The sequence below is a fragment of the Herpailurus yagouaroundi genome, unplaced genomic scaffold (genome assembly GCF_014898765.1).
Source record: "Herpailurus yagouaroundi ecotype Mexico unplaced genomic scaffold, PumYag 198, whole genome shotgun sequence".
NCBI lineage: Eukaryota > Metazoa > Chordata > Mammalia > Carnivora > Felidae > Herpailurus > Herpailurus yagouaroundi.
The window spans coordinates 21,046,574-21,190,752 of record NW_024412429.1 but is presented as its reverse complement, the minus strand read 5'-3'; the positions used below and the strand labels follow the sequence as shown (position 1 = coordinate 21,190,752).

The following is a 144,179-nucleotide window of genomic DNA, read 5'->3' as shown; positions in this document are numbered from 1 at the left end:
TTATACACTAACAATGAAGCAACAGAAAGACAAATAAAGAAACTGATCCCATTCACAATTGCACCAAGAAGCATAAAATACCTAGGAATAAATCTAACCAAAGATGTAAAGGATCTGTATGCTGAAAACTATAGAAAGCTTATGAAGGTAATTGAAGAAGATTTAAAGAAATGGAAAGACATTCCCTGCTCATGGATTGGAAGAATAAATATTGTCAAAATGTCAATACTACCCAAAGCTATCTACACATTCAATGCAATCCCAATCAAAATTGCACCAGCATTCTTCTCGAAACTAGAACAAGCAATCCTAAAATTCATATGGAACCACAAAAGGCCCCGAATAGCCAAAGTAATTTTGAAGAAGAAGACCAAAGCAGGAGGCATCACAATCCCAGACTTTAGCCTCTACTACAAAGCTGTCATCATCAAGACAGCATGGTATTGGCACAAAAACAGACACATAGACCAATGGAATAGAATAGAAACTCCAGAACTAGACCCACAAACGTACGGCCAACTCATCTTTGACAAAGCAGGAAAGAACATCCAATGGAAAAAAGACAGTCTCTTTAACAAATGGTGCTGGGAGAACTGGACAGCAACATGCAGAAGGTTGAAACTAGACCACTTTCTCACACCATTCACAAAAATAAACTCAAAATGGATCAAGGACCTGAATGTGAGACAGGAAACCATCAAAACCCTAGAGGAGAAAGCAGGAAAAGACCTCTCTGACCTCAGCCGTAGCAATCTCTTACTCGACACATCCCCAAAGGCAAGGGAATTAAAAGCAAAAGTGAATTACTGGGACCTTATGAAGATAAAAAGCTTCTGCACAGCAAAGGAAACAACCAACAAAACGAAAAGGCAACCAACGGAATGGGAAAAGATATTTGCAAATGACATATCGGACAAAGGGCTAGTATCCAAAATCTATAAAGAGCTCACCAAACTCCACACCCGAAAAGCAAATAACCCAGTGAAGAAATGGGCAGAAAACATGAATAGACACTTCTCTAAAGAAGACATCCGGATGGCCAACAGGCACATGAAAAGATGTTCAGCGTTGCTCCTTATCAGGGAAATACAAATCAAAACCACACTCAGATATCACCTCACGCCAGTCAGAGTGGCCAAAATGAACAAAGCAGGAGACTATAGATGCTGGAGAGGATGTGGAGAAACGGGAACCCTCTTGCACTGTTGGTGGGAATGCAAATTGGTGCAGCCGCTCTGGAAAGCAGTGTGGAGGTTCCTCAGAAAATTAAAAATAGACCTACCCTATGACCCAGCAATAGCACTGCTAGGAATTTATCCAAGGGACACAGGAGTACTGATGCATAGGGGCACTTGTACCCCAATGTTCATAGCAGCACTCTCAACAATAGCCAAATTATGGAAAGAGCCTAAATGTCCATCAACTGATGAATGGAGAAAGAAATTGTGGTTTATATACACTATGGAATACTACGTGGCAATGAGAAAAAATGAAATATGGCCTTTTGTAGCAACGTGGATGGAACTGGAGAGTGTGATGCTAAGTGAAATAAGCCATACAGAGAAAGACAGATACCATATGGTTTCACTCTTATGTGGATCCTGAGAAACTTAACAGGAACCCATGGGTGAGGGGAAGGAAAAAAAAAAAAAAAAGAGGTTAGAGTGGGAGAGAGCCAAAGCATAAGAGACTGTTGAGAACTGAGAGCAAACTGAGGGTTGATGGGGGGTGGGAGGGAGGGGAGGGTGGGTGATGGGTATTGAGGAGGGCACCTTTTGGGATGAGCACTGGGTGTTGTATGGAAACCAATTTGACAATAAATTTCATATATAAATAAAAAAAAGAAAAGAAAAAGAAAAGGCAAAATGGCACGTTAGCATTGATTCTGTTCTGACTCCTGCAAAGTTGGTATAGTCAACAACCACTTTTGTAATAATAGCTTAGACAGGTATTTAAAAAACCGGTTAATCAGCATGAATTTTACAAATATGTTTTACTCTATAGTGGTACTAGAATCATTCCATTATACTATCTGGGCAATCCATGATGAGGTGAAGAGACAGAACACGTGTGACAGAACATTCAAGGGACCTCATAACCCTCCCCCACCCCGCCCTGCTCGCATACTACCCTGTGGCAGAATCAAGCATCAGTTTATGGAAAGCTCCTGATGAAAACTCATGCACCCTTAATGGCAATGGCAAATGCATTATGGGAAACAAATGGATTGATTTTCATCTATGGTATGTGTATAGTACTCTTACAATCTCACAGAGCTTCTTGATCATTTTAGAAGGCAAAGTAGTCTCATTTGTCCCAACTCAAAGCATATATTCAAATGCATTGTCTAAAAAAACCCTTTGACTTAGGTAGTTCCTGTATTGTTTATGCAGAGTAATAATTACTTACATTTGATAGTTTTTACACGTACACAGCCAGATTTTAATCATGTCTTATTGAAGACTCCTACAGTGCTTATAAAGTAGACTGGACAGATATTGTTATCCCCATATTTTAAAATGAGTAAATGTGAGGTTCAGAGAAGTTAGGTGCTTTGCCTGAAATCACACAGCTAACAGGAAATAAAACTAATATTCTTAGTCAAGGCTTACCTCCTGCTTCCTCTCCGAAGGCTACGAGGCCAGTACAAACTCATCATCTTAATGTTTACGTCAGACTCATTTTTAAACATACTTCCAGAAGCACATGTTGTGTCTACAGTTCCTGATACATCCCTGAGGGCATCTGAAAACAGGATGATTGAAGATACAGGCTCTGATCCTGGAATCCACTTGCATTTGGGGGTCTGCTTCAGTGGGTCCCCTTGTACTTCTACAAAGTCATATGTGTGGATTCATTTTCCTAGGGAAAGAAAAAGGGTCTATAGCTCTCAAAACTCCTCAAAAAAGTTAAGGGCCACCAAATAAAAAGTAATAGGAATCTCCTAAAATAGTGTTTCTCAGTCTTTATAAACCTTCCTCTCTTTCATGAATATAAAAATTCATGCCCTTCTTTAAACTTATTTAAAAATCAAAATAAATTAAAAATCAGCACACACACACACAAAGAAACCATAAATAGGACATAGATGTGCTTTGTTTTTAAACTATATACATCATCCCATCCTCCAAAGATTTTTAATATACTCCGGCTTTCCATTCCCTCCCACCCCATAATTCCTTCCCTGGAAGATTGTCTCTCCAGGCTGATTAAAAATACTGTTTCAGGAGCACATGGATGGCTCAGTCAGTTGAGCAGGTGACTCTTGATTTCAGCCCAGGTGATGATCCCAGAGTCCTAGAATCAAGCCCTGCATCAACTTCTGTGTCAGGCTCCATGCCTACTGGGGGTTCTCTTTCTCTCTCTCTTTCTCTCTCTCTCTCTCTCCCTCCCTCCCTCCCTCTCTCTCTCTCTCTCTCTCTACCTCTGCCCCTCTCCCCTGCTCACACTCTCTCTCAAAAAATAAAAATTAATTAACTAATCAATTTTTAAAAATACCGTTCCAGACATCAGAAGCAATGCTACAAGGAGAATGGAAAGAATTCGTCCCTGGTGCTATGGATTTCTGGGGAAGGCTGCCCTCTTCTGTTCTATACTTCCTTCACCTTTTGTAGTCCAATTAATGAGAGATTTGTAGGAAAGAGTTTAGGGGTCAGATTTCAGGGGCAAGAAATATTGTCATTAAGACAACACAGCATCAGCTTACCCTAATTTATGTAGTATCCAAAAGTACAAATTTGGCAGTTTAAAAGCACCTCTTTCTTAAAAACAATTTTATTGCAGTATAATTGCCATAAACTGCACATATTTAAAGTGTACACTTTGATTAAGTTTTGATACATGTAAATCCCATGAAATATCATCACAATCAAGATAGGGAACGTATACATCATCCCCCCAAATTTCCTCATTCTCCCTCATAATCTCTCCTACTCTGATCCCCATCTTCAGGCAATCACTCGTTTATTTTTTATTTGCATTTTCTAGAGTTTTATATAAATGAAATCAAACATGTATTATGTACTTTTTTGTCTGGTTTCATCTGCTGAGCATAATAATTATTTTGAGTCATTGCCTATATGAATATTTCATTCTTTCATTTACCTGTTGATGGACATTTGAGTTACTTCCAATTTGGAGCTTTTACAAAGTAAACTGCTATGAATGTTCATGTATAAGTCTTTGTATGGCTACATGCTTTCATTTCTCTTGGGTAAACATGTGGGAGTGGAATGACTGGATCATATGGTGGGTGTTAGGTTTCAAATTTTAAAGCAGCGCCATATTGTTTTCTTAAGTGTGTGCACCATTTATATTCCCAGCAAGCATTGTATGAAAGTTCTAGTTCTTCCACATACTCTCCATTATTTGATTTGGTCAATAGTTTTAATTCTAGCCATTCTAATAGGTGTATAGCAGTATTTTATCATAGTCTTAATTTGTGTTTCCTTCACGGTAACTGATGTTGAGCATCTTTTCATGTGTGATTTGCTCTCCTCTTTGGAAGATCTTTGATAAAATGACTTGCACATTTTTCTTATTGAATTGCTTATTATTAAAGTTGAGTTCTTTAAATACCCTAGATGGAAGTCCTTTATCATATGTATCATTTGAAAGGATTTTCTCCCTTTCTAAGACATGTCTTCATCCTCCTAAAAGTGTCTTTCAAAAGCAGAAGTTTTAAATCTTGATAAAGTCCAATTTATGGATCATGCATTTCATGTCATGTCTAAGGAATCTTTGTCTAGCCAAACATCACAATAATTGTTTCCCAATATTTTCTTCTAGTGAGTTTTACTTGTTTAGAATTTCTTTGGTATATTATTTATTTTGGGGTTAATTTCTTATAGGGGGTGAGATATGAATCAAAGATTTTTTATTATTATTTTGAGGCTTTTTTGCCCATGGACACTCAACTGTTCCAGCACCATATGTGGCAAAGACCATACTTTCTCTCCTGAATCACCCGTGTACATTGTTGAAGATCAGTGGTCATAGATATGTTAGTCTCTTCCTTGTCTACTATTCTGGTCATTAGATGTGTAGTGTTTATAAATATTTGGGAATCTCTCAAAGATTACTTACTGATTTCTAATTTAATTTCCATTGTCATCAGAAAACATACTTTTCATGACCTAAATCTTTTAAAACATATCAAGACTCTTTTTATGGCCCAGAACATGGTCTACCTTGGCAAATGATTTATGTGCATTTGAAAAGAATGTGAATTCTATTGTTGGGTGGAATGATCTATAAATGTTAATTAGCTCAAGTTGGTAGTATGTTTTCTACATCCTTGTTGGTTTTTTGACTATGTATATGAATTATCAAGAGAGAGACTAAAATTTCCAACTATAATTATGGACTTGTCTGCTTCTTCTTGCAGTCCTATCCCCTTTCTCTTAATGTATTTTGAACCTCTATTTTCTTAGATCCATAAACATTAAGGATTGTAAATGACTTCTTGACCAGTTTATACTTTTATAATTATAAAATGACCTTGTTTATGTCTCATAATACTCCTGGCTCTGTATCAATTTTAATAAAATACAGCCACTACAGCTTTCTTTCAGCTTTCTTTGATAGTTAGCATGGTATGTAGTTATCTTTTAACTTTTTACCTAATAGTGTCTTTCCACTTAAAGTGCTTTTATTCCAGCCTGCTTATAATTGGGTCTCACAAAGTTTGCCTTTTAAAGGGATATTTAGAGGGGCGCCTGGGTGGCACAGTCGGTTAAGCGTCCGACTTCAGCCAGGTCACGATCTCGCGGTCCGTGAGTTCGAGCCCCGCGTCGGGCTCTGGGCTGATGGCTCAGAGCCTGGAGCCTGTTTCCAATTCTGTGTCTCCCTCTCTCTCTGCCCCTCCCCCGTTCATGCTCTGTCTCTCTCTGTTCCAAAAATAAATAAAAAATGTTGAAAAATAAATAAATAAATAAATAAATAAATAAAGGGATATTTAGACCCTTTACATTTATTGTGCTTACTGATATGGCTAAGTTTACTATCGCTATTTGTTTCTTTATTTGCCACATTTGTTTCCCTTGTCTTTTTCTTCAGTCCTTTGGGTTAACTTAATTTTATTTTCAATTTATTTCATCTTGTTGGCTTTTTAGCTGTAATTCTCTGTATTGTTATTTTAGTGGTTACTTTAGGTTTACAGTAGAAATCTCTAAGTTATAACACCCCACATTTAAGTGATATCATACCTCTTTACATATAACAACCTTATAACAATGGTATACTTCCATTTTTCTTATCCTGGTCTTTGAAATTTGTATTTTGATTTAGATTATAAGCTCTAGACCACATTGTTATTATTTTTGTTTAAAGAGTCATTTTTTTCAAAAATATTTTGAATGGACATAAAAATGTCTTCTGAATTTTCCCATGTAGTTACCATTTTCATTTCTCTTTATGCCTAGTTAGATCCACATTTTCATTTGGTATCATTGTCTGTCTAAAGGACTTCTTCAATATTTCACATAGTGTAAGTCTGCTATATGACTATAATATACATAGTCTTTTTTAATGTTTATATATTTATTTTGAGGGAGGGCTAGCAGGGGAAGGGGAGAAAGAGAGAGAGAGAGAGAGAGAGAGAGAGAGAGAGAGAGTATCCCAAGCAGGCTCCACTCTGTCAGCACAGAGCCTGACATAGGGCTTGATCCTATGAACTGGAAGATCATGACCTGAGCCAAAATGAAGAGTTGAATGCTTAACTGACTGAGCCACCCAGGTGCCCCTATATGATCATTTTTTACTTTTGTTTTGGCATACATTTAAGTTCCATGGAAACAGTTTGGTTTGTTTTGTTTTGTTTTGTTTTTGTTTTTGTTTTTTTGTTTTTTTGTTTTTTTTGAGTCTTGTATTTAAAATATTTAAGCAGGACCAGAGTGCACTTTAACCTAAGGCTAAATGTGCCTCACTACTGATGTAAAGCCCTTCTATGTACTTACAAAATATTCCATTAATTAGTTTTTCCAGACTGGTTGGTAGGAACAGGTACAATTCCCAGGCCTGTGTGAATGCTGGGAACTTTCAAATCTCTCCTTTTTTCTCTGTCTAGTTTTCACCTCTCCAGGACTCTGTCCTGCAAACTCTAGCTACTCTGGTCAACCCATACCCTCAGTTCCTTCTCCTCAACTCAGGAAATCTGCTCAGGGGATAAGCTAGATCCCCCTCCCTGGGCACAGCCCGGAAGCTCTTGCTAGGCAGTAAGCTGGGGCAGTCACTGGGCTCAAGTCACTTGTCTCTCCTCACTTAGCATCTTTTATTGCTTGATGCAGTGTCTTAAAAATCATTGCTTTATATATTTTGTCTAGCATTTTGCTGGCTTAATGTGGGATACTAAATCTGTTTTCCTGTTATATCATCTTCACAGTCCTTTCTTTTTAAAAAAATTTAAGTCTTTTAAAAATTAATATAGAGATCTTATTCCTTCTACTATTTTTCTGAGCCAAACTGTGGCACTCAGGGAAGAAGCAAGCAGCACGCTGGTGTAATGGCGGGGTGCTCTCAAATACCAAAATATCCCTTCAGAATTGTTTATGCTTTCAAATTATCACTGCTCTGTGTCATTGAGTTGACGGCCCAGGCATCTGTTTTTTTTGAGCAGCGTTAATATGAATGAAGAGAACAGTGATTATCACTGCATTTGAAAATAAAGAGGTATGGTAAGTTATACACGAGATGTACCAAAGAGGCAGTCCTTTATTTAGATCTTTGTATAACGGGGAGAGAATCATGTGCCCCCCATTAAGATCTTTCCTATTCATTTATTTATTTTAAATTTGAAGACGTAATTGGCTTTATTCAAAGATCCATGAATTGGGCAGCATCCCATCCAGCAAGTAGAAAGGAGCTCCCCATTCCGGTTTGTTTAATGGTAATTTCTAAGTATCCTTCACAACCAAACCCAGCTTTCAAAGAAAAAAAACTTTAGACATTAACAGAATAGAAATAATTCCAGATACATCCCCAACCCAAAGAAATGCATACTTCCCACTATATCTAAAACAAAACTCGAAATGAACTCTGATGGTCTATAATGCCAATCTTCTTAAAAGAGTAATCATGGGGCACCTGGGTGGCTCAGCTGGTTGAGCATCTGACTTCAGCTCTTGTCACAATCTTGCAGTTTGTAAGTTTGAGCCCCGTGTCAGGCTCTGTGCTGACAGCTCAGAGCCTGGAACCTGCTTCGGATTCTGTGTCTCCCTCTCTGTCTGCCCCTCCCCCATTCATGCTCTGTCTCTCTCTCTCAAAAATAAAATAAACATTAAAAAAAATTATTTAGAAAGAAAGAGTAATCAACAATTAACCTTTATCTATTGTAGTATGGTTCTCAAGCTGACTGCAACATTACCAAGAGCCCCCTAATTGCCAAATCAATGAATGTTACTGGGTTGGATTTTTTTTTTTTAATTTCCTTTTATACATGACCTCTTTCAAGTATTTGAAACCCTTGACAATTCTTATCTTCTTCGAATGTTCTTATTCCAATCATTTCTCTGCTTCACTCTCATAATGCCTCACCTAGACTCATGATAGCCATGTAATTATGGAAAGCATGCAGTAATTGATAATAGCATAATATAACAGAATATAGAAGCAGCCAAATAAGGGATGTCCCATTTGAAAGAAATATTCTCATCTTACTATGCTGTTCTTATGATTAATGAGAAAAGTACACACGATCCATGTTTCTATTTTGTACTCATTTTATTCAATAAAGAACTGCATTGCACATGGCTCAGAATATATGAATTACTAATATGCCTCAAAGTGTTATTCCTCATGCAGGGAGAAGAAGAGTGATTGCTTGATGTTTACTCTCACATACACACTTTATAATCCACAACACAGGACAAAATATTGAGAAACAAGTTGCGCAAGAGTGAAAAATATCCTCTGCCCAGACTGCTGTGTTTATTCTCCTGCTGTGATCCATTAGTAAACAGCTGTTCCTTGACTTCTGTAGATAAGAATTCTCTCAGCACGGCAAGTTGGGAAAGAAGGGACTCATTTTTTTTTTCAAACAGGTGAAGCTAGGGACAAAAAATGATTTGCGATGCTGTGTAATGTGTCACAAAAATTGAGTACCTAATTCATACATTCTAATTGTCATTACTGAGCATAACTCTCACTTTACCCAAGTCTTATATCATCCCCAGGAGGAGAAAAAAAACAACAACAACACAAGAATTTGGGTTAAAGGAATGAGGTATAAAACATAACAAAATATCCAGAACTTTGAAGAGTATGCCATTTTCTTAAACAAATCCATCCTATTCCTTGCAATTTAGTTTATCAAAAGTTTGGAAATGAAAATTTTATATTGGTGAAATCTCATAAATAAAACCTCTGAATTAAATATACGTTATGTATGCACAAATCAGAGAGTAGTCTGTTTGGAAAACCACTTCCATATTTAGCTGTCATTCACTCAGCTGCAAAATGTAAGAAAAGCATGCTTATCCATTGCTGACAATGAACACCAAAGACCTCAGAATAAGTTTTCTGATGAACCATAATGAATTACATAGATGACTACAATGACTTAATAATGTGTCTTCATTGCTAAATACAGGATTTGTAGACCTCATTGTGTATAGTATTGACATGTTTATCTTCAAGGAAAAAATATATAATCTCACAGTTTAACATTCTTTAATATTGGAAAGAAGCTAATAAAAACTATGAGGGCTGCAGGGAAATAAATTAATTTTACATTAGAGGCCTATTGATTATTCTTGTAATAAGAATGGACAAATCATGCAATTCATGAATTAAACCCTTAGAGAACAGAATTAAAATTCTTCATGTGGAACATGCTTAACTTGGATAATTGAGTTATTTTTGAGAAAGCCCTTCAGGAAACTTTATTCTAGTTTCATTAGTAATCCCCAAGTTAATTCAAAAGTGATTCAAATTTGGGCAAAGTATTAAGGAAAATTTTAATGTATGAAAGTTTAGTGAAAATCATATTAATTAGCATTCATTGTTCTAAGTTGTTTTTCCTTTGGTATCATAAATGTATACAAAGATTCCCACTTTGTTGATAAAAAAAAAATCACCACCAATAAGTCATTCATTCACTTACCAAACTATTTTTGAGCACTTCCCACATGTCAGGAATAGTGCAAGATGTTAAAGATTAAAAGATGACTAAAATATAGTCTATGACTTATGTTTTGTACTCCATAAACTTAAACTTCGTATCAGAGGGAAACAGATAAAGACTCAAGAACAATGTATGTGACAAATGGATGGGTCAGGTTCATCAGGATACAGGATACTGTGCTGTTCTGTAGAAATAACCCAAGTTTCTAGAGTTTGGAGGCAGTCTGGAGGGGGGTTATAAAAGCAGGCTACCACAGTAAAAGAGTGTAGTTGAATTAGAGCTACCTGGAAATGGCCGTTGATGAGGAAAGTATAATCTAAGGTGCAGCTAGACAGAGCATTTCATTATCTCACTTCCCATTAACAATGTGCTTAGCTCCATAAAATAATAGGTACTCTATTTATGAATCCAACTTTTTTTTTTTAGAAATGGAAGCTGAGTACAATTGCTGGGGATGATGCAGGTTTCAGAGGAATATCTAAAGTGAAGTAGAATATCTAAAGCAGCAACAGGACAGAGGGACTTTGTAAGAGATGTGTTCAATGGGGCTTTGTCTGGGGTATGATGTGCAGCGTGTGACTGTCATCCTTTCCAGTGCCTCCATAAATCTCAGATAGGGACTATAAAATTCAGAAAAAGAGAAGAATGATGATGAATGGTAAGTACAATTGGGGTTCACGTGAAAACCAGCAAAGGGTCTCAGTTTCAGGTACTGATTGATGTCAGGCCAAAAGAGGATCAGTTTGAATGGATGAGAAGACCACTAAGATCTCAGTTACTCATGCAATGCATGGTCACTGTACAATTCAAATTTCAAAAAGAAAGAAACGAGACAGAAGCAAAATAAAACTTATGAAAAATAAGCCCAATATCCAGTTTCAGTTCTGACATGTAAAGAGCTTGGAAATTGTACTGCCGTTCTTAACATAAGAAAAAACACTAAACAAATTAAAGATCAATGGCCTCCATCAGAGAATTGAGGTCATAGGGCAAACCAGAATGCTGAGTCTGGAAAGACCAGAGAATACAGAAAACCACAGCCAACATCTGTTTACCCACAGCAGACACAGCAGGAGCCATGCACTATAGGTACACAAAAATGACAATTCTGACAAATTGTTTGAGTCTGCACGTGGATTAGAATGAGGATGAGAAACTCCTGGGGGCCACAGTCTCAGGGAAAGTCTGATTTCTGTGGGTTTTACTGCCAGGAATCTCACAAGGTTCGCACTTGGAACCAAGAACCGAGAGAGATTCCCTCGTGTCCAGGGTAGAAGAAAGGGAGAGTGGTCATATTGAAATGTGCCCACAATGTTCTCCATAACAAGGGGAAAAGACTTTATCAGAGCCTTATTCCTTTGGGGAAAGGGCACTTATCTTATTCCAGCCCCCTCTCGCTCTTCTGTTTCATCTAGGTGGAGGGAAAAAAACCCTGAACGCTCGTAAAATTCACAGCCCAAGGTCACAGGCCCACTAAAAGACTGAGATTTAATTTTAAGATTATAAAACACTTCCTCTCACTCACACCAAAACACTATGTCAAAACAGGACTCCAATATAAGAACAGTGGATGATAGCCAGCAGAGCTGCAAGGAACAGACTCTACTTTAGAAGGAGTTCTCAGAGAATCCTGAAAACAAAGGGGTGACCACAAGAAGGACACTGAAGAAACTTTAAGCCACTGGCACCTACATCAAACATTAAAAACATCTGGTCTCCTAACAGATAACAACAGAGAAACTCACACCAGTGGCCATCTACCACAATTCTTATTATCCAACACATTATGTCAATCTCAAAAAAATAATAATAATAATAATAATAATACAAGGCATACTAAAAGTCAATAAAGAAAACAGTCTAAAGATTCAAAACAAGCATCAAAAGCAGACTCGGATATCACACAGGTGTTGGAATATCAGAATATTTAAAATAACTATGATTAATATGTTAAAGAACTTACTAGAAAATAGACAACATGCCAAAACAAATAGGCAATGTAGCACAGAGATGGAAACTCTAAACATCGAAAAGAAATGCAGGAAATTAAAAATACTGTAACAGAAATAAAGAATGTTTTTGATGGGCTCATTAGTAGACTGGACACAGCTAAGGAAAGAATCAGAGAGCCAGAAGAGGTATGAATAGAAACTTCCAAACTGAAATGCAAAGAAGAAAAAAATTAACAAGAAAATAGGATATATAAGAACTATGGTAAATTCAAAGGCATAAAATGCACACATTTGGAATATAACAATTAAAAATAGAATGGAAATATTCTGGAATAAATATTGAAAGTAGCAATGTCTGAGAATTTTCCAAAATTAATGGCAGATACCAAATCACAAATTAAAGAAAGTCAGAGACACCCAACAGGATAAATGTCAAAATACAGAGGCATTTCATTTTCAAACTGCAGAAAATCAAAGACAAACTACTAAAAGAAGCTGGGGGATGGGAACACCTTACTTATAGAAGAAGAAGAATTACAGCAGACTTCTCTAGAATTCTCTAGAATTCTGCATGCAGCAAAATTATCCCTAAAAAGTGAAAGAGATACAGTTTCTCAGATAAACAGGAACAGAGAATTCATCAGATGTGCCCTGCAAGAAATATTAAAAGAAGTTCTTTAGAGAGAAGGAAAATAAGATAGGTCAGAAATTCAGATCTATTAGGAATACATTAAGGTAAAATAAAATATTTTATTTTTATTTTTAATTGATTTAAAAGACAATTTGTTGTTTAAAGTAAGAATAGTAACAATATATCAGATGATTATGACATATGGACAAGTAAAATGAACTTCATAAGAGATTGGAGGGAGGAACTGAGAATATTCTGTTACGAGGTACATGCACTTCACCTGAAGTGGTACAGTATGATTTGCAGAAGAATTTAGCTTAGATTAAAATGCATATTTTGAGCTCTATGGCAAGCACAAAATGTTTCTAAAAAGAAGCCTAAATTATATGCTAAGAAAGGAGATAAAATGGACCTTGAAAAAGGTCCCATCTAAACAGAGAAAGCACAAAAAGATGGTGAATGAAGCAACAAAGAAAAAGTACAACAAATAGGAAACAGTAATAAATATAGCAGATATTAATCCAGCCATATCAATAATCACTTTAAATGTGAATGGTCTGAATACACAAATTAAAAGAAAGGAATTGTCAAAGTGAATGAAAACAAATGAGCTATATGTTGTCTACAAGAAACTCATTTTAGATACAAAAACTCAGATTAAAGCAAAGGGACAGAGAAAGATATGCCATGCTAACAATAATCTAACCTAAAGTGGCTATATTAATTTAAGACACAGTGGACTTCAGAACAAAGAAAATTATCAGGAATAAAAAGGGACATTACATAGCAATAAAGGACTATAATTCTTCAAGAAGGCATAGCCATCATTAATTTGTATGTACCTAATAACAGAGCATCAACACAGGTAAGCCTAAACCTGATGGAGCTGCAAGAGAAAACACATAAACCCACTTCAACATACATTTTCTCAGTAATTGATACATCAAGCAGGCAGAAAATCAGGAAAGATTTTGTTGATCTGAAAAGCACTGCCAATCAACTTGTTCTAGTTGACATTTACAAAATCCTCCACCCAAAAACATTGGATGTACCCATTCTTGAGTACACAGTCTTCTCAAGTGTGCATGGAACATTCACCAAGACAGACCACAGACTGGGCCATAAAGCATGTATTATCAGATTTAAAAAAAGAAGAAAGAAAGAAAGAAAGAAAGAAAGAAAGAAAGAAAGAAAGAAGAAGGAAGAGAGAGAAAGAAAGAAAGAAAGAAAGAAAGAAAGAAAGAGAAAGAAAGAAGAAGGAAGGAAGGAAAAGAAAGAAAGAAAGAAAGAAAGAAAGAAAGAAAGAAAGAAAGAAAGAAAGAAAAAGGAAGGAAGGAAGGAAGGAAAAGAAAGAAAGAAAGAAAGAAAGAAAGAAAGAAAGAAAGAAAGACAGACATTATACAAAGTATGTTCTCAGACTACAATGGAAGTAAGCTAGAAATTAACAACTTAAAGCTGAAATCTCTAAACATTCTAAGTAACACATGGGTAAAGTAATCTCTAACACATGGGTAAAAGTGATCGTCTCAAGACAAATAAAAAATTATTTTAATCTAAAACTTATCAGAATTTGTGGAAATAGCACAAGCAGTGCTTAGAGGGAAATTTGTAGCATCATTAAATGCCTATTTAAGAAAGGAAAAATATCTAAAATCAATAATCTAAATTTCTTCCTTAGTAAAGTAGAGACAGAAGAACAATTTAAGCCTAAAGGAATCAAAAGAAAATAATAAAAATTGGAGCAGAAATCAATGAAATGAAAACAGAAAAATAATACAGATAATCAATAAAAACAAAAGCTGTTTCTTTGAAAGATCACTAAAATGATGGGGGGGAGGAGGGAAGGAGGACATAAATTACCAATATATGAAAGATAGATTCTTATTGCTGATCTCATGGATATTAAAAGGATAAGAAAGGGGAGCCTGGGTGGCTCAACTGGTTGAGCGACCGACTTTGGCCCAGGTCATGATCTCACGGTTTGTGAGTTCGAGCCCTGTGTCAGGCTATGTGCTGTCAGCTCAGAGCCTGGAGCCTGCTTCAGATTCTGTGTCTCCCTCTCTCCCTGCCCTTCCCCCACTCACCCTCTGTCTCTCTTTCTCAAAAAATGAATAAACATTAAAAAAATTTTTTAAAGGATAAGAAAGAAATGCTGAAAAATAACTCTATGCCCACAAATTTGATAAGTTACATGAAATAGACCAAATTCTTAAAAGGTATAAATGACCAAAACTCACACAAGGAAAAATAGATATTCTGAATATATTTATTAATATGTAGCTATTAATGTATCTGTTACAGGAATTAAGTCAATAATTAATAACCTTCAAAAAAGGAAATCACAATACCCAGATAGTTTCACTGGTGGATTCTATCAAATATTTAGGTAAGAACGGATACCAATTCTCCACAATTTCTTCCAATAAATACAAGCAGAGAAAACACTTACTAACTCAACCTATGATGCCAGTATCACCCCAATACCAAAACCAGATGGATATCACAAGAAAGGAAAACTAGGGGCCACCATTGCTCATGAACATACATGAAAAATCTTTAATAAAATATTAGCAAACTGAATCCTAAAATATACAAAAAGAATTATCAGGACCAAGTTGGGTCAACATCTTCATACATACATTTTGCGTATTCAATTATTTCATTAGGATAAATTCCTAGAAATAGAATTGCTAGATTGGAGAGTATGTACAACCTGAAGAATTTTCATGCATAGTTTAAAACTGCCTACAATAGAGCTAATTTAATTTTTATTTCCACCACAAGAATCTAAGCTATATGAGCCATTTATGTATCATCTGTAGTGATTTTGTTTTGTTTCCATTTGTTTTTTTCCCCAACTTCTTTTTTGTAGCGATTTATATATTAAAGATTTAATAATCTTTCACATTTTGTAACTGATTTTTATTGGTTTGTCACATGCTTTTAGCTCAATTTTTGGTGTTTTAGCCATAGGAAGTTATTTTTTTAAGACATACGTAATTAAAAATCTAAATCACGGTATGCTGTGGAATAATAATCCCTTTCCCCCACTGACTTTAGTTTTTAAATTTGTTACTCAATTATAAACTTGGGGTTTTTTTTAATGTCTATTTATTTATTTTGAGCGAGAGAGAGTGCATGTGTGCACACTATCAGAGGAGAAGCAGAGGGAGAGGGAGAGAAAATCCCAAGTAGGCTCTGCACTGTCAGCCCAGAGCCCAGCACAGGCTCGATCCCAGGAACCATGAGATCATAACCTGAGCCAAAATCAAGAGTTGGAAACTTAACTGACTGAGCCTCCCAGATGCCCCTTGTGGGTCTTTTTTACATTTTTTTTCATTCTTTTGATATGTGTATCTTCTCTGATATCAGAACCATCAGGTTTTAGTTATGGAAACTGCATATTATCTTTTAACTTTAAAATTTTATTCTTTTAGATTAAATGTAAAATTAATAAATTCTCAGAAAAAAGTTTCATAATGATTTCTTTTTTAAATATCATTAGAAATATGCTGGGGTTTTTTTCTTTTTTCAAGTTTATTTGTTTTAGTAATCTCTACCCCAATGTGGGGCTCGAACTTACAACCCCAAAATCAAGAGTCACACACTCTTCCGACTTAGCCATGCAAGTGCCCCTATACTGATTTGGTTTAAGCTGAATTGCAATTTAGAGAGAACCAAGAGCTTTAAGTACACACTCTTTCCACAGATTGTCACATTTGTTCCAATATATAGAGATGTAACAAGGGCATGATAGGTTTTTTATTTCACGTTTTTGTTACTTTTTAAAGTAACAAAAATATTTAAATTTTTGTTTATTAGCTACTTATTATTCTAGGCAGAGGGCAAAGCTATTGTTTTTTGCATATGGATTTTGAAACCAGCCACATTTCAACTCATTCACTTCCAGATAATTTTTTTTTAAGTAGGCAGTTATGTTATTGCAAATAACAATGATTTTTATGCTTACTTACAAAAGTCTTTACACCTCACTTTTCTTCTTTTTTTAAATTTTTAGCTCCTTGAGTACCAGGTCCAGAACAGTGTGCAATAATAACAATTACCTGCATCCCTACCTGCATTTCGATTTTAATGCAAAAGCCCACTGATGAATAATGATGCTGCTTAGTGGGATCTGGCCTCTCAGAACACAGTGCAGCAAAACTGGGCATTAATAACAAAATGTTAGCCCAAAACAACAACACTGGAAATGTAACTATTCCAAATAATAATATTCATTTGGGGTGCCAGGGTGTCTCAGTTAAGCTCAGGTCTTGATCTCAGGACCTTGAGTTCAAGCCCCACATTGGGCTCCATGTTGGGCGTGGAGCCTACTTAAAAAAAGAAAAGTCAAGAAAGTGTCCTTCTACTCCTAGTGTTCTAAAACAACACATCAATAATGTACATTGTGATTCATAAAATGCATTTACTACTATTTATTGGGATTAACAAATAATTATTATCCTTTGGATTTCTTGATGAAACATTCCTATATGGGTTGGTCATTATAAAATGTGTAATTTATCAGGGCTTTTTTATACTGTTGAATAAAATTTGCTAATATTTTACTTAGAATTTGACTCTGTATTTGCAAATAAAATTAAATTGGCCCGCAGGATCTGCATGTGTATGCTCATACCCTCCATTTTCATATTATTGTTATATGGAAAATTTTCAATTCTTTTTATAAAATAGTTCCAGTGATGTAGAAATATTCATTCTTTGAAGGTTCCTAGAATTTCTAGAACTTTTATGTAATACAAGCTTTGAGTATATTTTTCTAAATGTGTGTGTTTGGTTTTTTGAAGGTAAATTTTGAGTACCTTATTTCTATGTTATTGTGCTAGGAAAATCATGTTTCATTAAAATTTTCAAATATGTTTGTATGATATGGTACTATATTCCCATTTTTTAAAAATATCCTCTTAATCTGCAGTTATACCACTTATTTTCCATACAATATATTTGTAATTTCCTGAGGTTTTTTTTTCTTGATTAACATTGCCAGAGGTTTCTTAAGTCTTTTGATCTTTCCAAAGACCCAGATCTTATATGTATCAAGTCTGTTTTTTTTCTATTAGTTCATGCATTTGTTTAAATCTTACCTATTTTTCCTAATTTTCTTTTTTTTTTTCTGTTTCAAGGTTCTTGAAGTGAATGTTTAATTTGTTTCCACTTATATATTTCTTTATAATGAAATTATTTTAGCACTATGGATTTTCTTCTGAGTATACCTTTCTCTGCATCCTACATGTTCTATTTATTTCTACAATTAGTTTTTCTCTTTATCAAAGAAATACAATAGTTCTCAGCTGCCAAGTGCCATTTTCCTTCAGAGGGCTTTAGGAAGAGTGTAGGAGTATTTAGATTTGTCACAAATACCAGGAGGGGCTACTGGCATTATATACTCAAAGCTTGGGTTTGCCAAATGTCCCACAATGCATAGGATGCCCCACAGAAAAAAACACTAGCACCCAAAATACCAATAATGATCCTATTTGGAAACACTACAATATGTGCAGTATACAGCATAGACAATAAATTCTCCCACATCCCCATCCCCACTCCCACTACCCTAAAATAATCATTTTTTATTCCTTTTGCTATTTATTTTGGGATTTTCTCCACGTCGCGAAATAATAGACATCTAATGCATATTGTCAACTATGTTAGACTTCCTACTAATTATTCTGTTAGATGAAAATCTCTTAGGTTTCCTCTTCCCCTCTTCCCATTTTCCTAGTATTGTTACAAGTTTTATGGTATAATATTCTGAATATAACTATGTAGATATTTTTTACTCTTGAGTATATTATGACTTAATTCCTTTTCTAGTGCCTCTGCTGGTTCTTCCTGGAATTACATAATACCTCTCTTTTATTTCATTTGCTTTGATGTCTTTAAATCTATGGATGCCTTCTACATCCGCCACAATCTTATAAAAACACTGCTCAATATAATTTTCTACACTGCCATACTGATGTTTTTGGTTCCATTTTTGAACTAGAAATACCTCCATTCCCCTTGGAACTCTCTTACCTTCTGGCTCTCATTTGGACTGGATTCTAAGCCTTCAACAAAGTTGTCATCCTGGGATTCCTCTTTACCTTCCTCTATGCTGTATCCTGTTTGTTGGATCTTAGGTCTTCCTCATTCTTGGTTTATGTATTTGTGTTTTTTTGTTTGTTTGTTTGTTTGTTTGTTTGTTTTTAATTTTTTTTTCAACGTTTATTTATTTTTGGGACAGAGAGAGACAGAGCATGAACGGGGGAGGGGCAGAGAGAGAGGGAGACACAGAATTGGAAACAGGCTCCAGGCTCTGAGCCATCAGCCCAGAGCCTGATGCGGGGCTCGAACTCACGGACCGTGAGATCGTGACCTGGCTGAAGTCGGACGCTTAACCGACTGCGCCACCCAGGCGCCCCAGTTTATGTATTTGTTTTGATAGCAATGCATTCTTCAATAGGTTCTGAAGAAGTGCTGCATGGGAGATAAATTTTTAAAGACTTAATGTGTCTGATAATATCTTATTCTGCACTTATATTGACTGATAGTATGGCTAGGTGTAGAATTCACTATTTATTTTGAGTCACTCAGATCCTTTATACCTGACCTGTTTGCTTTTTTTTTAATGTGAAATTTATTGTCAAATTGGTTTTCATACAAACCCCAGTGCTCATCCCAACAGGTGCCCTCCTCAATGCCCATCACGGGGGCCCCCCCCCCATCAACCCTCAGTTTATTCTCTGTTTTTAAAAGTCTCTTATAGTTTGGCTCACTCCCTAACTTTTTTTTTTTCCTTCCCCTCCCCCATGGTCTTCTGTTAAGTTTCTTAGGACCCACATAAGAGTGAAAACATATGGTATCTCTCTTTCTCTTTATGATTTATTTCACTTAGCATAACATTCTCCAGTTCCATCCACGTTGCTACAAAAGGTCATATTTCATTCTTTTTCATTGTGGTAGCTTTTAGGACATTCTGGTATTCTAAAATATCATGATTAAAGGTCTTGATATGATATTTCTAATTATGTGTGCTGAATATTCAGCAAACTTTTTCACATCCCTCTCTTTTGGATAATTGCTTTTATTTGCCTTTGATAATTTCCTCCCCAATGTGTTATCTATGTTCTCTCAATGAAATCTCTACTCTTAGATGCTATACATTTGGAGTTAATTCTCTAATTTTCTTATCTTTCCTGTCTTATTGTCACTTTTTATGATTTTCTACTTAGTGGAAGATTTCTTTATCTTTTACTTTCAAACTCATTATTGAATTCTTAATTTCATTTATCATATCTTTATTTTTCAGTAACTATTTTTCTGATTAATTTTTTTGTAGCATTCTCTTCTTTTTTCCATGGGCTCCATAATTTCTCTTATCTTTTAAAAACATAAGTTGTAATTTCTTTGACATTTTCATTTGTTTTCTATATTATCAGTATCTGTTTCTGTATGGTTTTTTTTTTTAATTTTTACCTTCCAAGATTTATTTATAATCAAGTTAGTTAACATATAGTGTAGTATTGGTTTCAGGAGTAGAATTTAGTGATTCATCCTTTACATACAACACGCAGTGCTCATCATAACAAGTGCCCTCCTTAATGTCCATCATCCATTTAGCCCATCTCCCTACCTACTTCCACTCCATCAACCCTCAGTTTGCTCTTTGTATTTAAGAGTCTCTTCTGGTTTGCCTCCCTCTCTGTTTTCATCTTATTTTGTTTTCCTTCCCTTCCCAAATGTTCATCTGTTTTGTTTCTTAAATCCCATGTATGAGTGAAATCATATGATATTTATCTTCCTCTGATTGACTTATTTTGTTTAGCATAATACCTTCTACTTCCACCCACGTTGATGCCAATGGCAAGATTTCATTCTTTTTTATGGCTGAGCAATATTCCATTGTATGTATATACCACATCTTCTTTATCCATTCATCAGTCAATCACATTTGGGCTCTTTCTATAATCTGGCCATTGTTGATAGCGCGGCTATAAATATTGGGGTGAGCGTGCCCCTTTGTATCAGTATTTCTGTACCCGTTGGATAAATACCTAGAAGTGCAATTGCTGAGTTGTAGTTCTATTTTTGCTTTTTGAGGAACCTCCATACTGCTTTCCAGAGTGGCTGCACCAGTTTGCATTCCCACCAGCAGTGTCAGAGAGTTCTCCTTTCTCCACGTTCTCGCCAACATATGTTGTTTCCTGAGTTGTTAATTTTAGCCATTCTGATAGGTATAGTTTTGATTTGTATTTCCTTGATGATGAGTGATGTTGAACATTTTTTCATGTATCTGTTAGCCATGTGTATGTCTTCTTTGGAGACATGTCTATTCATGTCTTCTGCCCATTTCTTAACTGGATTATTTATTTGGGGGATGTTGAATTTGGTAAGTTCTTTATAGATTGTATCTAATATGCCCTTTATCCAGTATGCCATTTGCAAATATCCTCTCCCATTCCATAGGCTGCCTTTACTTTGTTAATTATTTTCTTCACTGTGAAGAAGGTTTTTGTCCTGATGAAGTCCCAATAGTTCATGTTTGCTTTTGTTTACTTGCCCCTGGAGACATGTCTCATAAGAAGTTGCTACAACCAAGGTTAAACAGGTTGCTGACTGTGTTCTCCTCTAGAATTTTGATGGCTTCCTGTCTCACATTTAGGTCTTTCATCCATTTTGAATTTATTTTAATGTATGGTGTAACAAAGTGGTCCAGTTTCATTCTTCTGTATGTCAGTGTTTAATTTTCCCAACACCATGTATTGAAGAGACTGTCTTTTTTCCATTGGATATTCTTTCCTACTTTGTCAAAGATTAATTGACAATATACTTGTGGGTCCATATCTGGGTTCTCTATTCTGTTCCATTGATCTATGTGTCTGTTTCTGTGCCAGTACCATACTGCGTTGATGATTATAGCTTTATAATACAGCTTAAAGTCCAGAGTTGTGACACCTTCAGCTTTGGTTTTCTTTTTCGACATTAATTTGGCTACTCAGGGTCTTTTCTGGTTCCATACAAGTTTTAGAATTGTTTGTTCTAGTTCTGCGAAAAATGCTGGTGTTATTTTGATAGGGATTGCATTGAATGTATCGATTGCTTTTGGTAGTATTGACATTTTAACAATATTTGTTCTTCCAATCCATAAGCATGGACTGTTTTTCCATTTTTTGTGTGTGTCTTCTTCAATTTCTTTCGTAAGTGTTCTATAGTTTTCGAAGTACATATCTTTTACCTCTTTAATTAGGTTTATTCTTTGGTATCTTCTGCTTTTTGGTGCAATTGCAAATAGGATTGATTCCTTGATTTCTCTTTCTGTTTCTTCATTATTGGTGTGTGGAAATGAAAAAGATTTCTGTATGTCGATTTTATATTTTGCAACTTTGCCAAATTCATGTATCAGTTCTAACAATTTTTTGGTGGAGTCTTTTGTAGTCTTTTCTACATAGAGTATTATTTCATCTGTGAAGAGTAAAAGTTTGACTTCTTCCTTGCCGATTTGGATGCCTTTTGTTTCTTTTTGTTGTCTGATTGCTGAAGCTAGGACTTCCAGTACTATGTGGAACAACATAGTTGAACAACAGTGTGAGGGTGGACATCCCTATCTTCTTCCTGACCTTAGGGGGAAAGCTCTCAGTTTTTCCCCATTGAGGATGGCATTAGCTGTGAGTCTTTTGTATATGGCCTTTAAGATGTTGAGATATGTTCCTTCTATCCCTACTTTCTTGAGGGTTTTTATCAAGAAAGGATGCTGATTTTATCAAATGTTTTTTCTGTATCTATTGAGAGGATCATATGGCTCTTATCCTTTCTTTTATTAGTGTGGTGTATCACATTGATTGATTTGCAGATATTGAACCACCCCTGCAGCACAGGAATAAATCCCATTTGATCATGGTGAATAATTCTTTCAATGTACTTTTGGATTCAATTTGCTAGTATCTTGTTGACAGTTTTTGCATCCATGCTCATTGGGGATATTGGCCTGTAATTCTCTTTTTTAGTGGGGTCTTTGGTTTTTGAACCAAGGTAATACTGGCCTTATAGAATGAGTTTGGAAGTTTTCCTTCAATTTCTATTTTTTGGAACAGTTTCAAAAGAATAGTTATTATTTCTTCTTTAAATGTTTGGTAGAATTCCCCCTGGGAAGCCATCCAGCCCTGGACCCTTCCTTGTTAGGAGATTACTGATTCAATTTCTTTGCTGATTATGAGTCTGTTTGAATTTTCTATTTCTTCCTGTTTCAGTTTTGATAATTTATATGTTTCTAGGAATTTATCCATTTCTTCCAGATAACCTACTTTATTAGCATATAATTTTTCATAGTATTCTCTTACAATTGTTTGTATTTCTATGATGTTGGTTGTGATCTCTCCTCTTTCATTCATGATTTTATTTATTTGGGTCCTTTCTCTTTTCTTTTTGATAAGTCTGGCTAGGGGTGGTTATCAATTTTGTTCATTCTTTCAAAGAACCAGCTCCTCGTTTCATTGACCTACTGATTTTTTTTCTATACCATTTATTTCTGCTCTGTCCTTTATTACTTCCCTTCTTCTGCTGGTTTTAGGCTTTATTTGCTGTTCTTTTTTCCCAACTCCTTTAGGTAGAAGGTTAGGTTGTGTATTTGAGACTTTTCTTCTTTTTTGATTAAGGCCTATATTGCTATATACTTCCCTCGTAGGACCGCCTTGGCTGCATTCCATTGTTTCACACTGCCATGTTTTCATTTTCATTTGTTTTCATGTATTTTTTTAAATTTCTTTTTTAATTTCCTGACTAACCCATGTTCTTTAACCTCCATGTATTTGAGGTCTTTCCAGTTTTTTTTTTTTTTCTTGTGGGTGCCTTCAAGTTTCATAGTGTTGTGGTCTGAAAATACACAAATATGAAAATAGTATGACCTCAAACTTTTTGTACTGGTTGAGGCCTGATTTGTGACCCAGTCTGTGATCTCTTTTGGTGAATGTTCCATATTTCAATACACTTGAAAAGAATGTGTATTCCACTGCTGTAGGATGAAAGGTTCTTATTATGTCTGCTAAGTTCATCTGGTCCAGTGTGTCATTCAAAGCCATTGTTTCCTTGTTGATCTTCCGCTTCAATGATCTGTCTGTTGCTATAAGTGGGGTGTTAAAGTCCCCTACTATTCCTATATTATTATCAATGACTTTCATTAAGTTTCTTATTAATTGATTTATATATTTGGCTTTCTCCAAGTTGGGGGCATAAATATTTACAAGTGTTAAATCTTCTTATTGGATAGATACCTTTATTATGATAGAGTGCTCTTATTGGTCTCTTATTACAGTCTTTGGTTTAAAATATAGTTTGTCCGGGGCGCCTGGGTGGCGCAGTCGGTTAAGCGTCCAACTTCAGCCAGGTCACCATCTCGCGGTCCGTGAGTTCAAGCCCCGCGTCGGGCTCTGGGCTGATGGCTCAGAGCCTGGAGCCTGTTTCCGATTCTGTGCCTCCCTCTCTCTCTGCCCCTCCCCCGTTCATGCTCTGTCTCTCTCTGTCCCAAAAATAAATAAACGTTGAAAAAAAAATTTTTTAATAAAAAATATAAAAATAAAATAAAATACAGTTTGTCTGACATAAGTATGGCTATTTTCTTTTGATGTCCCTTAGTATGATAAATGGTTCTCCACCCACTCACTTCCAATTTGGAGGTGTCTTTGGGCCTAAAATGAGTATCTTGCAAGCAGCACATAAATGGGCCTTGTTTTGTTTTGTTTTATCCATTCTGATACCCTATGTCTTTTGATTGGAACATTTAGTCCATTTACATTCAGAGTAATTATTGATAGATATAAATTTAGTGTCATTGAATTACCTGTAAAATTGCTGTTCCTGTGTGCTGTCTCTGTTCCTTCCCAGTCTTTGTTGCTTTTGGTCTCTCTTTCCTGCTCAGAGTATCCTCTTTAATATTTCTTGCAGAGCCGATTCAGTGTTCACAAACTCCTTTAGTTTTTGCTTACCTTGGAAACTCTTTATCTCTCCTTCTGTTATGAATTACAGCCTTACTAGACAGAGTATTCTTGGCTGCATTTTTTTCCCCATTTAGCATGTTGAATATATCATGCCACTCCCTTCTGGCCTGCCAGATTTCTGTGCATAGGTCTGTTACTAACCTTCTTCATCTACCCTCATAGGTTAAGGACCCTTTGTACATAGGTGGTCTCAGCATTCTCCCTTTATCTTTGTATTTTGCAAGTATCACTATGATATGTCTTGGTGTTGACTTGCTTGTTGACTTTAAGAGATCTCTGTGACTCCTGGACTTGAATGCCTGTTTCCTTCCCCATATTAGGGCAGTTCTCAGCTATAATTTGTTCAAATAAACCTTCTTCCCCTTTTCCCTGTTTTTCTTCTTCTGGGACTCCTGTGATATGGATATTATTCTGCTTTATGGAATCTCTGAATTCCCTAAGTCTATATTTATGATCTAATAGTTTTCTTTACCTATTCTTTTCAGTTTCATTATTTTCCATAATTTCACCTTCTATATCACCTGTTCATTTCTCTGTTTCTTCCTTCTTCATTGTGATTACAACCAGTTGGTTTTGCATCTCAGTTATAGCATTTTTTATTAGGTCTCATCTCTGCAGCAAGGGTTTCTCTGGTGTCTTCTATGCTTTTTTCAAGTCCAGCTAGTATTCTTATGACTGTTTTCTAAATTCTTGTTCAGATAAATGTGGATGGAACTGGAGGGTATTATGCTCAGTGAAATAAGTCAGTCAGAGAAACTTAACAGAAAACCATGGGGGAAGGGAAGGGGAAAAAAATAGTTTCAAACAGAGAGGGAGAAACCATAAGCAACTCTTAAATTCAGAGAACAAACTTAGGGTTGATGGAACGGCAAGGCAGAGGGGAGAATGGGTGATGGGCATTGAGGAGGGCACCTGTCGGGATGAGCAGTGGGGTTGTATGTAAGCAATGAATCATGGGAATTTACTCCCAAAGACAAGAGCATACTGTATACACTCTATGTTAGCTAACTGGACAATAAGTTATACTTAAAAATAATAAAATAAAAAATAAATTCTTGTTCAGATATGTTGCTTATACCTGTTTTGAACAAATCCTGGCTGTGATTTCTTCTTGATCTTTCTTTTGGGGAGAATTCCCCTGTCTTGTCATTTTGTCTAGGTTTCTCTCTTTTGCATGTTATGAAAGCTTCTTATGCTTCTTGCTCCTGAGAGTAATGCTATATTAGAATGGGTCATATACTGTCCAAGACCTGGTGCTTCAGGAAGTGTTTCTGGTATGTGCTGTGTGCACTGGCTGTTGTGTCTGGGCTGCTCTTCCCTACTGGTCAGTCCTCTGCAGAGTTCCTCCTTACTTGGAGTAGGGAGTGTTTAGACCTTTAACTAGGTATGCTTTGATTTGTTTGTTAAAATAAGTTTTATTTTTTAAAAACCGGGGGGGGGGGGGGAGGCTGATCCAAAAGAGAAAAAGGAAAAGGAACAAAGAAACAGACAAACAAAAAGCTATAAGCCTGATTCCAAAGAAAAAGAAAGGGAAAAAAAAAAACAGAAAAGGAAGCCTGATCCAAAAACCAAGAAAAGGAAACCAACAAAGAAAGAAAAGAACTATAAGCCCGATTCCAAAGAAAAAGAAAGGGGGGGAGGGGAGAGAAAGAAAGAAAAGGAAGCCTGATCCAAAAAAACCAAGAAAAGGAAACAAACAAAGAACTGTAAGCCCGATTCCAAAGGCAAAAAAAAAAGAAAGTCTGGTCCTATTTCTACTGGAACTGAAGCCCTCTGAAGCAGTGCATGATCAGTAGCGTTGGGTGCATGTTGGGGGGCCTGTGCTGGTCCCTGGGAGAGAGGCCTCCTCTGCTGGCTCACAGTCAGACCTGCCCTAGTAAAGGTGCCCCTGCAGAGCACAGGGGGGCAGGGTTTGGTAAGCGGCTCCTGCCTCCCTGGGGGGGAATTGTGTTGCTCTGTGAAGTCAGACCATGCTGGTAGGTGCGATGGTGGGGTAGGGATGGGGGAAGATGGCAACACCCCCGGGGAGGGTAGTTTGCACCAGTAGCTGTTCAGCAAGTCCTCACAGAAAAGCAAACAAGCTCCCCTCCTGTGTCCCAGGCGGATTCAAAACTCCAGATCTTCCAGGACCAGGCAAAGCACCGACCTGCTCCCCACCTCTGGAGGACAGACTCACAGCACTTTGCCTGGTGCCATTCTGTCCAGAAAAGCAGTTGCAGGGCCACACAGGTGCCTAGGGTTTGTGGTGAAGCTCAGTGAAAGGCTGCCACAAGGTTATCTGCCCTCTGCGCATGCCTCTGTCCCCTGCTGTTGACGGCCACTCAGTGGCTCCTGCCAGGTCTTTTGTCCTTGAAGAGGCAATATACCCTCTTCCAAACCTACTCCAGAGAGAGGAAAGTTCTCTCCCAGTGCGACCCAGGGGATCCCCACACCACACTGTCAGCAAATGGCGCAGGCCTCTAAAACCTCAGAATTTGAGCTCCACTGTATGCAAAAACTTGCAATAATCCATTCCTCTCCATTCCCCAGTCAATGGTTTTGGGGGAGTGTTCTTCTTGTGTGAAACTGACACTCTGCTCTCTCTCCCCCTCTCTCTTTCTCTGTCTTCTCTCCACAAAAAGGGCTCCCTCCCCTCCACAGCACCATGGCTTTTCTCTCCCACAATTCATGTCTCCACCCCTCCTACCTGCCACATTCTCTCCCTCTGATTAGGCAGATTGTTCTCTTAATCCTCAAATTGATTTCCTAGGTGTTCTAAATGATTTGATGTTGATCTAGCTGTGTTCGAGGGACCAGGGTTCACTGACTACTTTGCTATCTTAACTCCTCCCTGTTGTTTCTGTATGTTTTGATATCTTTCTTATATATTGGAAACTTTCCTATATACATGGTAATCCTTAGCTTTTCTTACACATTTAAGAGTGAAACACTAAAAGTCTCATTAGACTCTGCCTTATATGTATGATCATAGTTTTTTTGTGTCTAGACGCCATTCTAGACCATTCTAGGCTAACTTTCTTTTTTAACGAATAACAAGTATTTACAGCAAACTTTGTCATCGGTATACATGGTATATCCCTCTATTTGTACAAATTTCCTTTTACTTTCTTCAACAAAGTACAGTATTATAATTCTCTTCAGAAATTACATATATATCCTTTTTGGTAGATAATCTAAGTAAATAATAGTTTTTTATGTTACAAAAGTTATATTTTTTCCTTTTAAATTACATTTTCTAATTTACTATCTCTGAAATGTAGAAATATGATCAAATTTTATCTTTTGATCTTATGATTGGCATCCTTGCTAACCTCTTAATTGTTCTAAGTTTCTGTATATTCTATTCTATATTTTAGCCATCAGATCATCTGAGAAAACAACGTTATCTCCTTATTTTCATTCTTAAACTTGTTTGCATTTTTATCTTATCATATTGGTTGTAACACTACTGTCTCTTCATATTCATTGTTTCATGAAACATATTTGAGGCCACGTCGATTTTTATCCCTTTATACATAATTTTCTCTTGTTTTGTAACACATTATAAAATGCATGTTGTTTTACTCTCCTTACTTATCTATGAGCAAGACAAGCTCTGTTCTACTTGGAGTTGTTCACCTAACAGTAATCAATGAATTCAGTTCAGTTCTATGAAACTAAATAAAGGAAACCTCATTTAAAATGGAGTTGGGAAGGGGCTCCTGAGTGGTGCAGTCTAAGCATCTGACTTCAGTTCAGGTCATGATCTCACAGCTCATGAGTTCGAGCCCCACATCAGGCTCTGAGCCTGCTTCAGATTCTGGGTCTCCCTCTCTCTCTCTGCCCTCCCCTGATTGCACTCTGTCTGTCTCTCTCTCTCTCTCTCTCTCTCTCTCTCTCTCTCTCTCAAAAATAAATAAGCATTTAAAAATTTTTTGAAAATAAAAATAAAAATAAAATGGAATTGGGAAGCCAGAAGGGGGAACTCTTACATGATACCACTCACAGCCCTTTGCAGCCTCAACAAGAAAAGGCATACCCTTCATTCCCACCAGGAAGAAGCCTACTTGATTACCCAGCAGGAGGAAGGCAGCTTTTCTCCTTGCCTTGCAAGGAGCCAAGCCACTGACAGACTGTCGGAACTCAGCCAACGAAAAACCACTACACTTCAAACTTCCAGTTTACTCCAGTGGACTTTTGTTTATAACACCCCTTCCCAACTCCCCCCTTCCTCTATATAAGAGCAATCCTCTCCTTTGTTCTCTGGATCTGCCTACAGCTTTTGCTATAGCTTACTTGTCACAAATTGCAATTCCTCTTCTATTCCCAAATAAAGCCATTTCGCCGGTAAAATGATTGGCTGTTTTCTTCTTCAGGTCAACAGCTCTGCTCTCTGTGTACTGATACCTACAGTGAACAGATTGATAGCAACAAGGCAGGTTGTGTGGCCAGATCTCAATCCACTGAAGTTTCTAGTAAAACTCTTCTCTCATCTCTGCCTAGTTTTGTCAATTCTCACAACAGAAAGCTGGTGTTCCTTACATGCAACAATAACAGGGTTCTTCACTGGCCACCTGCTACTCCATTTCCCAATCTCCCAATCCCACCCTGACCCTTAGGGCACTTTCCTCCCAACATACGCTTATTATATTGTGACTTATAGTAAGAAACAGATATTAGGTCTTTGTTCATGGTTCCTGGCTCATAACTCCTAGAACCCTTGCCGTTACCTATATAAGGGCCAAAGGAACTTTTGTTATAATATTTAATTTTCTTCCCTAATTCTGAAATAGCTCCTGAGTGAAATAGCTCCTGAGTAAAATGAATTTGTTTTATTATTCATAATAAGCCCCTTTCAAGCATAGCTGAGTTTATGTTAATGAAACAAGTTTTGGGAAGCCCACAGGACGAAGACCTGGGTTGTGAAGAGGACCAATCCTGTGATTAAACGGTTGGAACTTTCCACACCCCACCTCCTCCAGGGAGGGGAGAGGGACTGGAGGTTGAATCAGTCACCAAAGGCCAATAATTTAATCAATTATGTCTATGTAATGAAGCTGCCAAAAAAATCCCAAAGGACAGGGCCTGGGGGGCTCAGTCGGTTGAGCGACTGACTTCAGCTCAGGTCATGATCTCACGGTTTGTGAGTTCGAGCCCCACGTCAGGCTCTGTGCTGACAGCTCAGAGCCTGGAGCCTGCTTTGGATTCTGTGTCTCCCTCTCTCTCTGCCCCTCCCCCACTCATGCTCTGTCTCTCTGTCTCAGAAATAAATAAACATTAAAAAAATTGTTTTTAAATCCCAAAGGACAGCTTTTGGAGAGCTTTGAGGCTGGTGTACACGTGGAGGTGCTGGGGGAGGAGCACACCTGTGGAGGACACGGAAGTTCTGTGCCTTCCCCACATATCTTGCCCTCTGCATCTCTTCCATCTAGTTGTTCCTGGGTTAAATCTTTTCATAACAAACTAGGAATCCAGTAAGTAAACTGCTGCTCTGAGTTCTGTGAACTGTCCTAGCAAATTAATCAAACCCAAGAAGAAGTTGTGGGGATTTCCAATTCATAGCCAGGTGGTCAGAAGCGCAGGTGACAATCAGGACATGGGGTTGGCATTTGAAGTTGGAGGGAGGCAGTCTTGTGGGACTGAGCCCTTAACTTGTGGGATCTCATGGTATCTCCAAGCCAACAGTGTCAAAATTGAGTTAAGTTGTAGGACACCTAACAAGTGTCACAGAATTGCTGGGTATGGGGGGATAAAAGCATACATTTGATGACCAAAAGTGTGAGAAGCAATGCAGTGTTATAGTAGAGTATGGAGAGTAGAAGAGACATACAAGAGGAGCGATTTTCCTTATTTTTCAGTTTCCCCTTATTTTTTCAGTTTCCCCCTTATTTTTCAGTTTGCAGTATCTACCTGATTTGTTGCCTACTGGCAATGATCATTGTTTAGGGGTGTGTTCTGTCATCAGCTTATTGCTTCTCAGTTCCAAACCCACCCTTCATCGCCTGTTTGTGATACTAGAAGAGTTTTCCCTTGCCAGTTGGCTTGATGTTAAGCTTGGTCAATGGAGGGACAATGAAAGACAATGGAAGGACAATGGAAGGACAATGAAGGAATAAAGGGCTTTTCTTCTGGTACCTGGTTATGTTCTTCTCTTTTGGCTCCTACAGCAAGATGCGGCACAGGACACCCTATGGGCAGCTTATGCTGGCACCCTAGAGGGCAATATCCCGGCAGATGGCTTCTCAACGAATTCTTCAGCATGGCGTCTTCTCAGGGATGGCTTCCCTACACCAGAGGACAGAGTCTTCACAGCACTACTGCAAGGTCTCCACCATCCAGTGGGTCATGGCTGCGGAGTCTCCAGTGAAGTCTGAATCTCATGGGCAGGGGAGAGGAGGGTAGGGTCTTCCAAATGTGTTTCTTCCTTGGACGCTCCACCTCAGCCCTAGATGGGGGGCTGCTCCCCACGTCTGCTATTACTCTTCCTTTCCCTATGTTTTCTTTACTCCTTAGTAGGTTATAGTTAATACTGTTATAGTTAATACTTCTTTATATTAAACTTCCTTTGTTTCCATTTCTGTGTGACACTCGTATCTCCAATTGAACGCTAACATAGAATGTGATAAAGCCTTCTTGATATCACTTTACCTATGCTGTCTACAGCTCTCAGAATTCACCTTCCCTGTTTTCCTCATTTAGTTTAATTTGGTGCATCGATAAGTACATTTGCAACATTATCAGGTTATACCCAGCAAGGGATGGCTTTCCTTTTGGTATGACATCAATGATAACCCGGTTGTCTGTTTGCAGTATTATAGATCTGATCATTGGAAGGATTTTCCACAGACTAGCTTCAAGACTCTGTACCTTTCACATCTTGTTTCTCCTCCAATACCCACAAATATGTGGTGGTGGCCACCAAAAGCCACATTCATATAATGATATGACTTCTGGCCCTATACCTTCGTGTTATAATGCCAGGTGAATCAGCACAGTGAGCAAGAGAAGTATTTGGGGAAGCCATTCCTATATCAGATGGTTGATAGTTTAACTTTACCCAACAGTGGCTGAAAACTATACAAACATGTGCCATTCAATGCAAGTTAAATACCCTGATTCCATTTTCTCTTAGATGAGTCTCATAAATTCTTGGAATCACTTCAAAACTACCTGATACAGAGGAGGGAAAGCTAGGGTAGAGGAATACGGTCTTTACTTGTTGAGATTGAAATTGTCTACTTTTCCAAATTTTAACACACACACACACACACAAAATTGTTAACCAAATGAATGAAACATCCTGGGTCCACACACAAAAAAATGTTAACCAAACGAATGAAACATCCTGGGTCCAGAGACAGAGCAAAAGAAGTCTTCATGCTGGCATCCATGCCCTGTGTTGCCAAGATTCTCTGTGGCATCTGTACTTGGCCATGGAGAAAACAGCCACTGAAGTCACCCAGTGGTACAACCAGGGGCTTCATTTCTGTCTATGACTCCCCCAAGCCTGTGAAGTTGTAAATGCCCTTAGTGTATGCCTTTTCTGCACAAACTACACTGGCTAGAAAAGGATTTGTTATTTCTAATTTTTTTTTCATAATTTTTTTCTTTAAAACCTTACTGCTAAAATCAGTGAGTCTGTTCCCTTCGACTTGTGGGTTGTCCCAGTGACCAGATGGAAGGGAAACCTTTCCCAAACCCCAAGTCCAGTCAGGTTCTTTTGTTATGTGCCCTCCTAGAACTTCAGTCAAGGCACTATTTTAGTTTTTACTGTACCTTTTATGTGATTAATTCACTGACTTCTCTGCCCACCCCACCCACCCACTCCCACCAAAGACTAAGAATACTGACATCAGGGACTGTGTCTATTTTAGTTCACTAGTACTTATCACTTGACATTGAGTAAGTTCCCGATAAATGTTCACTGAAGAAAAATAAAAGCGCTTGTCCAGTGAGTCAATTCTTTCTCTTTTATATGTTTCTCCTGTACTTGTCGTTATTACCGTATTTAATAATTACCAAATTCTATTGATATTAGCTATGAACATGTCTGCACACCCTACTTGATTATAAGCTCCCAGAAGTTTGACATTATTTCTCAATTGTTTGAAAGTACCCAGTAAGTAATAAATGTTTATTGAACCAATCTGTGCCCTGAACTGGGAATTAGTATATCTGCCATATATCTCAGATGCATTATGTAGCTTCTTTGAGATTCAATTTTTTTTTTCTCTGTAGACTGAAGAAGTTATTCTAGAAATGATCTCCTAGGATCCCTTCCAGTTAAAAAAAGCTAAAAGTTATGTGATTCTAAATACCAAATACATTCTCCTATCTCAAACCACTAACAAGATCTTAAGTAATTTAAATGAGGGGGAAAAGGCCTTCAGGTGTATTTAAAGATGTGGGGAGAATTTTCATTAAAATATATGGGATGGAAATTTGTTGATTCATTTTTACCCGGCGGAATTATAAACAATAAAATGTTTACTTACAAAAGCCAAACTGGATAACCATAAAGAGCTTATGCTCTTTGGGGGCATGCAGAAAAATCTCTAAAATGTGTGTATATTTTTAAAAACTTGGGGCGCCTGGGTGGCGCAGTCGGTTAAGCGTCCGACTTCAGCCAGGTCACGATCTCGCGGTCTGTGAGTTCGAGCCCCGCGTCAGGCTCTGGGCTGATGGCTCAGAGCCTGGAGCCTGTTTCCGATTCTGTGTCTCCCTCTCTCTCTGCCCCTCCCCCGTTCATGCTCTGTCTCTCTCTGTCCCAAAAATAAATAAACGTTGAAAAAAAAAATTTTTTTTTAAATAAAAATAAAAATAAAACTTACCATTTTAGGAAAAACGGTAGTTTATACTTCTTGGGAATTTGAGAAATGTTGTATGCTTGCTGGATAATATTACCGTATACAAACATTTGAAAGTTTCCTTTAGGAATCCACTGTCATACTCAAGAAAAATATAGTAGATGTTTGGGCCATCGGACCATTTAGGATGATTCTCTTTTAACAAATTTGATTTCTAGTAAAGAATAAAACTTACGTATATTTGAATTCAGTTTTAGCTTCACCCTGCTCTTACAAATGTAAATTTTATATCGACTCTACAAAAAAGCTGCTATCAGAAAATCCATTCAATACTCTATTCAACATGAAATAATGTTTCTCCCATGAAGACAATTTTCCCCATTTAGCTTTATTAAAATCTTCAAAATATATAATTAAAGAACACTAATTTACTTTAAAAATGCATAGTATTTAGTGTCATTTGCTTTGGAATATGAGAATAATTTTCATAAATCAAATAGTTTATTAAGATCTTTCGAAGAAACAGAAGAGAAAAGGAAGATAATTTGGAGAAAATAGGTAAATGAGAATAGATGCTTTATTTCTCATATTCTCATGCAAAATACATCCCTTAGTCAATAATATTATTACCTCCTTTTAGAAAAATAGAATAAAGCATATTACCTCCAACTCCTCCCAATCTTTCCTTTCAGATAATCATGAGAGTCTTAAATATATGTATGTAGATGGTTTGCTAAAAGGTCTACATTTGAAAAACACTAATAAGGACCACTGGCCTCTAAAGATCACAGAGACTGTCACAGTGCAGCTATTTCACTACTTAGGATCCCATCAGGGATTTTCACAGTGTAAGCAGGTCTCTTTTTGGTGTCTAATTTTGGGGGGAGCATTAAATATATCAAACTTCTACTATTTAATCATGTTGCATCTGGAATTTAGAATGTAGTCTTAGCTCAATCTTGACAGTAAGTCACAAGCCAGAAGGAACGTCAGATAATGCGGGAAGAGAGGGGACCTGACCTGAGGACGGCGGGTTGGGGAACCAGATTGAAGCACTCCTGGCACTCACACAGTGGCTTATTGCCACCACTGGGGGTAGGGAGAGGGAAGGAAGGAATGGAGAAGAGTACCATGCCAAAAGAGACAGCAAGATGACAGCAAAAATTAAATGTACAGTTTTGCCAGGACAGTTTATATTTCTTATGGTTTACTTACCACAGAAAAATTGGTCCTGAGAATCAAAAAGTGGCTTTAACTGACAACCTGTACCTTCTTTTTTTTTTTTTTTTTTTTTTGAGAGAGGGAGAAACCTGTACCTTTTTTTTCAGAGAGAGAGAGAGAGACAGAGAGGCTGCTCAGAATTTCCGACAATAATAATTATTCAACAATTACAATTAAAACCACATGCTATATACTTGGTAAGTAAAATACCCGTTGGTATTTTATCTAGAATACCAAATTTCATCATCTATAGAAACATAAAAAAACATACTCTGAACGGCTCAAACACTTGCCCTAACTTTTGATATCACTAATGCCTGGGACCTGGCCCTATACTATGATGTGTGTGTCTCATAAACTCAGGTTGCTCCATTAGCCTTTCTCTTGTCTGAAACAGGATGGCATACAGGAATTCATTTTGAAGTTCAACCACAGAGAAAGGCAGGGGTGTGACTATGCTGACTGCAAACCCCAAAAAAGGAATATATGTGCCTCGGAGGAAGACCAACGTTGCTGTAATTCAAGAAAACTTACACTCAGAATGTTTTCAGGCAGGGAAAGACACATTGCTTATCATGCTGCTCTCCAGAGACAAGGGAGCGGTGGGGGCGGGGGGGGGGGGAGGGTAGTTCTTGGCATCAAATTTTTATATTACGTTTTAACATTTAGGTCCATTACAATTAAAAAGATTAAAAATTAAAAGAAAAAACTCCATGGTCAAGAAAAAACATGGTCAAATGAGTAAGTTGTACACCTGAAACTAATGTAGCATTGTGTGGCAATTATACTGAAATTAAAAAAACAAAAAGAAGAAGAAGAAGAAACAAAAAAAATCTTTCAAAGTCAGAAGAAATGACTCAAAAAGCGATACACCAAAGAACAGCACATTTAACATGCATGGTTAGGGAGAAATTCTGGAAAAAACAAAACAAAAACGCAGGAAACTCACTGCACTTCGGATGTATTGATAAAGAAGCCCTGTATAATCCTACCTGTTCATCCTACAGCTTTTTATCCTATTCCAGGATACTTCTCGAACCACATGACTAGCTGTGGAAATTTACTTCTGCCAGCTGATCATCCCTTTACCAACAGGCTAGATTCTTATTTAATTTCACTTCCAACAAAAAGAAAAAGAAGAAAATGAAAACCAAATCCAGAAGTAATTCCAGAAAATTTTGACTCCGGCTGAAAAGAAACCAACTGTTTACGGTTCTTGCCTCCCTATTCAGTTATTTCAGTGCCCTGCATGAACAGCTGTATGCAGCACACACGTATCATTTAATCTGACATATCTTAACTGCATAATTTATTTAATTTCTTAGACATCGTCATTTTTTTTCCCCGCTTGTATTTTGTACATGTAGACAAAATAACCTCAACACCCTGGTGTAGATAAAAAATGTATGCTCTTAAAAGCATGTATTTACATTTTATATTAATTTTTAATACTTAAATATTTATATATTGCATTAAAATTTCATGTGGAAAACATTTCTAAATTACTAACCAGAAACTATTTGAGCTCTGCCAAGACATAAGTATTTGCTTTGTAATTTTTTGCTCAATATTTTAAATAATATTTTTCTGTTTTAAAAACCATGAATATAGTTTGGATTGCCTTTAATATAGATTGAAAAGTAAATCAGCTGTAAGGCAACATGGCATAGCGGTGAAGAGCAGGGTTTATGGTATCAGACAGCCTGATTTCATCTGCCTCTAACACTTACAAGCTGTGTGACCTTACAAAAGGTAGTAACCTCTCTGTACTTCAGTTTCCTCATCAGTAAATAAGAGTAATCATAGCACCTACATCACAGAATTGCCAGAAAACCCAATTCATTTTAAACCATCACTGCTACTATCATGTCTAATACCAAAAGGATATTTTGATATTGCTTTTATCCTCATCCCAAAGAATCAATTATATACATGTAACACATGATATTTTGCTAGACCCTTATTTACATGAATCCATTGATTGACTCCCCTTAAAATTTGCAAACTCACATGTGCACAAACAGCCTGTAACAAAGTGGCCGATATATAGCTCTATGATATCCAATTAAGAACATCACCTATGGACGTGCTGTGCTGATTATAAAAAAAAATGTGGTGATTGCTGAGAAATTCATTGATGTCACTGGGGATCCCGTGTTCTACAACACAAAGTGCAGGTCCCCTCTGGTTAATCTAGAAAGATTTCATGGAAGAGCAATGATAGTGACAGCTTCATGACAACAGAGACACAACTGGGTGGGTTTAAAAGAAGCCACTGCTCTAGGCTCATGAGGCTGTTTTCTTCAAGGTTTGGCATTTGGACTGGAATGACTGTATCATCGGAATTTGGTACAGGTTTGTCTAACATGCGTCAAGACCCACGAACCAAAGAATAGAAACTAAGGAAATGAAGTTCAAGGCTTGTGCCTGGCATGCTGTGATGTACAGTCTGCAGATCTTAGAATTCTGGACAACATAATTAATGACAACACACTACAAGTCTTTGAGGGAAGACTGGAAAGGGTGTTTCTGGAAGAACATTAGGAGGCTAAGAGATGGGAGAAGACAACAATGCTAACTGCAGGAGGACAATGATACATGCACAACAGGTGCAGGCAGGGAGTCCAGAAGAGAGAGATTGAAACTGATCAAGATACAACATTTAAAAGTACCTGGGCCAGGTAAAAAATAATAATAATAATAATAACAATAAAAAAATAAAAGGATGGGGTGCCTGGGTGGCTCAGTCGGTTAAGCGTCCGACTTCAGCTCAGGTCACGATCTCGCGGTCCGTGAGTTCGAGCCCCACATCGGGCTCTGGGCTGATGGCTCAGAGCCTGGAGCCTGCTTCCGATTCTGTGTCTCCCTCTCTCTCTGCCCCTGCCCTGTTCATGCTCTGTCTCTCTCTGTCTCAAAAATAAATAAAACGTTAAAAAAAAATTTTTTAAATAAATAAAAGGAAAAAGTACCTGGGACAGGTGTTAGCCATCGGGAGTGAAAAACAGGTGAAACAGATATAAGGGGGGAAAGCATGAGATGAAATGAAATTTGATTTAGCAATAACGTGCGTGAACAGAATGAGGAAGGCAGAGGAAGTGAACGTGACACCAGTTTGTGCTTGGAAAGGGCTGACACAGCTGCTCTGATTGACAGTGAGGCAGAACAGAGGAGGGAGAGACACAACACTGTCCTTTAATCTTCAACGGACATGTGATCTCCATCCCAACTTGTCCAGTGGTCAGGGTAATATAAATCAAGGGAAAGAGCAGGTTAAAGGAAAACTACATACGCACTTCAAAGCTCTTGCTTTCTTGTGAGGTCAGCACTTACCATCATAACTCTCTGCTGCTTCTCTCCTATCCTTGACGTCTGTCACTCCCAGGGGCTGGACACTGGCTTATTGGACACTTGGCAGACCGTACCCAGGATTCAGAAAGAGTTTTACGTGCACACATAGTAAGGCATGCACACACACACACACACACACGCACACACACACACACACACACACACACACACACCTTCCAAAGCTAGAACAAGTATTAGGATTAACCTGCTTCATTAATGCGCTTTTCATGTAGTTTTCTTTTGTAAAGTGACTTTACTTTCTGCACTTACTCCTGTGAAAACTCTCTTTGCTAACCCCTTGCATTTGTTTTATGCGTATCCCCTCATAAGCAGTTCAAGATCTTGCTAAATTAGAGAGGAAATGTTCATTTTACCTCCTTAGCTGGTCATCTCTTTTTCTCCAGAGGTACAAGAGAATATAAGAGCATAATCAACACATTTTTAAACAACAGACAGTACAAAAGAAGTACTTCTTTGAGGACTCATTTAAGGTTTGATGTATTTTCAGAGAGTCATACACAGCTGAAGAAATAGATACGAGTGTGCCACAGAGCAAACAGCAAAATAAAGAGTTACTCTTAGAATAAGCATCTAAGAGCCAGCTCACCTCATAAGTTAAGCACATCCACTTCGGGATAGACAACAAGCATCTAATTAACACAAATATCTAATTGCTTTAACCAAACAGGCAGCAAATTATGTCAAAGGGAAGGAATTAAACAGCAGGGAAGACAGGGAGAAAACAACTCAGGGGATTATTTATTTGAGAATATGATCACATTCACAAGTATCCTTCTCTTTAATGTACTTGGCTGAGACATCATCACAGCAAACAGCTCTTGTTTCACAAAACAGTAAAAGCAGTCAAGTTCTTCCACTGGGAGGGCAGGGATGGTATTTGCCCAGAAGACTTGGTAACCAGTAAAATCCTGCCATGTCTAAATATACTTGCCTCAAGTAGTGCTCTGACTCAATTAAATCTTTTTTAATTTTTTTAACATTTTATTTATTTTTTGATAGAGAGACAGAGCACAAGCAGGGGAGGGGCAGAGAGAGAGGGAGACACAGAATCCGAAGCAGGCTCCAGGCTCTGAGCTGTCAGCACAGAGCCCGATGCGGGGCTCAAACCCATGAACCATGGGATCATGACCTGAGCCAAAGTCGGCCGCTTAACCGACTGAGCCACCCAGGCGCCCCATCTGAGTCAATTAATTTGATCTGACTCCATACTTGGCTCAAAGTTAAAATAATACATGGATAGGCAGGCAGGATTTGACCAACCCATATATCGAACCCAACACAGCCCAAGAACTGTCAGCCAGTAAGCTAGAACTGGGTCCAAGAATGATCAAATATAAAACTGTTTTACTGACACTGGACCGAATTTTTGTCAGACATGTTTTAAAGTGAAATCTTCATGAAGAATTCTGAATAAAAATCTTACACAGAGGTACATGGAAATGACGACTGACACCCAATCAAGCCAGCTACGTGAACTCTACATGATTTCAGGGGCTGACTCCTGTAGCAAAGATTCTCTCTTGCAGACTCTGACCCTTTGTCCTTTAAAGTTCTTCTTTAGAAGAAGATACCCTCAGCTCACTCCATTTGGCCCCACACAAGTTATTCCAGTATTCCCTACACACATAATGTGAAACCCTCTGCAGAGCTACAGAATGTTCTCACTTATTTAGGCTGTACATTTTCTTTACCCTGTTTATTCCAACATCACTTGGAAGTGGCAAGAGCCAATGAGTACTGTTTGCTCTTTGAGCATCGTAGAACATTTGTACTTTGCTCCCATGTCCTTTGGTTGCCTTGGTAAATGTTAATTTGTAATGTCTAATGTTCAGGGGAAAAGAGGAAATTGAAAGTTGACATAAATCAATAATTTGAAGCATAGATTGTTAACTATGAAAAGGACCTCAGAAGTCATATGATCAAATCTTCCATCCAGTAATCAATCCTCTTTAAAATATTTTTGGAGGGAAAGGTTTCAACTTCTGGTTTAAACTAACATAGTGATGGGAAGCTCTTTACCTCACAAAGCAATCTATTTCTCATCTTCCAATTCTGCTTAGAAAGTCCTTTGCTAAAGGAAGCGAAAAGCTACCTCCCTATAATTCCTGACCGTGGAGCTTACTTCTGCTCTCTGGGGCAGCAAGCACAAGTAATTGCCTTATTTATATACCAATCCTTCAAAAATTTAAAGAATGTTATTTCTTTCCATGGTCTTTTCTCCAAGTGAGTCTTCCTAAGCTCCTTTCCTTCTATTTCGATACTTACGTCCACTGGACAAAGTCACTGTGACAGCTAAGTGAGTGAAGTCCCACACAACACTTAGAAGATAGGAAACATTTGCATGATTGTTCAAAAGGTGAAAGTACTAATGCAAAAAGATCTCGGGGGCTTCTTTTCTTCATCTGTACTTCTGAAGACATCAGAAGTCCCTTTTGGAAAACTCTACTCTGTAAATGTCAATATCCTACTTCAAATATGCTGACAGTACTGAACATAATCCTTTAATTGATTAGTGATCAGAGCAAAATTTTTGTGTTTTGTGTGGTCAGGACCTTGATTGTACATTTTTGTGTATAATAAATCAGCCCATCATTTTGTTAGCCTTTTTAGCAGCAAAAACAAATGGCTGGCTCGTTTAAATAACCTCGATTGTGTTTACTTGAACTACTACTAACCCAGGCTTCTCCCTTTTGTCTTTTTGCAAAGTATCTTATTGATAATATTTTCTACCATGAGTTGTGGGAAGATGGACTCCTGGCTAAAATGTGGATTTCACTTATGTATCCTTTATTTCTGTCATTAAAAATGACAATCAAAAACGAAATAGGTCACAAAGTCCTTCTTTTTGATCTGAAAGAAAAGAGACCACTAAGAGGTAAGATACACTCTGTACTAACTACAAATATCTTTGTGAAAGTAATGCTTGGAGAAAGAAAATTGGCAAATTCCTCAAACTAAACTAGGACATTTGCTTAGGACATTTTAAAATCACCTTGCAAAACAAACATGTTTCATATCAGTTGTTATTCCTTATGCACATCCAGAACAATTTTCTAAATAATAAAATAAATTTTCTTTGCACGCAATTCCAATCTTTGCTTGCCAGTGACTATATACAGGGTTTCTTTCTCAGTTTGGTTTGTATATGTAATGATTCAGTATCATCCAAAGAGTGTCACCTCCATTTTCTAATCATCAGCTTAATATTTTAAAAATATACAAAACTTTTCTGTGTACATAAATCTTTTTTAAGTAACGAGTTAACAAATTTTGGTTACCCTTGGAGCAAATAATATACTATGAATAGGAAAAAAAATTGCAACTTGGTGCTAACTTTAAAAGTGACTACTGACAATGCAATAACACTGACTATAAAGTCTGCAGTTTTCTCTGGAAGAGAGAATTCCACTACTCAGACATCTGAAATGTAGCGGGTCACCAGGTCTGCCTAATCTTTTAGTCATGAGTTTTATTTATGACTTTCTGAGGCCTGCAGCTGTTTCTATGCTCAACAGAATATATGGAGGAAGAACAGGTGGTCACAACAGATTATTTACTCCACTGATTATAAGAGTAATTATAGATACTAGGCAAATTGTTGGGTTAGAAAACGAAAAGGAAAATGGAAACTTATAACAATGACATAAATTCTAGTTCATTCTAGCTTAATCATGACAATGCATCTATCAATCAAATTAACACATAAGCATGGAGACCTTCTGTAGGTTTTAGACAATCCTCTGATGTTTGTGTCCATAAGGTGAAGGGTAAAGGACTATACTATTTTGAGAGTACCTTCATTTCCAAAAGTTAGAATTTTACCCTGAAACATGTATGACATTTCACCTTTTTTTGACATATATACCAATAGTATTCATGATGTCAGTCTGTATGTGGTGCAACCGCTTCAACATGGCACTATTTTTCTATAAAATATGATTTTATATGTATATTGCAAAATACATATCCACACCCACAGATGGAAACAAAGGGTTAGACAGAATATGAACAGAATGTTAATAGTGTTTCTCTCTTTGTTATTTCCTTTTTTCTTTTATTTTTTTAATTTTTTTAATGTTTATTTATTTTTGACAGAGAGAGAGACAGAGCATAAGCAGGGGAGGGGCAGAGAGAGAGAGGGAGACACAGAATCTGAGACAGGCTCCAGGCTCTGAGCTGTCAGCACAGAGCCCGATGTGGGGTTCGAACTCACAGACCGAGAGATCATGACCTGAGCCGAAGTCGGACGCTCAACCGACTGAGCCACCCCTCTGTTTCTTTGATTTTTTAAATATTTACAATTGAAATATAGTTGACATACCATGTTATATTAGTTTCAGGTACACAACCTAGTGATTTGACAATTCCAAACATCACAGAGTACTCACCACAGAAGTGTAATTACGGTCACCATACAACATTATCACATGATTGACTATCTTAACTATGCTGTACTTTCCATTTTCATGACTTATTTTATGACTGTAAATTTGTAATCTTAATCTCCTTTACCTATTCTGCCCTTCCCTTGTCCTCCTCCCTTCTTTTTTTTAATGATTTGTATTTAAGTTCCAGTTAATTAACATACAGTGTAATATTAGTTTCAGAGATTCCCCCTCCTTATTGGCAACCATCAGTTTGTTCTTTGTATTTATGAGTCTGTTTCTGTTTCTTTGTTCGTTTTGTTTTTTAGATTCCACTTATAAGTGAAATCATATGGTATTTGTCTTTCTCTGACTTATTTCACTGAACATAATACCCCCTAGACCCATCCATGCTGTCATAAATAGCAAGATCTCATTCTTTTTTGTTGTTCAATAATATTCCATTCTGTACATATATTACATCTTCTTTATCCATACATGTATCAATGGACACTTAGGTCACTTTTATATCTTGGCTATTGTAAATAATGCTACAATAAACACAGGGATGCATACATTTTTTTGAATTAGTGTTTTGGGGTTTTTTGGGTAAATACACAGTAGTAACATTACACGATCATATGGTACTTCTATTTTTAGTTTTTGAGGAACCACCATACTGTTTTCCACAGTGGCTGCACCAATTTGCATTCCCACCAACAGGGCACAAGGATTTCCTTTTCTCTACATCCCTGCTAATGCTTGTTGTTTCTTGTCACTTTGATTCTAGCCATTCTGATCAATGTGAGGTAATATCTCATTGTGGTTTTGATTTGCATTTCCCTGATGATTAGTGATGTTGAGCATCTTCTCACGTGACTATTGGCCACCTGTATTTCTTCTTTGGAAGAATGTCTCCTTAGGTCATCTGCCCATTTTTAAAATTGGATTATTTTGGAAGAATCAATATTGTTAAAATGTCAATACTACCCAAAGCTATCTACACATTCAATGCAATCCCAATCAAAATTACACCAGCATTCTTCTCGAAGCTAGAACAAGCAATCCTAAAATTTGTGTGGAACCACAAAAGACCCCGAATAGCCAAAGTAATATTGAAGAAGAAAACCAAAGTGGGAGGCATCACAATCCCAGACTTTAGCCTCGACTACAAAGCTGTAATCATCAAGACAGCATGGTAATGGCACAAAAAACAGACACATAGACCAATGGAATAGAATAGAGACTCCAGAATTGGACCCACAAAAGTATGGCCAACTAATCTTTGACAAAGCAGGAAAGAATATCCAATGGAAAGAAGACAGTCTCTTTAACAAATGGTGCTGGGAGAACTGGACAGCAACATGCAGAAGAATGAAACTAGACCACTTTCTTACACCAGTCACAAAAATAAACTCAAAATGGATGAAGGACCTGAATGTGAGACAGGAAACCATCAAAACCCTAGAAGAGAAAGCAGGAAGAAACCTCTCTGACTTCAGCTGCAGCAATTTCCTACTTGACACATCTCCAAATGTAAGGGACTTAAAAGCAAAAATGAACTATTGGGACCTCATGAAGATAAAAAGCTTCTGCACTGCAAAAGAAACAATCAACAAAACTAAAAGGCAACCAACGGAATTGGAAAAGATATTGCAAATGACATATCAGACAAAATAAAGAGCTCACCAAACTCCACACCTGAAGAACAAATAATCCGGTGAAGAAATGGGCAGAAGACATGAATAGACACTTCTCTAAAGAAGACATCCAGATGGCCAACAGGCACATGAAAAGATGCTCAATGTCACTCCTCATCAGGGAAACACAAATCAAAACCACACTCAGATACCACCTCACACCAGTCAGAGTGGCCAAAATGAACAAATCAGGAGACTATAGATGCTGGCGAGGATGTGGAGAAACGGGAACCCTCTTGCACTGTTGGTGGGAATGCAAACTGGTGCAGCTGCTCTGGAAACAGCATGGAGGTTCCTCAAAAAATTAAAAATAGATCTACCCTATGACCCAGCAATAGCACTGTTAGGAACTTACCCAAGGGATACAGGAGTGCTGATGCATAGGGGCACTTGTACCCCAATGTTTATAGCAGCACCTTCAACAATAGCCAAATTATGGAAAGAGCTTAAATGTCCATCAACTGGTGAATGGATAAAGAAGTTGTGGTTTACATACACAATGGAATACTATGTAGCAATGAGAAAAAATGAAATATAGCCTTTTGTAGCAACGTAGATGGAACTGGAGAGTGTTATGCTAAGTGAAATAAGTCATACAGAGAAAGACAGATACCATATGTTTTCACTATTATGTGGGTCCTGAGAAACTTAACAGAAGACCATGGGGGAGGGGAAGGAAAAAAAAAGCTAGAGAGGAAGGGAGCCAAAGCATAAGAGACTCTTAAAAACTGAGAACAATCTGAGGGTTGATGGGGGGTGGGAGGAAGGGGAGGGTTGGTGATGGGTATTGAGGAGGGCACCTGTTGGGATGAGCACTGGGTGTTGTATGGAAACCAATGTGACAATAAATTTCATATTAAAAAAAATAAATAAAATAAATAAAATTGGATTATTTGGGGTTTTGGTGTTGAGTTGGGTAAGTTGTATAGGTTGTATTTGGGGTATTAACCCCTTCTCAGACACATCATTTGCAAATGTCTTCTCCCATTCAATAGGTTGTCTTTTCATTTTGTTGGCGGTTTCCTTTGCTGTGCAAAAGCTTTTCATTTTGTTGTAGTTCCAACAGTTTATTTTTGCTTTTGTTTCTCTTGCCTGAGGAGACATCTAGAAAGATGTTGCCACAGCCAATGTCAAAGAAATTACTGCCTGTGCTTTCTTTTAGGAGTTTTATGGTTCAGGTCTCACATTTAGGTCTTCAACCCATTTTAAGTTTATTATAGTGTTAGAAAGTGGTTTGGTTTCTTCCTTTAACATAGCTACCCAGTTTTCCCAGCACTATTTATTTGGAAAGACTGTTTTCCACCCTTGTATATTCTTGCCTCCTTTGTCATAGATTAGTTGACCATAAAAACATGGATTCATTTCTGGGGTCTCTATACTGTTCCATTAATCTATATGCCTATTTTTGTGCCAGTACCATACTGTTTTGATTACTACAGCTTTGCATATATCTTAATATCTGGGATTGTGACGCTTCCAGTTTTGTTGTTCCTTCTCAAGATTACTTTGGCTATTTAGAGTCTTTTGTGGTTCCATGCAAACTTTAGGATTATTTGTTCTAGCTCTGTGAAAAATACTGTTGGTATTTTTTAAGTGGGATCTAAGTCCACTTAGATGTTCTACTTAGAGCATCACGGGGCTCTAACTCACAACACTGAGATCAAGACCTGAGCTGAGATCAAGAGTCAGACACTTAACCAACTGAGGCACCCAGGTGCCCCACTATTGGTATTTTGATAGAGATTACATTGAATGTATCAATTGCAGGGCAACTATTTTACGTGTGTATTTATAGGTACCTCTCTTCCTTCAAAAGGGATTATTTAAATATGACATTTATAATGGATAAGGTAATGTGGTAAAAATGGGTGGAAATACAAAGCAGGCCAAGGAGTAAAGTTAATTCAAAAAAATATCCTACATAATCCTAACTGTTACTGAGAAGAGGAAAACATAATTATAAGTAAGCTTCACAGTTGCATAAAGTATTATTTTTTTATTGCTCAGGGAAATAACAACTGTGCTTAACTCCCTGGCCAGAAGAAAATTTCTTCCATGAGATCACTTACTGGGAGAATACTGTGCCATGTAATACAATCAAAAATATTCTTAGTGCACATAGCAGTGTACTTCATAAGGCTATTCTTTTGGGAAGGTCATCAGTGTTCGCCCATGATGACAAACCATAAAGGAATTGAATACATGCAATTGTCAGCAAGAGACTGGGTTGAAAATGCAAAATAATATTTTATAGGATCATGGCTTTCTGATGTTGGTATATGATACTTGTTATGATCTAATATTGTTAAATACTAGTAGCATATATAGAAGTAGTTGTTAAAATGCTTAAAACAAAAAAAGAGCAAAAGCAAACCTTTGATAGTATTTTCATTAAGTAAGTTACCCCAATCATTAACTTACATTTTCAAAAAACTTTCATGAAATATATTCCTCACATGTCTCTTAGATACAATATAAATTAGATCTGGGCACAGGATTCAAAGAAGTATTTGGCTTACATAACATGGGAGTGCGCAAGAGCCTGTGTTGTTAAGTGCTATTTTTAAGTCCTAAAGATGTTATAGTGCAGGGTGCTAAGTGCTTCAAGAGCAACAAACATGGGGTCTCATGAAAATGTCTGACAGGAGTAACCTTGAAGACTCATGAGAGTCTTGAAGATATCGCAAAGAGGGTCACTTTGGAGACCTAAAGGATGAGTTGATGTTGGCCACACATAGATGGGAGGAAAGAGGACGCCAGGCGAGGAAAGAGCATGTGCAAAAACCAGAAGGCACAAAGGTCTTAGAACATTTAAGTAACTCACTGTCACTGAAGAGTACTCTTGGGGGACTTAGGAATAACAAGAGAAACTAGAGGCAAAGGCGTGGTCTAGATCATAAAGTGCCTTATATGTCACAATTGGAACTCTTTACTTTTTCCCAAGAACAATGGAGAGGCATTGGGAAATGTTGAACGAGAAAGAGACAGTATCAGAGTTGAGTTTGACAATGGTTTCTCTGGTAGCAATGTAAAGAAGGGACCAGAAAGGAGTAAGAATGGCAGAAGAAAGGTAAGTCAGGATCCTTTATTAAATTATGTCAGAGTTGATAGTTGGGAGTGGACATTGCTAAGAGATATGTGGGAGGTATAATTGAAAGAACTTGTTGAGTGGTTATAAGAGGGCTAAATGGAAAGGAGATGACAAAAATGACATTCAGTTTTCTGACTTGAGCAACTGGAGAGAAGGTGTTGCCACAGTCTGCCCAACAACAACAACAAACAACAAAATGGGAGACTTGGCAAAAGAAAGAAAACTTTGCCTTGTGGCATATTTACTGGGAGATGTCCAAGTAAAAATGTTTAGGAAAAATTTTTGATATAGAGCCCTAGACCCCAAGAAAGGGCTTTAGAGCCGAGATTGAGATTTGGGTGTCACTGGTACCGATCGATAATGATCGAGAAAACTCTGATTTAAAGTGGCAAACATACTCTACCTCCTGACATCTGAATGGAAATTACAATGTAAAATTTGAAAGCAGAATTCCACCTGCCACAATGAAGAGAAAGGTAGGAAGGATCACCCAGCAGATAAGCTACTTCAGCATGAAATGCTTTTGGAAACGTGCCAGTGGATGAAGGAAAGGAAAGAAAGCTGTGGCGATGAGGAGGTGGAGAACCTCAGGGGAGGTGGATAATAATATGTTCATCTTCCAGTAACTTGAGAGTCACTGGGCTTCATGTTCTCGATTTTAATGGAAGTTGAGAGAACATAAGAAAGTAAAAATGGGATGGTGTGGTAAGTTTAAGTCTAGCATGTGCCCTCACAAATATTTTCTTTGCCATATCTAACAGATTTTTTAAGCTAAGATAGAAAAGAGAAAGTATATCAAAAACATCTTATAATTATAATAATTTCAACATGAAGGAAGGCAAAGACCAGTGGATATAAGTCAATGTCAAAGTTCTTTCCTTGTAAGGGAGAAGAAATCATTAAAGTCAAAAATAAAAACAAGACAGGAGAAAATAAAACAAAAAAAAAAAGCAAAAATAATTTTTAAATAAAAGCTAAGCAGGGGCGCCTGGGTGGCGCAGTCGGTTGAGCGTCCGACTTCAGCCAGGTCACGATCTCGCGGTCTGTGAGTTCGAGCCCCGCGTCGGGCTCTGGGCTGATGGCTCAGAGCCTGGAGCTTGTTTCCGATTCTGTGTCTCCCTCTCTCTCTGCCCCTCCCCCGTTCATGCTCTGTCTCTCTCTGTCCCAAAAATAAATAAACGTTGAAAAAAAAATTAAAAAAATAAAAAATAAAATAAATAAATAAAAGCTAAGCAAATAGAAATAAGCTCAAATACATCAGTAATCACTATATACAGAAATGGCTTACGTCCCTGAACTTGTGAGGTACTGGGCAGATATAAGCTTTGTTTGAACACCATTCTGTAAGAAATAGAGGATGGTTACCTTGTTTGTTCACAATACAAAATCTTCACTGAAATTGTCTGGAACATAAATCCACTTTGGGACTTGTCATTTAACTTTAGAGGGCAAGAAGAGGATCTCTACTGAATGAAAATATATTTCATTTTACTAAACAACCATATAAAGCTAACTAAATTGCCTTCCGTGAATTCTGAGTTTTCTCTAAGAATTAATGGAAGCTTTGATAGGTGTGACAATGACAGTTACGTATTCTGTGCTGTTCTAGGTCCAGCTCTCTATTCTATCACTGTCCAGTTTCTTCCGAATTTCTCCTTTATAATCCATACCATTCTGATGCTATGCCAGATCATTTAATACTAATTGGTTACAGTTCAGGTTTAAAATGACAGCCATCCTATTCACTGAATGCTAAGTATTATTTCCTTTAGTAATACTGGTATAGTGCCTGATACAATTATGGGACAGGAATTCATCCTTTTATTTGAATGACTCCACATTTTCTGACTCTTGGCTGTCTGGAATTTATTCGTGAGTTTCTGTCCTTTGGTCTAATGATAACTTTCAGACTGCATTAAGCTTAAAGGTTTTTCCCCATGGACAGATTCTTGGAAATCCTATCATACCCTCTAGTTACAGGAGCCCAACGCTTAACTTTTTAACTATTCCACTCCTACTAGACTGTATGTTAACCACATATTTTATGTCCACACTAAATTACTGCTAAGAAACCAAAGATAAACAAACAAATAAAAATGATTATGAGAACATCTTTAAAAAGTGATCAAAGAGCTTCTTGGTACAAGACCAATGATATGAAACATACAAATACATTTTTACCATACTCTCGATGACCTCACCTGAGGGAAAAAACAGCTCATTATTCAACCAAAGAATGTTTTGAATGTGAGTTGTACTAGATTTTTGAATATGTTTTATTAGATAAGAACTTGTTCTAAGTTTATAATGTAAGTGTATAACTGGAAACACTAAACATTGTCATGTGAATTGTCTAAAGTTTCTCTCATTTCAATTTCTACTTGAGAGTTCTACTTTTAAATGAGAAAACCCAATTCATATGTTCAGGGGCTAATGATTCCATTTGTAAAAAATATCTTGTTTTTATTGCTTCTTCCTCTGCTTGCTTCTCCTCCTTCTCTTCCTCCTCCCCCTCGCTTTCTTCTTCTTCTTTCTGAACCTTTATACTCAGTATAATTTATGTCTAAAGGTAGGAAGAAGAAGTCATAAACCTCAAGCCAGCTCCATCCATTTCACTTTTTTCTAGCTACTTGGGTAGATATTACGATTACCTGTTTCATATAAGGCTTGGAGACTATCTGAAGGTGTAATTCTATGGAGCATATTTGTCTACTGTCCAAAAAATGGAGAACTTTCAATATCTTCCATTTGGAGTTGGCTTTCAGCTAGCTACATAAGAACCATTGCTTAAAGGACAAGAACTACAAATCCCAAATATATACATGTCCTGAAGTCTAATAAATCCACCTCAAATGGCTTTTCTCCATCACAAGATTTCAAACTGCAGGTCATAATTCAAGAGTTTCCATCTTCCTTTTAAGAACTATCCTCTGAAACCCACTTTTGGGCACTGCCCCCAGGAGAAGCAAAATGTAAAACATAAGCTGTTCAAATTGTATCAGGATCAAAATGTGTTTTCATGCTACAAGTTATGACAAAAATAACTACTACTTTAAAACTAGAATTGGGGTGCCTGGGTGGCACAGTCGGTTAAGCGTCCGACTTCAGCCAGGTCACGATCTCGCGGTCCGTGAGTTCGAGCCCCGCGTCAGGCTCTGGGCTGATGGCTCGGAGCCTGGAGCCTGTTTCCGATTCTGTGTCTCCCTCTCTCTCTGCCCCTCCCCCGTTCATGCTCTGTCTCTCTCTGTCCCAAAAATAAATAAAAAACGTTGAAAAAATAAATAAATAAAACTAGAATGCATGTATTGGTAGCGTACCAATTACAATGCCTTCTGCTATAAACAACAGAAAACACAACTCTAACTAACTCAAACACAAAGAAGAACACCATCATACACAACAGGAAGCCAAGGAGGTGGGTAGATTTCAAGGGTAACTTAGCAGGTACCTCCAGCTTTGTCAGTCTCTCTCCTCTGTCCTTTTATGACGGCTCATTCCAGGGCTGGTAGGAGCATGATTCTATTAGCTGGGATCACACATCCACACACCAAAGGAAGAAAGAGCGTCTCTGCCTGTAGTTCTTTCTTTCTCCAGGATGAGAGAACTTTATCCAGAAGCCCTCAGAAATTCTTCCAGTATCGCAGGGGCCCGTGGTAAAGCACGTTTTTTTCCGGTACTAATCTGTGTCACCTGGGAAAGGCTTATATTATTATTATTTTTTTTTTTGCTCAAGTCTGGATCCCTGAACCAAAAATGAGAAGGTTTTCTGTCAGTGTTTACCTGTCTTAGCAATACTATAAATGTGGCCTGACATCAGATTAATACCTATAAAAAGGAAAACTTGGCCGTTCGGGTCCCTCCTTCCAAATTGCCACTCTCCTCCAACCTACTTGGGGTTTTTTCACTTTCCATAGACTTCAGGTAGCTGTTTACTGTAGTTGTATGGTTTGACTTATGTCCCTCCCCCCAAAAATTCATATGTTGAAGTCCTAACCTCTAATAGCTCAGAATGTGACACCATTTGGATATAACTAGTTAAGACAAGGTCATACTGGAGTTGGGGATGGGGGGGGGGGGGGGGGAACCACTATTCCAAAGTGACTTGTACCCTTATAAAAAGGGGAAATTTGAACACAGACATATGCCCAGGGACAAGACCATGTGAAGATGAAGGCAGAGGCCAGGATGATGCTTTTACCAACCAAGGAACTGACAGCAAACTCAGAGACAGTCTGGGAACAGATCCTCCCTTACATCCCGCAGAAGGAACCAGCCCTGCTGATACCTTGTTCTCAGACCTGTAGCCTCCAAGATGGTAAAACAGTAAATGTCTGCTGTTTAAGCCACCCAATTTGTGGTACTTCTTAAAGGCCGCCCCAGCAAAGCAACACACATACTATGCCCAGTGTTTATACAGGGAGGTCATCAGATTACTCCCCCAGACCAGGGATGAAACTGTCTTACTTAGAACAAGTTAATGTTTTCTCTACGCTTCTGGTTTTCTTATCTGCAAAATAGGGGCTATGACAGTATGTACCTCATAGCAGTGGTGGGAAACTGAAATAAGCTGATATGCATAAAGCATAGAGAACAGTACATGAAACACGGATGCTCTCAACAGTTACTAGCTATTCTTGGCCTGCACCCTGGACTATAATCCAGGCTCCGACAGAGGCACTCTAGGTGAGTCACCAAACAAAACAATCTAAACTGTAGCCCTTCTGAGGCTGACATTGTAGCGAAAGGATGCAGACAATAAAACAAATAAGCAAATTATGTAATGTATGGGCCAGTACTAAGTTCCACATGCAGAAAGGAAGCAGAGAATGAGGAGAGGGAGGGCTGGGGTTGGACATGGCAGCTGTTGATAGGCTGGCCCAGAGAGGCATCCCTGGAGGAGGTAAGAGCCTGAGCCAGCACACCAGGCAGACAGAGAAGCAAGTGCAATTGCCCTGTGGTAGGAGCCAGCCTGGAGTACTCAAAGAGCAAGAAGGCCTGTGCGGCTACAGCAGGATGAGCTGGGAGGCCGTGGGAGAGGAGGTCACAGATATAACAGAGGACCGGTGTACGTGTCCCAGGAGGGCTTTTGCTTGCACCCTGAATAACATGGCAAGTCATTGGAGGTTTTGAGCACAGGAATGACATGATCTGACATACATTTTATAGGATCACCCTGGCCACTAGGTGAGAGTAGATTTGAGGAAGAAGAGATCAGAGAGACTAGTAAGGATGCTGTTTCCAGAGTCCAGTCTAGAGATCACACTGGCTCTGACCAGAGTTGGTCAGTGGAGGAGGTAAAACGTAGATAGTCTCTAGATGCTTTGACAAGAGAAGTGCCAAGTTATCCTGATGGATTGAATGTGATATTTGAATGAAAGAGAGGAGTGAAGAATGGCTCTGAGGTTCAGTCCTGAGCAACAGTAACCGAATAAGGAACAGACTTTGGAGCAATGGGTTGGGGAAGGAGAGAGTGAAGTTGTTATTACCATTGTCTTATCTCTTACCTTTAGCAATTTTTCCATGATTATTGTTAGAATGACCAAAGTAGTTGCTACTATTGTCCTTCCTCTTCCTGTTACTATTATTGCTGTTGTTACTGTTAGAATTTGTTACTTTTTTGCTGTTATCCTTCCTCTTCCTGTTACTCTTCTTGCCATTTTTTTTTCAACGTTTTTTTAATTTTTTTTATTTTTGGGACAGAGAGAGACAGAGCATGAACAGGGAAGGGGCAGAGAGAGAGGGAGACACAGAATCGGAAACAGGCTCCAGGCTCTGAGCCATCAGCCCAGAGCCCGACGCGGGGCTCGAACTCACGGACCGCGAAATCGTGACCTGGCTGAAGTCGGACGCTTAACCGACTGCGCCACCCAGGCGCCCCTCTTATTGCCATTTTTATTGTTAGAATGAATGAAGTTGTTACTGTGGTCCTTCCTCGTCCCCTTACTACTACTTCAGTTATTGTTATTAAAGTGAGAGGTGGCTTAACCCACACTGTCCTGTTTAGTCTCAGTCCCGTCTCCAATGGCACCTTCTTTTTTCCTTATAGGTAACAAGCCACTTTGGGGTCAGCACATCACATCCAGCTGCCCCTTTTTCCTGCTGAAATCTGGTCCCAAAGAGAAGTCAGTGGACACAGAGTGTGCCCCCCTCTCCTGGGAACATGACCTCATCTCACCCGTTCCTCCCATCACACCTTCCCTCTCAATCTCCCAGGACAGTCTTTGTGAAAGGAAATCCCTGCCTTTTCTTCCTTTGGAAATTCCATTGCCCTTTGCTTTTTCTCATTTTAGCTATTTTTCTTCCGCTTGCTCCATTTTCCATTAATCCTTCCCCACACACGGTCCTGGCTGTTCTCGCTCATGAATTCTGCTGTAACCCTTCAGTAAATCTGAATAAATTCTGCGATTCGTCTTCCCAGCTTTTCCCTTCCCTCTGGCTGTCAATTCAAGCTCTTGCCCCAGGAATTGTGGCTTGGTGTCTCTGAGTGATAGTTTGCTCCTGTGTCAAATAAAGGAATTAACTAGGTCATCTGTAAAGAGCCTCTCAGTTGTAACTTCTGAACACCGCGACTCGGTGTTTTTCCTGTGTGGCAAGTTCTCCTTTCTAACTCGTCTTCACAGCCTGCCTTTCATACTGTTTCCAAGGTCCTAACCACATTTTTTTTTCATCGTTATTTCACCCACACCTTAAGTTGGTCAAAAAAGGTTTATTTTTCTAGATATTTCCTAATATTACACACAAAATATTTGAGGGACAATGATTCAAGCTTAAAGACGCAAACTTATTTGGACATTTCTTAACCATGAGTGAGATTTTGCTTTTCTTTAAGAAATCTGTGACTGGAAAGTTTGGTTAATGCCAGTGACAAGCAGTTAATGGCACGGTTTCTGCTTTGATTTTCTGTGACACACTTTTGAGGTTTTCATCCTCACTTCTTTGTGGTGCCCTCACCTTTGTCTTCCTTTTGTCCTGTAACTGCCGATTTTCATCAACGACCGAAAAAATAAGAGTTACAAGGAAAAAACAATTTAGTTCAGCTGCCTGTTTCTTCTACAAATAGGGAAACACAGTGTGTTCTCCTGGATTTCAGATTAAATTAATAAAAAAAATTAATCCTATAAACAGAGGTCAAAGCTTATTATTTTGAGAGAGAGAGACAGAAAGACAGAGAGAGAGAGAGAATCCCAAGCAGGCTCTGCACTCAGCACGGAACCTGATGTGAGGGTCAAACTCATGAACCATGAGATCATGACCTGATCTGAACTCACGAACTGTGATATCATGACCTGAGCTGAAATCAAGAATCTGACGCTTAACCGACTGAGCCACCCACGTGCCCCAATCAGAGGTCATTTTTAATGCTTTTATTTAGCAAAATTCCAGGTGATTTTGAAATACATCAGACATCCATTTATTGAGGACAAGAGAGGTTATTCTAAAACATTCTTTAATAGCACTAAACTGATTTTGCCTATCAGGAGAAAAAGGAAGAACATCCATCCATAGGGGTCTTTCTATAGTGGTGGTTACATAACTGAACTTCTTAGGCATTAAAGAAATTCTCACACACATGTACACACACACATAATTAGAAATATTCCATTTTTAAGACTGAGTTTTACACAACACATTATGATCATAAATGGGTTACTTGGATACAATAGTTATCTCTAGTTATTTTTAGCAAGGGAGCTAGATTTCATAATACTCAATCCTGCCTTATAAATTTAACTTTGTAAACTTGCAGGAGAAATGTGAGCTGTCTGGCCTTCTCTGACAAATCAAAAGTCATCCCGCGAGTCCCACAGTGAGGACACCCCTCCCTCCTCTGAACTCCAGGGAACTTACCCATGTGTCCCCCATACGTCCTAATTCACAGTCTCTCATATCTATCAATAAATAATTATGGAAGAAAAAAAGGAGCAGAAAAATAAACAGGCATTGTAACTTAATAGAAAAAGCACAGGCATTGAATCAGACAAACCAAGCTTTGTATTTCATTTCCTCTATTTATTCACCGTGTGATGCTGGGCAGTTGATTTAACTATCTGAGCCTTCGTGTCCTCATCTATGTATCAGAAGTAACGAACCGCCCTCATAGGGTACTGTGAAGGTTAAATTAAAATTGTAAAGCACCTGGCACACACGAGGCACCCAATAAAAGTTACTTCTCCTTTCCCCTATTCTGGCATGTCATTGGTGGTTCGACCCTGCAGTGTGGTTGACTGAACACACGGCTGTTTCTGTGCCGCGACCTTTTCGAAGGCAAAGTCTTGTTAATCTTTGTATTTCCTACAGAACCTAGGGTAGTGAGCTAGATATCCTGGAGGCACAGTTAACTACGTATTGTTTTAAACTGAGGGCTGAAACAGGATGGCTCCTAAACTGTGCAACAATTATTCATGGATTGGGGCTCTTTTGGTAGGACAGCTCCCCTCTTGAGCGATGGCTCCGGCCACTTGGGTGTTGAGACAGCCCATCATATTTCAAATTAGGTTGCCCAAAACATAACCACTTTCCTAAATTCTCTGGCAACTAATCAGAATGATGTTCCATTTCTCGCTGTAGACACTGCTGCAGAAAAACTGACCCTATTCTGAGAGAAACAGAATCCACTATACTGTGCTGAAAAGACAAGTTGTGTTGAAAGCACTGAGTCACCTCAACGTGGGTTTTAAACACCAGCTGGCCCCCGACTAGCCCTCAGACCTTGGGCAAGCCATCAATGCTCCTTGAACCTCAACTAAAACAAGGAGACAGACAATAACTCTCCTTTGGTTGTCACACAGGGTTGTGGGTAGAGAAGAAAGGTGATTCCCTAGAACTGACTTGAACAACTGTGAAGCAGGATGCCAACACGAAGTCTAGAAAGCCATCACTTTTCAGTCAGTGTGAGCTCTTCCTTCGTCACAGCCCAGGCCTCTCCCCCTATTCCCTTCTCTGGCAACTGACCAGCTCTCATTTTATCATTTCAATTCAGTTGAGCAGGAAAGCGATGCATCTGTGTGTGTGTATGTGTGTATGTGTGTGTATGTATGCATCAACACACAAGTGACCAAATCTACAATCCTGCCTGTCACATTACAATGCAGCAAGAAGATGTGGTCATTAATTCGCTCAACAAATCCAGCAACTGTAAAGCAAAGGGCTGGTGTGCAGGCAGGCAGCAGGAACTTGATGCATTACTTTTCTGTCTGATGCTAGAACACTGCACAGCGCAATTGCTTGTGGCTTTTTCTCATGTGTCAGTCACAATTTCCACTGTAAAACATTTCAAAGAAAATACAGTCCAACCAAAGCATAATAGAAAGTCAGCCCCAGACTAGAGGGGGTGGGTTGTGGGAAAAGCCAAGTGACCAGTCTTGTTAGTTCTGATGGAATCTTCGTTTCTAGGTCTTTCCACTGACATCACCTAAGGAAACTGGGTTCCGAAGGACATCGGGAGGGTGGGGAGGCAGATGGGCCATCTACACACTACACACGGAAGAACGAACCTTCCCAAATTTCTGAAAAAAATCTTCTTCTGCCCGGGCCAATGCGTCTTCATCAATGTACACAGCCGGCCTTTTGGCCATGAGGAAGTATTGCACCTTCCTCAGATTCCAGCCCAGCACGTACTGGAGCCAGCCGCACACGGCCGCGGTGGACCGGCCGACCCCGGCGTTGCAGTGAACGTACACGGTGTGTCCATTCTCGAGCAGTGCGTGGAGGAGACAGACAGCCTGAGGCAGCATCTGTACTCGGCCTGGGATTGAGAAAGCACAGCACATACACATGAATAACGAACCCCAATATCGCCACTAAAAATAAGTCCTGCAGCGCCTGGTGAAATCAGTGCCATGCAGAGAGAGGCGGGGACGTTAGAGCTGGCTCCATTCCTTTGTTTTGACGGAGAAGGTGAGACGATATCAAAGCCCGCTAATGATAAAGCAGAAAGAGCCCTCCAGAGGCAATGGATCAGCTCTGAACCTTCACTTGCTTTTGCTTTGAGTGACTTCTGCATCGGCGCAACTTTCCTTTCAAAGAACAGTTAACCACTGTCTATAGTCGGAAGAATGGATTTTTACATCTATCAGATTGGCTTGTACAGATTGGGCAGAGATTTAGAGGATTTCACCTGGACTTTCTTTAATCCAAATGGATCTTCGGGATAAATGCAAAACACAGAATTAATCCATGTTCGTCAAAGGAGTCAATCTTCTTCACTCAATATATGCTAATTTTCATTTGGCCAATGAGATGCTAACATTAATTGATACACATGTGACAAACGATCATTCATTTGTTCCCTCATGAACCAGTGAGTATTGAAATGATTCCATTTCTCCTTTGCTATGCAACTGTGATTATAGTTATTATCACCTCGTGACTATTATTTTGATTATCAGGTGATCAAATGTCTTCTCTTTTACACACTGAAAGGATAGGCAATGGTCTGCTCAGGCCTGCTGGACTCTCTTATCTCATGAGAGGCAGGAGCCCCCTTAAGTCATCAAACTCCTAGATGCCTGGAGTTTCTTTTGCACACAGGTTCTCAGAGCAAAGAGAGTAAATTTGTGGCAGGGCGGGTGGGGGTGGATGACGGTCACTATAAATTATTTCAAAGGGGAATGAAAGAAGGAAACTATACGGATTACCTAACCTGGATTATGTGCCTGTGACTTGACACGCTCTAGCTACTCTGTGTTCTCAAATTCACAGGGGCACAATGGCGCTTCACGTTGCTACCCCCCTGGATAACTGGAAAGGTGGGGGAACCCCCCCCCAAATGATTTCAATGCAGATCCTCACGGAGGCCTGGAATTCCATGGTGGAGTGGAGCTGCGAGATCATGAGAACCACTGAAGTAAGTTTAGACTTCCCTCTTTAGATGTCCTCTTTTAAAATGCAAGTGCCCCTTAAGAGGCCAACACAACACATGGGAATCAGGGGTCAGCATGTCAGAAGAACAGATAGATGTTACAAGACCCCATCATGGTTTGAAGGCCCTCTCACTTGCCCCTCCGTCTGGGGTGGGTCCACCTTAGCCTCAGGCTCACCTTGCTCTGAGACAGGAGCAGAAACATCTACATGGAAGCCAGTACAATATTCTACATTTGCTGCTGACATTCTATTCATCGCTTTCCAAGGCATCTAAAGCTACAGGTCCCACACGGCAGTTTAGGGCCATTTCTGACTGGAATGTCTTTAGTCAGGGCACCCTTCGCAGTTCCTCAGGCTCCATCTCCTCCTACTGCCTGTTGCCATACGTTCGTGCTCCCTGCCTGATCGCCGAGGGCATCTGAGGTGGGGACACACCAGCTCCTCTGTGCCACTTGAGTTTGCAGGTCCAAACCCAGCCATCAACTGTAACCGATTTGCACTTCCTCGCTAGGCTGTGGGGCCCTCCCAGGTCCGGGCGGGGGGGGGGCCCGCACATCCCATACAGGCAGCTGCTCATGGCACTTCCCCAGAGGCAGTCACATATCACTGGAGATGGAAAGATGCAAAATGTCATATGCACCAGAAAGCTGTCTCATTGCGTGCCTCAGGGAGAGTACTGTGTACTTGACTTACCATGTGAGCTGGGAGATCAGAAGAGGCAAAACTTCCAAAATATGCTTGAGCAGCCTTGCCAACAAGGGTGAGGCCTGCCCATGTGCAAGGCTTTTGTTCTGCGGAAGGGGTGTTAGAGGTGTAGCCCAAGTAATACTGGCTAGGAAGGGAATGACCATACAGCAAACTGTGAAGCCGGGCTCTTCCTGCTCCTGCCACAGCTGGCATCACGTGCCAAGCTCCCTGTTACAGCCGCCTCTCCAGCTACCGTGTACTTTGCCAGGAGATGAGCTGAAAACAAATTTGTTTTCTTGAAATACAGCTGACATACGATGTTAGTTTCAGGGGTACAACCCAGTAATTGGACAATTCTATACTACATGCTATGCTCAGCACAATAGGTGTAGTTACCATCTGTCACCACACAATATTATAAGATTACTGACTAGGGGAGCCTGGGGTGGCTCAGTCGGTTAAGCATCCGACTTTGGCTCAGGTTCTGAACTCACAGTTCGTGAGTTCGAGCCCTGCATCGGGCTCTGTGCTGACAGCTCAGAGCCTGGAGCCTGCTTCAGATTGTGTCTCCCTCTCTCTCTGACCCTCCCCTGCTCACACTATCTCTCTCTCTTTCTCTCTTTCTTTCTCTTTCTCTCTTTCTTTCTCTCTCTCTTTCCCTCTCAAAAATAGATAGGTTTAGGGGCGCCTGGGTGGCGCAGTCGGTTAAGCGTCCGACTTCAGCCAGGTCACGATCTCGCGGTCCATGAGTTCGAGCCCCGCGTCGGGCTCTGGGCTGATGGCTCAGAGCCTGGAGCCTGTTTCCAATTCTGTGTCTCCCTCTCTCTCTGCCCCTCGCCCGTTCATGCTCTGTCTCTCTCTGTCCCAAAAATAAATAAACGTTGAAAAAAAAATTAAAAAAAAAATAGATAGGTTTAAAAAAAAATAATAAAAAAATATAGCCTTGAGAATTATTATTAACATGGATTTTCATTCAGTGTCCAGTGTCCAAATAGTGACCATGTGCTGTAGGAGCTTCTGGAGTCAGAGCCCCAGCCCCTGTGTTCAGCTTACACAGCATCGGTGCCACCAACCTGCCCAAGCCCAGGTTCACATGGACCCATCAGGATCCCTTCCCCCAGCGCACTCTCTGGCCAGAGATTCCCGGAGGAAGGGTCTGCATCAAATGGCCCAAATGAGGCAATATCTCTCCCTTTCCTTTTTATCTGTAAAAGGTTCTTCAAGAGGCATGCATACAGCTTAGAAGTTGAAAAGGGAAATGTGTGAGTTTGGAATTTTGTGACCTCGGACATGTAGTCCTGGGAAGTAAGCGGCAGCTGCCATCAGGAAGCTCCAGAAGGCCCCCCGTTTAATTGCCAGTTTCACCCTGCAGTGGTCTTCTTCTAGAATCACTTAGCCACCTCACTTAAGAACTGCCACACAAATATTTCAATAACATAACAAAAAACTAAATAAGAAGAAAGGACAGCAGACAAGGACCTGGTCCAGGATGTCCACCTGTCTCAGCCTGGCCTCCACTGGAGCTCTCACTTATTTTGATGTCTAGGGACTACCAATCAGTCTACTTTGATTAATGACAGCTAACATCTACCTGCCCCTTCTACCTGCCAAGTGCTGTTCTAAGCACTGTGCGTGCAATAGTTCATTTACAATCACCTTTTAACAACTATGAGGTTGGTGCTATTATTATCCTCCGTTTATACCTGAGGGAACTGAGACGAGGAGATTTGCCCAAGGTGACCATTCAAACCCAGTCAGCACAACTCCAGAGTCTCTGGTCTTAACCACTATACTACTGCCCTTCCCTAACCTGCCTGGTCTGTGGTACTTGCTGGCCCCCATGCTGTCAGTCTGAATTCTCAGCCTCTGACCCCGACCTACCTGGTTACACTGTTGCTCCTAACCCAGGTGAGAGCAACATCCTCACTGGGGGTTAGGCCTTCTGCCCTATAGGAGCTTTCTGTGCCCAAGGGGCCATATCCCTCGATTATAAAACCCATTCTAGGGAGCCTGAGCTAATGCAAAACCCACCAAGGAATAAAAAGAGGGTGTCCATAATCAGAGCTTGCACAATAAACCGGTGCCAACAAGGGCCTCTAATTTTTCATGTTTCATATACTTCGGTTCCATATAGAAGTTAATTAGGTAAGAAGTTTCCATGCATACAAATGATAATACCTAAAGGCAAGAGAGAAATCCAGATTTTTTTATAGCAAGTATTCCAAATTTTAACTGTTGGCAACTAAGTTGAAAATTTTAAACCCTGTGCAGGTCTAACAAAACATTTAACTGTCTGTGGTTCTTACTTTGGAATTTAAAACAGGCCTTGGCTCTCAGTGGATGCTCAAGAAGCATTCATTAAGTGCATGAATAAAAAATAAAATGAAAGAAAATCCAATAATACTAATTAGATCTGAGACACTACCAGACCCCTCTAATCTAACTTGTGGTCCACACCTCCTCTAGGCTAATCTGACTCTGTAATGATTAAAAGCTTCTTGAAAGCATGCAGTGAGCAAACAAAGATTGGGAGAAAGGGGACAAGGGCTTGACATCAGGGAGAGGAGTGGAAAAGGCCCTGAAGATGCCCTTTACCTAAGGTTGACCTTGAAAGAAATTACTTCTGGAACATCTCTCAGCCTTTCCAACACACACACACACACACACACACACACACACACACACACACTCACTCCCTCCCTTCCTTTTTTATTCCAGGCAGATTTATGGCAGGATACATGATTATTTTATTTGAGCATATCTCCTTTTTCACCTTTGCAGTGTAATACAGATAAGGTCCATACTGTCTAGTACATCCTCTGGTAGAAAACTAAGAACTTGGGACTAAAAAATATAGTCCCAACTTTGTGATTTTCAAAGCACTTTCATATCAATCATCTTATTCTATTGTTATAAACCTATGAGGCAGAAATAATTACCCCATTTTCCAAATGCAGGAGCTAGCCTGCTTGATATCACAAAGCTCCGTGGTGGCAACAAGGCCCAAGCCCAAGGTGTTGTGGCCCCAAGGTCAGTGACCGCCTCATGGCAGGGCTGCACGCACAGGGTAGCGTTGGACAGAACTGTCCAAACAAAGGGGCAGCTGGGGACTCTGGGAAGCACATTAAGTCGTTTGGGAGGCAAGGGCAGACCATTTGTTATCACCAGCACTGCACTGATAGAGGTCAAAACACAATCGGAGTACTTCCTATGTGAAAGAAAACTGAATTTTAATGAACAGACTTGGGTTTTTTTTCAGGTGACTGCTAGATTTGGGAGCTTTTCATGTCTCAGGTGAAAGACACAAACCAATTTTTTTTTTTAAGAAAAGAAAAGAAAAATCCTAACTAACTCCTCTACATATGACAAAATGTACAAGAGTAAGGATCGATAGTACAATTGATTGTAACAGGCCTGTGACAACCAGTGGTGACAGGCCTAACACACTGTCTTCTTTCTCAGACTTTATCTGACAGCATTATGCTACAGCTCAAAACACTTCCAGATGGATTTTTCTCTAGAGTTCTAAAAATATTCAGCCAAAGTAACCTGTATGTTCATTGTGCTAATATTGTGAGCCACACAGATTAATCTATTGGTCCAAACCTCCCCTGCGACTCTGGAATGGTCATTCACCCTTTGATTACTCCCCCAGTTATGCTGAGCCAAAGAAAGCCTTCATTTAACCTTCAGAGTTTACCAAGTGGGAGCTTTCATTCGCTGTCATTGGTGTTGCCAAACTGCCTCAGCGTAGAAGGTGTTCCCCTGTTGTGGTGGGGATGGGGACCTGGTGACCCTGTGACCCCCCAAAAGAATTTAACACAACTACAGTGGGGCTTTGGGGGTGGGGTTTTCCCTCAGGCTTCTGCATACCCCAAACTATGGAGCAAACACCTATTAGTCACCACGGCCCTCGGGTAATCAATGCCTGGAATGGAACTGGACGCGGCTACAGTTAGCAGCTCAGCTACTCCAAGCTTGTCTCACGTTACACTCCCAACGGGTAACGACGCTATGAAATCAGAATCAAAGCAGCAAGAATCAGAACGCTCTCTGGAAGCTACAGGCACGTGGTCCTTACAATCTTCTCTGTTTTGAAACCAGAAACACAAAGCACTTTCGTATCAATCATCTTACTCTATTTTTATCATTTTGTAAGGCAGAAACTATTACCCTATTTTCCAAATGCAGGAACTAGCTTGCTCAATATCACACAGCTACTCAGGGGCTTTCATTCTGCTGTCACCAGTGTTTGTCAAACTGCCCCGGGGTGGAAGGCACTCCACTGTTGTGGCAGGGATGGGGGCCTGGTGACTGCGTGACCCCCACAAAAGATTTTAACACAACTATAGTGGGCCTAGATTCAACCGATGGTCTTATGTGCAAGCGAAGTTATTTTGTTTCCTTGAAAAATAGCACAGCTCTAATGGCTCAATCAAGTTTCTTTGGACCAGCATTACCACCAAGAGTAACCAAACAATCTCCTCTTCAGGAAGAAAAATTACACCTCATCCCGAGTGATGGTTCAGTCCAGTCCGGCCATGAAAACCACCTGAGATTCATAAAGAGCCAAGGCAGGCGACAGCCAGGTTCCCAAGGATCCTCAAGGTCTTCTGTCCCCACCTACATCCTGGACTGTGGACTCTGGGGAGACAAGCCATCTCCCTGGCAAATGGTCTTTGTCTAACTCCAGGTCATCATGAGCACAGGGGACTGAAAGTCCACATGAGCACGCAGGGAGTAGCGTCGTAGCGCTGTGTCTGCAACCATGATCCAAGTCTGACTGCCTGTGTTGAAATCCAGGCTGTGTGTCTTTCCCTATGACCTTGGCCACATTACTCAACATTTTCGTACCTGTCTCTTCTTCTGCAAAATGGAGATAACTACATATGCCTGGAGTCTTGTCGGAATTATGAGCTGGGCACGAAACTGCTTAGGAGAGTGTCTGGTACGTTATGTACTTTGGGGGGAAGAGGACTGAGGGTGGAGACGTTTCCTGGCTAGGCATCCCTGCCTTCCTTCTTTCCCCCAGAATAGCAGTTCACCAAAGTCCCTTGCCAATGCCATTCCCACAGCCCTCTGCTGCCCCCTGCTGACAGCCGGTTGAACTAGTAGTGTAACTTGGTTCTCTCAGCTTCACTTCCCCTCGTTCCTTTCCCAGAGAGAACCTTACTCTACCGCCATGCTGAAATACAGAGCATTCCTGTAAAATGCCATGCCTTAGGCCTTGACTTACACTGTTTCATCCACCTGGCATGCCCTTCCTCCCTCTCCATCAACCTGTCAAAGCCACGCCCACCTCAAATGCCATGACATTGATATAGCCTCCCTGTGCTTTTCTCCCCACCTCATAACCCATGAGGAACACGTGACTCATTACTCGCATCACATTCTTCTCTGCATTGTAATTGGTTTTGAGCTTGTCTTATCACCTCTTGCCATTAGATCAAAACTATGCCTTCTGTCTCTCTCATTTTCCCAGCAGCACGCGTGTCCTGACCCCTCTTCACAAAGACATGCTCAGCCAGTACTTGTGCAGTAACTACAGCCTCACCATTGCCACCCTGCCCCCAACTGTGTCATCCCTCATTATCTCTCACTTCAACTATAGCAGTAACCTCCTAACTGGTGTCCCCAGATCCACTGAGAGCCCACCTCCATCTTTTGTCCACGGGGCAAACCGCACTCCTGAAGGGGAAAAAAACAAAAAGGTGATCTTGGCACTAGCCCAGTCTCCCACCCTTTCAACTGCTTCTTACTGCTTTTAGGAGACAGTCTAAAATCCTTATTGTGGCCCAAATCTGCAAGATCCTCTTCCTTCATTCCCTGACCTGCAGCCATACTGGGCTTCTTTTAGAACATTCTAAGTTCTCCTGCAGCAGAGACTTCCTAAGCTGCCCCCTCTTGCCGGAAGCCTCTTTCCCACCTCACCCCCAGCAACCCCATCCTTCGATCTAGCTCAAACATACCTAGGAAAACCTTCCTTGACCCTCTTCCTACATCTGATTTGCCTGTGCCTATGCTCTCACAGCAGTATCTTTCTAACAAAAGTTTCATCATATTCGTGAATTTCTGTTCGTAGTTATTTGATTAATGTGTGTCTTCCCTTTAGGACTATAAGGTCTATGGGGACAGGAGCTATGTCTGCTTTTCCTCACCACTGTGTTCCCAGCTGCCGGCATAATGCCACACATACATCAGGCACACAATAGACATATAGTTAATGAATAAATAAATCAAAGGAGCCATGTTAAACAGAATCTTGGCCAAATTATCAAAATATGTCAAATCTATTAAACCTAAAACCTTATAGTTATTCCATTTCTATCACTCATATTTAAGTCACTCAATTATAGACATAAAGGTAGGTGGGTAGGTAGATAGGTAGGTAGATAGATGATAGATAGGTAGATAGATAGATAGATAAGACAGACAGACAGACAGACAGCGATGCCTTCTCTGAAACACTTCAACAAGAAGCCAGAAAGATTTTTCTGATGCTTACCTTCAGTGCTCATATCTGGGGTTGGCATCCAGATGTAGACCAAGCCTTCTTCCTTATATAGCTTAATCATGGTGTCTGGAGTCATGGGTTCTGGGTAGCGGTTACAGCCTGAGGAATTCTGTACAATATCCCATTCAGTCTGGAAATTCATTACAGCCGTAATCCCCAATTCGTGCTTCAGTTTGATGGTTACATGCTCCACTTGACGAGGGCAGCTACCCAGCCAGATATTTGGGAGAATTCTAATGAGAATACATAGAGGCAACTATTATTATTGTTACTGTTATGGTTTGAGGTCTGAGGAGCTACAGAAAATATGTGGTAATAAAATGCAATTAACCTTTAAATCTGACACAGGAAATTCTGCATTAACAATATTAGATGTTGTAACAATATTATTGATATAATAATATTATTATTTAAAGAAAAAATACCGTAATGTTGTTTTTAAGGAAACAAACAATTCAATTAACTAAAATGCTAGGAAATAGGCAATAGCAAGACAAATCCAGCAACATATTAAAATAAGTGCACCAAGCTGTATTTATTCCTTGATTGTATATGTGGTTCAACATTTGGAAACTCATCCACATATTTCAAACACTAATAAGTTAAAGGCAAAACTCCCATGATTATGGGAGTAAATCCTGTAAAACATTTACAAAAATCAGCCATCATTCCTGTTTAAAACTCTGCGTAAAAATTTCAAATAGTAAGAGAACTTTTAAACACCAGAAACTAACAAACAGTCTTCTTTTAAACAAAGTCAAAGTCAAGATTATATCTATTAGTACCCAACATTGTCTTACATGTTTCACCTAATGCTACAAGTTAAGAAGAAATAGAACTATCTGTAAAAAATCAAAAAAGAAAAAGAAAATGTCATTATTTTTCAACTATGTTTCCATATCTAAATATCCCAAAGTCTAGATTCTACCCTCAAAGTTTCTGAGTCAGTAGATCTGGGTTGAGAGTCCAAGAATTTGGACTTCTCTAACAAGTTCCCAAGCAATCCTGATGCTTCTAGTTCAGGGCAAAACTTTGAGAATCACTCCTTAAAAGACTCAATTACAAAGCTATACAAAATATTACAGGTATTAAGATATATGGATTAAGGAGAATGTACCAAAATCAAACAGCTTTTCTGTGTGCCAGCAGTAGCCAGGTAGAAATGGGGAGGTGGAGGGGTGCCTGGGCGGCTGTGGCTCAGTCGTCTGACTTCAGCTCAGGTCATGATCGCTCAGTTTGAGAGTCTGAGCCCCATTTTGGACTGGCTTCCATCAGCACAAAGCCCACTTGGGATCCTCTATCCCACACTCTCTCTGTGCCTCAAAAATAAATAGACATTAAAAAAAAACAGAGGCGTGCCTGGGTGGCTCAGTCGGTTAAGTGGCCGACTTCAGCTCAGGACATGACCTCATGTTTTGTGGGTTTGAGTCCCATACTGGGCTCTGTGCTGACAGCTCAAAGCCTGGAGCCTGCTTCGGATTCTGTGTCTTCCTGTCTCTCTGCCCTTCCCCCCACTCGCACTCTCTCTCTCTCTCTCTCTCTCTCTCTCTCTCAAAAAACAATTTTACGTTCATTTGTTAATAAACAATAAAAAAAAGAAATGGGGAGGTAGAGGTGAATCTCATTCAAAAATAAAAGCAAAATTATAAAACAACTAGGAAGACATTTAACCAGAAAGATTTATGAAACTTTATTGGACATTAAGAAAAAAGACAATGAATAGATATACTGTGATATTATAATAATATATATTTGGTCTTCATCGCAGTTCCTGGCACAGTTTCCTGAGTGATGAGAGCCATAAGGTGTCTTTTGCTGTGTTAATGAAGTAACTTCTGGATAGCACCTACGGATGGCCTGGTTGACCAGGGGAACCAACTTTGTGATTAGAGGGACTGAACCTGAAGTCCCACCCCTCGGCCTCCAGGAAGAGAGAGGGCTAGAGGTTGAGCCAATCATCAGTGGCCAATTATTTAATCAATTATCCCTAGATAATGAAGCTTCCATAAAACCCAGGATTCCAAGGTCAGGATTCCAAGAACTTCCAGGTTGGTGACACAGAAAGAGTGGGGCTCCCAGAGAATTTCTGGAAGCTCCAAGCCATCTCCCACATTCCTTGCCCTGTGCGTCTATTCCATCCATCTGTTCCTGAATTATATCCTCTTAAAGTAAGCCAGTGACCTAGTGAAACATTTCCTGAGTCTGTGAACTGCTCTAGAAAATTAATCAAACCCAAAAAAAGGAAGGGGTCATAGTACCTGTGATTTATAACCAGTCAGAAGCACAGGTAACAACCTGGGCTTGCAACTGACATCTGAAGTGGAGAGTGGGGGACAGTCTTCTAGGACTGAAATCTTAGCTTGGGAATCTGATGATACTTCCAGGTAGATAGTATCAGAGTCAGGTCGAATTGTAGGACCCCAAGTTGGTGCCCAGAAAATTGATGACTGTATGGGGAAATCTCCTCACCTCACACACATTGAAATTGGGTCCCAGAACCCAAAAGAAATGCCATGCAAATATCATAAAAATGCAAATATTTTCCAAATCAATATATAACTTTAATGAACACTATCATAATTTATTGTGTATGGTATATATATTGTCTTCCACACTGATTATTTCACACGTGTACATTCTCTCCTGAAATAATGGGTAAATACTCTATTTCAACTTTATTTGAATCACGTCACCTAGAACTTTACGAGGTTCAATACGAAGCATTCAGACAACAGTTTATAAATGATGATGGTAGATATCACTTGATGCTCACCAGTGCTCCCAGTTATCCTCTTTCAAGCATGGAGGACTAAATTTCTTCTCTGCCTGCAAATTAGAGCCATCTGACTTGCTTTTGTCAATAATAAGTGAGCTGAAGTAACATGTGTACCTTCCAGAAGGACATATGTAGGACCTCATGCACAGGTCTCCATGCTCTATCTTTCCCTGCAGCAATGGTCATGAAAACATGTGTGGATAGTGAACTGCTAGAAGACTGAAGTGGTCTAGAATGCTAACCAAGCTCAGGAGGCCAGCTGCCCTGGAGAGCCAGTGGCTTGTTGATTTAAGCCAATTTTGCCATTGTTTGTTACCACAGCATAACCTGACTTGTTCTAACTCGATGCCTAAATAATTAATCCCTTAAAGCCCCTGATGTGCAGGAAAGAAACAAAGCAGAGGGACTACACTTTTATTTAGCTACTTTCAGACTGAGCTTAAAGCAATCCTTCTCTTTTGGGGAAAATTTTGTTTCCCAAGGGATATTTGGCCACAATTATGGAGACATTTTAGATTATGACACTGGGTGGTGTTAATGGTACCTACTAGATTGAAAGTGGGGATGTTGCCAAACATCCTATAATGCATAGGGTAGCCCGCACAACAAAGAATTAGCAAATCCAAAACATCAATAATGCTGTGATTAAGAAGCCTTGGGCTGGGGGAATAAAAATGGAATAGACCTCCTTACTATGGGAGGGAAGAAAGGGAACCTGGGACAGGGAATAAGACCAACATATCTGACACAGAGTTTGTGGCTCATCAGTTATGCCATTCTGATAACACGATATTCCACGTCATATTTTAAAATATGTATGTATGTGCATAAAGAGAGAGAGTTAGAGAATGAGCAAAAGTCTAATAGTACAGAGTCGAACAGCACTAAACATTTTAAGTGTGGTGTAATGGAAAGGGCATGAAACATAAGCCAGAAACAATGCCAATCATAGCATGATATTTTTTTAACGTTATTTATTTTTGAGAGAAAGAGAGCAAGCAGAGGAGGGGTAGAGAGAGTGGGGGTGTACAGAAGATCCGAAGCAGGCTCTGTGCTGACAGCAGCGAGCCCAATGTGGGGTTCGATCTCGTGAACCGCAAGATCATGACCTGAACCAAAGTTGGATACTTAACCAACTGAGCCACCCAGGTGACCCCATAGCAAGATAATTTTAAAAGCACTTGGTAATAACTGTGTGACATCAGGGAAAGTTATTTCTCATCTCTAAGCCTTTAGCTGATCATCTTTAAAATGGGTCTAAAAATAACTAATTCATGGGAAGAAAATTCAATGTAATGGGGTATTTGAACAGGACTGATACTAGTGTATGTGCAATAAATCAAGTGGCATTAATGTCTAGTTGTTATAATTTACTTATTTTAGTAATTTACTTTGTATTGTAATGACTATTCAGATAATTTCCCATTGTTCTGTGTATCCTTCATTTGAATGCTGCAGAGTTTGGAATATCCACTCTATTTTCTTAGATGAAATCCAGCGTGTTTTTGTGGGGTTTTTTCCTTATGGCCGTTGTTACTGTAATTGTTAATGTTAATGTAAGAAGCCAATTGACTAATCCTCAAATATGGGTATTATCCACCCTCACTGAAAATATCTCTCAATATCTAGCATCATCTAAAACTTGAATCCTACTTACACTCCAGAAGATAAACCAATTTTTTATTGCTACTTGGGCTCTAACAGGATCTATTCGAGAGACAGTCATAAAGTGGCTGTGGAGTGAGGCCTATGAGTCTGTGGAATTTTTTTTTCAAGAAATTGACTAGGTTATATATATTACATATACAGCCAGATTCCAAAACCACTAGCCTGGCAGATACCAATAAACATGCAGAAGTTTAGTACAGAGATCTCAATACCTTTTAATAGCAGCAAAAAATATGGCAATGAGAGGGAATGAAGTGCTCAGCCCTACATATGCATATGAAAATTAAGTCTGTGCCTTTCTCCAAAAATACTTTCAAGACTATGGGGCGCCTGGGTGACTCAATCGATTAAGCATCTGACTGTTGGTTTGGGCTCAGGTCATGATCTCAAAGTCCATGAGTTCAAGCCCCACATTGGGCTTCAAGCTGACAGAGCAGAGCCTGTTTGGGATTCTCTCCCTCTCTCTCTGCCCCTCTCTTGCTCATTCTCTCTGTCTCTCTCTCAAAATAAATAAATAAAAACTTGAAAATTTAAAAAAAAATACTTCCAAGACTAAAAATGATTCCTAGACAGATTGAGGAATGGGAAACTGTTAGGAGAGTGTAGCTACAAGGATAGGTGTCTATGTTTAATGTGTAGTATCTTCTAAAAAGTCAAAACTAAATCTTCTTCTGAGTCATGACAAGTATTTAATATAGTTATATTTCTAAGAATAAACTTTTGCAGAAAAAAAAGTTTTATTAATGGGAGTCTTGACTATTGCCACGCTTATTCAACCAAATTGTATTTAAATAAAATCCATCCCATTAATATTGCAACTTAACTAAAGACCAGAGGTGGGGGAACAGGGGATGGATGGATGGATGGATGGCTGACATTCTGGAACCTTACTTTGTTGGACTGCAAATCAAAATCAATTTCATTCATTTGGGTGAATGTGGACCTGTGGTTCCAGGTAATCACATCACAAAACTACACCGTTCGCTTCACCTGTCAGGCTGGGGCCTGTGTTACAACAGCAACTGAAGCGTATGAATGAACCAGTGCCCGCTTGCTGTACCTCAGCTGTCAGTGAACGGAGGCCTTGCTGGCAATGATGAGTGCATCAGACAGAATGAGCATCCAAGCACTTTGCAAAATAAATACCGCCAGGCATTGACAGTAGGAGGGGGCATGGGATAAACAGAAGATATCAGCAAAAAAAAAAAAAAAGCCAGTTATATGGACACCACATCACAAGTTCCATCACTAATGGCCTTGAAAAATGGCAGAATAACCTTTTCCTGAAGGTGAAAATTAGCATTATATTTTGTCCATAAGAAAAAAAAACAGGAAAGACAGAAATCATGCAATCAATGAATGAACATAGGATTTGTTTATCTCTTATCACACTAAGAGACCACCACTGTTGAAGACAGTGCCCCGTTCCTAGCCATACAAACATAACAGCATTTTAAAGAGGAAGAAAATGGATTTTGCTGAGGTTCTTTATAAAACCCAGCTAAGGATTTAAAAGCAAAAAAAAAAAAAAAAAAAAAAAGATTAGCACATTTCCTAAGTTGGATAATTTTGCTGCATTTACCTTATTTAATATTTTATGGGAAATTCAATGTTAAATTAAAATGTGATCTGGCTTTTAAATAATACTTGAAAAAAAAAGTGTATCAGTCCTATCATTTAGATCTCATTAGTGGGAAAGCAAGAGAAACGTTAAAATCAACCTCCAGTAAGCTCCAAGCTTCATTAGCACATGTAACTCCTGCTGAAAATCTGTCCTCTGTGTCAACCTGTATGTTATTAATACCAAACTTCTACCCAAAAAAGGGTGCTTCTAATACACTCCAGTTAAGGCTAAATGACTGCGCAAAGACAAGTTTCAACTTAGAGAGTGATACTAATTAATTTCTTTATTAAAATAGTTTTATTATAGTTTGCTTACAGGTTATAGACTATAGTATGTAGATACCACATTCTAATTTCTACAGGTAGTTAGTTTCTTAGATTTGGGGGGGGGGGATGTGCTTGAGTTTAAAGCCACATGAAGCAAATATTTTTGACATATGTTCTTTTTATTTTCTATATTAAAAATGACATATAATTAATTATTAAGGTCTGTTATGGGTTGAATTGTATTTCCTCTAAATTTCTAACCCCAGCACTTCTTTTTACTTGGAGATAGGATCTCTACAGGGCAATCAAGTTAAAATGAAGCCCTTAGGGTGGGCTCTAATCCAACATGACTGTTGTTCGTATAAGAAGGGGAGATTTGGACACAGACATGTACAGAGGGAAGATGATGTGAACATAAAAGAAGACAGTCATCTACAAGGCAAGGAGAGAGGCCTGGAACACAGCCTTCCCTTGCAGCCCTCAGAATGAGTCAACTCTGTAGATACCTTGATCCTGAACTCCTGGCCTCCAGAACTGAGATAGTAATTTTCTGTTGTTTAAAAGCCACCCAGTTTGTGGCACTTTGTCAGATCAGCCCCAGGAAACTAATACAAAGTCTGAACATTCCAATTTAAAATATATACGTTCAATCATCCAGACTCTTCAAATATCCATATATCAAGTATGCTTAAAGTAAAACATTTTAATAGATTTTTTCAGCTTTCATCCTGATCTCTGAAAGTCTAAATTAACTTTTGATTGTGGCATTCCAATCGTCTTCTCATACACAATACTACTCATCCACATTCCTTAACTCATGTCCTTCAGTCCATCACTTGAGCACCTCCAGCATGGCAGACAAGATCAGCAGGCCCCTGGTTGGGCTATTTTGGCTTACTTCTTTCATGAATTCATTCTGTTTGTTTGTTTGCTTGTTCTCATTTTCTGAGAGAGAGAGAGAGAGAGAGAGAGAGAGAGGACACACATGTACATGCAAGTGGGAAAGGGGCAGAGGGAGGAGAGAGAGAATCTTAAACAGGCTCTGTGAACCCAACGCGGGGCTCAGTCTCACAACCATGAGATCGTAACCTGAGCCAAAATCAAGAGTCAGATGCCTGACCAACTGAGTCACCCTGGCGCCCTTGGGTTTCCTTCTTGATCTAATAACTCAGTTCTGAAGTTCTGAGATATCCAGTTTTGGTAACTACAATATAGTCTTGGGCCCCTTTGCTTGGCTTTCAGAAACTAGACCTCAATGGAGACTCACCTGAAATATGTAAGAGCACAGTCTTCAGACTCACAAATTCTTAACCCTGAGTCCAAGAGACTTTGGCTTTCTGAGTTTTGAGAATTTGTCGCCCTGAAATTTGGTTTATAAATCATATCAATAGATTACAGTGGTAAATAAGACAACTGGCATACTTCATTTTCTTAAAGTCAGTCACAGGGTAACACAAAGATTGAGACAAATAACTAGGCTAAGCAGCCTCAGTTGGTTACTGTGATACAAATCTCAACAAAATGTTCTATTAAAATATCCTCTTGGCATGTTAATTTTGTTTCCAATATTGAGCACTCCTTGAAAGAGTAAAGTGTCACATTTAATACTTTTTCACATAATGAACTTGAAGGGATTTGTTTAAATAAATCACTTGTGGGGCGCCTGGGTGGCGCAGTTGGTTAAGCGTCCGACTTCAGCCAGGTCACGATCTCGCGGTCCGTGAGTTCGAGCCCCGCGTCAGGCTCTGGGCTGATGGCTCAGAGCCTGGAGCCTGTTTCCGATTCTGTGTCTCCCTCTCTCTCTGCCCCTCCCCCGTTCATGCTCTGTCTCTCTCTGCCCCAAAAATAAATAAACGTTGAAAAAAAAAATTTAAAAAAAATAAAATTAATCACTTGCATAATGAACGAGGAACCACTGAAGATCAAAGAAGTAGTTAAAAATTAAACATAAGATTTTTTTTAAGATTGTTCTAAAGTCATTCTATCTATTCAACAAATATGTAATGATGCTTGCTTTTTGCTGGGAACTTAATAAATTGTGAGCAAGACAGTACACCCTCATCTGAGCCTACATTCTTTGAGAAAGATAGGCAATTAGCAAATAAATATACAAAATGTATACAATTAATCTGTAATGCGCTACTGAGGACATAAACAGGGAGTTAAAATGGAGGATCATGGGAAAGTTAGACAGTCAGGAAGGCCCTCCCTGAAAAGGTGGCATTAAAACCGAGACCTGATGTGGAAAAAGGAGTGAGACATTTAATGGTCTTATGATGAGAAGGAGGTATACCTTAGAAACTGACAAGAATCTGGAGACACGGAGTGAGGTGAACAAGAAGGGACTATGGCATGAGATACACTGAGAAGACCATGCCAGGCCTTACTGCTGTGCTAGGGAATTTGTATAACAAAACAAAAGCAATAGAAAAGCAGTGAAGGATTTTTAAGTAGAGGAGTTACACGGACTTATGTCAGCATTTTTAAAGGATGACTCCACCCGTTATGGAGAAAATGGATTGGGCAGAAGATAGAGCAGAAACTATAGAGGAAGAGGGAGGACTTCTGGGACAGTGATGGCTTGGAACACAGCGGTGCAGATAGAGAAAAGTGGATTAACTCAAAATGTACTTTAGCAGTGGAACCAGCAGAACTTGCACATTAACCAGATGAAATAGTTGAGGGGAAGGAAAAATTCAAAAATGACTCCAAATTTACTAATGTGATATCCTAAGCTACAGTTACTTAACCAGGTCTGCCTTCAGTGAAGCCTACAGCTCTCAGTTTGTGTATTATGTATTTTTACAAGTTTCAGATTAACCAACATTTCACCAGGCATCATGCTAATGGCACCCACATGCCTAAAAGCTTGATGATATCAAACTATTCAAACTTCCTTTCAGTGTTCCACTCAAATCTTTATTCCCATTATAAAAGTGTTAATAACATAGGGTTTTTATTGATGTGAGAACTTTGTATACAGAATAAGTTAAATCAACTAGATTTAACTCATATGAAAGAAATATCCATGTACACAAAGTGGTACACAGGAAACTGATGTATCTACTCAATCAATTCACTAAAGATATTTTTAAAATTTCTTTTTTATACCTGTGGGTCTTTATTTCAGCTCTAGAACAAATAAAAATGAATTTAGGAAACATGACAATCAAAAAATGAAAAAAAATCATGATTTTTCTTTTTTTATGGTAATTCTTCTTCATTGCCAACCAGTCATTTGAGTGATTAAAATAGGAGTTTCTAGTGAGAAAAACAATTCTGTTCAGTACTGTCAGCACAACAGATGTTTCCATTGTAAATTTCTTTTTTCTTTAAGATTTTATTTTTAAATATCCTCTACACCCTGTATGGAAACCAATTTGACAATAAATTTCATATTTAAAAAAATAATAATAAAATAAAATATAAATAAGTAAATATCCTCTACACCCAACATGGGGCTCAAACTTATAACCCCAAGATCAAGAGTTGCACACTCTACTGGCTGAGCCAGCCAGGCGCCTCTCATTATAAATCTCTTGACAAAAAAATAAAAAAATTAAAAGATGGGATTATTCATCTAGACCGGTGATTTTCAAATATTAATGTGGAGACAAATCACCTAGGGATCACCTTAAGAGGCAGATAATGATTCAGTCAAATCTGGGCTAGAGCCTAATATTATGCACTTTCACAGACTCCCCTGTAGTACCAAGGCTGTTGGCCCTTGGAACACACTTTGAGTAGCCAGGAGTACTCTAACAATGGTGTTGACTCTAAAAGTATTATTTTATTAAACGTCACAACAGTTCACTACATTTCAGTACTCAGTACTTCAGTACTTAGGAACTCTGTTAAGTAAATGAAGTAAGATCCTTGTGCTAGAGCAAACAGAAAGACAAGCATTTTATCTCTATTACTGATGCTAATATTAGAGGCCTGATATCAACCATGCAGGGAGGCTGCTATTTTTAAAAAATTTCTCCTAATTACAGAACATTTTAAAATCTCTTTAGCCCTTTTTCTTGATTTTCCAGTGAAGAACCTGCAGGAAGCCAAATGACTATCTTACATAACAATCTTGCTTGGCTCTAAGACATTCCTCCTTTCTACAGCACTCATTGGCTTCTTGGGAGTGACCTAAAATTCCCTTTTGTGTTATCTTTTAAAAATGCAGTTGGAGATTTTTTTTTACATATAGATGCTGAAAACTGGGGAAATTTCACATAAGGCTTGAATATTACGGGGGAACTAAGGGATTTAAATGGTGGAAAACTCTAATGCAATTAGCAGTGTTGCAGACAAGGGTGTCAGAAACTAGATAAGTTTCCAGAAAGACAAACAATGAACATCTCCCCTTCCCTATTTGATGTGAATTCTTACAATGGTAAGAACAGAGGAGAGATGTCAAACTATTAATATTCCAATATTGAGACCTACAAAATCCCTGAGAAGCTTTGCTTCTTTCTTTCAGCCTGGAGTCAGGGCACATGGTGTATTTCCCAGTGTATAGAGAGAAGACATGATAGGCAATAAACCCTCCTAAGGATGAGCAGATCAAAAAGCCCTCTGTTTTTAGTTACCTGCGGGTCCTGAGGCTCCACAGATATGGGAAAAGAGGCCAGGTATCAGTGATACTTCATCTCCTTATGTTATTCCTAAGAAAGGTCTTAAAGAGTCAGACATGCAGTCTAACACAATTCTCAAGGAGGAGAAGTACCACTTATACCCAAACCAAAATTGTAATATTTAAATTGGTAATCTTTAATAACTCTACGCGTTATGAGAGTGCATTCAGTTACGTGGTGCTCTTACTTGCAGCTAATTTGCTCCGGCAAGACCTTCACAATACAGTTTTATTTAAGACCATCCATTCCACCGAGCATTTTATTAATTGAAGTGCTTAACTGGTAGAAATTGGCCTTAATTTTCCATGTTTCATAGCCCAGGACATTGTCGTCTCCACCTTGTGCTACGCAAGCACTTAGGTTTCTTTCAAGACTTTTGAAGATATTTATTCTGCCTTCACAACTGGACTTAAGCGTGTGGAGAAATGTTTGGATCTCCAACTTTTGAAATATATCTGATATCTAAAGCGTATGTCCCTTAAACAATATGAACCCATAGACTCCTATTAATAATATTCAGTCTGGTGTCAAAGAGCCAATTCCTATCAAGTCCCATCTAGCACAACTGATATTCACAGAGAGAGTTTAGTGTGTTTCTATCTCAGTTCTATCGCTGTTCAAGATTACATCCCCAGGTGGTCCCATGTATCCTATTAATCACTTCCATTACCACACATACTCTCAGTGTATTCTTACTATGCTTCTGTCTCCTTCACAAACTCTGTATCCTCTACAAGCCTTTCAAGTGTAAATGTTTCTCAGAGTTTCAGAATGTAACTCATCTCCCTAATATACATTGCCATCTATAACTGACATCTACATGCTGGTAAATTCCAAAACCATTGCCTCCAGCTCAGACCTCAATGCTCTGCTGGAATTCTCCAGTCAATGTCCCATAACTATCAACTGAACTCGTCTTCACTATCTTCCACTCTTTGCTCCCTACCCACAAACCTAATTTTCCACTGTCATTCTTCATCTCTGTAAATTATCCCACAGCTTCCCAGTCATCTAAGCCAGGTAACTTTACTTAATTCTTCTCTCTTCCCCTTCTTATAGGCATTAATCCATATAAGTCAATCTTTTAAACAGCTGTAGAATCTGTCCCCTATTCTACATTATTATTGCTTCCCTTCAGATCTTAACACTTAAGAAGTGAATTATACGAACAGCCTCCCACGTGACCTCCCAGTCTCTTTCCTTCCACAATGTAGCTAGAGTCATCTTTATAAAACACAAATCTGATCATGTGACTCCCCTGCCTAAAATAGGGAAGTGACTACCCATCACTTTCATGCAGTCTATAAGTCTTTGGCCTGATCTTTGGAATCTGATCCCCACACATATCACTGATTCCACATCCCCATGTGAACCCCACCCTCCAACTTAGGAGAGACATTTGCAATTTTCCTGACTGCTCAGTACTCTTCCCTGCTGCTTAACCTGCTACTCTTCCTCTGGAAATGCATTTTCACGGCTCATCTTAAGCCTATTCAGTCTTCTCTGATCTCCCATGGTCTCACTTAGGTCTTCCTTCTTTGTGTCCCCAAAACATAAACAATCACACACCTTCATTTTGAGCTCTGTCCTCTCTCACTCTGAGATGTTGGTTTTACTGAGCATTTCCTCCTCTGTACTGTGAGCTCCTTGAGAACAAGAATGATCTTATTGATATCATATTCCCATAACTGAACAGTGTATCCAGTACATTGTTAGCACTTAAAGCAAATAGGTGACTGAACAAATAAATGAATAAGTGAATAAACAACTATAGAAATGTCTACCTTTTCATGATATTTGGGTCACTCAACTACGTGAGGATTCATTCAACTATCATAAACTGAACATCATTTCTATGACTTGCAAAACTGTGGTGAAGATATTTTCAGCTGTATTATCCCAAAGATATATGTATTAAATTATTGGTTGAAATTAGTCCAAAAATAACAATTTTCTCTGTGAGTGTGGAAGCTGTTTTTATCCAGAATATAAAATTATGTCCTTAGCATGTTTTACTTTTTTGCCTTAACTGCCAGAAAACTTAAAGATAAATTTAATGTTTCACAGTAGTAATTTGACCATCTCAAATCCTGGGAATTTCAACCCCATCACTTTCATACAGTCTGTAAGTCTGATTTTTGATCTCCAGATGGTCCACTGCTATGCTAAATTCCTCTAATATACATGCTTTCTTTTCTGAAGTCTTCTATCATAAACAATTATAATATATTTAAGTTGCTGAAGAAGAGTGGCAAAACGTAATCCTCCAAAATACATGATTCTTCTACAATAAGTCCCAGGCATTAAACAAACACATAAAAGGTAGAGATCAGCCTCTATTTGAGCCATACTGACTTACAGCAACCTATCAGAGTCAGTCTATCCTGCAGCTATGCATGTCAAACCAAAGGCTCCACTCACATAAAACTGATTGAATATTATAGCTGCCAGCACAATCAATCTGCAATAATAAAGTTCCACTCATGCTTGCAATGTGGTCACATTTTTATTAATTATAACCCATGGCCCACATAAGTTTTATTTCATTCCATGTAGTATTTTAAATGTTAGCTGTTAATGTAGGTGCACAATTTATCAGACAATAACAAATGTGACTCTAGACCAGTGATTTGCAACCCTGGATACAGACATCTTTAGAAATACTTAAGCCAGATCCGCAATCAAAACAGAATTTCTAAAGCAGTGGAGTGGGGCTCAGCATCATTTTTCCAAGCAGCCCAAGTGATTCTGATGTTCATTGAGTCTTGGGAACACTGATTTAGAGCCTGAGAGAGAGATGTGAGTTGGAGATAAAGATCTGTCATCTTCCCCTTGATAGAGGATTGCCTATCCCATTTTTTTAAAGTGACAATAATTCTATCTTTTAAAAATCAAACTGTAAATTCACCCCACTGAAATGGGACTAGTTATAAAAACCGGAGTTAGAAAAAGGAAATTAGAGATGATTACTCATTTTTAAAAGGATTTTTTTTATCTTTATAAAGGATTAATTTAAACATTTCTTCCAGTGAAGGGCAGTGATTTAACTGATCTGTAGACTTATCTCAGTTACTAATTATGCTTGTGACCCTTGCAAAGTCACTGAATCTCTCCAGACCTCACTGAGAGAACTGGATTAAAGAAGCACCTTCCCAGCTCACACGGTACCTCACACAGGTGTCTACATGTTATGTAGAGGCACAGGGTGGCCCAGGCCACAGACCCTGGAGCCAGGCTGTCTAACTTTGAATCCCAGTTCCACTAATTATGGCACCTTTGGCAGATTATTACCCTTCCAGTGCCTCAGTTTCATCGACTATAACATGACATTAATAATAACTCTACATCTCACAGGGAGATTAAATGAAATAATATATGTAAGAGCATTTAGAACAGTTCCAGCACATAGTAAGCACTGGTAAAGTATTAGTTATCATTCCTGTTACTAATGTTACACTCCTGAAAAAAGTCAGGACCTTTAGTATACTAATGCACTGGAGTCCTTCTAAGAAGGGAAAATATCATATAGAATTTCAAAAATACATTTGACCACTTAACCTTTGATTGTGGGGCTACAGCTCTCCATGGAGCCCCTTTTCAGGAAAGCCATACTATGTGATGATGGTTGTGACCCTTTCAAGGTGTGATTCATCTCTATGTCTTGGAGACCCAGAAAACTAGGGCCCATGAACCAAAGCCAGCTCACCATCTGTTTTGTAAATAAAGTTTTAATGGAACACTGTCGTGTTTGATTACATATTATCTACATCTACTTTCACGTTACAACAAAAGAGTTAAGTACCTACAACAAAAACCATAGAACCTAGCAAGCCTAAAATAGATACTGCCCAACCCTTTACAGAAAAGCTTGCCAATCCCTGCCTTACATATGTAATATATGGGGAAGCCTATAGCTCTACCCAGGGTAACTTAATCACCAAACAAATTATATTTTATGAATGGGCATTTCTAGTCCATCAATGTCCTTGGCTGATGGAACAAAAGAAACACTCATCAATGTGGGATGAAAAGAGATGATGGGAGGCTCTCAATAATTGGCTGGACAGGATAAACAGCGAGGACCACAGAGGAAGAGCTGCTGATGGGGAACAAACAGAAGGCAACTGGAAAAACAGAAAGTGACCTGAAGCCCTTGACCCTGGTTGAAGGTGCTAATGTATGATGGGCACTTTCTCCTATCATCTCCCCAAAAGTCTACACACCCTCCCCAAAATATTACATTTCATTTATAATTACTACTATTAATCAATTACAATCATAACAAAATGTTTTTGTTATTCTACTTGATTCTTATGTATTATTATCCTAATTTTATAATGAATAAACCAATCCATGCAAAGTTAAAGCAACTTCTGCATATCTAATCAATGGTTGAGCTTGTAGTCACACTGGGATTTTTTTTTTTTTTTTTTTTTTTTTGGTCTCAGATTTTCCATCATGCCTCAATTGTAGATTTTCAATTCTAGAACTGCTCTTAAGTGCAGAGAAATGCTATCTAAAATTCTGATGACCAGGATTTCTTAGGCATTGTGCTAGATAGTTGTTTATCATTGGGCAAAGTTTTACTAGGTCTACCCATACTAACGATCTGTTGCTCTCCACATGTTTGGCTCTTGGGTGAGGGTGAGGAATAATGGGAGATGAAGGGACAAGGTGATATAAGGCATCTGCCTATATCCTGCATAGATAGCAACCCTGATGAAATTTATCTTACCAAGAAATATAAAGAAGGGGATTCATTCAATAGGAGTAAAAACACAGGAAATTACAGAACAGACAAAAAAAATGCAGTGTTTGAAATGGCAGCTGCAAACCTTATCTTTTATATTCCATTGCTACAAAAACTAGCCAGCTTTTCTTAGCCAAATGTGAATTAGAAGAAACATAATTTAGTGTTTAGAAAATATGCCTAATTTTCCACCAAAGCTATACAATTTGTCTTGAAGTAAGGAATTCAACATCAGCTTTTTAAAATGATGGTGATTAAGTAGACTACAATATACTTCCAATGTTCTGTTCTTTTCATTATTTGTGGCACCCTGATGGAAAGTAATTATGCTTGAGCGAATTTTCCTCTTAGATGTAATTTGGACCACTTATCTGAGATTCTCAGAAGGGAGCTGAGTTGACAACTAAAAGAGAACACCTGTTTCCATCAACGTAAAGGAAGCTTCCCTGAGAGACCTTACCGCTGCCTACCAATGCATAGCATGGCTGCAATGAGAAATAGTAAGTGATGTATTAATGAATTGCCTTCTCTATCCAACAAACTGAATCAGGAATTAAGTGGTGTATTTTTTATGTTTGCGTAAGGAAAGGAAGAAGAATGGTCATGAATATAAAATAACCAAAAGAGAAGAGGGAGTGTGGTGCTGATTGAGAGCCCTGAGTAATATTGATGCCCATGCTAGTGACCAACACACCTGCCATTGTATGCCCCTCAGCTACTCAGAGCATTTTTTTTAATTTTCATAATTTAGGATTCTGTTACTTTATTAAATAAGTCAAAGGGATCTGCAGAAAATGTTGGTAAATGTTTTATTGTTTCCAACACAAATTATGGGTGTGAAAATTCTATCTATCCTCTTCTCGTTGATATAAAAAGTAGGCAGCTGGCATGATACTTACGGTGCATAAAAGGAGGATGGTCCCATGGCTTTACTGAAACACTAAATAATTCCATTTTCTGACTAGGACCCATGAAGCTTCCAATATACTTTTAAGAGGCGTTGTTTCTTTTATGATCTATAAAAAGCTATCGTGCTATTATGTTGGCTTTTCCAATGTGTTTTAGCAAACAGCAGAAAGCACTTTCACAAATACAACCATTTGGCCTATCACATTCATGAGATAAACATCAACAAATAAAATTAGTACAGTACAAAAGATCTAAAACATAATTTAAGTGGATCTATTGAAAATTAGTTAATGGATTTCAAAAAAAAAATTTTATTTTCCTCTACTCTCTATTTTACCATCCTTACTTGTTTGTTTTTAATGGGAACCTAATTTTCTAATGGAAACTACAGAAGAGAAATGTTACCACCAGTCATTTTGGTTGTTTATCTTTGTAATACATTAGGATTTTTTCACTCTGTCAATTTTTTTAAGTATTTGCAAGACTGGGTACCTGAGTTTTAAAAACTTTCTATTAAAATAATATACATTAAAAATACACATAAGTAGACTGCTCAATACATCTTTTTACAAACTGAACATAACTGTACAGCCAACACCCAAATCCAGAAACAATTGCTACAAACCCTAGAAGTCTCTCCTCCTTTTCCTTTCTAATCATGACAAGGATAGCCACTATCTTATCATTCAGAATAGAAGGAGAAATCCAAGAGTTTCCCAGAGAAACAAAGCTAAAGGAGTTCACAACCACTAAACCAGCCCTACCAGAAATGTTAAGGGGGGAGTAGAGGGGACTCTTTGAGTGGAAAGAAACAACTATAATAAGAGTATGAATCAAAAAAGCAGACAAAAGGAATTCCTACTCAAAAAGTAGGAATCAAAAAAGCAACCAAAATAAGTATACATGTAAAAACCAGTCAAAGAACTCACAAAATAAAAGGAGGTAAATTATAACACCATGTACCTAAAATGTGGAGGGGGGAGGGGTAAAGAGTAGGCTCAAACTTAAGTGACCATCAATTTAATATGGACATCTATATGCATCAATTTAATATAACATCTATATGCAGATGTTATACACAAACCTACTAGTAACCATAAATCAAAAACCAATAATAGACACACACAAAATACAAAGAAAGGAATACAAGTATATCACTAAAGAAAGCCAGCAAATGATGCAAGAAGGAGAGAAGAAAGGATGACAGAAGAACTACAAAAATTACCACAAAACAAGTAACAAAATAGCAATAAATAAATGCCTACCAATAATTGCTTTGAAAGTAAATGAACTAAATTCTCTAATAAAAAGACATAGGGTGATGGAATGGATACAAAAAAAGACCCATCTAGGGGCACCTGATTGGCTCAGTTGGTTAAGCATCTGACTTTGGCTCTGGTCGTGATCACATGGTTCATGAGTTCAAGCCCTGAATCAGCTAGGCACTGATGGTTCAGAGCTTGCTTGGGATTCTCTCTCCCTCTCTCTCTGCCTCTCCTCCACTTGCTCTCTTTCTCACGCTCTCTCAAAATGAAGAATAAACTTTTTTAAAAAAACAAAGACTCAGGGTGCCTGGGTGGCTCAGTCGGTTAAGCGTCCGACTTCGTCTCAGGTCATGATCTCACGGTCCGTGAGTTCGAGCCCCGCGTCGGGCTCTGTGCTGACAGCTCGGAGCCTGGAGCCTGTTTCGGATTCTGTGTCTCCCTCTCTCTCTGCCCCTCCCCTGTTCATGCTTTGCCTCTCTCTGTCTCAAAAATAAATAAACGTTAAAAAAATTTTTTTAAAACAAAAAAACAAAACAAAGCCAGGGTAGCAATACTTATATCAGACAAAATAGACTTTAAAACAAGACTATAACAAAGAAGGACACTATAAAATAATAAAACAGACAATCCAACAAGAAGATACAGCAATTGTAAATCTTTATCCACACAATATGAGAGCACCCAAATACATAAAACAGTTAATAACAAACATAAAGGAACTAATTGACAGTAATACAATAATAGTAAGGAACTTTAACACACATTTACATCAATGGACAGATCATCCAAACAGAAAATCAACAAGGAACCAGTAGCTTTTAATGACACACTGGATCAGATGGATTTAGCAGATATATTCAGAGCATTCTACCATAAAACCGCAGAATACAAATTCTTTTTAAGTACACATAGAACATCCTTGAAAATACATCACATATTAGGCCACAAAACAAGTCTTCAAAAAGATCAATGTCATACCATGCATCTTTTCTGACCACAATGCTATGAAACTCAAAATCAACCACAATAAAAAATCGAGAAAGAACACAAAATACTTGGGGGGTAAATAACATCCTACTAGACAGTGAACGAGTCAACCAGTAAATCAAAGAGGAAATCAAAAACACATGGAAATAAATGAAAATTAAAACACAATGATCCAAAATATTTGGGATGCAGCCAATGCAGTTGTAAGAGGGAAGTTTATAGCAGTTCAGGCTTACCTCAAGAAGCCAGAAAAAATGTCAAACAATCTAACCTTACACGTAAAGGAGCAAGAAAAGGAAAAACACACAAAACCCCAAACCAGCAGAAGAAAGGAAAAAATAAAAATTAGAGCAGAAATAAATGATATAGAAACTGAAAAAAAAACAATAGAACATATCAATGAAACCAGGAGCTGGTGTTTGAAAAAAAATCAACAAAATTAATAAACTTCTAGCCACATGCATCAAAAAACATAAAAAAAAAGAGAGAGGACTCAAATAAACAAAATCATATATGAAAGAGAAGAAATAACAACCAACACCATAGACATACAAATAATTGTAAAACATTATGAAAAATTACATGCCAACAGGTTGGACAACCTAAAAAAACAGATAAATTCCTATAAACATATAACTTATCAAAACTAAATCAGTAAGAAATAGAAAATGTGAACAGACCAATTACCAACAATGAAAATGAATTAGTGATCAAAACAGTTCTAGGCCCAGATGGCTACACAGGTAAATTCTACCAAATTCTTCCAAAGAGTAGAAGAGGAAGGAAAACTTCCAAATTCATTCCATGAAGCCAGCATTACCCTGTTTCCAAAGTCAAACAAAAACACAACAAACAAGTCAATATCTCTGATGAACATAGATGCAAAATCCTCAAGAATACATTAGCAAACTAAATCCAACAATAAATTCAAAAAGTTGTTCACCATGATCAAGTGGGTTTATTTGTGGGATGCAAGGGCAGTTCAACATTCACAAATCAATCAATGTGATACATCACATAAATAAGATAAAGGATAAAAACCATAAGATCATTTCAATAGATGCAGAGAAAGCATTTGACAACGTACAACATCCATTTGTGATAAAAACCCTCAACACAGTAGATTTACAGGGACCATACCTCAACATAATAAAGGCCATATATGAAAAACCCACAGCTAACATCATATGCAATAGTAAAACACACACACACACACACACACACACACACACACACACACACACACGAGAGCTTTTTCCCTAAAGTCAAGAACAAAACAAGGATATCTACCCTCACCATTTTTATTCAACATAAAATTGGAAGTCCTAGCCACAGCAATCAGGCAAGATAAAGGAATAAAAGGCATCCAAACTGGTAAGAAAGAAGTAAAACTTTCACTATTTACAGATGACATGATACTATATATAGAAAACACTAAAGAGGAGTGCCTGGGTGGCTCAGGTGGTTGAGCATCTGACTTCAGCTCACATCATGATCTCACAGTCCATGGGTTCAAGCCCTGCATCGGGCTCTGTGCTGACAGCTCAAAGCCTGGAGCCTGCTTCAGATTCTGTGTCTCCATCTCTCTCTGCCCCTCCCCTGCTCATGCTCTCTCTGTCTCTGTCTCTCAACAATAAATAAAAGTTAAAAAAAAAGAAAACACTAAAGACTCCACCCCAAAACTGCTAGATCTGATAAACAAATTCAGTAAAGTCACAGGATACAAAATCAATATATAAAAATCCATTCTATCTCTATACACCAATAATTAAGCAGCAAAAAGAAAAATTAAGAAATCAATCACATTTACAATTGCACCAAAAATAATAAAATTCCTAGGAATAAACTTAACCTAAGAGGTGAAAGACCTATGCTCTGAAAACTGTAAAACACTGATGAAAGAAATTGAAGATGATACAAAGAAACAAAAAGGAATTCCATGCTTAAGCGTTGGAAGTATGAACACTGTTAAAAATGTCTATGCCAGCCAAAGCAATCTACACATTTAATGCAATCCCTACCAAAATACCAACAGCATTTTCACAGAACAAGAACAAACAACGCTAAAATTTGCATGGAGCCACAAAAGACCCTGCATAGCCAAAGTAATCCTGAAAAAGAAAAAGCTGGAGGTATCACAATTCCAAACTTCAAGTTATATTACAAAGCTATAGTAATCAGAACAGTATGGTACTGTCACAGAAACAGACACACAGGTCAATAGAACAGAACAGAAAGCCCAGAAATAAATCCATAATTATATGGTCAATTAATCTTTGACAAAGGAAGCAAGAACATGCAACGGGAAAAAGATAGTCTCTTCAACAAACAGCACTAGGAAAACTGGGTAGCTCCATGCAAAAGAATGAAACTGGACCACTTTCTTTTATCACACACACAAAAAAATAAACTTAAAATGGACTAAGGACCTAAAAGACCTGAAACCATAAAAATCCTAGAAGAGAGCACAGGAAGTAATTTCTCTGATATCAGCCATAACATCTTTCTAGATATGTTTCCTGAGGCAAAGGAAATGAAAGCAAAAATAAACTATTGAGGCTACATCAAAATAAAAAGTTACTACACAGCAAAGGAAACAATCAACAAAACTAAAAAGACAACCTACTGGATGGGAGAAGATATTTGCAAATGACATATCCAATAAAGGGTTAATATCCAAAATATTTAAGAACTTATACAGCTCACTCAACACCAAGAAACCCCAAATAATTCAATTTAAAAATGGGCAGAAGACATGAACAGACATTTCTCCAAGGAAGACAGGACAGATGGCCAATAGATACATGAAAAGAGGCTCAACATCAGTCATCATCAGGGAAATGCAAATCAAAACCACAGTAAGATATTACCTCACAACTGTCAGAATAGATAAAGTCAAAAATGCAAAAAACAACAAGTGTTGGCAAGGATCTGGAGAAAAAGGAACACTCGTGCACTGTTAGTGGAAATGTAGACTGATGTAGCCACTGTGGAAGACAGTACAGAGTTTCCTCAAAAAGTTAAAAATAGAACTACCTTATGATCCAGTAAGTGCACTACCGGACATTTATGCTAAGAATATGAAAACACTAATTCGAGGGGTGCCTGGGCGGCTCAGTCAGTTAAGTGCCCAACTCTTGGTTTGGGCTCAGGTCATGATCCTTTGGTTTCCTGAGTTCAAGGCCTGCATCAGGCTCTGTGCTGACCGCAGGGAGCCTGGTTGGGATTCTCTCTCCCTCTCTCTCTCTGTCCCTCCCCCACTCACGCTCTCAGTCTCTCTCAAATATAAATAAACTTAAAAAAAAAACATTAATTCAAAAGGCATATGCACTTCTGTTTACTGCAGCCAAATTATAGAAGCAGCCCAAGCGTCCATCAATAGAGAAATGGATAAAAAATGTGGTGTGTGTATATACACACACACACACACACACACACACACACACACACACACAGATATGTAAAATGGGATATTATTTGGCCATAAAAAAGAATGAAATTTTGCCATTTGTAACACACAGATGGATCTAGAGAATATAATGCTAAGCAAAATAAGCCAGGGAAAGGCAAATACCATATGATTTGACTCATATATAGAATTCAAGAAACAAAACAAATGGACAAAGGGAAAGAGACACAAACCAAAAACCAAACTCTTAAAAATAGAGAACAGATAGTTACCAGAGGGGAGGGTGGGGGGGGAATGGGTGAAATAGTTGAAGGGTATTAAGACATTTATCTTGATGAGCACTGACTAGGGTATAGAATTGTGGAATCACTATATTGTACACCATAAATTAATATAATACTGTATGTTAACTACACTGGAGTTAAAGTTTTTTTTTAAAAAATTTTGAGGGGTTCCTGGCTGGCCCAGTCAGTAGAGTGTGCAACTCTTGATGTCAGGTTGTAAGTTCGAGCCCCATGTTGGGAGAAGAGACTTAAAAATAAAATACTTACAAAAAAAATTTTTTGAAGACTAACCACTATTTGGACTTTTAACACAAAGATTACTTTTGCCTTTCTGGTGAGTTCATGAACTTCTATTATCTTGCTTAATCTACAGGCAGAAACAGAGGCAAGAACACCTAGGGCAGTTTGTATAATGCCATGCAGATCTTGAAGAGTGAAGTCGAGACTTCTCATCTAATGGTTTCCACAGGACTGCCTGTTCTCTAAAAGCCTCCTAACAACCAATGGAGAGTGAAATCCATATGAGAAGTGTAGCCTTTTTGTACATTAATTTCTGACTGCTTTAAATACAGGAATTAAAGGGCACTTTCTCGGCATAATTTATCCCTACTAGCCCTTTGATCTTGTTTGCACTGATCTCTAGGAGCTCATCATCTAGGAAGAAAGATTAAGTATGGGAAAAGGAAGTAAGATATATATGGCACTCAGTCTTTCAGCTCAAGTGACAGTGCTCACCTTCCACTGGTACTGTTATTAGTTGCCAGTCTACAGAGAAACAGAACTAACTATATACATGCAGAGAGAGAAACAGATTTATTCTATGGAATTGGCACAAGCGACTAGAGACTGGCAAGTCCAAAATCATCAGGGTAGACCAGTAGGCTGGAGACCCAGAGACCAGCCAATATTGCAGCCAAACTCCAAAGTCACCTGTTGGCAGAATTCCCTCTTTGGGGAAGGTCAGTCTTTTTCTATTAAGACCTTCAACTGATTAGAATAGGCCCACCCACATTATGAAAAGTAATATACTTTACTAAAGTCTACTTATTTAAATGTTAATCCCATCTAAGAAATACCTTCACAGAAACCTCGAGAATAACATTTGACCAGATATCTGCATAGTGTGGCCCAACCAAGCTGACACCTAAGATTAGCAATCACATGCTGCCTCTAGAAGCAAGTCTACTGTTCTTTAAACTTGTTTAATTTATACATTATTACTAATATGTTCATGCATTTAATGCTGTACCATTCCAAACAGACAGTGAGTTCTAAAAAGTCAGGGAGCTGTTCCTGCATTTCTTTGATCCTCCACTGTCCTGATCTCAGAATTCATTATATTTGTTGATCAAATGGTGTGTTTTTAAAGTGTCAGTTTTACCATTTTCTGCATAGGCCATGCAATTCTAATATTGCATAAAAGCATAGACAAGCAGAAAATTATTTCAGGACCAGGAAGCAGAAACCAAAAAATAATTAACTTTCTATGTTACTGAAAATTTTGATTGCGGGAAATACAGAAAAGGTTTTGATATGCCATACTCAGAGTTCAACAAAAATTCCCAGTTGCCTTAAGCACTTTACAAAGTCTATCAAGCTTATTACCATCTGACCTAGATTCCAACTCACTTCTTTATTTCCCTAGCATGGGAAGGTATGAGTAATCTGTTCTCACTGATATCACTTCCTGGTTACTCAAAGTTTAAAGTGAAGCAGAGGATTTAGCTTACAGTTTGATAACTAGCTCCTGGGTGGCTAACATTGAACCCAGTTTCTGCTTAGTTTGAGTCTCCTGTGCCAACAGAATGATTTTCTAAAGTTCCTGAAGTTTTGGGCAATCTTCCTGTTTCCAGAATCCCTTGCTTTACTCGTATAATGTTACACCTTTGCCACTAGTAATTGGATCTGTTTATAAGTCTATTTCCTGCTCTACACTGTCAGCTCCGTGAGGATAACATTGGTACTTACCTTTGTGAGTTGCTTTGTCTCGGCCCAAGATTGTACGGCTGGTCTGGTTTGTTTGGTTTGGTTGTGTGTGTCTGTGTGTATGTGTGTGTGCATGCACACAAGCGAACACATACATGCCATGTTGACACTAAAGCAAATCTGGACTTTTGGAAGTTCCAAGAACCTGGTATTCCAAACAGCAATATTTTACCGTGAAATGAAAACAGGACTGGTCTTCCTAATGGTTTATTGCCATTATATTCTATCATATGGTATGTATTTAAGGGCCTAAACATCTGTTATTACACATCTTAGAAACCATCCAAAGTTGTTACAGAACTGAAAAACCGCTATCAAGTAAAAGCTACTCGTGTATGGTTACAATGATCAAGGAAAAAACGATCCGAGGAACTGTGTAGTGACTTTGGACTATGTAGTCCACCACCCAGTCATTGAAATAAGTTACAAGAATATAGACATAAATAAGATAAATTCCTTAACAACAAAAAAAAACACTTCCAAAACAGAGATCCAAGTCCTCTAAAATAATATTTGAGAGGTAGAAGACATCATTTATTTTCAAGTTTGCAAGCATAATTACTTTAAAAATAATAACTTAAAATCTGAAGGACACAAATTTGCAAGAAATGTGCTACTTGATGAAGATGTTGCTTATTAGGCTTTAGAGCTTCCTAAATCTTTTTAAAAGAGAATTTCTTCAGAGATTGGCATACGTAAAAATTTTTTGGTTGGTACGTCTGTTGAAATGGTTCTGATGAGGGGCGCCTGGGTGGCTCAGTCGGTTGGGCAGCCGACTTCGGCTCAGGTCATGATCTCACGGTCGGTGAGTTCGAGCCCCGCGTCGGGCTCTGTGCTGACCCGTTCAGAGCCTGGAGCCTGTTTCGGATCCTGTGTTTCCCTCTCTCTCTGACCCTCCCCCGTTCATGCTCTGTCTCTCTCTGTCTCAAAAATAAATAAACGTTAAAAAAAAAAGGTTTTTTTAAATAAAAAAAAAAGAAATGGTTCTGATGAAACAAAAAAACTACTTTAAAAAAAAAGGAAAAGAACATTGGCATTTACTAATTCAAAAATTGATTTTTAAGTTGCAAATAAAATTTATCTCATTAAAATGTACTACATCATAACACAGGAAACAAGCTTAGTCCTTAGTGTTGGGAAAATGTTTTTAAGAGTTGCTACTGCTGGATATCTTTAAGGTTTTGACCCAAAAACGCAGTCTGAGGGCATAGCTAAGACCTATTTTTCCTGCAATAATTGAAAAGGAAATGCTCAGAGCAAATCTAGAAATCTACTAATCTGCAAAAAGGTAGAGAAGTTATCAGCTAAGATGTTAGATTTCAAAATTCTATGATGATGATAAAAATGAAGCCACAGAGGGGTGCCTAGGTGGCTCAGTGGGTTAAGCGTCTGACTTTGGCTCAGGTAATGACCTCGTGGTCCATGGGTTTGAGCCCTGCATTGGGCTCTGTGCTGACAGCTCAGAGCCTGGAGCCTGCTTCGGATTCTGTGTCTCCCTCTCTCTCTGCCCTTCCCCTGCTCACACTGTCTCTCTCTCTCTCTCTGTCTCAAAAATAAATAAACATTTAAAAACTTTTTTAAAAACAAATCCATAGAAAACACAACAAATTCTGCCACAAAAAATCTCAAGAAGTATGACTAATTTGGCCATGTTCACGTAGCTAAATACACCTTTAAAAAAGCATATACATAGTAAACATAGGAGTCTTCTTCCTCATCTCCTAATTTTCATTTCTGATAATGAGTATTTATTTTCACTACACTTTTTTATAACAGGACAGGATAATTCGTGGACAGTAGTCCTTAAAACCAAGAGTCCTGTGTTTGAATCCCAGTTCTGCAATTTAATGGCTACATTAATGTGGTTAACAGATTTAACTTCTCCATGGTTTAGGGTCCTCATCATTAAAATGTGGATATTAACACCCATATTATAAAGGGTTGAAAGAATAAACTGAATTAGTGCAGGTAGTTACCCAACATAATATTCAGTAGGTAGGAAATGGCTCAGGAAATTTTTATTTACTTTCTTACTCTCAATGTTGGTTTTTTCTACTGTTTTCAAGTGTTCTCCTGCTACTTGTGATTTATAAAAAAAATACACAAGGAATAGAAGACTAATTAAATCTCAGCAAAAGGCAGCATTGACATAGACTTCCAAAATCTGCCTCCCAGAACACACCTAACCCGAAGTCAACATAGTGAAGAAGAATATATCACCAGGTCTGCAACAAATAGAAGAGACCAACCCTATACTACCAACCTCAAGAAATGGTCAAAATGTAAAACCACGGAACCAAGTCCAAAGAATCAGCACATCACTTTATCTCATTTAAGCCTGGAAACAGTCTATTAAAGTAAGTTGTACTGCTATCATTATCTTAAGATGATGCACAACAGTAATGTACCCACAGTCCTACTGTTAGGGAGTGGCAAAGCTGGAATTCAAACCTTGGCAGCCCAACTCAGAGAATATGTTTGTTTTTTTGTTTTTTTCTTTTAAAAATATTTATTTTTTTCAAGCCCCAGTGTGGGACTTGAACTCATGACCCTGAGATCAGGAGTCACCTGCTTTACTGACTGAGCCAGCCAAGCACCGCTCAGAGCATATATGTTTAATGACCACATTACATGAGCAGAAATTAACTTTAGAATATAATGAAAAAACCTGCCCACACATTATAGGCACATATGTACCTTGGATTCATACCAGCTGAACGACACTGGTCTAAGAGAAAAAGGCTTCCTTCACCCCTACTGATTGGTGATGATGAGCCTTCTGATGGTCTGCAGTCCTGGCTAGGACTGACTCAAGATATTAGCTGGACTGAGTCCTATAGAGTGGATGTGCCATGCAAGACCATCCCAGTTCTATGATTTGCTTGAAGACCTCTTAGGAATAAGCATATGGTCGTACTCATGGCTGAGATTTCTTACAATGAAAGGATAGAAAGCAAAATCAGCAAAGGGAAAAAGTGCATGGGAGAAGTTGGGATTTTAAACCAGTTGCAAGATTCAGAGTCCCCTCCCAGGATGTGCTGAATTCTTCAAGCAGCAAGTTGTGACAATAAATAAGAAGCGTTATCTACCAGAGTGGCTCATTAGAGACACTATCAATGCTTTTCACTTGCGGCTACCTGAGTAGCATGCACCAAAATTCTGGACTCCCAGAAGGAAGGCAGATTTCTGAAGTATAAATACATTCTTCGCATATTTTAAGCACAGTGAGCCACCATTACTAGTTAGGGAAAGTTTTCAATTGGTACAGGGTACCATTTACTAGCCAAATTCCCAGACAACACCAGAAGGGCCAATCTTGCAAGCAGGCTTTTCTAAGAAGAGGCAATCTCAGGCTGCTCTACTTTGTGCTGCACAGGAGACATGATCTGAGTTTCCCTCTATGACCCTGTAACACTTCCCTTTTAACATTCTACAATTCTTTATTCATAATTTTCTTATAATTTTGAATTCGTCACCTTTCTCTATGCCCACCTGCACACTTGTCCACTGAAATTTTTACTCATCATAATTAGTTACTTCTGAAAAACATCCCCTCTGAATTGCCAATGACACACGAGCAGACTGGCACTCTAGAGGATCAAAGAGGGGAGAAAGCATTGTGTCTGACGGTGGCCAAACTATGACTTCGTAGCAATCCAGTTGTTTTCCCCTCTACCCCACCCTGTGGCACCACACAAGACCTACCTATGAGTTCCCAAAGTTTTGGGTAAGTTCTAGATGGCAAATACTAATGATCCATGAAAGGTTATGAAGTTCATCATTCAATTCACACATATAACCATCATTTATCTGCAAGGAATTATGTTCAAAGCAGCCAATAAAAGTGAAGCTAAATTCAGACATATCCCGCACTGAAAGAATATACTGTCTTCTTGTTAGGATGCATTAGTAAATAACTTTCCCGTAAAATAAGAAGTGATCAAAAAGCATATATAAGCAAAGGGCAGGGAATACAAGCAAGGCTGGGAATACAACAGTGGATGAAGTAGATACACTATTACACCACACTAACACTACACTCATTACCAGAGAACGATCCACAGGAAGTGGCATCAGAGAAGAGAACTGGTCAAGACCAGGCTATGTCAGTACGATTACGTAATGTCAGTATGATGGAAAAATTAACATGGTTACAGTGCTGTTATCAAAGGAGCCACATGAAGCTGGATGGGATAATTTCCTGACCCACCATGACTATTTATTTTCTTATTCACAAAATGCCATGCACAGTATTTGATGTCTCAAAAAAAAAAAAGCTCCTGCTCTACAGAGCTCTTTATCATTCCTTTGATAGCCCGGCAGCATGAAATTTTCCCAGTCTTGTAAATAAAAATGAACACAATTCAATATTGCATGGATAGGGGTAAAAGATCTTCTTGGGTCTTACGTTTATTACCTTATTTATTAGGAAATGCTAGAAATGTTTTCCATGTCTACTAATAAAGGCAGAATTCATTTTAATGTGAGTAACAGGTTTAGAGTCAAGAATAAAATTGAAGAGTGATAAATTACAATAAACAAAAGAGTATGCTCCATTTTTTTTTTTATTTGAGAAATTGAAGCCTTCTGATTCTAATTTTCCAGACATGTATAGTAGTTTTGTTTCTTGGGTTTTTTTTGCTTGGTTTTGTTGGTTTTGTTTTGCTGTTTTTTTGTTTGTTTGTTTGTTTGTTTGTTTGCTTGTATGGAAGCTGTACTTCCTATCTGACAAGATGTAGTCTCATCATTAGGATATATTTCGTTTTTCTTGCTGACCTTTGCTTTTTCTCATTTACATTCTTCTCTATTCCCTTTCTTCTCTTTGCCCCTTCTCCCCCTATGCTAGCTTCTTTAAAACACTTGATCCATAATCAGGAATCTGTTTCAACATCAGCGGCATTTTTGTAAGAACTTGTTTGGTCAGCTGGGTTCTGAGGCTGCTACAGAGCGGGTTTTTATGAGAAGTTTAGGAACATAAGGCAGCCTTTGTTGAGTTTTTCAAATTCATTTTAAGGACTACTTTCATGTTCTAATCAAAAGACTGTCATTTCACTGTTAAAACATCTGAAGATTTACAATCTCTGTGCCCAGAGTCTGCTGAACTCAAGACATATGGGCACACAGGTAACGCATCTCATTGAACTGCGCTTTAACTTTCTCCAAAACTGATAATACCAAATTCCCACCTGCTTCATATATCCTAAAACTGTGATTGTTTCCTCAACTGTCTGTTTCACTTCCTTTACTTTTCTCAGTACCCTAGCTGCCTTTATGTACACTCTGTATTTACTATTTTGATTTTCCAAACAAACAAAAAAATATATTTGCATTAGCAAGAAAGCAGCCCAAGACAAACATCTTTAAATAAGTTGAAGAAATTAGTCAAGTCACCAAGATGGAATACTTTAAGCCAAAGCTGGATAGTAAATACTGCCTGCATCTGTCCGAGCATGCAGCCATATTTTACTCTTCTCTTTATTTTGCATTTTATTTATAGATATGTTCCATTAAATGACTGACCTGTTCTGCACTCCACAGCATTTTAAAATTTTACTGCCTCCTTATTTTTCATGAAGATCTGCAGTTTGGAGTCACCATTTACAACACAAGAGATGACTTTTGCTCCTAAACTCATTATTTCTCCTTATTATAATTACTAGAACTCTGAGACAGTTTCAATCAGATTTAGTTGTTTCTTACTTTTATTTCTAAAAGCAGAAATCCCAGTAGATGCCGTTCCTATTCTTTTCATTTAAAATACAACTGAAAGATCTTATTTCAGTCTCATTCTGTGACGGCACAGTTCACTGAATTCCAGATGACAGTTATGTTGTTTCCATAAAAAGTCAATTCTTATTTAAGAATAAAAAATTTGCTCTGGGATGACACACACATTATAAGGCTATTTCAAAAACCTAAATAGGTAGAAAAATCTATTTTGCCTTTTATAAGTTAAAGTAGTGAAAAGCTATAACTGCTTTCTAAATTCAAAACCCAGAAGTGGTTTTCATTCTTTTATGAAATTAATGCTAACTGTTAATCTTGCCAATAGATTGGGGTCTTAATTTAATTTTTTAATCCCCATTGTCCTACTGTATTTAGAAATATTTTCTAAATATTTTCTAGATGTTTCTAGGCTTAGATTCTTTTCCCTATACAAGCTCCAGAAAGATCTTTCAGACTGCTGTAGTGGAAGAAAAATTATTTTTCCTACTACCCTTCTAGATTCTCTGGCTGAGGCTCTGTAAATTAGGCTGACAAAAGGCAGATGCATAAGAAAAAAGCATACAAATTTATTTATATTAATATATAACTTTATATATTTAATATTATATAACATTTAATATGTTTTTCATGACATAGAAGGCTTCAAAAGGAAATGAGGACCTAAAGAAGAGGTTAAACCTGAGAATTTTTCTATTAGGTTTGATGAAGAGTGGGAAGTTGTGGGAAAACATCATGGGGCAAAAGGATATGAGCTATGGGCGGTAAACTGGGAGAAACTTAGCAAGGCCTGTCCATTTGGAGCCTTCTCAGTCTTCAGGGATAAGGGTGCTCCTTTCTCCCAGGTATAAGGAAGGTGCCTCTCACACAAGGGTCTCAATATCTGCTTTGGAGGGAGGTCAGAAAGTCCTTTATATACATGCTATTTCTCAAATTCTTTCAGCCTACTATATTCAATATCCCAAGGTGCCATATTTTGGGATAGTGTGTTCTAAACCCCATCAATGTGAAGTTGGATATGCTTGAAGATTAAATAACAGAAGAGGCCTAACTCAATCAGAGTCCCAAAACAGATGTGATGCAGTATCAATCATTTGACTTACAAACTAAAAAAAACGATCAATAGAGGTAATTTCTTAGAACTCATAACATCTTGGACCACAAGTCTACTATAAAACTTTAAAGTATATATCAACCCAAAAAATTACAATGCCAACAACCAGATTTCTATGTGGTGTCTAAAATTATTACCCAACCAAGCCCTCTACATACAACAAAGTAGTCTTTGTACTGTACAGAGCAAGTGGGGGTGGGGAAAGGATATCATATAAAATGCCGTAAGAATCATATGTTCTGGAGTTGTGCAAAGCCATGGTCCTCTACCCAACCCTCTATGAAGTTTTATTTTTAAACAATGGTAAGAATCTAAAGTACAATTTTAAGACAGTGTGCTTTACCCAGAAGGCATTTGCTGTAACTCAACAGTGCAATTATTGAAAAGATTTTATTATGATGAGAAAATAAGAATATAAGGTAAATAAAACTTGTACTAATTTCCTTAATTCATAAAATGTTAAATACCATGGACTCTCCCTTTATTAAAAAATTTAAGTTTTTGGGGCGCCTGGGTGGCGCAGTCGGTTAAGCGTCCGACTTCAGCCAGGTCACGATCTCGCGGTCCGTGAGTTCGAGCCCCGCGTCGGGCTCTGGGCTGATGGCTCAGAGCCTGGAGCCTGTTTCCGATTCTGTGTCTCCCTCTCTCTCTGCCCCTCCCCCGTTCATGCTCTGTCTCTCTCTGTCCCAAAAATAAATAAAAAAAAAAAGTTTAAAAAAAAATTAAAAAAAAAAAATTTAAGTTTTTGTAAGCCAAGTCACATTTTATTTTCCTTAAGTTTACTTATTTATTTATTTGAGAAAAAGAGAGAGAGGGCATGAGGAAGGGAGGGGCAGAGAGAGAAGACAAGAGAGAATCCCAAGAGGGCTTGGAACCAAGAACCATGAGATCATGGCCTGACCCAAAACCAAGAGTTGGACACTTAACCAACCAAGCCACCAGGGTCCCCAAGTCACATTTTGAATGTAGAGAGATTTTAACAGGAATTCAAGACCTTACTTCAGTCAGGGACACCTAAAGGAAATAAGCTGAAAAATCACAGAGAAGTAAAAGTAATTTAACTGGATTAATATCTTCATAGTAATATATTTAATTTGTCTCTACCATGGAGCTATTTATATTTGAACGACAGACACAAGATCGTGTTTAACATTATTCCCCCAGTGTCTAGCTTCTGGCAAAAAAAAAAGTGGGGGTGCTTAAAAAATAGTTGAATGCATGAATGGAACAAAAACAGACCAAAGTTACCTGATTACCCATATGAAGAACAGGATACAGAAAGTGATTTAAATATGTGTTTAAATATGGACTTCAACCCCATGTTGTGTGTGGCCAGTTAATAAAGTATCAAGAAGAAAATGAAAAAAACAGGAAGGATGATAAATAGGAGAAGAAAGAAGAAGGATAAGAGAAAAACAGGGAAACAGAGGCACAGCAGAAGAGACAGTGGAAGACAAAGTGAGTGGGGAGCAGGAGAGAAGCAGACTGGAAATACAGAATATGGAAGAGAAATAGAAAACATGGCAAAAAACAAGGGCAAAATCTGATCAAAAAGGCGCATTCGTACATTAAGTTTTATAAATGCCATCCCACAATCTGTTCACCAAGCATGAATTTCAGTTTAAACTTCTCATTACTCATCTTTGAAATGTGAAATAGCTGGTTAATTACTGTTTATAGTTTTAAGATTTTTTTTTTCTTTCTTAATTTGTCCCAGTCATAGTGACAGTGACCAGCACATAAACATTCCTTGGGGTATTATTAATTCAGGCCAGGGACTGATCATGCCTCTCAGCTCTATCCTCAAAATGCTGATTCCTCTAAATGTAAGGACATCTCTTCACGAAGCGAAGAACGCTTCTGTGATATAAGTAAATGCCATAGAACTTCATTATTATTTAAGTACAAAATTTTTAACATCACACAACACAGTACAGGGTACATGGTATAGAATCAACATGACACTTCTAAATTAAGCTTTTTAGGTTGTATTTTTTTCATGTAGGGAATGATGGTAAGCTCATGGAAAAGGTTTTGAAACTTGGGTGTTCTGATGTTCAAATCTAGTTCTGTAATCAACCACAGGAATTTGTAACTTCTGTGATACCATTTTTATTGCCCTTTTTATTCTCTCCTGATTAATCTCCTGATTAATCTCCAGATTAACCATATCTGATTTGAATATCCCCAATTAAAGAATAGCTCTCAAAACCCCAGCAACTGCAAATAGTGATTATTCTGGCTGAGGACCATTGACTAAAGCATCAAGAATGCTCCTTTCTCTTTCACTGCATCCCTAGGCTTTGCTTTCTTTGAAAAGATCTGAAGTAGTAAAAAGTCGTCGTCATGGCTGTAAGCAATGAGACCCGTGAAGCCCTACTCCCAAATCCCTGGTAACACCAGAAACAACAGATAATTCAGAGTGAACTTTCAAGGGACAGAGCATGCTTCAGAAGGAAATGGCATCGAAAAAAATAATCCATGTGACCACCTGCTATCCCAGAAAAACTGAATGACAAGTAGCCCACCACCCACCACCCAAAAAACTCTATATTCCTTCCCCCTTCCCACTATCTTCTCTGTCCTTCTTTCTTTTTTCTTCTTTTCTAATCTTTCTAGGTTATAGTAAACAGATAAGTAGCTTTCCAAATATAGACAAACTCCACTTTGCACAACAAAATGCTCCTCATGATGTGTGTAAACCTTTTATAACAATTTAACAATGCTTCTCATCGATATGTTGTTTTTGAGATGCTTAAGTTTCACTCCTGATTGATCATTAATTTTAGCTTTAGGTTTCTCTTCCCTCCTAAAACTAGACCCTCCCCCCCCTAAAAATGTCTGCAAATAAACCCTTAAATCCTTGGGGAGGTCACCATTTAAACAAATTTTCCAGTGACTTCCTATTGAATGCAAATATGTCTCTTTGAGCTTTGGGACTTTACATACTCAGCAACCACAAAACTAAGCATGAGGAATCAGACCTCAGTAATTAAGCTGGAGTAGCGGTAGAAAACCAACGTGACATAGTTTATACTAAGAAGATCCTCTCATAAAATGCCTTCCTCTAAAACCAATATGCCTATTCAGAATGGCAAGTGCAAGAAACATTGTGAGGAAAGGGTGTAGCAATGGAAATGCCAGCGACTAACTTAAGAAGATTAAAAGTAATTGTTAGAGAAAAACAAAACAGGCCTAACAAAGGGATCTTATGGAAGAAAGCATTGTTGGGATAAGATCTACAATCTAGGAAATGAGGAAATGAGACAAGCAACTGGTACAATAGTTCAAATTTATAAGGTGGGAAAGGATAAGCAAGTGAGTTAACTGCAAGGCAAATAACTGAATAAGTAATGCTTTTCAAACAAATGGCATGAAGGTCTGGGAGAAAGGAAAAGGTTTCAGGTTCTTATAATTAATTGAACTTCTCGAGATTTATGTGGATTATATAAACTTTAAAATTTGATTAGAAAAAATAAGTTGGCTCTTTTTGGTCATTTGTTTGTATTCAGAAATGCATTTGGATCAGAAGTTGGCAGTAAAATACTCTGCTACAAGAAACAGCTCTCCTTGTCTTACGAGGAGAAAACAGAGGCACGTGGAGGAGAATCTGGCAATGACGTCAGCTGTTATGTAGCTCTGGTTTTCACCGTGCCCTCTAGAACAGGAGAGGATACTTTGTAAGATTCCTTTTCTCCCACACTCAGAAGCAGCAAAGGGTTATGGAGCATTATGTTGGTTTTACTAGCCCAGTACAATCTTGTTCAACATCTAAAATTTGCTCTTGTTACCCTGGGTCCTGGAGTAGTCCTGCCCCAGCACTCTGTCAAACACAAGTGGCCTGCGGGTAGAAAACAACCCTTTCATTATAAATGGAGAGCCTTTACAAGTACATGGTGTGGGTGTGTGGGTGTGTGTGTGTGTGTGTGTGTGTGTGTGTGTGTTGATACTCCATGTATTTTTTCAGAGTAATGTTTACACATGCTAATCAATTAAGTTAATATGTTTATTGCTATTGATTCACTTATCAAGAACAATAAATCTACATGACATTCAAAGAAAAAACTTCAAAGAACTTAGGGAAAAAAGGATGAGGAAGGCGTTTTATAATTTATCCAAGCATGAAAATGAAGATCTCATTTAAAAAAAAAAAAAAAGTCTGTGAACAGAAAGTCACAATAGACTTATGATATAAAAATAACCAATAGCAAAACTGATCTTCATATACAGTAACATATGCATTTTAACTACTATTTCTGAATTGATCCCTCCTCATGGGTTTAATACTTCTATACTGTTCAGCAAAGATGAGGCTATGATCTGAGAAACTCATCAGTTACGGTCATAATCAATGATTGGCAACATGATCTAAATATTCCAACCCTCTGAAAACAAAACAGAATTCCCTGATGTATTCGCTGATTCTAATATAAATACATTCACTGGTCTTCCTGAAGTGGACCTTCCATAATGGCTGAGAGTAAGAAATTTAATTCTAGCTCTGAAAAACTTGTTATATAATCCCCACCCTACCAAGACTCTATTTTAATGTGCTACGTAGACTCCTTTCTGATCAGGCTAGAGTCACACAGAAAAACACAGAAAAAGGCTATCTCAGATTGTCAAAAATATTCTGTCTGTCTCCTGTACTCATTTATTATGAGAGAATAACTCTTCTTTGGTTGTCATGGCCACTACATATTGGAATTGAGAAAGTCTTGTAAAAATTAAAATTCATGAGTCAGTACATTTACATTCCATTAGCTACCCAGTCTATATATCTCACTCAAAGCCAAAATTCCTCTCTTGTTACTGTCATCTGATGACCTTGCTTCCTATTTCTCTCAGAAAACAGAAGCAATGAAAAACTGAACTTCCACACTTCTCACTATCACACTGACCTACCTGTAACCATGCCCAAATATTCTGCCTTCCTCCCATGACCTTGGATGAACTGCTTGTTCCGGTTTCAGTTCACTCCTGCTTACACAAAGATTTTGCTCTTACAACTCTCCTTTTTCTTAATCATTAATTTTTCTCAACTCTATGTGATGTTCTTCAACATCAAAACATTCTATAGTAGCATCCATCTTACAAACTACCCTCCACTACCCTATAGATCCTTATTTCTCTGCTCTCTTTGGTAGTAAAAATCCATATTTATAGAATAATATTTTCACATTTTACCCACATGATGACTTAGGGGTCCAATTTGCTTAATTTATATGATAGAATACCCCCTCTTTTATACTAAGATTTGGACATAACCTGAGATCTGATCATCAATTTCCTCCTTCAATCAAGCTTCTCTCTCAATCAGCAGTGACCAAGACATTTCAATCATAATTTAAATAACATGCTGTTGACATTCAAAGCAGCACAGAATCTAGCTACTTTTTTTATACTTGTATGATTCCACAACAGCATGCAAGCAAACACTTATTTCTCCATGAATTTTAGCAGATATTTTAAAGGACTCTTAAGAAACAAGAATTAAGGGGTATGTCTGCATTAGTCCATACTACCATTAGAACGCTGTTATCTATCATTAATATTTTTGGATATGATATTGAAAATAAATCATCCCAATATAATTATGTATATAATATATAAACTACTTAACATATTTAGATATGTTTCATATGAAATATATTTTAATCACATGCAAAAGAGGATATCCATCAATTAATCTGCCTTATAAAATATGAACAACTTTATTTATAGAAAAAAAAAGGAATTCTTTGAGGAATCTCACACATTCAGTTAAAACTCAATAAAGGTAGGAGGACGCTGGGCTCACCGCGCGTACTGCTGATCACTTAGATTCCACCTACACCTGCCTAAATAACCCAGAAAACCACCAGAGGATTAGCAGAACGGAGTCGCCGGAGCCAAGCGCAGACGAGAGGCCCACGGAAGAGGGTAGGAAGGGCGGCGAGGCGGTGCGCGCTCCACGGACTGGCGGGAGGGAGCCGGGGCGGAGGGGCGGCTCGCCGGCCAAGCAGAGCCCCCAAGTCTGGCTTGCAAAAAGCGGAGGGGCCTGACGGACTGTGTTCCGGCAGCAAGCGCGACTTAGAGGCTGGGAGGTCATAAGTTAACAGCTCTGCTCAGAAAGCGGGAAGGCTGGAGGACAAAGGGAAGGAGAGCTGCTGAGCCCCCGGACGACAGAGCTCAGTTTGGTGGGGAACAAAGGCGCTCGCCAGTACCATCTTCCCCGCCCATCCCCCAGCCAAAATCCCAAAGAGAACCAGTTCCTACCAGGGAACTTGCTCGCTCCGCGCAAACACCCAACTCTGCGCTTCTGCGGAGCCAAACCTCCGGCAGCGGATCTGACTCCCTGCTGCTGCCACAGGGCCCCTCCTGAAGTGGATCACCTAAGGAGAAGCAAGCTAAGCCTGCCCCTCCTGCCCCTGTGCACCTTGCCTACCCACCCCAGCTAAGACGCCAGATCCCCAGCATCACAAGCCTGGCAGTGTGCAAGTAGCCCAGACAGGCCACCCCACGCCACAGTGAATCCCGCCCCTAGGAGAGGGGAAGAGAAGGCACGCACCAGTCTGACTGTGGCCCCAGCGGTGGGCTGGGGGCAGACATCAGGTCTGACTGCGGCTCCGCCCACCAACTCCAGTTATACACCACAGCACAGGGGAAGTGCCCTGCAGGTCCTCACCATGCCAGGGACTATCCAAAATGACCAAGCGGAAGAATTCCCCTCAGAAGAATCTCCAGGAAATAACAACAGCTAATGAGCTGATCAAAAAGGATTTAAATAATATAACAGAAAGTGAATTTAGAATAATAGTCATAAAATTAATCGCTGGGCTTGAAAACAGTATAGCTGACAGCAGAGAATCTCTTGCTACAGAGATCAAGGGACTAAGGAACAGTCACGAGGAGCTGAAAAACGCTTTAAACGAAATGCATAACAAAATGGAAACCACCACGGCTCGGATTGAAGAGGCAGAGGAGAGAATAGGTGAACTAGAAGATAAAGTTATGGAAAAAGAGGAAGCTGAGAAAAAGAGAGATAAAAAAATCCAGGAGTATGAGGGGAAAATTAGAGAACTAAGTGATACACTAAAAAGAAATAATATACGCATAATTGGTATCCCAGAGGAGGAAGAGAGAGGGAAAGGTGCTGAAGGGGTACTGGAAGAAATAATAGCTGAGAACTTCCCTGAAGTGGGGAAGGAAAAAGGCATTGAAATCCAAGAGGCACAGAGAACTCCCTTCAGACATAACTTGAATCGATCTTCTGCACGACATATCATAGTGAAACTGGCAAAATACAAGGATAAAGAGAAAATTCTGAAAGCAGCAAGGGGTAAACGTGCCCTCACATATAAAGGGAGACCTATAAGACTCGTGACTGATCTCTCTTTTGAAACTTGGCAGGCCAGAAAGAATTGGCACGAGATTTTCAGTGTCCTGACAGAAAAAATATGCAGCCGAGAATCCTCTATCCAGCAAGTCTGTCATTTAGAATAGAAGGAGACATAAAGGTCTTCCCAAACAAACAAAAATTGAAGGAATTTGTCACCACTAAACCAGCCCTACAAGAGATCCTAAGGGGGACCCTGTGAGACAATGTACCAGAGACATCACTACAAGCATAAAACATACAGACATCACAATGACTCTAAACCCATATCTTTCTATAATAACACTGAATGTAAATGGATTAAATGTGCCAACCAAAAGACATAGGGTATCAGAATGGATAAAAAAACAAGACCCATCTATTTGCTGTCTACAAGAGACTCATTTTAGACCTGAGGACACCTTTAGATTGAGAGTGAGGGGATGGAGAACTATTTATCATGCTACTGGAAGCCAAAAGAAAGCTGGAGTAGCCATACTTATATCAGACAAACTAGACTTTAAATTAAAGGCTGTAACAAGAGATGAAGAAGGACATTATATAATAGTGACAGGCTCTATCCATCAGGAAGAGCTAACAAGTATAAATGTCTATGTGCCGAATACCGGAGCGCCCAAATATATAAAACAATTACTCATAAACACAAGCAACCTTATTGATAAGAATGTGGTAATTGCAGGGGACTTTAACACCCCACTTACAGAAATGGATAGATCATCTAGACACACGGTCAATAAAGAAACAAGGGCCCTGAATGAGACATTGGATCAGATGGACTTGACAGATCTATTTAGAACTCTGCATCCCAAAGCAACAGAATATACTTTCTTCTCGAGTGCACATGGAACATTCTCCAAGATAGATCACATACTGGGTCACAAAACAGCCCTTCATAAGTTTACAAGAATTGAAATCATACCATGCATTTTCAGACCACAATGCTATGAAGCTTGAAATCAACCACAGAAAAAAGTCTGGAAAACCTCCAAAAGCATGGAGGTTAAAGAACACCCTACTAATGAATGAGTGGGTCAACCAGGCAATTAGAGAAGAAATTAAAAAATATATGGAAACAAACGAAAATGAAAATACAACAATCCAAACGCTTTGGGACGCAGCGAAGGCAGTCCTGAGAGGAAAATACATTGCAATCCAGGCCTATCTCAAGAAACAAGAAAAATCCCAAATACAAAATCTAACAGCACACCTAAAGGAAATAGAAGCAGAACAGCAAAGGCAGCCTAAACCCAGCAGAAGAAGAGAAATAATAAAGATCAGAGCAGAAATAAACAATATAGAATCTAAAAAAACTGTAGAGCAGATCAACGAAACCAAGAGTTGGTTTTTTGAAAAAATAAACAAAATTGACAAACCTCTAGCCAGGCTTCTCAAAAAGAAACGGGAGATGACCCAAATAGATAAAATCATGAATGAAAATGGAATGATTACAACCAATCCCTCAGAGATACAAACAATTATCAGGGAATACTATGAAAAATTATATGCCAACAAATTGGACAACCTGGAAGAAGTGGACAAATTCCTGAACACCCACACTCTTCCAAAACTCAATCAGGAGGAAATAGAAAGCTTGAACAGACCCATCACCAGCGAAGAAATTGAATCGGTTATCAAAAATCTCCCAACAAATAAGAGTCCAGGACCAGATGGCTTCCCAGGGGAGTTCTACCAGACGTTTAAAGCAGAGATAATACCTATCCTTCTCAAGCTATTCCAAGAAATAGAAAGGGAAGGAAAACTTCCAGACTCATTCTATGAAGCCAGTATTACTTTGATTCCTAAACCAGACAGAGACCCAGTAAAAAAAGAGAACTACAGGCCAATATCCCTGATGAATATGGATGCCAAAATTCTCAATAAGATACTAGCAAATCGAATTCAACGGCATATAGAAAGAATTATTCACCATGATCAAGTGGGATTCATTCCTGGGAGGCAGGGCTGGTTCAACATTCACAAATCAATCAACGTGATACATCACATTAACAAAAAAAAAAGAGAAAAACCATATGATCCTGTCAATCGATGCAGAAAAGGCCTTTGACAAAATCCAGCACCCTTTCTTAATAAAAACCCTTGAGAAAGTCGGGATAGAAGGAACATACTTAAAGATCATCAAAGCCATTTATGAAAAGCCCACAGCTAACATCATCCTCAACGGGGAAAAACTGAGAGCTTTTTCCCTGAGATCAGGAACACGACAGGGATGCCCACTCTCACCGCTGTTGTTTAACATAGTGCTGGGAGTTCTAGCATCAGCAATCAGACAACAACAGGAAATCAAAGGCATCAAAATTGGCAAAGATGAAGTCAAGCTTTCGCTTTTTGCAGATGACATGATATTATACATGGAAAATCCGACAGACTCCACCAAAAGTCTACTAGAACTGATACATGAATTCAGCAAAGTTGCAGGATACAAAATCAATGTACAGAAATCAGTTGCATTCTTATACACTAACAATGAAGCAACAGAAAGACAAATAAGGAAACTGATCCCATTCACAATTGCACCAAGAAGCATAAAATACCTAGGAATAAATCCAACCAAAGATGTAAAGGATCTGTATGCTGAAAACTATAGAAAGCTTATGAAGGTAATTGAAGAAGATTTAAAGAAATGGAAAGACATTCCCTGCTCATGGATTGGAAGAATAAATATTGTCAAAATGTCAATACTACCCAAAGCTATCTACACATTCAATGCAATCCCAATCAAAATTGCACCAGCATTCTTCTCGAAACTAGAACAAGCAATCCTAAAATTCATATGGAACCACAAAAGGCCCCGAATAGCCAAAGTAATTTTGAAGAAGAAGACCAAAGCAGGAGGCATCACAATCCCAGACTTTAGCCTCTACTACAAAGCTGTCATCATCCAGACAGCATGGTATTGGCACAAAAACAAACACATAGACCAATGGAATAGAATAGAAACCCCAGAACTAGACCCACAAACGTATGGCCAACTCATCTTTGACAAAGCAGGAAAGAACATCCAATGGAAAAAAGACAGTCTCTTTAACAAATGGTGCTGGGAGAACTGGACAGCAACATGCAGAAGGTTGAAACTAGACCACTTTCTCACACCATTCACAAAAATAAACTCAAAATGGATAAAGGACCTGAATGTGAGACAGGAAACCATCAAAACCCTAGAAGAGAAAGCAGGAAAAGACCTCTCTGACCTCAGCCGTAGCAATCTCTTACTCGACATGTCCCCAAAGGCAAGGGAATTAAAAGCAAAAGTGAATTACTGGGACCTTATGAAGATAAAAAGCTTCTGCACAGCAAAGGAAACAACCAACAAAACGAAAAGGCAACCAACGGAATGGGAAAAGATATTTGCAAATGACATATCGGACAAAGGGCTAGTATCCAAAATCTATAAAGAGCTCACCAAACTCCACACCTGAAAAGCAAATAACCCAGTGAAGAAATGGGCAGAAAACATGAATAGACACTTCTCTAAAGAAGACATCTGGATGGCCAACAGGCACATGAAAAGATGTTCAGCGTCGCTCCTTATCAGGGAAATACAAATCAAAACCACACTCAGGTATCACCTCACGCCAGTCAGAGTGGCCAAAATGAACAAATCAGGAGACTATAGATGCTGGAGAGGATGTGGAGAAACAGGAACCCTCTTGCACTGTTGGTGGGAATGCAAATTGGTGCAGCCGCTCTGGAAAGCAGTGTGGAGGTTCCTCAGAAAATTAAAAATAGACCTACCCTATGACCCAGCAATAGCACTGCTAGGAATTTATCCAAGGGACACAGGAGTACTGATGCATAGGGGCACTTGTACCCCAATGTTCATAGCAGCACTCTCAACAATAGCCAAATTATGGAAAGAGCCTAAATGTCCATCAACTGATGAATGGAGAAAGAAATTGTGGTTTATATACACTATGGAATACTACGTGGCAATGAGAAAAAATGAAATATGGCCTTTTGTAGCAACGTGGATGGACCTGGAGAGTGTGATGCTAAGTGAAATAAGCCATACAGAGAAAGACAGATACCATATGGTTTCACTCTTATGTGGATCCTGAGAAACTTAACAGGAACCCATGGGGGAGGGGAAGGAAAAAAAAAAAAAAAGAGGTTAGAGTGGGAGAGAGCCAAAGCATAAGAGACTGTTGAGAACTGAGAGCAAACTGAGGGTTGATGGGGGGTGGGAGGGAGGAGAGGGTGGGTGATGGGTATTGAGGAGGGCACCTTTTGGGATGAGCACTGGGTGTTGTATGGAAACCAATTTGACAATAAATTTCATATATAAAAAAAAAAAAAAAGATGTGATATCACACACACACAAATACACACACAATGGAATACCACTCAGCCATAAAAAAATAATCAAATATTCATTTGCAACAAGGATGGAACATAACAGTATGCTGAGTGAAATAAGTAAGACAGAGGAAAGGACAAACACCATACGATTTTACTTAGATGTGGAATCTAAAAAACAAAACAAACAAATAAAACATAACATAACACATAGATGAAGAGAATAGATTGATAGTTGCCAGATACGAGAGGGCTGGGAGGTGGGGTGAAATGGGAGAAAATTGTTAAAAGTGCAAACTTACAGTCATAAAATAAATAAGCCATAGGGACATCATGTACAGCATGGTGACTACAGTCAATAATACTGTATGTATGCTATGTAACTTTATATAGTGACAGGGGAAGCAAGATTTATTGTGGTGATCATTTCCCAGTGTATATAAATATTAAATCATTATGTTGTACACATGGAAGTCATGTAATGTCATATGTCAAATATGCCTCAATTTAAAAAAATTTTTTTAAATCATACCACTCAACTGATTTTCAAGTAGATGACTCTGGAACTGAAACGTGAGAAATCTTGGAAGTTAAGAGGATGCTTGAAAAGTAAAGATATGGCTCCAGGTCCATTATAAACAATTGTTATTTATTCCCAAGTTTCCAGTTATCTATGTTATAGAGATAAATAAATAGAGGAACAAAGAATACCATTATTTAGTTCTAAACTATGATAATTCTGAAATTTTATCCCATTTATATATGTATCTAGCTATGTGTTTCTGTGTGTATTATATATTACATATATACCTCATGTATAAATATATGTTCTATATTGTATGTGTTACTTATATATTATATGTTTTATATTTTCATATATATATTATGTGTTTTTTCAACCTATTATTATCCTTCTCAGATGTAAATATATACATGTAAAATGCAGGAAAAGCATGATTAAATTCAATATCAATTTATGATAAACAACTCTCAACAGATGGGTATTATATATATGTGTGTATATATATATACACATACACACATATATACACATACAAATATATATATATCTGAACATATATATACATATATCCACAAATATGTATATATATTATATACATATAAATTCCATGTAATATATATACATACATATATATATACACACACACTTAAGGATAATAACAAGTGGAATTATCTGAGAATTCAGTAGAATAGAGACTTCGATGTAAAACTAAGTTGCTTTAAGAAATATTTTGGGGGCAACTGGGTGGCTCAGTAGTTAAGTGTCAGATTTCAGCTCAGGTCATGATCTCACAGTTCGTAGGTTCACGCTCCACATTGGGCTCTGTGCTAACAGCTCAGAGCCTGGAGCTTGTTTCGGATTCTGTGTCTCCCTCTCTCTCTGCCCCTCGCTCGCCTTCTGTCTCTCTCACTCTCTAAAATAAATAAACATAAAAAAAATTTAATGAAGAAAAATTTTTAGATGTTTACTTATTTTTGAGAAAGAGAAGCGCAGTGGGGCAGAGAGAGAGAGAGAGACAGAGGATATGAAGCAAGCTTGTGCTGAGAGTGAGAGCCCAATGAGGAGCTCAAATCCATGAACCTGAGAACATGGCCTGAGCCAAAGTCAAACAACTGAATGAGCCAACCAGGCGCCCCTAAAGAAAAGTTTTTAATTTACCCTTTTTTGTATGAACTGTTTATGAACTGTGAGAATATGATTCATACGCATCCCCCATACAGCTATGATACTATATGTGAAGAAATACCTTTTTTAAATGCTGAAACATCCGGGACTCCTGGGTGGCTCAGCTGGTTAAGCATCTGACTCTTGATTTCTGCTCAGGTCATGATCTCACAATTCATGAGATCACCCCTGCATCAGGCTCTGTGCTGACAGCAGTGAGACTCCTTGGGATTCTCTCTCTCCCTTTCTCTCTTCCTCTCTCCCACTCTCCCTCTTCCCCTCTCTCTCTCTCAAAAAAAAAAAAATTGAAACATCTATATGGGGAGCAAAGACTCTCAGACTGAGAGGTGTGTCCCACACAGGTCCTCCTCATCTTTTCATGCAGAGTAGGGTAGCCATAGTGCCCAAGCTGATTGTCTGCTTCTGTTCTACTCAGGGAGACATGATCTACCCACATGCACACAGCTTGTGCCAACACTGTTATAGGATTAGAAGCTAGTAATGGCAGAGGAAACTCATACCCATCAAATTGAATAATCAACCTACTCTTTCCATTAATAAATGTGAACAACTAAAAATTTCCAGTTATATTTAAAACCAACAACAAAAGGGGCACCTGGGTGACTTAGGCAGTTAAGGGTCTGACTTCAGTTCAGGTCATGATCTTGTGGTTTGTGACTTCAAGCCCCATGTCAGGCTCTGGGCTGACATCTCAGAGCCTGGAGCATGTTTCAGATTCTGTGTCTCCCTCTCTCTCTGTCTCTCTGAGGTTTGGGCTCTGTCTCTCTCTCAGGAAAAAAAACAACAACAAATAACCAAACAAACAAACAAACAAAAATGTTTTGAAACTAATGACAAAAAAAAGAAAGGTCAAACAAGAAGAGAACAACTGATTCTGAAGGAAACAAGATAATTCCAGTAAGATAGGAGGACTTCAAATCATTCTTAATAGTATTATAAGAAAAACTCAAGAATATATCCATTCACAAACTAGAATAAATGAATATGCAATAAGGGAATAACAAAATAAGAGTCCATGAAAATTAAGAATACAATTATCAAAATTAAGGAAAAAAGTTAGTTGAGTTGGAAGAAATAAAATAAAGTCTCCAAAATTTAAATCAATAAAACCAAGAGGTGAAAATATTTTTTAAAAGTCCAGAATAAGATATAAATCCAAGATGCAGCAAAGGCAGTCCTAAGGGGAAAATACATTGCAATCCAGGCCTAGCTCAAGAAACAAGAAAAATCTCAAATACAAAACCTAACCGCACACCTAAAGGAACTAGAAGCAGAACAGCAAAGAAACCACAAAGCCAGTGAAGAAGAGAAATAATAAAGATTAGAGCAGAATAAACAATATAGAATCCAATAAAACAGTTGAACAGATCAATGAAACTAAGAGCTGGTTTTTTCAAAAAATAAACAAAATTGATAAACTCCTAGCCAGATGTCTCAAAAAGAAAAGAGAACCCAAACAGATAAAATCACAAATGAAAGAGGAGACATCACAACCAAAACCACAGATACACAAACAATAATTAGAGAATACTATGAAAAATTATACACCAACAAACTGGACAACCTGCAATAAATGGAAAAATTCCAAGATACTCACATACAACCAAAACTCAAACAGGAAGAAATAGAAAATTTGAACAGACCCATCACCAGCAAAGAAATTGAATCAGTTATCAAAAATCTCTGAATAAATAAGAGTCCTGGGCCAGATGGCTTCCCAGAGGAATTCTACCAGACATTTATTTTTTTTTTTTAATTTTTTTTTTCAACGTTTATTTTTATTTTTGGGACAGAGAGAGACAGAGCATGAACGGGGGAGGGGCAGAGAGAGAGGGAGACACAGAATCGGAAACAGGCTCCAGGCTCTGAGCCATCAGCCCAGAGCCTGACGTGGGGCTCGAACTCATGGGCCGCGAGATCGTGACCTGGCTGAAGTCGGACGCTTAACCGACTGCGCCACCCAGGCGCCCCCTCTACCAGACATTTAAAACAGAGTTAATACCTAGCCTTCTCAAGCTGTTCCAAAAAATAGAAATGGAAGGAAAGCTTCCAGACTCATTCTATGACGCCAGCATTACCTTGATTCCCAAACCAGACAGAGATCTCACATAAAAAGAGAATTAGAGGCCAATATCCCTGATGAACACAGATGTAAAATTCTCAACAAGATACTAGCAAACTGAATTCAACAGTATATTAAAAGAATTACTCACCATGATCAAGTGGGATTCATTCCTGGAATGCAGGGCTGGTTCAATATTTGCAAATCAATCAATGTGATACATCACATTAATAGAAACATATGATCCTCTCAATAGATGCAGAAAAAGCATTCGACAAAATACAGCATCCTTTCTTAATAAAAACCCTCAAGAAAGTCAGGATAGAAGGAATATACCTTAACATCATAAAAACCATATATGAAAACCCCACAGTTAATATCATGCTCAACTAAGAGCTTTCCTCCTAAGATCAGGAACACGACAGGGGTGTCTACTCTCACCACTGTTGTTTAACATAGTATTGGAAGTCCTAGCTTCAGCAAAGCAATCAGACAACAAAATGAAATAAAAGAAATCCGAATTGGCAAAGAAGAAATCAAACTTTCACTTTTTGCAGATGACATGATACTCTACATGGAAAACCCAAAAGACTCCCATGAGCTGCTAGAACTGATACATGGATTCAGCAGAGTTGCAGGATACAAAATCAATGTACAGAAATCAGTTGCATTTCTTAACACCAATAATGAAGCAACAGAAAGAGAAATCAATAAATGGACTCCATTTACAATTGCACCGAGACCATAAAATACCTAGAAATAAACCTAACCAAAGATGTAAAAGATCTGAATGCTGAAAACTTATGAAAAAATTTGAAGAAGACACAAAGAAATGGAAAAACATTCCATGCTCATGGATTGGAAAAACAAATATTGTTAAAATGTCAATACTACCCAAAGCAATCTATACATTCAATGCAATCCCAATCAAAATTGCGTGAGCATTCTTCTCAAAGCTAGAACAAACAATCCTAAAATTTATATGGAACCACCAAAGACTCCAAATAGCCAAAGTAATGTTGAAAAAGAAAAACAAATCAGGAGACATCACAATCCCGGACTTTAGCCTCTACTACAAGGCTGTAATCATCAAGACAGTGTGGTATCGGCACAAAAACAGACACATAGACCAATGGAATAGAATAGAGAACCCAGAACTGGACCCACAAATTTCATGGCTAACTAACTACTCTTTGGCAAAGCAGGAAAGAGCATCCAAGGGAAAAAGTCTCTTTAGTAAATGTTGCTGGGAGAACTGGACAGCAACATGCAGATGAATGAAACTGGACCACTTTCTTACACCATACACAAAAATAAACTCAAAACGGATGAGAAACCTAAACGTGAGACAGGAAACCATCAAAACCCTAGAGGAGAAAACAGACAACAACCGTTTGACCTCAGCCACAGCAACCTCTTACTCAAGGTGTCCCCAAAGGCAAGGGAAATAAAAGCAAAAATGAACTATTGGGACCTCATCAAGATAAAAAGCTTCTGCACTGCAAAGGAAACAATCAACAGAACTAAAAGGCAACTGACAGAATGGGAGAAGATATTTGCAAATGACATATCGGATACAGAGTTAGCATCCAAAACCTATAAAGAACTTACAAACTCAACACCCGAAAAACATATAATCCAATGAAGAAATGGGCAGAAGACATGAACAGACACTTTTCCAAAGATGACATCCAGACGGCCAACAGACATATGAAAAGATGCTCAACATCACTCCTCATCAGGGAAATACAAATAAAAACCACCCTGAGACACTACCTCACACTGGTCAGAGTGGCTAAAATTAACAACTCAGGAAACAACAGATATTGGCGAGGATGTAGAGAAACAGGAACCCTCTTGCATTGCTGGTAGGAATGCAAACTGGTGCAGCCACTCTGGAAAACAGTGTGGTGGTTCTTCAAAAAATTAAAAATAGAACTACCCTATGACCCAGCAATAGCACTACTAGGAATTTATCCAAAGGATACAGGAGTGCTGATTCATAGAGCCACATGTACCCCAATGTTTACAGCAGCACTTTCAACAATAGCCAGATTATGGAAAAAGCCTAAATGTCCATCAAATGATGAATGGATAAAGAAGATGTGGTTTAAATATACAATGGAATACTACTTGGCAATGAGAAAGAATGAAACCGTGCCATTTGCAGCAACATGGATGTAACTGGAGGGTATTATGCTAAGTGAAATAAGTCAATCAGAGAAAGACAGATGTAATATATTTTTACTCATATGTGGAACTTGAGAAACTTAACAGAAGATCATGGGGGAAGGGAAGGAAAAATAGTTACAAACAGAGAGAAAGGGAGGCAAACCGTAAGAGACTCTTAAATACAGAGAACAAACTGAAGGTTGATGGGGAGGGGGAAGGGGAAAATGGATGATGGGCATTGAGGGTTGCATGTAAGCAATGAATCACGGGAATCTGCTCCTGAAACCAAGAGCACAATGTATACACTGCATGTTAGCTAACTTGACAATAATTGAAAAAAAATTTCCTATCTAGTTCTGAGATGTTAAATTTAAAAAGAAAATGTGATATTCAACAAAAACAACAAAAGATATAAATCCAAGAGGTCCGAAATCCATCTAGGGAAGGTTTTTAATGATACAACAAAAACAATGAAGGAAGAGAAATAATCAAATAGTAGAAGAAAATCCCTTAGAGCCTAAGACACGACTCTTCAGCAATTGTGGTCCAGGAAAAATGAAAAATAACTCATAAACACATCCTCATTAAAGGTCAGAACATCTCAACAGATGCTTCTTTTCAGTTCTCTTCTCTGGATCCTCTTCTCTTTGATCACCAAATTGTATGGATCCACGGGCTTATTATTTTCCCTTATTTTCTTTTTCTCTGCTATATTTCACTCATTCACTAAATGATTCCATCTAAACTCATTACTTAGAAGTCACCCAGATAATGATAACCCCAATTTTATCTGTCCACTCCCAACCTCTCCATAAACATCCAGATATCAAATTGATTTCCTTTCTACAATCTAACCTACATTTCAAATGTAATATGCCAACAACAGAATTGTTATCTCAATCCATACTCTAGTCTTCTCATCTCGTCTTCCTCATCTCAATACACAGCAATACCATTAATCCAGTTCTTCAGACCATAACGCCATAAGTCATGCTTAACTCCTCTCTTCCTCATGCTCTGCCTCCAATCCATCAGCAAGGCCAACATCTAGCATGGATTTAAAAGAATGGTGTGTCCAAGAAGAACATGAATTCCCTAATACCATGATGAAATGTTATACTCATATTACCACTCACAACCCTGTTTGTATTATCTCTCTCATTCAAAGCAATACAGTTTTTTTATGTTTTTTTATTAATTTTTGAGAGAGAGAAAGAGAGAAGAGAGTGAGCAGGGGAGGGGCACAGAGAGAGGAAGACACAGAATCTGAAGCAGGGTCCAGTCTCTGAGCTGTCAGCACAGAGCCCAATGTGGGGCTCAAACTCATGAACTGTGAGATCATGACCCAAGCTGAAGTTGGACGCTTAACCAACTGAGCCACCCAGGAGCCCCAAAGCAATAGTTTTTAAGAAGATGAGAATGTCTCTCTTTGTCTATGATACAAACACTGCATGATCCACAGTAAATAGTATTTACGTGATATTTTAAATGTTGAATATTGGTTTCCATTTTTAAATCATCAAACTATAAAAGACTTACTTATATTTAGTAAATGAAGTGTAAATTCTATAAACCTCGAGAAGGTGAAAGTAATGCACAGTAGGAGTTAACAGGCGGAAGTAGATGTGGAGGAAAATATGGGGACAATAAATCCCTGACTTATGCAGCAGGAAATCAAGAGGCACGTCAAAAATGTATGGGTCAAGAAACAGAATTTTTATGAAGTCAAATAACAAAGGAATTTTTTAATGAGCTGGTAGGGATTGGCAGTGGGGAAAGAGAACAAATAGAAGTGAGCTAAATCTCTCTCATGCCACAGATAGGAAATAATAGCTATTTTTAAATTGATACATTATATGAATTGATAACACGATAGGAATATTATTTAAGACTTGGATTTAACCTCCAGAAAAACTAACCATAAAATCATTGGAAATAATTACTTCTGATGAGTGGAAACGAAGGAAAGTGTACTGAACCTTACTTTTTAGTTAGCAGCCTCATTAGTGTTTCAATTTTTATTATGGCAGATATTGCTGGCCTAACAATTACATACACAAAAAATAAATATATTATTAAATAGTATAGCAAATGATCACATCTGATCTAGTTTTATGTCTGTATTTACACATGTTTATCTGAATAAAACTTTATAAAGAGACACCAGTTTTTGTTTCACTGTTGGTCAGTAGCATAAAAGATATACATGCTGGTCTAGGATCCACTATGTAAGTACAAAGATTGGCCAACTACAGTCTGGTCAAAATATGTTGATGCCAGTTTATGTAATTAATAAAAGAATTCTATAAAAAGGATCCTTCACATCTAGAACCAGAAAAGCTCACACAATGATTCACTATAATTTATCTCCTTAAAGTACTGCAGGCCCACATGCCTCCCCAAAGGGAGACACTGCTGTTTTGAACACAGTAAACACTTCCATTGTCCTAATACTACCTCTCGTCCTACTTCTATGCTTATAAACATGGCACTATTTTTACCTTGAATAATGCATGGCTTGGTGGCCTGCAATATTAAAATAGAAGTCTGTTGTGTGCTTCATCTCATTGGTGTGCCCAGTGGCCTCAATCCAGTGTCCTATTGGGAGACAATAAACACCATCCACCAAGTTGTTTTCATTATAAGTATAGCAACGGTCGTGGTGAGGTCCATTGCCTGGAACAAGAAGAAATGACAAACAGAGAAATTAAATCAATGTTTTGCTTAAACAGCCACAAAGTAGCTGATGCAAAATTAATAGGAAGAAGAAAATAAATATAAAGCTGCTTAAACTATACATTTCAGTATCAACAAAAATAGGCTACAGTGAGGAGAGAAACAGAAAAAAAAATTTGTAGAGTTACATATAAATTTCACAGAGTTCTGTGCTTCCTTTGAATAAATGCAGATTTCCAGAAGCATATTAACTCTCAGACTTTTATGGTTACCTCTCACTGCCCTAACTGCCCGTTGTGAGTCATTTTACAGCCTTTTTATCTTTTGGTATGCAAATTCATAACTAAAATCAGCAATAAAGCATTTTAGTATCTCAAACAAATGAATTTTTTTAATAAATACATTAATAAATAATAAAACAAATGATCACATCCAACCTACTTTGCATGTAAATCAGTGGTTAGTACTATTTTCAGATGGGACACATAGTATCATAGAGATTAGCTACCTTGCCCAAGGTCATAAAACTAGTAAATGCAGCACCAGTAGCAAACTGATACTCCTAGTCCCCCATCTTTCAGGCTCCTGTTCAGGACCTTCATCCTGTTTTCTACCTACTTCACAAGCACCAGCACCGCCACCTTCCTTCCATTGAGTAAACCAAAAGAGACAGAGGTGGAAGAACATGTCTCTGAAAACACTATTTGTCTGTATCACATTCTGCCCAGTATCTACTACACTAGTAAACAGATCCTTTATTTCTATGAAAATTACAATTCATACATTACTTCTATTCACCCTTCTTATGTGACCACCCTATTTCAAATCATGCCTTTTCTTAAACAACCTAGTTTCCATATATTGTCTTTAATAAGAAAAACATGTAAGCAAAATAAACATAGGAATAAGTCACATTTGTTACAAATACGAAAATCTGACTCATTTGTTCTTTTCTCTCTCTTACAAAACATTTTACCTAAAGTTATTTGGCATAAAATGTCAAAAACAAAAAGTCCTTAAGTCATTGGGCAATTCTTTGGGATATAATTTCCACCCCCCAATCCAATATAAGGTACAAGACAGCTCCTTTAATAAATCATCACTGATCTTCTTAGATCAGACTTCTCTTTTTCTCTTGATGACTACAAGGAACTACACCAATTTCTCCTTTACCCCTGATATTTAATAGATGAGAAACAAACCATACTAGCAGCCCCATTTCTAAAAATATATCAAATAGAAATATAACAAGAGTAAAAAATGATATATAGAGATACATGTATTAACAATACTATTTTAATAGCAAACACTCTAAACTATGTAAGTTCATCTGTTCATTTTTCCACAAATACTTACTGATTGTCAAGTACACAATCCACACTATGCTAAGTCATGTTAAGGATTTGGGTATTTACTGTAAGAGCAATAAAAAAAAATGAAACATTTTAAGTAGGCTGGTAACATGACCAAATTTTTATTTTGAAAGTATCTCTCTTGTTACAGAGTAAAAAATTAATTCAAACGCAATGAGATTAAAGCAGAAAAAGTCCATTTAGGAAAGGACTTCATTAGCCCAGGCAGGAGATGATGAAATCCTGGAGGTAGAAAAGGAAAGGAGTGGGCAGATTCAGGAAGGAAAAGCCACAGGAATGGTGGATTAACTGGGTATGGGAGGTGAAGGAAAAAGGGACTCTAGGCTTCTGGCAAATATAACTCAATATATAGTTGTACCACTCATTAAGATGTGAAATCTGTAAGAGGTTGGAAGGGAAGATCACTAGTCTGGTTTTTGTATGGGCTTGAAGTGCCATTTAGATACAAAAGAAGCTGTCACATGCAGAGTTGGCATAATTGGTTTGACACTCAGACCAGAGATCTGAACTAGAAAAATAAGCTTATGAGTCATCGACGTGGCAACTGAGGCAAGGAGATAGATGAGTGACAAAGAAAAACAATATTGATGTAGAAGAAAAGGTTTCTAGAACAAAGTCTGAAAGCATCCCAACATTTAATAGCTAGATAGAGAAGGATAAGCTTACAAAGGATGTACAGAAATAAGTTGGAGAGAAAGACCAGGAGTGAGTAAATGAGGTGGAAAAACATGAATAAAACTGTAAATAGATACTAAAAACTGGGTGAAACTGGGTCTGACTGTTAAAGGTAGTTACATCTGGAGAATGGAGTTGGGATGGGGAGGACCATTTTACTCTAAATTATTGTGAATTCACTGGATTTGTCACAGACCACAAGTATTACTTTTTGGTTTAATAAAGGAATAATACCTATGGCTCCCACTGTTCAGTACAGTAGACTTACAATTTAAATATTACAAATTAAATAAATACAATTATTCAGGAGCTCAAATATACATAAATTAAAATATTCAAGAAAAATTATTTACATAACATCAACCACCTCATCCTTATAATTAATTTTTGGAAATACTCATTTTTACACACATATGTTTCAGGAGAAGTAACAAAACATTTCTATTTCTTTCACCAAGAAGGTATCAGTGGAGGCCACTAGAAAGCTGGGACTCCCACCATACTCAGTAGTAATAAGGTCAATCCCTTCAGTTGTCAATGGATGGGGAATCTGGGTAACAAGGCAGCACTCCCACCCTCCTAATGGAAAGTGTTAAAGGAATCCAGTTAAACCCAAAGATTTTAATAAAATCCAGAGTCACATTACATAATTCTCAAAATGGCCACATTTCAACAGAAAGTCATTCCTTACATCAAATATCACAAAGATCTCAAGCTAAATAAAAATTTTAAATACTTGAAAGATGCCAACATCAAAATGACAGAGATGTGAGAATTATCTGAAAAGGATTTTAAATTTCAACAACCCATTAGAACACATTTGAAACAAATGAAAATATTAGAAAGTCTCTGCACACACACATACACACACACACACACACACACACACACACACACACACACACACAAAACAGATGACGTAAAGAAGAACCAAATGGAAATTTTAGAACTGAAAAATATAACAATTGAAATAATAACCTCAGTGGATAAGCTCAAGAACACAATGGAGCAGACAAAAGAATCAGCAAGCTGCAAGACAACAGAAATTAATCAATCAAAGCAACAGAGAGAAAATAGACTGAAAAAAAGAACAGATTTAGAGACCTGTGGGACAGCTGGGTTGTTTCTAGGTTTTGACTATAATAAATAAAACTACTGTAAAATAAATAAAATTGCTGTATACATCTAACATTCATGCAGTTGAATCCTGAAAAGAGAGGAAAGTGTGTGGCTGAAAAATTCTTGAGAAAATAAGGTCTAAAATCTTTCCAAACTTGCCAATAAACATAAACTACAGATTCAAGAAGCTAAGCAAATTCCAAACAGGAAAAATAGAGAAATCCATGCCACTACATATCATAATTAAATTTCTGAAAACTAAAAACAAAGAAAAAATCTTGAAAGTAGCCAGAGAAACATAACAATTTAGGAGAACAATTCAAATGTGAGTAGGCTTCTCAAAAGAATGGCTAATGGACGATCTATAAACAGAAAAGAAATCACTGAACATCAGGAAGGATGAACAGAATAAGCAAATATAGGAGTAAAAACAATAGACTTCCCTTCTCCTCTTGAGTTTCTAACAAAAATTATAATGCTACCTGATATGGTTCTACATGTATAGAGAGGAAATATTTAAGACAATTCTATGAAGAAGGGGAAAAGGATAAAAAGGAAGGTAAGATTTCTCCACTTTATTCAAACTTGCAAAATAATGACACCATCAACTATAATAAGTTATGTATGTATGATGTATGTAAATAAAAATAAAATTCTAAAAAATGTTCAAATATGTACTATACATGGCATATAAAGGTAGGAAAAACACATGGGGAGAAAAAAAACAGAGAAAACTAAAATGAAAAAAATAAAATGACAAACTTAAGTCCTAACATAACCAATAATTACATTAAAGTTAAATAGGCTAAATACACCAATTAAAATAGAGTGGCAGAGTGGACTTTAAAAAAAAAAGAACCAATTGTATGATATCTAGAAGAAACTCACTTCAAATTATATACAAGATGGAAAGTAAAAGTGTTGCAAAAGATATACCATGTAAATATTAATCAAAAGAATGCAGAAGTGATTATGTTAATATTATTTAAGTAGAACCTTCACAGCAAAGAAAATTACTAGAGAGAAGGAAATTATCTGATGTTAAAAAAAACAATACTACACTGTTTAACTAACTTGAATTTAAATGAATAAAAACAAATCTTAAGTATCAACCTATCAAGAAGCTATAAGAATTCTAATGTGTATGTACCAAAAAATAGAGTTGCAAAATATGTGAAACAAAAACTAAGACCATTAAATGGAGAATAGACAAGTTGGGAATTATATTGGAAATTTCAACACTCTCTCTCAACAATTGATATAAAAACTAGGAAGAACATCAGCAAGGAATAAAATAACTCAACAACACCATCAACCAATGGAATTTAATTGACATTTATAGAACACACCACACAATAATAGCAGAATGCACATTTTCAAGTGTGCACAGAACATATACCAAGCTAAATCATATCCTGGACCATAAGATAATCTCAAAACTTTAGAATTAAATCACACAAAGTGTTTTCTCTGACCTCAATAGAATCAAACTGGAAATCAATAATAGATAATGGGAAAATATTCAAATACTTGAAAACTAATCAACATATTTCTAAATAATCTATGGGTCAAAAAGGAAATCTCAAAGGAATTAAAAATACATTGCAATGAATGAAAACTAAAATAGTATGTATCAAAATACTATGTGTGACATAGCTAAAGCAGTGCTGTGAGGAAAATTTATAGTCCAAAAATGCATACAGTAAAAATAGGAACAGTTTCAAATCAATTATCTAAGCTCCCCCTCAAGAAATTATGAAAAAAAGAGCAAAATAAATCCAAAGCAAATGGAAGTAAAGAAATAATAAAGATAAGAATGGAAATCAATGAAATTAAAAACAGAAAAACATTAGAGAAAATCAATGAAACAAAGAGCTGGTTTGTTGAAAAGATCATTAAGACTGGCAAACCTCTAACAAGACTGGCAAAGAAAAGTGAGAAAAGGCACAAATTACAAAAGAAAGAAAAGGGAGAAAAAAGAAAGGAAGAAAGAAAGAAAGAAAGAAAGAAAGAAAGAAAGAAAGAAAGAAGAAAAAGGGGACAGGAAGGGAAGGGAAGGAAAGGGAAAGGAAAGCAGAGATGTCACTACAGACTTTGCAGGAGTCAAAAGTGTAAGAGAATACTATAAAAACTAAAACACACATAAATTTGACAACTTAGATGAATTGGACCATCCTCAAAACACAAATTACCACAACTCACTGAATATGAAATAGGTAATTTGAATATTCCTATAACTCTTAAGGATATTGGATGCATAATTTAAACCCCCCAAAAAGAAGTTTCAAAGCCCAAGTAAGTGGTTTCAATGAATAATTCTACCAAATGTTTAAAGAAGAATCAATACCAATTCTATGCAATCTCAACATAGGCATGAAGAGAAAGAAAGAAAGAAAGAAAGAAAGAAAGAAAGAAAGAAAGAAAGAAAGAAAGAAAGAACTGTCCTTATTTGCAGATAACACAACTGTCTAGAAGAAAACCCCAAGGAAACAATAATACTAATTAAAAAAAAAAAAAAACTCCTAGAATAAGAGAGTTTAGCAAGATCACATGATATAAGGCAATTATGCAAAATAAACTTTATTTCTATATAATAGCAATGAACATTTGACAATTAAAATTAAATACAATACCATGCACTTAGGTATAAATCTAAGAAAAACATGTACACAATTTATATGCTTAAAACCACAAAATGTTAGAAAAGAAATCAAAGCAGATCTAATAAGTGGAGAAGCATACCATGTTCATGGATTGGATAACTCAACCTCTACATCTGATACAAAACTAATTCAAAATGGATCATGGACTTAAATGTAAACTTTCAGAAAAAATTAGGGGAAAATGCAATATTTAGGGCTGGACAGAGTTCTAAGACTTCACACTGAACACAATCCAAAAAGGAAAAATTTATAAATTTGATTTCATCAAAATTATATACTTTTGTTCTGCAAAAGACCTTGTTGAGAGAAAAATAAGACAAGTCCAGATTAGAATAAAATACTTGCAAACCATACACCCAACAAAGGACTAATATCTAAAATATTAGAGAACTCTCAAAACTCAACAATTAAGTAACAATCTAATTAGAATATGAGGAAAAGACAAGAAGTGGCAGTTCACCAAAAAAGATATACAGATGGCAAATAAGTACTTGAAAAGATGTTCAACATCACTAGCCTTAAGGAAAATTCAAATTAAAGCCACAATGAGATATCACTACACACCTATAAGAATTTTTTTTATTTTTATAAAAGAAAAAATAGGACATCAACTTCTATATACAAAGCTGGGAGAAATTGGATAACTCATACACTGCTAATGGGAATGTAAAATGGTACAATCACTCTGATAAAATGTTGGCAAATTCTTTTAAAAATTAAACTTGCAAGTACTATACTACCCACCTGTACTTCTGGCATTTATCTCAGAGAAACTAAACTTTCCTTCACACAAAAACCTGTAGAAGAATTTTTACAGTAGTTTTATTTATTACGGTCAAAACCTAGAAATAACCCAGATGTTCTTTAGTGTGTGAATGCTTTAACAAATTTGTGATACATCTATACCATGATTAGCCATAAAAAGGAATGATCTATTGATATGTGCAACAACTTAGGCGAATTTCCAAAGAATTATGTTAAGTGGAAAAAATGCCAATCTCAAAAAGGTATACATACTCTAGGATTTCATGTATTTAACATTCCTGAAATGAAAACATTTATAGAAACAGAGAACAGATTAGTGGTTGCCAAGGATTGGGGAGGGTTGGAAGGTTGGAGAGGAGGGGGAATGTTGTGGTAATGAAAATATTACCACTGAGGGAAACAATAAAAGTTACACGGGATCTTTCCCTATTACGTCTAACCGTCGCATGTGAATATACAATTACCTCAAAATAAAAGTGAATTATCTTTCCAGATTGGAGCTGGTCATTGCCAGTTATTCATAAGCATTAATTTAGTGTAAGTAAACATACAAATAGCTCACTAAAGTAGGATAAACTAATATGTTATTAGCAGAAAAGTGGGAAAGGATTGATTTAATGAACAATAAACACCTGTTTCCTGGGACCAAATTTGGCTATCATGTTATTTGTTCGTCAAGGCAAATTTGGTAAGTTAATATAAAATTATAATTATTATGCACATGTTATTTTATGTGAATCTATCCTCTTTGGAATTTGACTACTTTGAAGTTTTTATTTCTAGCACATGAAAATAAATTCTGAACCTAACACATAAATCTCTAATTCTAGCTAGTAATTCACCCAAATCAAATCTCTCTCATGCCCCATCTGTTACTACCTCAAAAGTTATTGGTGCATAAAGTTGTACAAACATGGTATAACCATTACCAACTCTTCAGCATTTTGAAATTCTGTTCTTATGGCACAAGTAAAACAAAATAAAACATAAAAAGTCTTTTTGCTCAGCGAATTGCCTCTTTAAGAGTGGATCCTGTTCCAGTTGAGCCCTTTGATAAATTACAATATGCAATGGTAGAAAATAGCTGAGCTGGGGGCCAGTGGTGGGAGACAGCTGAACTGCCTCATAGACTAGAGGACTCAGAGGCAATTAAAGGAGAGGATGGGGGGGGGGGGGAATGTAAAGGTTAAGAAGGAAAGGTAAAATGGAGAAAGAGGAAAGAGAAGAGACAGTTCAGGGGAAAGCTACGTAAGGTAAAGTGGATAGTCAAAACAAGCTGGTCATGAGAACACCAAAGGGCAGTTAAAGGCAAGCATTTTAATATTATTTTGAAGTTGTTTGCCCTCCTGTAACATCCCTCTCTTCTCTTCTTCCTCAACCCTCAAAATTATCTACTACATTCACACATGAATTTCTTATGTGGACAGAAAGAAGACAGTCCACTAAGAAAAATTTACTTAAAAACTGGATTCCAGGAGGGTAGAGTGGGAGAGAGCCAAAGCATAAGAGACTGTTGAGAACTGAGAGCAAACTGAGGGTTGATGGGGGGTGGGAGGGAGGAGAGGGTGGGTGATGGGTATTGAGGAGGGCACCTTTTGGGATGAGCACTGGGTGTTGTATGGAAACCAATTTGACAATAAATTTCATATATAAATAAAAAAAAACTGGATTCCTCGCCTACATTGAGTTCATGTAAAACAGGGCAACATAAGCAAGGCCACAAGAAGGTGCATCTGCTAAGCAGAGCAGAAGCAGGAAAGCAAACTCAAGGATGACCATGATGATGTAAACCTTCCCTGCTTCCACAGGCATCTTAGAGAGGTTCCAACCTCCCAAATTCACAACAACAGGGACTGGATAGAATCTGTAGTATATATGGGGGTGCCTGGGTGGCTCAGTCAGTTGAGCGCCCAACTCTTGATTTCAGCTCAGGTCATGATCCCAGGGTCATGGGATCGAGCCCCATGTTGGGCTCCATGCTGAGCATAGAGCCTGCTTAAGATTCTCTCTCTCTCTCCCTCTGCCCCTCTCCCCGGCTCACACTCTCTCTCTCTCTCTCTCTCTCTCTCCAATAGATTAAATAATTAAATAAATAAATATCAGCACCCACACACACACACAACAGAATAAAGTGTTAAGATATAAAACAATAAGATCTAATAAGAAAATGATACATAATACAACACTTACATAGAACATTTTTACTTCCAAGATTTTTGTCTTAGTTCATTAAAGAAATGCACAAATCTTAAGTGAAAAATATAAGTAGACAACATTTCATGCTACTGGCAAAAATAATGTTATTTGGCTAATGAAAGCTAGGAAATCAATGACTACCTGGGGATATGAAGAAATTTCTATACTAACTCAGGCACACAGACAAAACCTCATTCCTGTAGAACAATATTGCATTAAAATAATAGGAAGTTCATACAGTTAAGAGTGCCATACCTATAGTTAGAGCTGAAATAACATCTAAGAAAAATCCAGTAAAAAGCAATCCAACAAATTCAGGAAAGAACTCCAAGGGTTTTGATTAAAAATGATAATAACTCCAAACACAAAAAAGTGGCCCACTTAGCCATGATAAAAAACAGGAGTTAGACTTAGAGATATGAAAATGCTATTTGTTAAGGAGGCTAGAGTTTGGAGAACCAAGAAAGAAAATATCAAATGTGACAGGATGATTATGGTAATGAGTCAAACATCTGGCTCAGGTATGTATGTGTGTGTGTGTGTGTGTGTGTGTGTGTGTGTGCACACATGGGCACATGTGCATGTATGCACTTGTGTGTGTGACTGTCTTTCAAAGTAGAAAACTAAGGATTAATTATGATTCCTATTTTTATGGCAAATAGTAAGTTGAAATGTGGGGTACATCAATATCATCCTTTCTGTATATCTGGACATACAAACCTGTCCATTCCTTTTAGTCAAAAATGAGCCACTCACACTAAGACGTTTACTTGATGGAACTACAAGTCAGCAGGCTCACCCCTAACCTCTGCACATAACAGATCTGGCCTCACTAATAATCAGACTTAAGACCATTCATATATGCTTCCAATCCTATGAGATCATCAACAAAAGTCCTTGAGACAGTTGTTTAGTAGGTGGGTATGATGTGTTGGTCCCTTCACGGTGAGCTTGAGGTATACAGAAAAGGGGAGCAGCAGGAGTGATTAGCAAAGCTCAGCCTTGGGCCCACTCCCTGCCAAGCCTCCGGGGGGGACCTTTTAGGTAAAACTCCCAAAAGAGTCTTGACCAGTTCCAGCTAAGACTTTAAGGAAAAAAGTTAACACCTGCCAAGCCATAGAAAGCAGAAAACATTACAAGGGAAAACTTCCATGATTATAGAAAAATATAGGTGTGGGGCGCCTGCGTGGCGCAGTCAGTTAAGCGTCCGACTTCAGCCAGGTCACCATCTCGCGGTCCGTGAGTTCGAGCCCCGCGTCAGGCTCTGGGCTGATGGCTCAGAGCCTGGAGCCTGTTTCCGATTCTGTGTCTCCGTCTCTCTCTGCCCCTCGCCCGTTCATGCTCTGTCTCTCTCTGTCCCAAAAATAAATAAACGTTGGAAAAAAAAATTAAAAAAAAAAAAAAGAAAAATATAGGTGAAATGGAGGCTTACATCAAGCTAGGTTGAAGAAATATAACAGAAAAAAAAAAGAACTTACAGAAAAAGAAAAATTCAATAGTTATTTTCTTAAAATATTTACTAATAATTTAAGAGCTCCTTGTTATGAACTAAATTATGTTTCCCCCAAATTTGTATGTGGAAGTTCTAAAACCCTAATGCGGGCTGTATCTAGATATAGAGCCTTTAAGGAGGTAATTAAGGTTAAATGAGATCATAAGGGTGAGATCCTAAACCAATAGGACTCGTGTCTTTACAAAAAGGGGAAGAGACACCCGAGATCTCTCTCCATGCACATATAGAGGAAAGGCAGTGTGAGGATACAGTGAGAAGGCAGCCAACTGCAAGCCAGAAAAAGAGTTCTCACCAGAAACCGAATTTGATGGCTCTCTGATCGGGGACTTTCAGCTTCCAGAACCGTGAGAGAATAAACCTCTGTCGTTTAAGCCACCAATCTAGAATATTTTGCAATAGCAGCACGAGCAGACTAATGCATTCATACCCAAGAAATATCCTAGAGTTTAATACATATCCAAGTATTATTGAGAGCTTATGTATCCAGCTCTGTGGTAAACTGAGGTTGAAAAATGAAATTTAAAACACGATTCCCGATGAATGGACCCTTGTTAGTTACACAAAAGTTACACAAAGCAATTAGTGAATGAAACAAAGCTACCTTAAATTATGAAAATAATTGTAAAACCATATGACGAAATACTAACACATAAACGAAATATTCAAGAATGGCAAACAGGCCTCCTTTCCAATGCGATTTTCAATGGATGGTGACTGAAATGTTATGTTAAGATATATTTTAATGGGCAACTGGCCCACTGGGAAAGAAAACTATGGCAGATTTATGATGTGCACATGGATGTGCAAGACTGAAAAGTGGAGACGGCTGTATCCGCGTGGGCCAGAATTACCAAGAAAGGGTTTGCAACTGAGGGGATGGCTCTCAAGTTGTGACTGACAACAGGGTATGTTCTGGATACATAACAGAGAGGACAGCAATGTACGAATGAGTATGATTCAAAGCAAGAAGTAGATAGCAACAAATCTGTTTATTCCAGTGGGTAGAGTGACAACACAATATAGACTCAGGGGGTTGATCCTACTTACCAAATTCTAAAGTAAGCACAGTAAAACAACTGACTTGAAAAAGCAGAGAACAGAACTACCACTTCTCTAGCCATTAGTTAAGAACTCAGATTTTTTTCTAATGCAGAAGATTTACACTAATTAGGGATTCATGATGACACACACATCTCAAAATGGGAAGCATCTCAAGGATTGAAGCCTTTCTTGAAAAGTATCCCAAACAATGGCATAACCAGGCAATTATACTTCCATTTAAATTTAAATATAATAACAGAGCTCTCCTTCTTATAAAATTTTTAGGGAAAATCTAAAACTAAGATTGTTATTAACAGGCTTGACTCAAAGCACCAAGACTGAATTATTAATAATTCATTCCATGTGATGATAGTCTAGAGCAAAGCCAAAAGATTTGACCATCTGATTTGAAGTGATCAAATCTTTTGGTAGCTAATTATGCCTTGACTCAAGGGATTAAACAAGCAGATCAGCATATTAAAATGCTCCATCTCTGCATAATTGGATATATTTTCTGGATATTGCATTTACTTTCTGTGTCACATGCAGAGATGCTTATTCATGTGTTTAATAAATTTTTTCTTAATTGCTCTAATAATTTTTAACGTTGATTTTCCCACTGTCATTTCAACAATTTTTATGGTAGTGTCTAGACTTTTGCTGTTTGTAAATTGGCAGGTCAATTTTTCTCACCATAGCACTCCCAGAATTGAGTAGAAATTTTATCGTGTTTCATCATCTGAACACAAATCCAAGTCACTCTAAAAATAGAGGAAGCATCTATATTAGTATTAGACTCCCTATGTAGAAGAATATGCTTCCAACCAGATTTCACCCGTTTGTTTTTCATAGCTCCATGCCCACTACAAAAGCTCCTGGGCCACCTCGTGTACTTTAAGACAAATAATGTTGAGGCAGAAGGTGATAACCTTCCCTAGAAGGCACATCTCAAGAGTGTGAACATTTAGATGCAAAGAACACAAAATAATCATATTCACCCCAGGACTCTGAAGAACATTGAGGATTATTTTACATTTAACCTCCTCCTAACCAAGCAGACATGCATTTTAGCGGTTCCATAGTAAGTAAATGTTTGGCATAAAAATCCCTCTTCAATTAAGATTTTCTAGAGTGTCAATCAAATGGTTTAATAAAGTATTCCCTGATCTAGTTCTGAAGTGAGAACCATCTCTAGTGGCTTTGTGTTTTGCTTTCCTCCACAGAAAAAGTATTTTTTGATATTACGGATTTTATGCAAACATCATGCAGGCATGACTCTAGTTACTGGAAAGAAACTAGACATGTACAGATAACTGAAATAGCAAATAGAGTGGTCAAATATAATTTTTAAAGACGAAATTGTTTCTGAAATTGATAAGCCACAGGTTTTCAATGTGATATTAGTGAGATATTACAGGCCGTAAAAAATAAAAGAGGGCCAATCAGAGACATTATCTTAGAAGTTACCATAGCTATAAACATAAACTACGTCTGTATTAAGAAATAGTTGAAGAAGGGTTTTGCTGGTCTCCGAACTTTGTCTGATTCCAAGCAACAGAAAATCTGACCAACAGGGACTTCAACAAATACAGGTCTATCTCTCTCATAATAAGAGGCATAAAGCCAGGCAGCCCAGAACTGATGTAATACCAAGTGCTTTTTGATGGTCCGCTTTGCCACCCTTCACACATTGATCTTGTTGTCATACTTGTCACCGCATGTTCAAAGGCCGACCCCTAGGCATCACGTCCGGACGGACACTCCACTTCCCAGTCATAAAAAGGGGGAGGGACCTAGGTTCCTTTTCATGGGAAAAGTGAGAGCTCTCCTGGGAGCCACACCTAAAAAACTTCTTGCATCTCATTCACCAGAACTAGATGACACAGCTCTCCTGAGACCAACTGCTAGCCCTGCGGGGATAAGAGAACCACACAGATTAAAGCACTAATGATTCATCCCAGTGCAGTCAAGACAAATCAGACAAAGCATGGGGGGACAAATGCTAATTAGGCCACTGATAGTGGCTGTGATGGGCTTGAGCATGTATGTCATCTTTTCCCAGCAAACCATTTTGGAAAAGGAACCACGTTGGTTTAGGTATCATGTGTCTCTACTTGATTTTATTCAAAAGTACCCAATGCATTACATTTCAATTGTAAAGTATTTTTAAATAAATCAACAGTAAAACTGAAAGCATGTTAATGCACTTTACAAACTTGAAAATTGCCCAAAAGACAGAGAGAGAGAGGAACAGTCTGTTTGTCCAGTTCTTGATAGGTTTGGTTCGTAGAACCTCTTTGCTGTAACACAAAATCTCCTCCTGCTTCTAGCCATACACCTTCCCCATCCCTCCTCTTCCAGCTTTCCTGTGGGCTGCCCTGCCATCATCTCTTATAACCTTCTCTTTCCCCTAACTAGCCCTGTCCTCACCAAATATACCCTTCTTCAATATTCAATCTTCAGGGCACTACAATTTGACATCTGCCCTCAACACTCCACTAAAAAGACTTGAAATGAAGTCATCTCCTGTCAGATTCATTTTTTATCTTTCTTTACCTGCCTATAGCATTTAAAGATAGGGACCACTCTCTGTTTAATCTTTCCCCTGTTGGCTCCATAATACTCCTCTTCTGGAAGGCAGTATATTAGAACAGTTAAATGCATGGGCTCATGATCCAGAAGGGGACTCCATTCCAAGTTATATGAATTTACCATCTGTAAACAGGAATGAGAAATCCCTTTAAGCAATCTGTGCCTCATTGTCTCATTTGTGAAAAAGGAATCCTGGTACCAGCTCCTTCACAGGGTTGTTATGAGAGAATTCCATTAGATAATCCATTCAAAGGATTTAACATAGGACCTACCACAGCTGGTGTTCAGTAAGAATTCTTAACTACTATTCCTCTCATATCCCTTCCAGTCCTTCTTGTTAGTTTGCAAACTGTAGGCTGACTTACAAAACAGATGTACCCCGAAAAGAAGCTCGTATTGTTTTAACAACAGCTTTGTCCAGACCTATATGTTTCAAGACAAAACTATAGTAACAGTGACTCCACATGGGCTCATGTGTTCCAAAGACAGGACCACTGAGTTTTTCAACAACCCACCTAGTTTAGAAATGCTGACCAATTTCTGCCCAAATCATGCCAGCTTCTCCCTAAAACCAAAACTAATTGAAACATCCAAATCTTTTCACTTTGAATTGTTCTCAAGGCAAATTTCTCTTAGTTCTGTTTAAAAATAGCTCATTGGTGCAAATATAAGACTTGACTTTTATTTTCTTCTTGTTGGTTTATTCCTACTTTGGGGACTTCAAATTTTGAATATTGCTTCTCTCAAACAAAATAGCTACTATCTCACCCAGTTCATCTCTTACCAGAAAACTTGATAAGCATGCGTCCTAAATTACTGATAAAAAGATTTAGCAGGAAAGGATCTAGAATAAAGTGACTTGTAAAAAGCCACTTGCACTCACCCTCATGTTCTACTGGTACATCAGTCAGCTGTTCAACTAGCGTGAATCCACCTAACTGGTCTATTAGCCAGCCAGTCATTTTCCAATTTGCGGACAAAAAAATTGGGAAATTTTTCTAAAATTCTTTACTGAAACTAAGATGCAACGTTCCTCCATTTTTCCCCTTGTATAAATGAGGATTATTAATTATTTGATGAGGCAAGACTTCTAAAGCAATTTTAAAGCTCCTTAAAAATATGTAATGATGGCGAAATATCAAGGTGGGTTTTTTTTTTTATCTTTTTGTGAGTCATAAGTCCCTTTGAGAATCAGTGAAAAGCTATGAATAATCTTCCTCAAAATTAAAAAAAAATTAATGTTTATTTATTTTTGAGAGAGAGACAGAGAGAGACAGAGAGAGAGAGACAGAGCATGAGCAGAGGAGAGGCACAGAATCGGAAGCAGGCTCCAGGCTCTGAGTTGTCAGCACAGATCCTGACGCGGGGCTCGAACTCATGAGCTGTGAGATCTGACCTGAGCCGAAGTCAGATGCCTGACTGAGCTACCAGGTGCCCTTCAAAAAATGTTTTTAAATGCTCATGCACACAGTGCATACAGCTTATCATTATTATGTATAGTGGAAAAAGGAATTGTGCTTTATAATTATGGCCATCAGAGAAAGAGATGAAATTTTCATTAACATATCAATTCAACTTTAGACATAAATATTTTTTTTTAACTTATTCTTTTTTTTTTCCTCCCTGAAAACAGCGAAGATCTATTTGGCACAAAATTTAAATTAAACATCAAGAATCACCATTTAAAAATGAAGATTTCTCTATCTACATCAAGTTTTATAAACAGCAGCTTTTCAACAGCCTAATTTTTCAAAGCACCTAGCTGCTTTCTCTTGTACATACAGAATGTAGTCTTTGCGGACGTATAAAAATCATATTGACGGTCTCTTTATAGGTGAAAACTAGCATTCCACCATGCTAAAGAATTTTTACTTTTTCCATGCTACAGAACAAGACTACTCCAGGAGGCCTAGTCTGCCACTTACAGTAAAGCCTCAATATTAACAGAAGTCAGCAAGGAATCACTTACCAAGATTTATAAGGGTACTTGTCTTATTTAACTTATCTTGTAGAATTGATTCTCTAAGAAATTCTGACACAAAGTTAACTGATATGGAACCATGATAAAGTGTTTCTCAAACACGTCATAGACATCAAAGGAATCTGCACAAATTTATGATCTTATGATACACAGGATAAAATAAGCAAGCATCCATGATAATATCAGTCAAAAATGTCCAAATGAGTTTATTTAAAAAAAAAAAAGTCATTGTTAAAGCATTCACAAAAAAGCCAGTGGCAAGATTTTTATAGGTGATTTTCAACTGGTTTTAATTACCTACATCAAAGTAATTTGCTTACATCTGAACAAAATTAAGCTATCTAACACTTCCTCCCAAATGAAGCAGAAGTTCTGGACAAACCTCTCTCTTACGGTGACTGTCCTCCCATTTATGTCATTAAATCTTTTTTAAATGAATGGTGACTGTTTCTCAGAATTCTTTTGGGAGATAGGGAGTACACAGGAGGAGAAAGTGGAAAGATAAGTTGGGGAGATAATGAGATTGTGATTAAATTCTTTTTTTTTTTTTTTCTGAGATTATATACAAACTATAGAATTAGAGTACAAGTGAAATACTGCCACCCAGTGGAATTATAACATAAATAAAATCTTGAAATTTGAAAAGACTGCAAAAATTCCCTATCAATTTTTAATTGGAACGATAAAGCTTAGTGATTTTCAAAGTACTTTCAAATATATTATTCCTCAAAAATAAAAGTCCAGTGGGACAGACAGCAACTGTGTAAGCACATCTTTTCCTGAGTCTGAGGTTCTAGTGGATTAAGTGACTTGACAGAGCCCTATGTTCACTGGAGACCAAGGATGCGCTCCCAGGTCAAGGCTGCTTACACCACGGAGCCCCCCTGAAAGACCCTCTGCCTACTCTTGTCCAACCAAGAGTTCTGCTTTCTTTTGTTTTGTTTTTTCTCTGTGTCCCAGTTTTTATGGTTTTGCAGAATGCTGGACATGAAACATAATTGCAAACATTCGGCTGTGCAAAAGAGAACAGTGCTTAAGTACAAACGGAGACACAATTCTTAAGTGCTTAAACACAACTAAGGTCCCACAAGCACCTGGACTCTAGGGTCAGTGTGGCAGAACTGCCTGTGGTCTCACCAAGAGGTCCTAAATCCCCTTCCCACCCCCAGCCTCCACAACCAATACATGGAATCTGGTGCCAATGGTCCATCGCAAAGAGCTCCTTTTAGAACCTTCCCCAGTCCTCTACACGTGATCTGGCCGGGCAAGGACACCGGAATTTCTCGAGTATCAGTGGTCCCTAACATAAGTATTCTACGTGATGGCCTTGGTCCCCGTGTCTGGGAAGCACACCGCTATGACTTTCTTCAGCTCGCGTACAGAACCAGCACAAAGGCGCACCCTGGCCCCCAGGACATTGGACCATGTGCCCTTGAATAAGGTTTTGCCCCCTTCCTCATGGAAGGTTTCCACCAGCAGTCGAGGGTCCTCTCGTATGTAACGTCAGCTCCTTTGTGCCCCCACCGCATCATCACCCGCAGCTGCACGGTGTCGAAGGGGCAGGAGAGCCCGCCTGCTACGGCTGTCATGGTCTGGGGGTGTTCCTGGGGCCCGGGAGCATGCCTTTGGCTGGGTCGTACACGCCGAAGTAGGCCAACGGGTGGACGATGGTGATGCCCCTGCCCCGAGACACTGAAGCCGTGGTCCAGGCCCCGGTGCCTGGTCATCTTTACCAGACAGTCCCCCAGGCCTTTGAACTCCTGCTCAGACTTCCCCATGTCGGCTGCCACTTGGGTTCTGGCAAAATCCAGCGGGGGCGGGGGGGGCGGCCGAGGAGAGAATGAAGCAGAGGGAGGTGGCTCCAGGTGCCCCACCTGAGGCCAGATCACCGGCAAAATAACTCCAGAAGTGTGTGCGCTTGTCCACGCCCCTCCCCCCTCCAGGAAGATCTGGTTGTACTTATCCCAGAAGGCCAGGTTGAGGCCGTGTGTGGGGAAGAAGCGGATGACATCGGCCAGGTCAGGGTAGCACGCCCTGCTCCTTGGGGATGCGCACGATGCAGTCTGCGATGCCCTTGCACCGCTGGTTGGCGGCAATCTGCTCGCACCTGCAGCAGCCACTGAGCCCGCTGATCAGGGTCACGGCCGTCTCAGAGATGGTGGCAGTGAGGTCTCTGGCCAGGAAGTATTTCAGAGAAGAGAAAACAGAGACTCGGCGATTATCAAAGCTTCTCAAACATCTCCAAGGGGTCTTGGGAACATAGCTTGAAGCAGTACTCCATACTGTCATGAAAATTCTTGGAAGACTTGTATTTTTCCCTTAAAAATTCCTGTGAGATTTGTGCTCTATTCTGTATCATATGCATGTCTCCTTCAACTTGAAATAATGTTTTTGTCCCCCTGAAATGTCTTTTAGACACTGTTGCTTTAAGACAATAGTGTATTTCTATTATTCACTAGTCCAGGACCACACTGAAGATGAGAAGACAGTTGTAGTATAACAGTTTGAGACACCTGGAAAGTACCTTGCTCAAGTTCATTCATTCATCAAGTATTTAATGAACACCCGCCAAGTGCTAGGCATTGTTTTAGATCATAGGGCATGCTATGATAATAAACACCTAAGTTATCCGGTCTCCTAGAAGAGCAAAGGTTTATTTCTTGCCTGGGCTGGAGTTCACTGTGGATTGGCTAAGCAAGGGCCATTCTTCACATTTCATCATCTTCAGGCTGGGATCATCAGACAGAGTAGTCACTATTTGGAACATCAATAGAAATCTCTTGGCAGAGAGAAAGGAGTGCGGCAAAGCAATAGGAAGTGACACACATCATTTCCTCTTATATTTTATTAACCAAAGCAAGCCATATGACAAAGATAGTCTTCTTCAACAGAGCAAAGAAGAATAATTCACCCAGAGGGAGAGGATGTGAACACTGGCAAACAATTAACAGTATGCCTTACCCCACCTTTTCCAAATATGCTGAGGAAAGGTGGTTCTGGGTAACATAAAGGACAGAGGTCAGATCTCTCAGTCTGCCAGATGGGAATTCAAGCAGTTTTACTTAAATGTTAAAAGAAAGGGTTATCATAGAAGGCCAGAGGACTTGGAGTATGTAGATGTCAGACACATGAGATCTACACGAGTATGTAGTAGACAAGCAGAAACGTATTTCGAATGTTTATAACTCTGATTTATGGTCCCAAGTCCCAGTACTGACATAGTACTTTATCAGTACAAAGTCCTGAAAGCTGCCTGTTTCTACTGCAGGTTACCACATCTGATCAGAAGCAGTATGGCAGGGTTGCTCAATGTACCTATACATAAAACCATAGCCATGGAGGTGGGAGTGGTACACAAATTATATCCAGGATCAACATGTCAGGGTTGCCTAACTCAAAGTATGTCAAACCCACAACCAGTTGAGTGGGGCAACAGAGCCAGTACAGGCACTAATCGTATACAGTAAAACCTTGGTTTTCGAGCATAATTCATTCCAGAAACATGCTTGTAATCCAAAACACTTCTATATCAAGGCAAATTTCCCCATAAGAAATAATGGAAACTCAGATGATTCGTTCCACAACCCAAAAATATTCATATAAAAATGGTTACAATAGGGATACCTGGGTGGCTCAGTCAGTTGATCGTCCAATTTTGACTCAGGTCATGATCTCATAGTTCATGAGTTCAAGCCCCACATTGGGCTTGCTGCTGTCAGCTTGTCAGCACCAGGTCTGCTTTGGATCTTCCGTCCCCCTCTCTCCCTGACACTCCCCACTCATGCTCTCTCAAAAAAGTAAGAAAAAAACACTTAAAAATGATTACAATACTATAATGTAATACAAAATAATAAAAAATACAAAATATAAAGGAAAATAAACAAATTAACCTTCACTTAACTTTGAAAACCTTCGTGGCTGCTGTGAGGGAGACAAGAGAGAGGAAAGTTACTGTGTAGGACAAATTTCTCTATCACTCACAGAAATCACTGCTGTCTATTGGCCCAATGGACTCTTTTTCTTTTCTCGCAACGTTAACAAGGAATCTATCCAACGACATTTGTTTTTGCCTCCTTTTGAGGATTTTGTGAAAATGTGACATTGCATTGTTGTTGAACAGATTCATTGCTCACACTACTACGGCCTTATTCAGGTGGTGCTTTTCTACAAAATTTGGCACTGTTTCCCACATTTTACATATCTCCCTAATCTCATTTGAAGTAAGGGATTCGTCCGCTTTTTTCTCCTCCTCCTCTGCAGACAAGATGCAGATGTGGATTTCTTATAATATCTTGCAATTTCAGCCACTCGCATACCTCATTCGTACTCCTTGATGATTTCTTTCTTAACTTCCACTGTAATCATCTCCTTCTTCTTACTGCCTTTCTTTTCAACCTTTTTCTGCATGAGGGCCATTGTACACGCTCTCATGGATGTTGACTACAGTACAGTATTAATAAACTCTTGTCATATACTGTATTTAATGTAACTGGCAATAAGGCAGCAAAGGGTCTGTATCTGCAGGCAGCCTGACATAGAAGGAAGCAAAGCACTCCTAGCTTACTCTTGTCTGGAAAAGCAAAGGACGGTCCATGGGTGCTTTTAAGTGACAGAAAATACACTAGTGCCAGTTGTGGGCACCTTCCAATGTTCTGAAAAATCATTTATTTCTGCCTAACACTGCGGCCTGAGACCAAACATCTGAGCATGGGAGATGATCACTCACAATCCCACAGAGAGAGAGAAAGAGAGAGAGAGAGGAGGAGAGAGGGAGAGAGAGAGAATGAGAACCAGTGGCTCAGTTGTGATCATGTGACATTCAGCATCACATACTACTCATATTGCAAGACATCGCTCATTTATCAAGTTAAAATTTATTAGAAATGTTTGCTCGTCTTGCAGAACACTCACAGGACAAATTACTTGCAGTCCAAAGTTTTACTGTATATGACTAAAACTATGTGAGTTCACTAAACTGTGTGCTACAATTTTCATAGCTCCATAAGATCTCCAGTTGGAAGACTGCATAGTATTCCTTCCCGTTGCTAATGCTGGAAAGTTGAGCCTCTGACCAGAAGCTCTAATGAAAGCCTTCATACTGAGTCCAACCAACACGGATGGCCTCGACAGCTGCCAGAGAAAAAGAAAGCAATCTGGCCTACAATGCCACCAACGGACCATGGCAGACACCCCATAGAGATTAAGATACTAATCCCCTGTATCCCTAATCCAAGGAAATAAGTATATGCCTGTATGGGTGTTGTACCTTAACCAGAAGGTTTGGTTTAGATAGATTCAATAATTTTACATCATATAATCATTTGTATTTAAGAACTGTATCATAAGTATAAACTATTTGAAGAAGCTGCCTCTGATTTTCATATTATTCCACCAAAGCCAATGGAATAACATACCATGGTTCATTGCAGATCTAAGACTGCCACAACTGTGACAGAAATCCAAGAAAAGCGATAGCATTATCAAAGAGTTGCATGAAATGTTGGGGAGAAATAAAGAGTCTGGGTGGCTGGAACTCTTGATTGTTTTCAGCAAGTGGCAGGAGTGCAGACAAAAGTAGACAATTGACAGATTGTGAGGAGCCTCAAAGGTCATAGTAAGAAGTTTGGATTCATTTTGTAGGAAATAAGAAATCATCAAAGAATTTTTAATCATAGATGTGACACTATCCAATTTGTATTTTAGGAAGATAATCCTGGTAGCAGTGTGGAGGAAGGACTGAATAGAGAAGGGACACAAAGGAGTTAGATCTTGTAAAAGGCCACTGAAATGCCAAGAAACCAAACCATAACAGAAGCAGTAGGATGAAAATAAAAAGAGGTGGCTGGGGGTGGGGTATGGGTTGAATGGAACTATTGCAACTTGCAGAATCCCTTACAGTGGTCTCCCAAACCACCTGGTTTTCAAAAGTACCTTGGGAAACTGTAAAATTCTTATTCCCTGGCCAGTCTCAGAACTATTAAATCAAAATCTCTTAAGGACGTAGACTAGGAAATGCTGGTCACACCCCAGGGGTTCATGATGTAATCAGCCCAGCCTAAGAAGTTATGCTTCTACAAACTTACTTAAGTGACTGAGCTAGTGTCTTTAAATCATGAAAGTATGAATGAAGAATGTATAATCAGTTACAAAGAGCCCCATATTGTATGGTTCCATTTATATGAAATATTCAGAATAGGCAAATGAACAGAGACAGAAAATATATTACTGCATTTGCCAGAGGATGGAGGAAGGAGAAATGGGGACTGATTTGTTGTGAAAATGTTGGAGAATTAATGTTAATTACACAACATTGTAAATATACTAAAAACCACTGAATTTTACGCTTAAAGGGGTGAATTTTATGACATGTAACTTAGATCTCAATAAAACTCCTTTTAAACTGGGGCGCCTGGGTGGCGCAGTCGGTTAAGCGTCCGACTTCAGCCAGGTCACGATCTCGCGGTCTGTGAGTTCGAGCCCCGCGTCAGGCTCTGGACTGATGGCTCAGAGCCTGGAGCCTGTTTCCGATTCTGTGTCTCCCTCTCTCTCTGCCCCTCCCCCGTTCATGCTCTGTCTCTCTCTGTCCCAGAAATAAATAAACGTTGAAAAAAAAATTAAAAAAAAAAAAAACTCCTTTTAAATAAATGAATTTCTAGATTCCACCTTTGGAGATTCCATAAATCTGCAATTGACCCAAGAATCTGTATGTTTAAAAAGCTCACCAGGTTGGGGCACCTCATGGTTCATGGGTTCGAGCCCTGCATTGGGCTCGCTGCTATCAGCACAAAGCCCACTTCAGATCCTCTGTTCCCCTCTCTGTCTGCCCCTCCCCCGCCCACTCTCTTGCTCTCTCTCTCTCTCTCTCAAAAACAAATAAATAAATAAACAAATAAAAACATTTTTTAAATGTTTTTAACATTTTAAAAGCTCACTAGGTCAATGAAAACAATCAACAAAACTAAAAGGCAACCAACAAAATGGGAAAAGAAATTTGCATTAACATATATGATTTTAGTATCCAAAATCTATAATGAACTTATCAAACTCAACACCCAAAAAATGAACAACCCAGTTAAGAAATGGGCAGAAGATGTGAAAGACATTTTTCCAAAGAAGACATCCAGATGGCTAACAGACACACGAAAAGATGCTCAACACTACTCATCATCAGGGAAATACAAATCAAAACCATGATGAGATACCACCTCACACCTGTCAGAATGGCTGAAATTAACAACACAAGAAAAATAGGTGTTGGCAAGGATGCGAAGAAAGGGAAACCCTCTTGCACGGTTGGTGGGAATGCAAACTGGTACAGCCACTCTGGAAAACAGAATGGAGTTTCCTCAAAAAACTAAAAGTAGGGGTGCCTGGGTGGCTCAGTTGGTTAAGCATCTGTCTTCAGCTCAAGTCATGATCTCCTGGTTCATGGGTTCGAGCCCTGTGTTGGGCCCTGTGCTGACAGCTCAAAGCCTGGAGCCTGCTTCGGATTCTGTGTGTCTCTCACTCTCTGCTCCTCTCCTGCTCATGCTCTGTCTCTGTGTCTCAAAAATAAATAAATGTAAAAAAAAAAAAAAAAATAGAACAACGCTATGATCCAGCAGTTGCACTATTAGGTATTCACCCAAAGGATACAAAAATACAGATTTGAAGGCATACATGCAGCCCAATGTTTATAGCAGCATTATCAACAATAGCCATACTATGGAGAGAGTACAGATGTCCATCGACTGCTGAATGGATAAAGAAGATGTGTGTGTGTGTGTGTGTCTGTGTGTGTGTGTGTGTGTATACACACACACATATACATACTGGAAATTAGCCATCAAAAGGAATGAAATCTTGCCATTTGCAATGACATGGATGGAGCTAGAATGTATTAAGCTAAGTGAAATAAGTCAATCAGATAAAGACAAATATCATATGATTTCACTCATATGTGGAATTTATGTTTTAATGTTTATATCTGAGAGAGAGAGAGAGAGAGAGAATGTGAGCGGGGAGGGGTAAAGAGAGAGGGGAACAGAAGATCTGAAGTGGACTTTGTGCTGACAGCAGAGAGCCCAATGCAGGCCTCAAACTCAGGAACCATGAGATCATGACCTGAGCTGAAGTCAGACACTTAACTGACTGAGCCACCCAGGTATCCCTCCTCATATGTGGAATTTAAAAAACAAAACAGATGAACAGATGGGAAGCATGGGGGCGGGGGGGGGGGGGGGAGAAGAGAAGGAAACAAACCACAAGAGATTCAATGATAGAAAACAAACTGAGGGTTGATGGAGGGAAGTAGGTGAGGAATGGGTTAGATGGGTGATGGGTATTAAAAAGGGCACCTGTTGTGATGAGCACTGGGTGTTGTATATAAATGAGGAATCACTGAATTCTACTTCTGAAATCAATATTGCACTGTATATTAACTAATCAATGCACCAGGTGATCCTAATGCTCAGTCAGGTTAGGGAATCACTGATGCATCTAGAAAATTCACTACAGAGTTCCCTGAATTACACTTGCAGAAAAAGAAAAGATGCCAACAGCAGTGGCTCAAAATGAACAAAGCAGAGAGAAAGGCTGTCCCTGCCTCAGTCCTCCAGGCCTCAGGAAAGAAGGCCCTACTCACCCCCCCACAGAGGATGCCCCCCTCCCTCCTGCAGTCCCCCTTCCCACCTCCCTCACCAGCTGCCCCCAAAGCACTCTCCCCTGTACAGCTCAGCCACCCATCACAGGCCTTCCAGGGAGTCCTATCACAAAAGGCCTAACCACTTAAATGCCTTTGAACCCCAGACTTCGGCTTTTCCCTTGTCACTCACTGTAATAAAACCATGATTCTCACATCTGGCTGATTTCTAAAAATAATTCTGATGCTTTTACTTTCACAATTACAGAAAAAAATAATGAGGGAAGATCCTCTTTCTTTAAATACCAGGTTTGTTTAAAACACTATCCCTTCTATAAAGACTTCCCTAACCCCTCTCCCATTCCTGAATTCTTACTGGGATGAACTTCCTCCGCATCACTGCATATAGATTTTCAGATTTCTGTCACGGTCCCTCCTTGATTATAAATCTTTGCCTTCTCAGCTAGAATATAAATCTCTTAAGTTCAAGAGCTGTGAATTTTTCACTGTTGTTTCCAAGCACCTATTACAATTCCAGGTGGATAACTGAGCCTCAAAATTGTGTTGAGTTGAATATGTGAATCAAACACCTATTCTGATTTGTTAGGATTTTTTTCTAATTGAGGAAGGGAAAGTTATATACATCCTTTCTCAATGGCTAATACCAAAATAAGGTTTTAAACAAGACTAAAATGTGAAGTTTAGTGAAATCAATACATTTTTATTTTCATAGTATTTTTTTTTCATCTTTGTAATAGCAGAGTACCTAAAAGAGTTCCCTGTTTTAAGTCTGATTTGGATTATGTCTCTCTACATTCCTCACACCTAATTAGATCGATTCACTAATGAATTCTAAGTGCATCTCTCTGAAAAATAATAAAACCTCTTCAACTACAATCAAAAGACATCATCAAGTAAAAATTGCAGATTCAAATTTCCAAACAGAATAAGTAAAGACTGAAGCTTTTGCAAAAATGTATACACATAAAGTGCTTTTCTAAGAAAATTTTTATAGGATACTCCCTCGTTGCAAATAAATGCGAAATATCACTAAAAAACGATAAATATAAATAAGCCAGTGATAAAATCCTGTCAATATTTTAATATAAGATAATTATTACTTCCATTTACAAAGCATATTCACATGTATTAGCTCAATACTTCTTCATAATTATTCTGAACTGGTGTTCAAGCGATGCTTTAAGCCAATATGTTTCTGTATTCAACATTCAGAATCCGCACAACCTCAGAACTTAATAGACTATATTGAGATTAGCTCTGAATATAAGATCATGAGTGTAACCTCCAAATACAATCTTCGGTGAGTGGGAGTCCAAAATTTCTCCAGCTCTGGAATTGTTCTGGGTAACGGTCGTCACGCTCCTCAAATAGATTTTTTAGTGATTTCAGTCAATGATGAAGGTAATCAATTGGTACTTTATAGCAGAAGACATGAATCTAAATGCTATAGTAACTTTTTCCAAAGGCACAAATAGTTCATAAAATCTATAAATATAGCATCCAGAAATTTTGGCAATCATAAGTGAAATGTTGGTAAAAATCTTCTTTGCTCATGGACATAATATAGAATTATGACAACATAATATATTACATTGTTATAATTATAATATGATATAATATAATACAATATAATATAATAACTATAATATAAAATTATAGTTTACTAAACTGAAAAGAAAATGATTTCACAGTAACCGTTTATCTAATTCTCTATGGTTTAATTAGCTAAAATTCAGGATAAAGCTCTATGTTATGTTAATGTGACATTATGATTTAACAGTTAAAAACATGAAGGTCATAGAACTGAAAATGTTAAGCTTCTCACTCGGTGCATACTGGCGGTACTACAGACCTATGCTGGCTGGACGCAGCCCAGGATCCCACCATCGGAACAAAAAACAGAGAACTGTCCAGATAACAATATTCAAGTTGAGGATCTCGGAATAACAGAACATTTTAATGAGCCTTCCTGTGCAGAAGCCGATAGCAAGACCTAAGCGACGCCCAGCGAGGGGGACCTGACCTGCCAGCAGAGCCTGAGTCTTTTGCAGAAAGTTGAAATCTCCTCTGACGTTTCTCATCTCATTAAGTCCAACTGTAAATCTTTTCCTCACTCCCTCTCGCATCCCAAATACTCATGAGCATTATTTTTACACAAAGAAACACAGTGAAATATAAAATCTCCACTATATGCATTTTATTTTCCCAAATTAAACAACATAAAGTATGTTATACTTGTTTAAAATTTTTAAATTATTTTCTTATTATTTTTTATTTTGAGAGAGAGAGCAAGCAAGGGAAGGGCAGAGAGATAGGGAGAGAGAGAAAATCCCAAGCAGGCTCCACACTGCCTATGCAGATCCCAACACGGGGCTCAAACTCACAAACCGTGAGATCATGACCTGAGCCAAAATCGAGTCGGATGCTTAACCCTATACTTGTGCCCCTACACTTGTTTAAATTAATGCTTTATCCAACTGATTATTTTGTTTCTTTAGGAGCAGCAAAGAACATTTTTAAGATTGTAGTCAATGTACCACCTTTAAAAAGAAAAAGTTCATAACTTTTCTCCCTCCACACTGTGTGAGCATGCAACATATTTTTTTCTTTAACCTACCCTAAAACTAGA

At 38.3% G+C, this 144,179-nt stretch overlaps 1 protein-coding gene, 1 long non-coding RNA gene and 1 pseudogene across 2 annotated transcripts in view; 1 reads left to right on the top strand and 2 right to left on the bottom strand.

Moving 5' to 3' along the window:
- Window positions 1–31,249, top strand: part of LOC121013352 (uncharacterized) — a 70,653-nt gene extending 39,404 nt beyond the window's left edge. Inside the window, exon 2 of the long non-coding RNA XR_005782656.1 lies at window positions 30,843–31,249. This is a non-coding gene — a long non-coding RNA (uncharacterized LOC121013352). The remainder of the gene's footprint in view (window positions 1–30,842) is intronic.
- Window positions 31,250–54,569: 23,320 nt separating this feature from the next.
- On the bottom strand, window positions 54,570–134,478 carry EPM2A (EPM2A glucan phosphatase, laforin). The gene is made up of 5 exons (XM_040448947.1): window positions 134,473–134,478; window positions 133,759–133,764; window positions 116,817–116,993; window positions 65,283–65,524; window positions 54,570–56,972 (listed from the first exon to the last, which is right to left on the bottom strand). The coding sequence occupies exons 3-5, from the start codon at window positions 116,876–116,878 to the stop codon at window positions 56,695–56,697; spliced, it is 582 nt and encodes a 193-aa protein (XP_040304881.1). The 5' UTR covers window positions 116,879–116,993; window positions 133,759–133,764; window positions 134,473–134,478; the 3' UTR covers window positions 54,570–56,694.
- Window positions 134,277–136,313, bottom strand: LOC121013088 (ADP/ATP translocase 3-like; annotated as a pseudogene).
- Between the last annotated feature and the right edge of the window lie 7,866 nt (window positions 136,314–144,179).

Excerpts from the sequence above, each read along its gene's own strand:
- EPM2A (XM_040448947.1), bottom strand. The coding sequence starts at position 116,878 with ATGAAGCACACAACAGACTTCTATTTTAATATTGCAGGCCACCAAGCC. Across the intron at positions 65,525-116,816 it reads CAAGCCATGCATTATTCAAG|AATTCTCCCAAATATCTGGC; the intron begins GTAAAAATAGTG and ends TATTCTCATTAG. Across the intron at positions 56,973-65,282 it reads CCCAGATATGAGCACTGAAG|GCCGAGTACAGATGCTGCCT; the intron begins GTAAGCATCAGA and ends TCTCAATCCCAG.